General features: G+C 41.4%; 1 protein-coding gene and 1 long non-coding RNA gene across 5 annotated transcripts; one reads left to right on the forward strand and one right to left on the reverse strand.

Moving 5' to 3' along the window:
• Positions 1–26587: 26587 nt before the first annotated feature.
• On the reverse strand, positions 26588–108722 carry LOC143974216 (cysteine-rich protein 1-like). Of its 4 annotated transcripts, none has more exons than XM_077475375.1 (5): positions 108599–108708; positions 67784–67951; positions 44752–44846; positions 35333–35387; positions 26588–28494 (listed from the first exon to the last, which is right to left on the reverse strand). In XM_077475375.1, exons 2-5 carry the CDS (start codon positions 67875–67877, stop codon positions 28409–28411), a joined length of 330 nt encoding a protein of 109 aa, XP_077331501.1. In that variant the 5' UTR covers positions 67878–67951; positions 108599–108708; the 3' UTR covers positions 26588–28408. The 4 variants fall into 4 exon arrangements, with proteins under 4 accessions (XP_077331501.1, XP_077331500.1, XP_077331502.1 ...); XM_077475374.1 differs by having other exon boundaries at positions 26588–28497; XM_077475376.1 differs by lacking the exon at positions 67784–67951 and adding an exon at positions 100066–100154 and having other exon boundaries at positions 26588–28497; positions 108599–108692.
• Positions 108723–142529: 33807 nt separating this feature from the next.
• On the forward strand, positions 142530–143675 carry LOC143976026 (uncharacterized). The gene is made up of 3 exons (XR_013272458.1): positions 142530–142630; positions 143248–143426; positions 143522–143675. It is a non-coding gene; the product is annotated as an uncharacterized LOC143976026 (long non-coding RNA).
• Positions 143676–144179: the final 504 nt, after the last annotated feature.

The following is a 144179-nucleotide window of genomic DNA, read 5'->3' on the forward strand; positions in this document are numbered from 1 at the left end:
AGTAGATCTTCATAAATGGGGCAGTTTGGTCATTTAGATGTCCGCAACTTGAAGGATTTGAGACAGCAGTAGTAAATCATGTTCAATGCAGCAGACCACTTTGCTGCAAACTGTTGCAGACAAAAAAAAATCCTTGTAAATCTTTGCTAAGTAAATTAGCCCAATCTGAGTCAAATCTAGATATTGGAAGATTCCTTTGTCTCTGGTATTATTGTTACTGTTACTTTCACTGCTTTCTGCATGATTTCACTTAACTAATCATGAGCAACTTGTTATTTATGCAATATTTAAAGGTGTAGTTTAGTTCTAGATTGATAGAATTAAATGTAAAGCTTCTCTATGTACTTTAACAAATGCACATACAAAAAAAAAAAAACTCAATCAGATAATGTTGGAGTAAAAGCTACAATTTTGGCTGTTAGCAGAGCATGATTCTTTCTCTAAAAACTTGCCTGTCAGCATCCATCCTCCGCTCTCCCTCCCATTAAGCATTTTGCTACCATGGAAACTTTTAAACATCAAAGCATTGCAGCAATTAACTTCACTTTCTGGCACAGTGCAAGACATTTTCTTACCCACTACAGACACTAATCAGTGTTTTTTAAATGTACTGTACATCCACCAATAACTTCATTTTTTCCTGCAATTTCAAATTGTACATGATTTCAGTGTACTCTATAAAATATCTTAATTTACAGATGTTCTATATTTATCTAGTGCTTTAGCTGTCAGGATATAATGAACACTAATATTTTGTACCTATAAAATTGAGTAAATTGATTACTTAGTGATTTATTAAATGTTGTGGAAGTAGATCTACACATATAAGGTTATTTACTCAACACACCAAAGTGACAGTGATTTATCATCCAAAGACTTAGATTTTGCATTGCTACTTTAAAATATAAACCCAAAACCCAATATCTAAACCCAAAACAAAAATGTAATATATTATCAGCTTATCAATTCTTAGATGTAGTTAATGATCTGTAAAAATGGGGTATCTGGCGCTACCTAATATTGAAAAAATAATAATAGTAAATTGATAAACCACAGTATTTCCAACAGTCCAGGTGTCACATCAATTTAGTAAATTTAACCTTTCTATACCAATATAAGTATTTAGGTTACCGTATCCCTACAATATAAAGATATTAGATTGTGTCAAAAAAGGCTATAGATGCCCACAGAGAGTGTTTAGTGCAAAAATAAGTGCAAAATAATAATATAATACTCTATGCGATTTATACTAAAATCGCATAAGTATTGTTAAGTGTTAAGTTTCCCAAACACTGATGAACTACATACATTAAATTCATCAAATTATAAGGTGCAGATATGTGACAAATAATTCAAACATAATATAACTGTGAAGTCTGTAAACATATACTCCAAATTTCATGTATATAATAGTGCAAAAAAAGGCAAGATGAAAAAAAAAAAATACGAAAAAAATAAAAACACACACTATATGAATATATGTACGTGGGTATATACCAAGATTACTATATACCATAGACAAAAAAATTTATCAAGAGATGTATATATCAGAACTTGAGTGTATATATAAATCAAAAACGGCAAAATAGATTAACGAAAAAATGAAAAAAGAAAAAAGAGAAAAAAAGAAAAAAAAAGAAAAAAGTCTTTAGTGTCCACAATTGAAAACAATCCTCTGTTGTGCAACTCTAGCAGAAATGTATATTCATAAGGTGACTTTAGTGCTTGTGGTATATCCTTCAAGTGACTTGCGTGCTCCCCCACAAGGTTCCCCACTCACCAGAAGAATACACCCCTGCAGGGGTACTGTGCCTTTAAATCAGCCTTATGCAGTTCCAGCTCTCAGGCCCATATGCGTTGTAGTTCTTCGTATCCAACAAAGTCAGTTTATTCCTCATAGGAAAAAAATAGCCTCCATAGTGTAGTATATACATAATTAAATGGGAGCACTAATTAATTACTTTAGCAGAGAAAGCATTTATTTCCACAAAAATATGTATAACAAAATCCATACATATATTTCCGCCCTTACATTGAGCACTTCCTGTACTGTTAACCAAGCCTCCTTCTCAATCCAACGTTTCTATGACAACCCTGCTTCCCTGTTCATAGCTTGCTTGTTTATTTCATAGTATTTACTTGTGCCAATGTGTAATCTTTCCCTTTGTCAGACTTATCAGCTTCAGCTGATCAGACTGCAGTAATGGGCACGTTTAGACTGTATGTCATGTCACATGATCACATGGTGTGTAGGAGGAAGCTCTGAGTGATTAGCAGAATTCAGTGTTGTTCCGTAGGAAGTCCCGATAACAGATAGATAAGACATAGAGAGTGTGCCTTAAATCAGGGGAGATCTGGGCATGCTCAGTCACTTCATTCTACAGAACAACAAGGATTACAGCAATACTAAGCAAGTAAGGAGATATCTACAAGCAGTGTTCATTAGGTTTTTTTATGCTGATTTACATGGGACAAAGGTGGTTGAAAATGAAAAGATTTACTAACTTCTACAGCAGCACCAATATGATGAGAGTTAGAGGAGGCACTAGGACAAAAAAAAAATGATTGACCATTAACCTTGACTCCTTGACCAGAATTTTCTAGATCTGAGAACAAAGACCTTTGCTTCGGATGTCTCACCTGAAAAAAAGATGAGAATAGTCATGCATTTGTATCAAAACCCTATTTAAATGCCATTATGACCAAACTGGCTCTTTGTTATGAAAAAGATCAAATAACTTTTAAATATGTAGCATTCTGAACTTTAAAAATGTGAAGAATTTGAATGCATTTCAAAAGCAGTTGTGATTACATTGGAAAGTCTAATGATTATGGGAAAAAAGCTGAGGCATGACTTGGAAGCTAGAGTAGAAACTCTTTATTTGCTGTATTAGAAATACAACTGAGCTTTGTGTTAGCAGTGTTACACTTTTCATTACATGCTGTCTTACCGGTACTACATTTTCCCTTTGGAACAAATAAAAAGGTACAATTAAACATAATTTATTTTGATTTGTTTTTATTAGGTTTTACAGATAATAGCAGTTAACAAATGATATATTCATATGCCATAGGAGTGTCAGTAAACATTATAATAATAAAGATACAAAAATATCGTAGCAATGGCATGTCATTTATGAGCCCATATTTACATCAACAGGTATTTTAGAACCTAAATTAAATAATCAAGTTATCCCCAAGGTATCTTTTCTGTAGCATGCATTGTCAGTGTCATTCATTGTCAGTGCAGATATGCTAATTGTTGGTGTCTTCCAATGGGGTTACCAAAAAAGGTCTCAACAGCATTTAAATAGGTTATTCCTTTTGGTCAACATAAGGGTTTACCCTAGAGAGAAAAAAGAGAAAAATGGAAAGAAGATATTAAAAAAAAACACATGAGTATGAACATTGGTAGTAGTCAAGAATAGTGAAAAATAGGTGGAAAATAAAGGGGTCACTCCTCCAGGGCCTCAAACCTGTTATGACAAATATTAGTTCCCCGGGTCCCCATACAACCACAGGGAGGCTATGCAAACTTTATATCATCCTTTCCAAGATTCAAACCAAGGACTCCAGTGCTGCATTGTAGAGATGCTAACCACGGAGCCACTGTACTGCTTATATACCAAAATGTTAAAACCTGATAATCAGAACAAGATCAAACATTTAATGTAGAATTTTTTTTACTTGTTTTATGTTCCAGTGATGTCTCAGGTCCACACCTTAAATCTTTTGTAGTTTACCCTAACACGTCTTATATTGTTTTCTTGGGACCGATAGATCTATTTGATAGCATATTTTGATACATACTGTATATCTTACTGGAAAGTAACAGCCCAAGGAATTTTTAAGAGGCATGGTGAGAATTTAAAAGACACAATTTTTTTACCACAGGTTTTTGAAAAGTGCATAAAAAATTTTTTTTTTATTTTATTACACAAAGTAGTCGATTTAATAAGATATTTCTCACATACAACATGGGCATACATGCAGATTTACACCCCAAGACACATTCTTCTACTCCTGAGTAAAGCAATAACATATGTGTTAGACTTTTTCAATTTTAGACATGTACTGTAATGAGTAGCTATATATGAGTGGTCAGGGAATATAGCTTAGTGTAGCGTCACCTATAGCAGTCCCAGTTCCTATAAGCAAGCCTAGCCTATGGGTACGTGACTTGCCCCAGGAATGCCATATTCACTGGTGGGGAAGTGCTTCAACTATTCTGGGAAAGCTGTCCACAAGGTTTAGGAGTGTGTCGACGGGAATGTGTGACCATTCTACCAGAAGTGCAGTTGTGAGGTCAAGCACTGATGTGAACGAGAAGGCCTGGCTCAAGTCTCCACTCTAATTCATCCCAAAGGTGTTCTATCAGGTGTTGAGGTCAGCTATAACAGCTTCAACTCTTCTGGAAAGGCTGTCCACAAGGGTTTAGGTGCAACCCAGTCACGTTCCTCCACCCCAAACTCGCTCATTCATGTCTTTATGGACCTTACTTTGTGCACTGGTCCTAATCATTTGATGAAGGGGGGATTATAGTGGGGGGTTGTTTTTCAGGGGTTGGGCTTGGCCCCTTAGTTCCAGTGAAAATAATTCTTAAGGCATGAGCATACCAAGACATTTTGAACAATTTCATGCTCCAAACTTTGTGGGAACAGTTTAGGGATGGCCCCTTCCTGTTCCAACATGACTGAGCACCAGTGCACAAACAAGATCCATGAAGACATGGATGAACCCTACGAACTAAGATTGGGAAGCCATTAAAGTTCATGTACGTGTAAAGGCAGGCAATAGTAATATAGTGTGTGTGTGTATATATATATATATATATATATATATATACTGTATAAATATGTATATTAGTTTTCTTTTGGGTTGTTTTTACAATTTGTGACTGTATAATAGGGCTGTTACTGATTAAAATTTTCCTGTTCGATTAATCGATTTTTTTTTTAATCGATTAATCGACTAATTTCGATTAATTATAATGCATATACAGTTTTTACAATTTTTTTTATTAAACTTTAAGAAAAACGTAGAAAGTTAGTTTAACTTTAACTGTAATGTCCACATCTCCCCCATACTGTACGGTCCACATTTCCCCCACATCTCCCCCCATGCTGTATTGTCCACATCTCCCCCCCATAAAGTACTGCCCACATCTCCCCCCATAAAGTACTGCCCACATCTCCTCACATCTCCCCCATACCTTAATATTCATTATTGTCTGCTCTGTCTGGAATAGACAGCAGGCAGACCCGTCCGTCCTCAGAGTAGACACAAGCAGGCGGGCGATGATGACGCCAGCGCGCGCGTCTAGGCCACCGACGGGTGGACCAAGATGGCCGCGGCTCCGGAGCTAGGCCGAAGCCGCGGCCTTTCCTATGGGCGAGACTGCGGAGCTCACTCCGCGGATCGTCCTCGATCAAAATTATTTTGATCGATCAAAGAAATTAACGATTAATCGAACAATTAATCGTTAATTTCCGCAGCCCTACTGTATAAGCAATCATTTCTGACAGTTCTTGGCTGCATTTCAGCCATTGAGGACTACTGTGATAGCTGTGATTGGCTACAGCTATCACATGGTATAGGGAGATGGTGTTTGGCCCTGTACCATATGATTGTGACCAATCACAGAGATCAAAGTAGTTCTCAGGGTTTGAATGCCATGTTTACTGTACATCTGGACATGTGATTGCTGTGATTGGTCACAGTGATCACATGGTACCAGGGCAGAGAACTACTGTTCATTACTCAGATTGGTCACAAGATCATGCTGATCAACGCTTGTCCTGCCTAGCCATGTATATGCAGTAGTTGGATGTGTAGCGGTTAAGAAACCAAAATACACTCATAAGCATCACCTCGTAATACAGTTGCCTTCAGTTTATGTGATGACATCACTAGGTTCGGCCCTGGTGCATTTTGTCAAATCCCTTATACCTTCCTCAATGGAAACCAAACAGGTTGGGGTGGAGTCTAGTGATGTTGTCACGTAGATGATTGAAATGCTACACAAATGCTCTAAAGTGAACACAAATAATCCCAGAATCATTTTCGAGGGATGTCTACCCTAATTGCATTTTTTTTTACAAATTCAGAAACATATATTTTTATTTACTTAAGTCTTATTGAAAAGAAAATTGAAAAAATTGCATTTTTCTGTAATTTTCCCAATGTAATGTTTCCATAATTTCCACCCCTTCAAAAATGTACTCAAAAATATAATCAATAAATTTGATTGAATAAAATGATATCAAATTCGTGCAATTTTAACGTATGTAGAAGAATTGTAATGTTCAAAGTGAACGTATGCTTTTTCCTTCAGACGAGCTTTGTTCTCCTTTTGATGCTATATTGCAATGCATTCAGTGGAAAAAAAAATGGTGGGTTCAATTCACAAAATGTTATCTACCACTTTAAGATCAGTGTTATAGTAACTTATAGCATTTTTTTTTAATTTGCAATTCACTAAAACAAATGCTACTAAAATACTGCATGTGCTATTTCTTAACCTGATGGGACCAGACGGTGTCCTTAACAACCAGAGAATAGCTGGTTGTTAAGGAGCCAGGACCCACCGCGTCCTTAACATTCATGACTCATCTGTTGTCAGTGGGATTCCCAGCTGACCGCAGAATGTAAACAAAAGAACAGCCTGAATTTAAAAATTTAAAACAAAAAACAGAGTGGCGTCCCCTCCCAATCCATACCTGGTCCTTTGAGACTGGTACTGATTTTGGGGGGGGGGGAGCTCATGCCAAAAAAAAAAATTGTGTGAGGTCCCCCCTAAAATCCATAATAGACCCTTATCTGAGCATGCAGTCCAGCAGGCCAGAAAAGGCTATGGATGAGTGAGTGCTCCCCCCCGGAACCACTGAACCATACCAGGCCACAACAACATGGGGGGTACTCTCCTCCTCAAAGTACCTTATGGAGCACTCTGTGAAAGCATAATAAGCCTTGGAGCTAGTTTTTTCAGCTCCTGGGCTTAGTGTGGGATGCCGGCTGTCACAGATGCTGGCATTTGCAACACTTACCCACACTGCGACATGTAGAAGGTGCCGATCTCTGCCATGATTTTAAAATGGCACTGGGATAAAAAGCTGCTATCCTCTGGAGACTCAAGTGGTTAATAGAGGTTATTCACCTGGGAAAGTGAATTTGCAAGAGAAATAACAAGAAAAATATAACGGGATGTTTACTTAACCGATTCAGCCCCGTAAGATTTTACCTCCTTCCTGACCAGAGCACTTTTTGTGATTCGGGACTGCGTCCCTTTAACAGACAGTTGTGCGACGTTGCACCCAAAAAAAATTTACATCCTTTTTTTCCCACAAATAGAGCTTTCTTTTGGTGGTACTTGATCACCTCTGCGGTTTTTATTTTTTGCGCTATAAACAAAAAAAGAGCGACAATTTTGAAAAAAACACAATATTTTTTACGTTTTGCTATAATAAATATCCCCTAAAAATATATAAAAAAATATGTTTTTCCTCAGTTTACGCTGGCATGTGTTCTTCTACATATTTTTGGTAAATAGATTTTTGGTAGATAAATATATGAATAAGTGATGAGAAAGAAAAAAATCTATGCTTATAGTAGTGCCCATAAAAATAAACAATTGAAGATAAAATATATGCAAATTACTAGTAAACATTCCACCTATTAGGAATAATAAAGTACAAATGAAGGCTTCTAAACAAGTGCAAATCCAGTAAGTATGTAACACACAAAAAAACTTCCTTTACCTTCTCTGGCTGAGACAAATCCTCCTTCATACGTACAGCTGTGGCCAAAAATTTTGAAAATTACACAAATATAATTTTCACAAAGTCTGCTGCCTCAGTTGTTATGATGGCAATTTGCATATTCTCTAGAATGCTATGAAGAGTGATCCGATGAATTGCAATTAATTGCAAAGTCCCTCTTTGTCATGAAAATGAACTCAATCCCATAAAAAAACATTTCCACTACATTTGTGAAGAAGGCTTCAGGGTGCCCAAGAAAGTCCAGCAAGCCACAGAGCCATCTTCTACAGTTGATAGAGCTGCGGGATTGGGGCACCATCAGTGTAGAGCTTGCTCAGGAATGGCAGCAGGTGGGTGTAAGTGCATCTGCACGCACAGTGAGGCGAAGACTTTTGGAGGGTGGCCTGTTGTCAAGAAGGGCAGCAAAGAAGCCACTTCCCTCCAGGACAAACATCAGGGACAGACTGATATTCTGCAAAAGGTACAGGGATTGGACTGCTGCTGAGGACTAAGGTAAAGTCATTTTCTCTGACGATTCCCTTTTCTGATTGTTTGGGGCATCTGGTAAAAACCTTGTCTGGAGAAAAAAGGTGATCAGTCTTTTTCCTGCCAACAATAAAGCATCCTTTTATTCATGGGTGGGGTTCCTTCTCAGCCAAGGGAGTGGGCTCAGTCACAATTTTACCTAAGAGCATAGCCATGAATGGTACAAAAACATCCCCTGAGAGCAACTTCTCCTAACTATCCAAGAACAATTTGGTGATGAACAATGCCTTTTCCACCATGATGGAGTGCCTTGCCATAAGGCAAAAGTGATAACTAAGTGGCTTGGGGAACAAAACATCAACATTTTAGGTCCATGGCCAGGAAACTCCCCAAACCTTAATCTTATTGAGAACTTATAGTCAATCCCCAAGAGGTGGGTGAACCCCCACAAATTCTGAGAAACTCCAAGCATTGATTATGCAAGAATAGGCTGCCATCAGTAAGGATGTGGCCCAGAAGTTGATTGACAGCATGCCGGGGCGATCAGTAGAGGTCTTTAAAAGGAAGGGTCAACACTGCAATTATTGACTCTTTGCGTAAACTTAATGTCATTGTCAATTTGACACTTATGAAATGCTTGTAATTATACTTCAGTATACCATAGTAACATCTAGCAAAAGATATAAAAACACTGAAGCAGCAGACTTTGTGAAAATTAATATTTGTGTCGTTCAAAACTTTTGGCAACTGCTGTATTTCATCTCCCTCCCAGACACTGCAGCTCAAAGTGGGAGGGTTTTAGCAACAGAGGCAGTGCTGTCCATCCGAAAAGCAGTGGCTAGGCATGGCCAGGTACTGCAGCACATATTTTTACTTTATGTGAAATCTATGGTCACAGCATACATTTTCATTTCAAAACACCAACACTGTAATTGCATTACAAACAATAGTTATTTTTGACAATCCAATAAAAGCTTACTTGAAACATCTCCTTTCATATGGTCAGCCTGTCTGCTGGTCATCTCTTTCCACAACTTCCTGGATTTTCTGCATGCTTTACAACTTCTCCTCTGCTGTTTACTTTCCGTTTCTAAGGTCTACATTTCCCATGGTACCTTGCTGCCTGCAAGCTGTGATTCCTCTACTGACTCCGCCTTCTGAAACGCCTCCTCTCAGCACCTCTGTAGTTTAGAAGGCGGGCTCTGTGAAATGTGTGGCACAACAGTGCCTACGCAAAGGACATAGTGAATACGTGTCACAGAATTCCAGGTTGTAGATGTGTGGGAGTCTTCACAAAGTAAATTTACAAAGTTTCAAGTGTAAGTCCAGGCAAAGCCTAACTAATGCTAAACCTGCTTCCTGACACGTTCTAAACCTAATCTGTCTAACCCTGTAAAGCAAAAATTGCTGTACTTACCTATTCTGCAGCTGATCTAGTCCAGTGTCCAGCGGCAGAAGCTGTGTGCAGGCGTGGACTGACAGCAGCTGAGAAATGGCTAAGAAGTGTTGTCACCCATAGACTCACTATGGGGCTTCCGTTGTCGGCTGCCTCTCCTGCTCCCAACTTCACACTGAAGCCACCGCTGACAGCTGATGCAGGGACCAGACTGGATCAGCTACAGGATAGGTAAGTACAGCAATTTTTGCTTTACAGGGTTAGACAGATTAGGTTTAGAATGTGGCAGAGAGCAGGTTTAACATTAGTTAGATTTTGCCTGGATTTCCAAGATTGTTCAGATTGATTCCAATTAATGTACTAGTAATAATTGAAATACAATGTGGAAATTATTATGATTTTACATTTTGACCATAGATGCACTTTAAATGCACGCACAAGTGTTACACAGAAGATTAACCTAGTATTTTCTGTCTTTCTATCATAGAGGCCAAACATATGACAGGGGGTTATTTATGAAAGGCAAATCCATTGTGCACTACAAGTGCAAGCTACAAGTGGAAAGTGCACTTAAAATTGCACTGAAAGTGCCCTTGGAAGTGCAGTCACTGTAAATCTGAGGGGGCAATCTGAAATGTGGGGAAACTCTGCTAATTTTATCATCCAATCATGTGCAAGCTAAAATACTGTTTTTTATTTTCCTTGCATGTCTCCCCCGGATTTACAGCAACTGCACTTCCAAGTGCACTTTGCACTTGTAGTTTGCACTTGTAGTGCAAAGTGGATTTGCCTTTCGTTAATAACCTCCAAAACATCAATTTATTTACAATAGTACAAGAGTAATAGAATTACTTTTGATCATTGTTTTTAATATTTAAAAGTTGAACTCCAGGTACTGATTAACCTCCCTGGCGGTACGATTATTTCGGATTTTAGGTGCTAAAAGCAGTACCATTATTTTGCATGAAAATTTGGCGTTTTATATTGTAGTCCTGCAATTCTTAGGAATAACTCATAAAATTAATTAATTAATTAAATCATAAATTATAATATAATAAATAATTATAAATAATTGTACCAAATAATAATATAACAATAATAAAAATTATTCAATAATGTAATCAAATCAAAAACACTGAAATTTGCTCAGTTGCAGAATTGTCACTGTCATTACTTTTCAGTATTTGATGACGGATCTCCCCACAAATCGCTATCGCTCAATTCTGCGAGTGATTCTAATTTATTATCGCTGTTTTCTAGCTGGTCTAAAATCATTTTTGATGTACAGTGACAGTTTTGGTTGCTATGGGCAATCTCCAGTTTCCAGGCATAAAGAACAGTTTTTATTATATAAAACTGCATGCAGGACACTGGGCAGACCACTAGGGACAAAGGGGATGTGCAATATTTACATACAGCAATGTAATCTGTAAGATTACATTATACTGTATGTTTACTGTTTGTTTCGCTTTTTGAATTTGGCGCCGATCTCTGTGCCCGTGCGTCGCAACGCTCGCAGGGCACGGAGATCGGCGATGTAATGCATCGAGCGAGACACGGCTCGCTCGTACAGCGGGGAGACAACGCTGGATCCGAGGGAGAAGGTAAGTAAACCTCCTCCTGGATCCAGCGATGCAGTCCCGAGTCTGACTCGGGGATACCGCTCTTGGTATAAAAAATCCACCCCGAGTCAGACTCGGGAATACCGTCAGGGGGGTTAAAAACACATTAGCACAGCTTTGTAATCATTAATACATAATTTCATATATTTTTTTTAGATGCTCCAGAATTTGACCTGGCATCAGCCTCTTGCAGTCTATTGCACAGCAGAGCTAAAAGAGGGGGAGGGAGAAGCAGCATGAGGAGCCAGTTAGATGGCTTTTAGTAAAAGGAGCATGCTGATGGGAAAAGATAGAAAAACTACAAGCTCACTGATCTGCTTCTTTTCTTTTCCTTTTTTACTGTAAAATCACAAGGCGGGGATAGATAGGAGGCCTGTAAGTAAAAGTGGAAGTTTCTCAGTTGAACAACACCAGGTCCCCCTCCTGCATGATTGTGCTGGGGCAAAGTATTGTGGAAGAAATATAAATCATTTGACAGGTAAAACTCTCATATATGTACTTTGTCTGTGTTTGTCTGGAGTTTAGTTTTAGGCTTACTTAAAAACACCTTGAAAAATTGTTGAAATACTAAATCCATATTAGAACCAGTGACAGCCAAATACCAATTTGATTACAGTGTATTAAACAGTTAAATTTCCTGAATAAGAACATGTGCTTCCCCAATATAACAGCTCATGTTTTCCTATTTATTGGTTTATTTAGTATTGACAAATTCCTCATCCATTTACAAAGTTGAACAGTCACATCAGCCCTTACTCCAGAGGGAGCTTACATTCTATTGTCCATATGACATTTGTACACAGGTCCTGCCACCTATGACCTATGTTTTCACTCAATCGTCATACAAATTCCACCAGGATTAACATATTTTCTAATCACATCTTATGAGAATCATGGATAAAAAAAAAAAAAAAAAAAAATATATATATATATATATATATATATATATATATATATATATATATATATATATATATATATATATTTATATATATATAATCCTACACTCCTTAACTCATATCTTCAACCTCTCACTCTCTACTGGTATCTTCCCCAACCCTCTAAAACAGGCCTCAGACCCCACCAATCTTAACAACTTAAGACCCATCTCTTTACTCCCTTTTGCCTCCAAACTCCTTGAACGTTTAGTCTACAACCGACTGAGCAACCACCTCATTGAAAATAACCTTCTTGACCCCCTTCAGTCTGTATTTCGTCCACAGCACTCCACAGAAACTGCCCTCCTAGAACTCACAAACAACTTACTAACAGCCAAAACCAACGGTCATTATTCCATACTCTTACTTTTGGACCTTTCTGTTGCCTTTGATACAGTTGACCACCCCCTCCTCCTCAAAAAACTAAATTTGCTTGGTCTCCATGGCTGCACTCTCCGTTGGTTTGAATCTTCCCTATCTCATCGCACCTTCAGTGTCACTTACAACTCCACTTCTTCTCCAACTCCCCTTTCCGTTGGGGTCCCCCAAGGTTCTGTCCTTGGACCTCTACTATTCTCAATCTACACGTCCTCCCTGGGTCAGCTGATAGCCTCCCATGTCTTTCACTACCATTTATATGCTGATGACACCCAAATTTATCTCTCTGCCCCTCAGCTCACCCCATCAATCTCCTCACGCATCACTGATCAACTAACAGACTTATCAGCCTGGATGTCACACCACTTCCTCAAACTTAGTCTATATAAAACCGAGCTCTTAATATCCTCCACTGGATGCAAAATGCTCCAGATAAAACATCTAGAGTGACAGTATCAATGAACGCTGAGAAGGCATTTGACAGGGTGAGCTGGGCTTTTATAACCAAGGTTTTAAGATTAATGAAGGTGGGTGATCGTATGATGGGTAGGATATTGGCGCTATATGCAGCCCCGAGAGCAAGAGTGAAAGTAAATGGCACGCTGTCAAAGTATTTTCGTTTCAATATATTTTATTTGCATCAATAAAATGTAACAGAGACATTGTAGAAAATACTATAACACAGCAAAAGGTAATACAGATGTGTAACCATTCATCGTCCTGAATCGCCTAGAGGGTGAACAGGCAATCAATATAATTGGAGAAGAACCATGAGCCCATATAAAGTAAGGGTTATAGGGAGTACAAACTTAAACATCTGGAAAAGTCAATAGCCTCTAACAGACCAGAATTAACTAATACATTTGTGCAGAATCCTAGTAAGAAGAAATGTCCAGGAAGAAGGTAGAGTCCTCCACCACCCCATAAGGGCTCTTGCTGTGGCCGAGAACCCCCCACCCCCCGCCGTAACTCAGATCAGAGAAGACCAGGAACATGCACATCAGAGGTATTGATCTATTCAATGAAACCAAAATAGGAAACCCAAACAAATTGCATCTGGGGGTCCAACATAACTAGTTAGGTGTAAAGGAGCCCAGGTTCCCGGAAACCGAGAACAACAAACTGAGGTCAACATGGTAGCGCAAGGGCAGGTATTGAGTTCAATTGACTTGACCTCGCTCTACAATGAAGCGTCTATTGCAGATTGTACCCCTCTAGGCGTCATAGAAGAAAGCTAAAAGTGGGGGAAAAGAAAGGGAACGGAGAAGAGGGAATAAGAAAGAAAAGAAAAGGAAAATAAAGATAAAAAGATGAAGGACAACTACCAGCAGGAGTCGACCGTGGGGGGATAAAATCATATCCAGGGTCCAAATCCTAGCGCAATTATGGGGAAAGGGCTACTCCCACGAAGCTCGCCCAGGGCTCCCAAATGGCCCTGAATTTGTCCGAGCGGTCCAGGAGTACGCTTGCCGACTTTTCTTGGAGCATGATCCAGGACACTTTTCTCTTGGCCAATACAGTGGAAATAGTGGGTTGTTTCCAGGCCTTGGCAAGAGTAAGCTTAGCTCCTAGTAAAATAAAAGTGATGAGGCGTTGCGTATTCCTGGAGGCTCCCTCTACAGGGAAATTGAGGAGCGCCACCAGAGGAGACATCTGGACCGGTATGGTAGAGATTTTGGAGATCCAGGTAAAAATCCTGTACCAGAACTGCCGTATTCTAGGGCAAGTCCACCAGGTATGTATCATGTCACCCCGTAGGCCGCAACCCCGGAAACACAGAGGGGGAGTGGATGGAAACATTTTAGCTAATTTCGAAGGAACCAAGTACCATCTTGTTATCACCTTGACACCGGCTTCTATCATACTCGAGTTAAGAATGCCTTTGAAGGATTTGAGAAAAAGCCCTTGCCATAAGTCAATGCTCCAGGATTGGTTAAGATCCTCTTCCCATGCTAGCATGTAAGTTGTTTTGGAGCGTGTGGAAGAGAGTGCCTTATAAACAACTGAAATCCCCCCCCTCTGCTCGCTGGACTGACCGCACCATGTTTCATATGGAGTCACTTGGGGACCACTAGGAAGATGTCTACATTTTTTGTGCAGGAAATTCGTAATCTGAGTGAAACGAAAGAGTTCAGTAGAGGGCATGTCAAGTTTGCTGATACAATAGGCTTTAGAAACAGGGCCCAAAGGTCTAAGGAAGTGACCTATTCTATACATCCCCTTGTCCAGCCACCATTGAAAGGCTTTAATGTCCCGTCCCGGAGGAAATTCTGGGTTATGAAAGAGGTGGGACAAAGGTTTTAACGGGGAAATAAGGCAACAATTATTTTTTAGACCATCCCAAACTGAAAAGGAGTGGGAAAGAGTTGGGGACAGTATCGGGGGCCTCATTTTTTTGGGGCACCACATAAGAAAGTCCAGCGTGTGCCTGGGAACCGCCTGTCTCTCGATCTGTATCCAGTCAGGATTCTCCCATCTAGAATAGATAGCTGATAACTGTGCCAGCTGGGCTGCTTGGTAGTATAGACGTAAATTTGGGAGACCCAAGCCTCCTTCCGATTTGGATCTGAACAAAATGGATTTAGAGAATCTATGTCCTCCCTTTCCCCAAACAAATTTAACAACTTTAGCTTGAAAACGTTCTAAGCGTACCCTGTCTACTGGGATGGGAAGAGCTCTGAAATGATACAGAATACGAGGGAGCAGCGTCATCTTAATGGTGTTGATTCTACCTAGCCAGCCCAGGGACAGCCCAGACCACCTGTTTAGATCCTCCTCCAGTTTGTGGAATAATGGTGGGTAATTAGCTTGATGGAGGAGATCAATCCTGGAGGTTAATTTGATCCCCAGGTATGATATCGTAGTATCACTCCAGGTGAATTTAAAGCTGTCCCTGAGCCTTTCCATAAGTGGGCCAGGGATATTAACATTGAGAGCCTGAGATTTATGATAATTGACCCTGAGACCTGATACTAAACCAAATTCCGTAAGGAGACTGCAAATGTTGGGCAACGAGGTCAGGGGAGACGAGACGAACATCAGAATGTCGTCTGCAAATAAGGCACATTTGTGCTGTTGAGAACCACAGTGAATACCTTGAATATTTGGATTATGCCTAATGGCTATAGCCAAAGATTCGATTGCTATTGCAAAAACCAAAGGGGATAGTGGACAACCTTGTCTGGTACCTCTTGATATGGGGAAAGATTCTGAGTAAAATCCCTGCATACGAACCTGGGCTGTAGGAGACGAGTATAGGGCACGCAAAACATTGAGGAAGGAATCGCCAAAACCCCAACGTTGTAATGTTGTAAAAATATATGACCAGTGCACGGAGTCGAACGCTTTTTGGAGATCTAAAGATAAGAGGCAACCCTGCCTGGCAGAATTCCCGTCCCAATTGGAATTAAGAAGCGACACGATGTCTATGGCCCTACGCGTTTGATCAGGGCCCTGTCGTCCCGGAATGAATCCTACTTGATCTTTGTGTATGTATAAACTAATGAAGGAAGCCAGACGGTCCGCAAGGATTTTGGTCAGAATCTTCAAATCATTGTTGATGAGGGAAATCGGTCTATAATTACTGACTGAACTAGCATCTTTATTGGGTTTAGGGAGGACCGTGATATAAGCCTCATTGAGAGAGGAATCAAGACTTCCCCCCCTACGGAGGTTGTTGAAGAAACGGGCCATGTATGGTGCAAGAGTGGGGGCGAACGCTTTATAGTATGGTATCGAAAAGCCATCCGGTCCAGGGGCCGAATGCATTTTCAAATGTTTAATCACTGCACACACCTCCTCTGCTGAGATGGGCGAATCCAACCTTGCTTTGTGTCTATCCTCTAATGAGGGGATCGGGAGGGTGTCAAGGAATTTGTTGATGTCCGCAGGGGATGGGCTGTGGGTACCACTGTATAATGATGTGTAGAAGTCACGGAATTCGTGCATGATGCGCTGGGGGTTTTGGGACATGGAGCCGCCTTGGATTCTAATTTTAGGGAAGGCCGGGGCTCAGAATTTAGGTGTTAGTCTCTTGGCCAGCATAGAACCAATATTATCGCCCTGATAGTAAAATCTGGCTCTGTTCCAGCGCAACCATTTTTCGGCTTTGGTGGTCAGGGCCAGGTTCAAAGCCAATTTAGCAGCATCCAGTTTGGAGACTGGAACAGAACTTGGGTTCTTTTTATGTTGTTTGGCTAGCTTTGTGTATTCCCTGTCTAAGTTATCAATATTAGTTTTGTTGGTTTTGTTAATTTGGGAAGAAATATGAATAAGATGACCCCTAATTACTGCCTTATGGGCTGCCCACAGACAGGTATCATCTATGTCGGGAGTGTCATTAGTAGCAAAGTATTGTAGGATACTTTGTTCAATTTCCTGAGCTCTAGCGGGATCACTCAAAATAGACTCGTTGAGTCTCCAACGTCTACTTGGTCTGTGGCATGCAGGACGAGAGAGAGTCAAGACAACCATTGAGTGATCCGACCAGACCACTTCCTTAATACTAGGCCTTTGAGCAAGAGAAATGGAAGCAGATTCAACAAGAATGTGGTCTATCCGGGAGAAGGAACCGTGAGGGTTAGAATAGTGTGTAAAGTCTCTTAAAGTCGGGTTAACCTCTCTCCAGACATCAACCAGACCTTGCTGGAAAAGCAGCTTGGCTATACGTAAGCTTTGATTAGTGGGTCTAGTCAAGCGTTTGCCCAAGGGGCGTGATGTGTCCAAACCCTGGTCAAACGCGATGTTGGAGTCCCCTCCAAAAAGAACCGTACCCTCAAGTAACGGTGTTAAGGTGGAGAGCATACGGTGGAAAAAGGCTAACTCGCCCTTGTTGGGGGCATAGTAAGATACAAAGGAGTATAGTTTACCATCAAGCTCACCCACTAATAACAAAAACCTACCCTCCGCATCCTGGAATTCAGATTTCAGTGTGAATTTGCATCTATTAGAGATAAAGATGCCCACTCCCCTAGTTTTATCCTCTGCATTGGCCAGAAAAAATAGGGGAAATTTGGAGTGTATAAAGGAGGGGTTAAATCTTTTAGGGAAGTGTGTTTCCTGAAGCAGAGCTACATCCACCCCATGTTTGTGTAGATACTGAAATACTTTGCGCCGTTTAAGGGGAGAGTTTAGACCTTGGGAATTGTGGGAAATTATTTTGAGTGGAGTTAGTGGAGGTAAGGTCGCATCAGCCATTGAGCAGAGAGGGAGGACCGCCAGCAAAAACAAAAGCACTTACTCTGCAAAATCCTCTATTTCCAAACCAACTTACATTCCATAGAGGAGGACCCTGATGAGGATAAGCGCTGCTCCGAAAGGTCCCCCCGGCTACTCCTGCAATGATAATGATAAGAGAATAATTAGTACAGATAGAAGGAAGAAAGGGAATAGGAATGAAGAGAAAGACGGGTGACAAGAGAGTCATCCGTAGAGTGGAGGGGACAGAGTCCTCCACCTGTGAGGACAAATCAATCAAACAACCCAACCCTACTAAAAGTAGGGATAAGGTTTGTCCAGTTACCAGGACCAAAAAGTCCCAGTGAGCCAGACAAATGGGGGGTACATGAGCACCGCCCCAGCAGGAAGGCCTCAACAATTATGGAAAACCATAATACATAGTAAAATAATCTTGAACTTAAACACGGCACCCATAGAGCGATGGCCCTCGTGTCTCCTCCATTGGCAATAAATTGGGATAAACTAAAAATGACATAAGGAAGGAGGACCGTGAGCCCATTATGTAGCAATAATTGTAATACATATGAACAGAACTATATATAACACCTGAAACTTAGGGGAAGCGAAAGTCTCGGATATTTGGCAGGGGAAATGGTGAAAAACAGCAATAAGGGGAGGCAGGGAGAGGGGCCTCCGGGACCACCCCCAGAGCCATCACAGGAGAAAAAAAAGAACCAATCTTCTTCACCCTCCCCACCCCCTGAAAAAAATTATTAGGATTAGATGGGGCATTGTAAGCAACAATGGAAAGTCCCATGAGGGTAGCACGGCCTAGATACCCTCCAATGCCCGCCGCACCACCTCTGTAGATGGGTGCTAAAATAGAGGACAGAGGAAAGGTCTAGAGTCCAAGGCACAAGTAAGGTGGTAATTGCTCCCAGGGAGCATCTGAGAAGTTGCAAAATACTCGAAGGTCCTGTGGTTGATACACTCAGGGGGGACCAGTTTCCTTAGATTTCTTGGATCGTACAGTCTCCCACACTGGAGGTAGGGGGCTGGTGGGCAGTTGTCGTTTAGCTGACTGGAACGTGTTTCCTTGAGGAGTAGGATGTGGAATTTGGCTGATAAGGCCTAGCTGCAGCAGGAGTTTTTCCCCTTCATGTAGGGAACCAAAAGTGTAGGCTTTGCCACGCAAAAATGAATTTGAGTTGGAAAGGAAAAAGCCACCAGTATTTAATTTCTTTGTCCAGCAAAACTTGAAGCAGGGGTTTCAGGGCTCTTCTTTTTTGGATAGTGGACGGGGATAAGTCTGCAAAGATCTGTAAATGATGCCCTTGGAAAATGATCTTTGGTAGGGATCTTGATTTGCGCATTATTTCCTCTTTGACTGAAAAAAAGTGGGGCTTAACCACAATGTCTCGGGGGAGCCCATCCGCTCTGGGGGGCCTGAGAGCCCTGTGAGCTCTGTCTAGTTCCAGTCGGTGGTGCGGGATATCCGGAATAAGTGTTTTGATGAGAGATGAGACCGTTTCAGGAACCTCCTTGTAGGATTCAGGGAGCCCCCTGATCCTAAAATTATACCTTCGATTTCTATTTTCGAGATCGTCAATTTTAGCTTGTGCAGTCTCCAATTGCTCCTGTAGATTCTGTATGCAAGCCGTATTTTGATTGGTCCTAGAAATTGTGGTTTCCAAATTAGATTCCACTATTTCTATGCGGGAGCCAATATTGTGAAGGTCTGCCTTAATATCGCTTGTAATTTTATTCGCTGTTATGTTCAGGAGATCTGCAAATTTTGCAAAGAGATCAGCCACATTCAGATTTTGCGGTAGGCCTGAAGCCTCAGGCTGTAGTGTGTGAGGAGACTGAGGTGGGCCAGCCTCCATTGGTGAGAGTCCCAGGTCTGCTAGGGTATGCTCCAGGAGGGATGCTGTAGAAGCAGGAGAAGTGGCTCCCAGGGGGGGGAAGTCAGGCAAGGGGTCTGGTGCCAAAATGGATGGGGATGCAGCATTGTTTGAGTTAGGCAGGCGAGCGGGGCCCGGGCAGCGCGAGGCCGCCGCCATCTTGGCTGAATCTGACAGGGACACTGCGGCGTCAAAAGCGGTCGTTAAATTTCTTCTCACCGCTCCCGCGTACATCGGAGGTGTCCCCGAGGCTTCCGCTCGTTTAGAGGCTTCGTTTCAGGCGAAGATTGCGTCCGAGGGTGCCGGTATAGAGGCCGGAGCTGCTGCGGCGGGACGGAGCTCTCAGACTAAGCGTCCATCTTCGGAGCCTCCGCGCATGCGCCGTCAAAGTATTTTCAAATATATAATGGTACGAGACAAGGGTGTCCCTTGTCTCCATTATTGTTTGATATGATACTAGAGACTTTTTATGTAAAGTAAGAAGAAACACAGATATACAGGGGACGTGTATTGGGATACAGGAACATAAGGTCTCGGCAAATGCGGATGACCTATTGTTCTATCTGTCCTCACCACAGTTCTCATTACCAGCATTGATGGCAGAAGTAACTAAATTTGGAGTCTTATCTAATTCTAATTTTGACAAGTCTGTAATCTTTCCATGTCATGTTTCCACTGAAATGGTTAGGAGTCTGCAGAACTCCTATCGCTTTGTATGGAATAAAAAATCTCTTGTCTATCTAGGAACGCACATTACACCAGACTCCCAACTTTTATATGATCTGAATTATAATACTTTAATGGAGGGGGTAATAGAGGAATTGAATAGGTGGAAAGGGCAATTACTAACTTGATTTGGAAGGGTAAATGCAATAAAGATGAATATACTACCTAAAATAATTTATATCTTATATACAGTACCAATTTCACAGAGTTTCTTCAAAAATTTACGGAGGGCCTTTGTCTCTTTTGTATGGAATAATAAACACCCTAGATTTGCTTATCATATTCTATGCAAAGGGGAGGTAGAAGGTGGTATGGGACTACCTGATGTCAGGCTCTATTATAGGGCAATGGCTTTAGTACATTTTCTGAACTGGAGTCACGACCAGGCTAATAAAATATGGGTAACGTTAGAACAAACAATCGCAGGAAGGAGATTGAGAGGATTACCCTGGATTCCAAAGTGAAATAGGAGTCTCTCAAAATGGACGTCACCCCTAACTCAGAATACTTTAAAGATATGGGGCAAACTTAATCAATTAGGAGAGTACACTCCCCAGATCCCCCCCCCCCTGCCCGTTGGAGGGGTTCCTGTGGTTTCGAAAGGGGGAAGAGGAGGGATCAATGGGGGTGTGGGGGAAAGACGGAGATACGTCATGTGGTAAATTTGCTCCACATGGAACACTAATGCCCCTGGTAGAGCTGGTGCAGAAGCTAGGACCAGTACCAATGGTCGAGTGGAGGTACCACCAATTGGTATGTTTTTTTAATAAGATGAAAACTATGATAAGACCCTTAAATACGCTTACTATATTTGAATCAAGGTGTGTGAAGATAATAGGGGCCGCTCATTTATTGTCCCAAATGTATACATTAGTTCTTGGGACTAGGAAAAATACAATACCTTACTATATTAGAGAATGTCAAGGTGAATTAAACCATAGCTTCACCTCGACACAAATTAAAAATCTTATTGACTCCACATACCATACATCCTTAAGCTCTCAAATCCAAGAAATGTCTTATAAATTCCTGACAAGGTGGTACCAAACTCTAGCGAGATTGGCACAGATCTACCCGATGGTAGATGCCAATTGCTGGAGAGGGTGTGGGCAGAGGGGCACCTTCCTTCATATATGGTGGCTATGCCCCCTGATCAGAGGTTTTTGGCAAGAAATTGCTCTTTGGGTAGAAAGCTTGTCCCCCGGAGCAATAGAACTAACGCCATTCAATTTTTTATTCCACAGGACAATGACATCGGTTAGATCATATAAGGATAGTATAAGGCTGCATTTGTTGAATGCGGCAAAACTACTAATACCTAGATTATGGAGACTAAACGACCAACCCCGATAGAGTGGAAGAAAGAAGTTGATAGAATAATGGAGGCCAAAAGATGGATACATACGGTTAAAAATAGAAAGGAGGAGTTTAGGGAAATATGGATAAAGTGGGAGCTTTGCTCAGCAGAGACTGAATAACGTATAATTTGTGGAGTGGTAGAGATTGTGGGTTAATGTCCATGGAGGGAGAGATATGAAAGGAGGAAGGGGGGGCATTCCCCCCCTTTTTTTTATTTCTTTTCTTTCTCTCTTTTCCTCTTACTGACATCTCTTGACCCCCCCCCCCCCTCACTGGTACAGGTACGGGATAGGGTAAATGAAGCACTAGAGACTGTGATTTTTTTTTGGAGGATGTAGGAGGGAGTATGTGGCTATTAAGGTTAATATGGGCTGTAGGTGTGGTTACACTTTTTTTAAGGTTATCATGGCTTTTTAGAAGCCTCATACATTAAGTTAAGTCTACGGTGGGTGGGTGTTTTTTTTTATTTATTTTTTTAGAAAGCAAGGGGGAGGAGAGGAAGAGCCCCCCCCTTTTTTGGGGGGGGGGCGGGGGGTGGATATGGTATATTTGAAAAGGATTTTATATCTGAATGTTTTGGAAATGTGATATACTGTGGAATATTAATGGAATTCAATTTTGATAATAAAAAAAATATATATATATTATATATATATTAATATATAATGGCTAATGCTAGCTTTAGCAACATGTCATATGTAACTCCTGTATTTTAGATTGAATATGTAACATGTTGCTAAGCAACCCCCCACCCCCAGGGTTGCCTCCCCCATGACAGCATGTGAGGGTTCTTCTCCCCTGCAGCAGCTGTCAAGTCTAAAATTGCTCTGCCCCACAAAGCTGCATCATTCATGCATTGAGATCTGTGAATAAATAAACTACAAGTCCCAAACCTCCAGCATGGTAGGCTGACTTATAGTTTTCAGTGGAACACAAATGCGGCAATCAGTACACTCATAGTCCAATAATGCTTCCTCCAGCTCTGCACCTGAAAATCTGTATAGAGTTAAGGAGCTGGAGTAAGAATTAGCTGGAGGCTGACATTGCACTCTCGAACCACTGATTGTGGGTGCAATGCTTTGCAGACTCATCTAAAAAAAATAAACTTAACAGTTAAGCATACCAGTTCTGCAGCATTTTACATAAGTTTATTTATCGTTCTTTAAAAAAAAAATAAAGATATTAGAAAAGTACAAAAAAAGCCTTTGTGATATTATAGCATATGCCTTGCATGCAATCTTTAGAATCTAATTTGTTGCATATACTTATTTAATAGCATAGCACAAATATTGCTTTTAGTAATCTACATAGTTGTCCATAGTAACTCACAAGTTTGCAAAAGTCAGTTCATGGGTTCCATCAGTGCTCCACAAACAGTGGTCTGAACTTTAGGTAGATATGAAAATCAAAATGAATGCAACTCTGTAATCATTAACTGATTCAGCCCCGGAAGATTTTACCTCCTTCCTGACCAGAGCACTTTTTGCGTTTCGCACTGCGGCGCTTTAACTGACAATTGCACTGTCGTGCGACGTTGCACCCAAACAAAAATCAACTTCCCTTTTTTCCCACAAATAGAGCTTTCTTTTGGTGGTATTTGATCACCTATGCAGTTTTTATTTTTTGCGCTATAAACAAAAAAAGAGTGACAATTTAGAAAAAAATGCATTATTTTTTACTTTTTGCTATAATAAATATCCCCCAAAAATATATAAAAAAAACAATTTTTTTCCTCAGTTTAGGCCGATATTTATTCTTCTACATATTTTTGGTTAAAAAAAATTGCAGTAAGCGTGTATTGATTGGTTTACACAAAAGTTAAAGCGTCTACAAAATAGGGGATCGTTTTATGGCATTTTTATTATTATTTTTTTTACTAGTAATGGCGGTGATCTGCAATTTTTATCAGGACTGCAACATTATGGCGGACACATCGGACAATTTTGACACATTTTTGGGACCATTGGCATTAATATAGCAATCAATGCAATAAAAATGCATTGATTACTGTAAAAATTTCACTGACAGTGAAAGGGTTAACCGCTAGGGGGCAATCAAGGGGTTAATGTGTTCCCTAGTGTGTGTTCTAACTGAAGGGGGGAGGGGACTGTCCCCTCAGAGAACTGGAAACTGTCTGTTTACACACACAGATCCCGGTTCTCCATGTGTCATCGGCAATCGCGGGAGCCCGGCAGTGATCGTGCCCACTGGGCACTCGCTTATCAGCTCGGAGGGCAAGCCGGGGGTATGGGCATGCGCCCTTAGTGGTCACAGGGCAAAGCGATGTTACATAACGTAGTTTCGCCCAGCCGTGCCATTCTGCCGCAGTACAACTGTGACGGCTGGTTGGCAAGTGATTAATGCATCATTCAGTCTTAGTTCACACATATGCAATGCCAGACATCTCATGTGATTTGCACATCATATACAATATCTGTACGATGCAAATTCAGCCATACAGTTTGAATGGGTGAAATCGCATCACATTCGCACCAAAATGGTGCAGGACCCTTTTTTAGGTCTGCACTGGAATCAGATTGCATGGGTATTCACACCCATATGATCTGATTCCACAGTTCGCACTGCATTCTGCTGCATTCTGCCAACTGATTTGGGGGTGTCATTAACTTTCTATTGACACCTGCTGCGGTTGGCAGAGAGCAGTATGAACTGCCTGCGAGTTAGATGTGATGTGGGAACCCGCACAAGATCGTGAACCCTCATCGCATATGTGTGAACTCAGCCTCAATGTTTTTTTTTCCCCAATGGGTCGATGGCTCAGTGGGCCAGTTTCAGTGTTGCCAACCGCCCATTCATTTACAGGCAGCCCGTAAATTTTAGCCCTTTTTCCGGCTGCCCATAAATGTCCATTTTCTGTGCCCGTAAAAATATGGCTATGGGCCGACTAAGAAACTGTGTATGCGCCGTTCCGAAGCCTCCCGGACCATTTTCAGGGCAGGCTGGTGCATGCGCAGTGAATAGGTAACATAATGGTGCCATCTGGCGCCATTTTTGGAATGGACAACACTACTCAGTCTCGGAGTCGGGATTTGGAAGTATATCACCGGGGTGGGCAGCGTGCTGGGCATAAGACCGGAGTACTCTAGGTAGGAGTCACAGCCTGGAACATTTATAAACAGGTTACCAAGAAAGTGCTGTCAGGATCCAGATGAACTGCCTCCTCCGTCTATACCAATGCTCAGGTATGTGTCATACATTTCTAACCGGAAGTCTTCAATTTGCTAGTCTGCCCTGGATTATAAGATTTCATCCTGTGGATGGGGACTTCGAATGGGATCCAAGAGCCTGATTCTGAAGTCACCAGATTGACAGATATGCACTATAGTGTGTTGTGTTATAATGGCAAACTTGATACGTGGGAGAGAGGAATCCCTTCCACCACCATCATGGAGAAAATCAGAGTTGAAGACCCTATGTAGAAAAATAACAAGACTTAAGGTTCAGCAGCCTCCTCTGCCTACTTGATGGTTAGGGCTGTGTTCAAAACACCTGTGAATGTAAGATGTATACTGATGTATATAGATGTGCACCATATAGAGCATGTTTATTGCAAGGAGGAGGTACTGTCACCTTCTTTGTGCTGGTGTCATTTGTTAAAGTACATGTGCCCCAGACAGATTACACCCTGTTCCAAATTATTATGCAAATTCTATTTTAGTGTCACAAAGATTAAATATTTTGTTTTTCAGTTTAACTCATGGATGACATTGTGCTTCAGGGCTCCTTTGATCACTGGAAACAATTTGGGACACCTGTGATAATTTGATAGCCAGGTGAGCCCAATTAAAGGAAATACTACTAAAGGAGGGTGTTCCACATTATTAAGCAGAGCACCATTTTCAAGCACTATGGGGAAGAAAAAGGATCTCTCTGCTGCCGAAAAGAGTGAAATAGTTCAGTGCCTTGGACGTGATATGAAAACATTAGATATTTAATGAAAACATAAGAGTGATCATCGCAGTATTAAGAGATTTGTGGCTGATTCAGAGCACAGATGGGTTTTGTGCAGATAAAGGCACATTGAGGAAGATTTCTGCCAGATCCATGCATCGGATCAAGAGAGCAGCTGCTAAAACACCATTACATAGCAACAAACAGATATTTGAAGCTGCTGGTTTCTCTAGAGTCCCACGGACATCAAGGTGTAGAGTCCTCCAGAGTCTTGCAACTGTGCATAAACCTTCCATTCGGGCACCACTAATCAATGCTCACAAGCCGAAATGGCTGTATTGGGCAGAAAAATACATGAAGACTAATCTTCAAACAGTCCTGTTCACTGATGAGTGCCATCCAACCCTGGATGGTCCAGATGGATGGAGTAGCAAATAATACCTCTGCATCAATGGCTGCTATGGGGATAAAAGGAGAGAAAGTCATGGTGTGGCCTCCATCCTCCCCTGACCTCAATCCTATTGAAAACCTTTGGAACATCCTCAAGCAAAAGATCTATGAGGGTGGGAGGCAGTTTATATCCAAACAGCAGCTCTGGGAGGCTATTCTGACATTGTGCAAACAAATTCAAACAGAAACTGTCCAAAAACTCACAAGTTCAATGGATGCAAGACTTGTGAAGCTGCTATCAAATAAGAGGTCCTATGTTAAAATTTAATGTGACCTGTTAAAATGTTTAAAAAGTTAAAATGTTGTTCAAAGTTTGATTGAAATAGCGTTTGATTTCTGTAAATATGTTGCAAACACAAATTACAATTTTCAGTTCTTTACAACCTATAAAGTGCTTTGAAACTTAGTGTGTGTAATAATTTGGAACAGTGCATTGTAAAAAGAAATTATTTTGAAAAAAAAAACTCTTATCATTAGGAGGTTTGTTCAATAAAATTTTAATTGTACTCTTAATAGTTGATAACATGAGATTCATGCTGACTGTTGTTTACATCAATTATTTAGGTAAATTAGAAAAGTATCATTATCATAATATTTTGGAACAAGGTGTACTGTCCACATCCTCTGACCACCTTCTGTACCATGTCTGCATCCTCTAACCACCTCCTTTACAATGTCCGTATCCTCTGACCACCTCCTGTACCATGTCCGCATCCTCTGACCACCTCCTGTACCATGTCCGCATCCTCTAACCACCTACTGTACCATGTCCGCATCCTCTGACCACCTCAGTCAGACGTGTGTGGACTATGGAGAGGAGAATGGCTGTGTGCAGCTCACACAGTCATTAATTTGAGCACCACTCCACGGCCTATAAGAGAAATAAAGTAGAATGGCTAATGGCCAGTGAAGGGGGTGGGTGGGAAGGGGCTTGGGTGGCCATCTGTGTTGGCCTGCCAGCCGGCTTGGGGGGGGGGGGGGCGCAGGTTTGTCTGGCTGTCCAGTATTGGAGAGACCTTTCATCCGGACTGCCCATCACCTCACGTCATAGTGCACAACCAGGCTCAGCCTCAGCGCCACTGCATTGCTCAAAGGCAGCCAATGGCTGTGCAGCAATGCTGGTTTCTGAAATTCCAGCCAATGAGGCTGTAGCAGTGTTCCTGCATGACGTTAGCCCTCCCACTTCACGCAGTGATTTGAAAAAGAGGAGAAAGATACAAAGGAGAATACGTGAAATAATAAAAGAGGTGAGTGAGGAGTTAGAATATTTTTTCAGTTATAACTGTTTTATCTATTTATGACGCTTGTCATTGAATGGAGTGTAACGTACACGTCATTCAAAGGGCGTCTGTAATGTTGGAATGCATCTTTTTCTCTAAATAAAGAGTTAAAAAAAAGCCGTTTATACTTACAGTGGAATGTTTTTACTTTTTTTTTTTGAGCAATTGCGTATAGTTTATATACTGTTTTTGTGCGTGTTCGCAAAATTAAAATGGGCTAGTCTGGATAAAGTCCAGGGACAAATTTTTGTCCCAGTCTAGCCCTGGAGCAGAGTGACATGGAGATGAGCTCATAAGTGTGCTGCTTCTCTTGTTACTGTCCAATCACAGGATGGGGTGGGAAGGAAGCCTGTAAGTGAAAGTGCAGCAGAGATCAGGCCACCTCTGCTATTTGACAGGACTGTGCTGTGAAAAAGAACGATCTGAATCTCAGGAGGACTGGATGGGCAGAAATAAAAATCCTTTGGCGGGTAAGCTCTCACACATGTATTTCAACTGTGCACTAAGCTGTTAGCCTGGAGTTCAGCTTTAAACAAATATATTTGCCATTTCTCATATTTAGTGCAACTGCCTAGCCTACCATTTGTATTATTTAATAGCGGCTGACAAAGGATAGTACTCCATTGCACTGCTATTAAGAAGTTTTGATGCTTTAAGTGCAATGAGTAGTTCCAAAACTGCAAGACACATTATTACTGATTATATAATTGAATATGTTTTTTTTTTTTTTTACATTCACATTACCACTTTTCCTCATGTGTAAGTTAATAAAATATTAACTATTGTCTCCTTGTATCTATATTTTGAAACAAACAACTTAGTAACATTTTAAACAAATGTCTCAGAAATGGAGCAATAATAAAGACAGAATGATATGACATTTACAACCAAATACAAAAAAGGCCTATGTTTACAAATGTCATCCTCTGGTATTCCTTGTACATTTTACAAAACAAGATTTATTGATCCCAGAAAAAAAGAAAAAAGAGAAACAAGCTCAGGATTAATATCACAGTTATTCCTTATTTGCTCTGGTTTTCTTTAGTTGTTGTTGAGGAGGAAGTAGATGCTTCTCTGCCATAAGAATTACGAGATGCTGGACCACGTGCTGCTATAGAAAATAAATCAGAAAATATGGATTTATGCAACAGGCATAAAGGACACATTTTGCATTTTACATTTATATCTATATAGCATTCAGTTAAATAAAAGTTTTATCTAAATACTTCTTATTGTGGACCTTTCATGAAATATATTTTGGTATATTCAGTGTGTGCGCCCTTAGAATTGTGTAACTTACAGGAACTCATTATCTCTTAGAGACAACAGCACATTTGACAATGCTTTTATCTTTTTGTCCCTAGAAGGCTGGCATCATCTTTGCTAAGGCATCATCTGGAGACAGCATCTAATTCCTGGAAAAGACTCCCCTAACTTTCACAATTAAGGAAGAGCTGAGCTGTGTTTAGATCCTAGTCCAAACCTACTTAAGCTAGTCCAAACCTACCTCAGGAGACATTCATCTCCTGAGAGTTTTTCCATCAAATATCTTGCGTTTTCCACCTCAGCTCCCGGGGCTAGTGAATTGTTCGGGCTGGCCTGCAGCTCTTATTGCTCTATTTCAGACTCATAACTATATTGTAAGTATTTGTGGATATTTTTCATACTTTTGTTTTATCTCCCCCTCCCCTGCCTTCTTATATTGAGACCGATTATTAATGTGTACAACTTATTAATTATAGGTATATAACAAACAATCTGCTCCTGATGAGTGGAGGTCATCCACGAAACGCGTCAAGCTATGTTGATGCCATTATCATGTTTATAGTCAGAATCATTCCATCAATTTTATTCTGTTTTACTGCAATATATTGTAACAATCATGCACTTTTATATATGTATTATGTGATACATGGGTTATGTGTCTGACGTTATTATTATAGATTATTATGCTATATTATTATCATGTTTTGGTTGTACACATCTTATATGTAATACATTTTTATTCTATTATACTCTTTATGTGCATTGTATTGAAATGTAGTAATTACAGTTACATAACAAACTGGTCAGATACAATTTGCATCATGGTCACCCCCCCCCCCCCCCCCCCAGCTGTATGCTTCATACAAAGTCCCAAACCTCTTTCTTCAATGAATTGTCAAACACGGATTGAGGCATTGTACCTACGGGTCCTATGCCTCATATAAAGTCCCAAATCTCTCCTTCCCCCCAAGTGCAATTAAAGGATGGAAGAATGCACAATGGATTAATATGTAATTTTCATGCTGTTACACAATTATCTACAGCATTAGTACAGGTGTGATGCACCTTAACTTATTATTCAACCTGGGTCTCACTTGGGGTAGGTTTAGGGGAGCAATCATTGCTTACTCTACATCAGTATGTTGAGCCCTTTACATGTTCACTATCCCATGTTGTTTGCCTGTGGGTGATGTGGGCAGGTTTGGTCTGGTTGTTTTCCCTAGTCCCGAAAGCTGTGATGAGCACTGGATGTCCTCCCCTTCCCTCTTCACATTCTGGCGATGTGGGGAATCGGGCTGGCGTCTTGCTGTGCATTGGCTCCACGCCTCCCATGCTGCACGGGTCCTATGCCTCATATAATGTCCCAAATCTCCCCTTTCCCCCAACCTACCTGAACTGTCCCACCAGAAAACTGCCATTGTTCACTGCGTAAGCGTTATAGGCATTCCCTACTCTTCAGCTACATGCATACAAGGGCACTCTGCCTGTCTCTGTATGCAAACTTACAATTGGTCTTAATTACCTCCAGTTTTGCTATCTGCTAGTAATAGCAATACTTTGTAAAGAAATATCTAACTCTGCCACATGTGTTTGGTAAAGCTACCAAAATGGGTGGCAGGGATTTTTGAATCTGGTGCAAGTTCTTTTAAAGGGCCATGCCACCAGAGAAGTGTCTTAGGGGCTTTATTGAATCCCCCAATATATTAGTGTACTGTAAATGAGATTGGCTGGGTTCACTTTATCTGCGGAATGACTCACAGCAAGGGTCCGGTGCGTCCCTGTTCACCATTTCAGGTCTGAATTAGGGATGATTTTTTGCCTGAATTCGGACCTGAAATGGAACCAAAGATGCATTTGACCCTTTTCCCTATGCACACTACTGCTCCCCCAGAGATGTGTGAACCAGCTCCATTGAGAGCCGGTCACACTCTCCTGTCATACGAATTGGATGCAGGGAACCCGGCCTAAATCTCTCAGTAGAAAGAGATTAGTACTGCCCATCTATTCATAGCTGAAGGATTTTTCCATATAGCAAAATGTTGCTTCCTTAATACAGCCAATCAGGTAGGAAAAAATCTATTACCTTATATTCTAACAGATTGTTGGAATGGACAGTAGATTGCTGCATATTTAGTAAGCCACTTCCTTATTGCTGGTTCACCATGGACTCACACTCTGCTTTCCTGTGCGATTCCTGAGCATTTCAGTACTGTGTGTTTTTCCATCCATTTATTTGATTGGACTAAAATCGCACAGGATCGTGACAAAATTTCCTGCACTGCAACTTGATCGAATGGTACTGTGGTACCATGTGATCTGGTGCAGGCAGACATACCTCATTTGCAGTCTCCATTTGGGGTGCCATTAAAAATACATTGATACCAGCAGCAGATCACACACCAGTGCATTTTGAAAGAAGTGTGGGAAACATCACAGGATGCAGGTTTCCAGCACCGCATTCTTGTGTGAATGTGCCCTTATTGCAGGTCTCCTTTTAAGTGTCTAAAGAAGGATTTGTATGTAACTAATTGCATTTAATCACATTTTAGCCAGTTCAGCTCTCACATCTGTGGACTCCTAATGGACTCAGAGCAATTTTTCCATTTTAGCTATGACCTATCGGTTTAGCGATAACAATACTTAAAGCGGAACTAAAGTTAAAAAAAAAAAAAACTTTACAGGCAGGCTCTTTATTGCAGCAAAGACATGCAATGTCTCTTCTGCAATGAAATAAACATACCTGCGTGCTTGCAATATCCTGCAAAATGTACAGTGAACTGCTCCTGCACTGCTTAGTTTACATTTCTGGCATAGTGCCAGTATGCAGGGATGAATGACTCCTGCACATTTGCTATTTAAATCAAGATGGCTGAAGTTGGGCTCCCAAAAGAAGCCAGGGCGAAGATTTTGTCTCCAGCGAGGTCCCTCAGGAACTGAAATAAGAATTATTTACCTTGAGATAACAAAGTTATATATATATATATATATTGGATTGAACAAGGCTTTCTCTTGGCAATATTGATTTGAAAATAATAATTTTATTCTATATGCAATCTGTAGATAAAAACGAATTAAAAAAAAATTTGTTTGAACAGTATTAGCTTAACAAAAACAACTGTGTCCATAGCTCCCAACTGTCCCTGATTTAGAGGGACAGTCCCTGATTTGGAACAAAGTCCCTCTCTTCCTCTTTCATCCTCATTTGTCCCTCATTTTGGTCTGATCTATATAGTTGTATATAAAATGCACTTTTTATCTATCAAAAAGTGTTTCCCAGTGCTAAACCATTCATCAAATTTCTAAATTTCTGCATTGGAAAATGTAAAAAGCCAATATAAAGGAATAGTAGTAGTAAAAAAAAAAGCATGTGTAGGTTTTTAAAATAATTCTCCTTTAAGGGGGCGTGGCATGGGGGGTGTCCTATGCCTACATACTTTTGCTGATCGGTGTCACTCGTTCCCATCTCAAAAAGTTGGGGGTTATGCCTGTGTCTCTCAGTAAAAGTGCATAACCCCCCCCCCCCCTTTTACCTATCATGTATAATGACTGCAGACACTGGGGGAGATTTACTAAAACTGGAGCACTCAGAATCTGGTGCAGCTGTGCATGGTAGCCAATCAGCTTCTAACTTCAGCTTGATCAGTTCAGCTTTGACAATACCTGGAAGTTGATTGGTCTCTATGCACAGTTGCACCAGATTTTACACTTTCCAGTTTTAGTAAATCAACCTCATTGTTCTATGAGTGTCAAGGAGACAATCTTTCTGCTCCTTTGTAAACTGACAAAATTGCAAGCAAATGTGGCTAAAGAGTCAGATATACTTCACATGCCCAAATCCATTTAGCTTTGTTTTTCTTGTGTCCATAACTGATTTATAGTCTATCACAGGTAAGTAAATGAAAAGGAGAATAAAACTAGTACATGCAACACGGTGAGCTCATCTTTTAGACAACTTGCACTAAAGGTTCAATATATAGTTTTAAAGTTTATAAAAAATATTTTGGATTAGGGGAAGAAGGATTTTTCTTTTGCCATCTTTATCCCATTTAACATAATTTCTTTCAGTTCCAGGCCTGTAGACACAAGGAAGCAAGAGGAAATCTTCAAAGTGGACAGTCTATCCATTGGAAAGTGGATAATTTCTCCACTGGAAAGTGGACAGTGTCTCCATTGGAAGATTTCCTCTTTAGTTGCATTCTGAGACAACGGAAAATGTTAAATTTCCCATCATTTTCTGTCTTGGTGAAAGATAGAGACAGTAAATCCCGCTAATGGGGACACAGGCAGCAAAAAAACCTTACAGGGTTTTTACAGTTCTCCCCTACTCTATCTCAAACTCCAAAAAGTTTTAGCATTAGATACACATTAACCTCCCTGGCAGTATGATTATGTCAGATTTTTGTGTCTGAAAGCGATACATTGTTTCGCAATGGAACTATGGTGGTTTATATCGTAGGCCTGTAATTCTTAAGAATAACTAACTTAAATCTGTCCAAACAAGAGTCTAGTAGACATCCCGGGTATGATAGCGTTTGAAACACGAAATCATAAATTATAATATAATAAATAACTATAAGTAATTATAACAAATAATAATATAATAATATAAACATTTATTCAATAATGGAATCAAATCAAAAACACTGAAATTTGCCCAGTTGCAGAATTGTCACTGTCATTACTTTCAGTGTTTGATGACGAATTTCCCCACAAATCACTATCGATCAATTGTACAAGTGTTCTAATTTACTATCGCTGTTTTATAGCTGGTCTAAAACCGCTTTTGATGTAAAGGGACGCTCTTTGGTTGCCATGGACAATCTCAAGTTTCCTGGCAGAAAGAACAGTTTATATAATATAAGAAAAATAGAATTGCGCTAAACCTATTAAATCATAAATGATGATTAATCAATATGAAATACACCAGTGCTCAAAACCAATATATAAATCTTAACAATCGATGATATAAATTGTGGAAAAAAAAAATATCACAGTTACAAATAGTTGTGTCAATAAAAGCCTGAAGTCTGATGTGTCGGCCGGCGCACGATCAGACACACCCGTTCTTCTGAGAATACAAACAGTAGCACAAGAGGATGACGTCAGCGCATCACTCCGTCCTACGTGTTTCGTAATAGAATACATCATCCAGGAGCACCCCTGGGAGGTTAGGCGGTGAGACTTGTCATGCTATTTGACAATTCAAAATTACGTGACGAAGAACCATTCAAATCGGTGCAACTCTGACTTGCACTGATTTGAAAAAGATTCCTGCATTATTTTTGGCGATTTCATGTGTGACTTGCATTGGCATCTGCACCTGAAATTGCACAGATGTCAGCAAGCCGCACATGGAATTGAACTGATGGGTGACTTTGAAATGGATAAACAACGGTAAAGGCATGGTGCTACAAAACATCATACATGAAATAATTCAACATAAATAATGGTGCAAGTAAACCATGTGAAAATGGCATACTAATATAGTCCAAAGTGACAATCTTAACACCATAAAAACATGTATATTATTCTAGTTTGATGTATCTTCAAATAAATGCTTCACCATGAGTGCTCATGAGGTTGACCACTTTTTAAGGTAGGTCATAATGTGCTTTATTTGAATGAACCAGGTAAATCCTGGGTAAACATCTCTCTACTGTGGAACCCCCTCCGACAAAGACTGAGGATGTGGGAACAGACTCCACCAGGGACAAAGAAGAGCTCTTTGGTGTAGTAATGGTGGAGTCTGTTCCCACATCCTCAGCCTTTGTCAGAGGGGGTCTCACAGTGGATGCTGTTTACCCAGGATCTATCTGGTTCATTCAAATAAAGCACATTTTGACCTACCTTAAAAAGTGGTCAAACACCTTTGGAGAGTTGCCATCTACCTCATGAGCATTTGTGGTGAAGCATGTATTTGAAGATAGATCAAACTAGAATAATATACATGTTTTATGGTGTTGGGATTGTCACTTTGGACTGTATTAGTAAGCTATTTGCACATGGTTCACTTGCACCATTATTTATGTTGAATTATTTGATGTATGATGTTTTGTAGTGCCAACACCTTTACCTTTGTTTATCCACTAATCAAGCTCATACCTTTTTAAAGGGGCAGCTACATGATCTAATATCACTTCAGATGCCATTACGAGCCACAAGTTTTTTGTAGACTTTGAAATCGCGCTGAAGTAGCGTGATTTCAAAGCCACATTCAGTGTGAATCAAGGCTAAGTGATACTGATAAATTAATATACATTGACCTATTTAATAATAAGATCAATGCTAAAGTGCACATTAGAGCAACCTGCTGTAAACATTACAATCTCTATTCATAAAAAAACGGAGTGATTACTGAAAGTAGAATCCGATTGCTGTTTTTGGGTTATTACATTTTATCTTGTTATATAAAGTACATAGTAATGCTCATTTCAATATTCCCAATTTTCATGAAAAAAGGAATATAGTAAGTTCTAATTGTTATGCCATTAAAAACTGCAGTGCAGCTCTTGAAGGAATCATCCACTAGAAAACGACATAGCTGATTGCTGTCATTCTCAGTGGGTGACCGGAGAGCTGCTTTCAGAAGTCACTTACAGATTTTTATGTACAGAGTCACACATCACTATCTCTGCTGCAAGTTGTACTGTAGTATGAAATGAACAAAAAAGGAATCTTACCTCGTGGTCCAAAATGCAAAAGATAGCAGTTGTTGCAATATGGCCTGTCATTATACTGAAATAAAGGCAAACATTAGAATATATAGACAGAGCACATTTTACATTTTATCTCAAACTGCTGTCAACTCCTAACCCATAGCCTGGCCCAGATTCAGATTAATTTGATCAAAAGAACCATATATTATTAGAAATGGTCAGTCTTTGACACTGTATGTACTGTATATTCATCTACCATTTTCAGAAGTTATTCTTTCTGAGCTTATCAATACAGCAAAAAGACATACTGTAGTACTATGTAAAATATATTTATTCTATACTGAGAGAAATAAGGACCAGGTTTTGTTGTCCCCCCTTCTAAAAATACTAGTTCCCCCTGATTTTATTGATGCAGCAAGTCAGACTGTAGTGCAGAAGTCCTCAGCTATAATAGGAGGTCTTAAAGAGCTGGTAAGTGGGCATTCATATGAGGTGGAAGCTTTCTCTAAAATTCACATACCATTCTGGAGAATGTTTAAATGCACTATGGGATTCATTGGATTTCCTATCACTTTATGGATTCCTTTGTTGCAATGTGTTTGCATTAGTTTGTTTTTCCTTCATTATTTATGTTGCACAACTTTATTTTGGACTATTTGACTTGTGCTCACAGGAAAGTTGCTTCTTTTTGATTTTTGATATTCACTTATATGTTTATTTGGCACAGCGCAGTATTACCCTTTATTTTTAATTCCATCTAGGGAACTCATCACGCTTTAGTATTTTTCTGGTTCATGAAACTACGGGGTTTATGAAACAAATTGAATGGTTAATGGATCTATAGTTAGCATGTGTTAAATCCCTTAGTTTCTTAAAAATACATTGTAATATTTTTTTTACACCTTTGTCCAATAACTGTGGCTTCACTTCAAGGTTAAATGAGTATTACAACGCCTTTCCCTCTGTATCCATGTCCTTGGGAGAGGGGAGTCATATGAGCGACTTTAAATGTGCCACAAGGAAGACATAGACTGAAACTTTCAATAAAACATCATAAAATGTTTCATTTTGGAATACATTTTTACCCATAGAGGTTGATTTACTAAAACAGGAAAGTGCAAACTCTGGTACAGATGTACATGGTAGCCAATCAGCTTCTAACTTCAGCTTGTTCAATTAAGCTTTGACAATAAAACCTGGAAGCTGATTGGATTCTATGCAGAGCTGTACTAGATTTTGCACACTCCAGTTTTAGTAAGCCAACCCACATAGAGGTTGATTTACTGAAACTGTAAAGTGCAAACTCTGGTTCAGATGTACATGGTAGCCAATCAATTAGCTTCCAGGTTTTATTGTCAAAGCTTAATTGAACAAGCTGAAGTTAGAAGCCGATTGGCTACCATGTACTTCTGTACCAGAGTTTGCACTTTCCTGTTTTAGTAAATCAACCTTTATGAGTAAAAATGTGTTTTACTTCAAATGACAGTTTGGGAGTAGGCAGTTACATTTTAAAAAATACAGTGTAAAATTGACAAGGGACATAGTTGTATCTTTGATCTTAAAAACTATGGGATAATGGTGTTGTGGTAACTTGCCCAAAAAAAAAAAAAAGCATAATAATATTATTCTTGATATCACTAGAAAAAAAAGCATATGAAAATTTGTTTGCAATAACTGCATCAGTATCACCAGCAAATCAGCTTTATTATTATCCCATTAACCTCCCTGGCGATATTCCCGAGTCTGGCTTGGGGTGGAATTTCAGAACCAAAAGCAGTAACCCCAAGCCAGACTTGTGATCGCATCCCAGGATCCAGGAAGAGCTTACTTACCTTGTGCCCTGGATCCTGCGATGTCTCCCAGCAGTGTCAGCGGCTCGTCCTCTGCTTGATTCATCACAGAGCCGGACTCCAAGGATTCGAGAATCGAGGATTCTGGGATTGGAGAAGACGCCTTCTATGGGGAAACACGTTGGGTGGAGTCAGGTCTGTGATGTTATCATGCCAAAGCTGTTCAGATGACATCGCAGCAGAGGTTTCAACATTAAGCTGCATTTTACATGCTTTTATCTCTTTATTTTGTGCAAGTGCATTACCTATCTAATAAATAAGTGTTAACAGATGGGTTGTGTTATGAGAACTTCTTCTTTATTATCATGAATGTCAGAGTCTATCTGGAAGGTGTATAGAGGCTTAATAGTCACTGGAAGCTGCGCTATTGGGTCATCCACAGGCACCATTAATTGGAACAGCATTCTGTTGGCTTTGAGCATTGGCTTTCTGGATAAACGCACGCGCTTATGATCTCTATAACTTGAGATCATTTGGGTCCCATAAGAGGCTGCATTGCCTCATGGACACTTTTGCAGCACCTTTGTCATTGATTATTTACAGCAAAGCACATTAGCACTTTTCCCAGCACCTTTTATATATGGACTTTACTTTTTGCACATATAATCTAAATGAATGAATTTCACGTTATGATGATTTATGTATTTTTGCACCTAGGATTCACATTAATGAATAGTGTATCTTTATAGAAGTGCATTAAGTTGTAGATGTAAATTTTTATTCAGTCATGCATTGCACAGTGGAATTTCTAATATTTAAGGCGACAGCACAGTTTTTACAAATTTAGTTATGGCCACTTTTAACCTGGTATTCATGTGCAATTGAGTGCAGCAGTCCCAACTTTTTCTATGTTACCAAGCGCGATTTTTACTATGCAGAGATGCACCAGATTTTACACACTTCCGTTTTAGTAAACAACCCCATAATAATGTCTTTATTTTCAATAGCTACTTCTCCCAGCTGTTCAGTTGCTATTATCTTGGGTGTAATATATTACTATTATGTTGTTGTTAACAATCTGTTAATATCTGTATGTATATGTATCAGTATTATCTTCTTAGAAAAATACTGGTCGCATTTATAAGGCGTGGAGCCCGAAGAAGCAAGTTTGTTCTTTTTAAAACTTCTTTTTATTGAAGAATTTAATTGTATAGATACAAAACATAGCCTTTGGGCATCTCCGGGCTAACAAATAGATATAATATAAACCACCAAATAACACATCCTATCAAATAAAAAGAATAAAACATTCCATACACTTCACTCAGTTGTTCTCCTATAAATTCATTTCAAGGATTAATGAATTATAAGGAGATTCCTGTTCCCTATCAACCATCAGGAGAATATTAACTCACAGTTGGATTCATATCTGGACAAATGTAACACGAGTCACTGCAGAGGATATCCATATATATCTTAGGGTAAACCTTATCTGGGACGAATGGATTCAGTCTATGGACTCCTGATCATCAGCAGTACAGTCTGAGTCTGTCCACAAATGCCAGACCTACTCAAATTTTTTAGGGCAACTCTGAGAAAAATATGTAGCTATGTATAGGGGTACAACCCTAGTGATTAGACGCTTCCAGAAGGGCAAATTAGGGGCCATAGCTGATTTCCACTTGAGCATTATCGCCTTCCTGGCATAAAATAATAAGAGATCCAATAGAGTACACATCGCCCAATTTACAGCCAAAGAGTCAACTAACCCCACGAGACTGAAGAAGCAAGTCTACTGGAAAATATGTTGATCCGCTACATCATTTTAGAAGCTCCATTCATGTACCAATTTATCATGATCACACATGTAATAAAGATGTTGAATACGGTTAATTGAAAGTGTCAGTGCATTTCTTCCTTATGGCACATTTAAAGTCCCGCTTATAATTCTCCTCTCCCCCAGGACATGGAGACTAAGGGATCTGTGTTGTAGTGTTTAGAATGATGGAATGGTGCCTAAAGAGGTGATATAGGAGAATCCCACCAATTTTTTGACTTCTAGTATTACTTGACTCAAAGGTTAGCCAGAGGCAGTCATGGTGCAACTATCACCCAATCTAGGTGTACACACATTACTACTCTACTACTGGATTGAAAGCGAGAGCAATTCAACAGTGCTAATTTGATCTCACGTCAAAAAAACAAGCAAACAAACAAAAACACTATGTGCAGGGAGTTGGGGGTTAGTTATTTTTAACTGTGGTTGAAATTGGGCTTTAGTGACTGTTTAAATTAAGCTTGCTGTTGAAATTCATATGTTTGGTTTTCAACAAGGATCACAGATAGCAGCTAATAAACACAGTTCTGAATATCCAAATGTACTTTATCAGATCAACAATGACTGTAATTTGTTACTACCATAGTTACATAGGAGGTGTCTGAGCATGTGTACACAAGTCTGTCAGACAAAAATCCAAACTGAAAACATGCATGCTTGGAAGAAAGGGCAAACCAGAAGCAGTCGGTCTTGTAAACTAGCGTTTACGTGGAAATTTGGCGTTTTATATTGTAGGCCTGTAATTCTTAGGAATAACTCACTTAAATCTGTCCAAACCAGAGTCTAGTAGACATCCCGGGTATGATAAAGTTTGAAAAATTAAATCATAAATTATAGTATAATAAATAACTATAAATAATTATACCAAATAATAATATAATAATAATAAAAATTATTCAATAATGTAATCAAATCAAAAACACTGAAATTTGCTCAGTTGCAGAATTGTCACTGTCATTTCTTTCAGTGTTTGGTGACGGATCTCCCTACAAATCACTATCTCTCAATTCTGCAAGTGATTTTAATTTATTATCCCTGTTTTCTAGCTGGTCTAAAACCACTTTTGATGTAAAGGGACAGTTTTGGTTGCTATGGACAATCTTCAGTTTCCAGGCAGAAAGAACAGTATTTATAATATAAAACTACATGCAGGGCACTAAACAAACCACTAGGGACAAAGGGATGTGAAATAATTACATACAGCAATGTAATCTGTAAGATTACAGTGTACTTTATGTATTGTGGGTGTTTCACTTTCTGAATTTGGAGGCGTTCTCCATCCCCGTGCGTCACAACGCTTGCAGGGAACGGAGACCGGCTCGGGGTTACCGCTTTTGGTTTCTGAAATTCCACCCCGAGCCAGACTTGGGAATACCGCCAGGGAGGATAATGGGATAATAATGAAGCTAATTTGCTGGTGATACTGATGCAGTTATTGCAAACAAATTTTCAAAGGCTTTTTTTTCTGATATCAATAATATTATTATGCTTTTTTTTTATTTGGGCAAGTTACCACAACACCATTATCCCGTCGTTTTTAAGATCAAAGATACAACTATGTCCCTTTTAAAATGTAACTGCATGCTCCCAAACTGTCATTTGAAGTAAAACACACAAACACATAAGTATTATTCTACATAATTGTTTTATTGTGCATTTAAAAAAAGAAAACAAATAAAATTAGACATGCTATCTGCCAATAGAACTTAACCAAAAAGTGCATTCTATGCATCCACAAATATAGAAAATATACCAAATCAAATCATTATTCAACCAAAAAAAATAATGTAAAAGCAATTAACTCCAAGGGCAATAATAAATTACACACTATCTCCTCCGATTCCACAACATGTCTGGTTGATGAACGGGCGTTCAGAAACTAACTGAAAAGCACGAAATGAAAAGTGCAAAATGAAAAATGTGAAAAAAAAAGACCATGAATCAACACTCATCAAACTTCTACTAACACGAAATTAGCAGAAGGAGCCCAAAGGGTGGCGCTAAAGAGCTGAAAAAACATGCATTGCGTCTAGTATGTTACTACATTTGTAATTGTTGGGCAACAATTGTGTGGCTGTGTGTATGCAAGACAAGTATGGGCCAATGCCCTTCGGATAAAATTCCACGGTTTTGTTGGCGAACAATCCGATCGTGTGTACGAGGCTTAAGTCAGTATTACCTTCTATATCCCTGTATTTTGTGGTGGTTCAGGTGCTTATCTATTCGTTTTTTGAAACTATCGATGCCCCCTGCAGAGACCACCACCTGTGCAAGGAAATTCTACATCCTGGCTGCACTTACTATAAAGAACCCTCTATGTAGTTTATGGTTAAACCTCTTTTCTTATAATTTTAAGGAGTGGCCACGTGTCTTGTTAAACTCCATTCCACAAAAAAGTTTTATCCCTATTGTGGGGTCTTTCTAAATTTAAATCATATCCCCTCTCAAGCGTCTTTTCTCCAGAGAAAATAAGTTCACTGCTCGCAACCTTTCTTCATAACTAATATCCTCCAGACCCTTTATTAGCTTTGTTGCCCTTCTTTGTACTTTCTCCATTTCCAGTACATCCTTCCTGAGGACTGGTGCCTAGAACTGGACAGCATACTCTAGGTGCGGCCGGACCAGAGTCTTGTAGAGTGGGAGAATTTTTGCTTTATCCCTGGAGTTAATCGCTTTTTTAATGCATGCCAATATTCTGTTTGCTTTGTTGGGAGAAGCTTGCCATTGCATACCATTGCTGAGCCTATCATCTAATAGGACCAACAGGTCCTTTTCCATCCTAGATTCCCCCAGAGGTTCTCCCCCCTAGTGTATAGATTGCATTCATTTTTTTGCCACCCAAATGTATTATTTTACATTTTTCTACATTGAACCTCATTTGCCATGTAGTTGCCCATACATTTTTTCAGATCTTCTTGCAAGGTTTCCACATCCTGTGGAGAAGTTATTGCCCTGCTTAGCTTAGTATTGTCTGCAAATGCAGAGATTGAACTGTTTACCCCGTCCTCCAGGTTGTTTATGAATAAATTAAATATGATTGGTCCCAGCACAGAACCCTGGGGGACCCCACTACCCACCCCTGACAATTACGAGTATTCTCAATTTATCACCACCCTCTGAACTCGCCATTGTAGCCAGGTTTCAATCCATGTACTCACCCTATGGTCCATGCAAACAGACCTTATTTTGTACAGTAAACATTTATGGGGAACTGTGTCAAATGCTTTTGCAAAATCCAGATACACCATGTCTATGGGCCTTCCTTTATCTAGATGGCAACTCACTTCCTCATAGAAGGTTAATAGATTGGTTTGGCAAGAAGGATTCTTCATGAATCCATGCTGATTACTGCTAATGATACCGTTTGCATTACTAAAATCTTGTATATTGTCCCTTATCATCCTCTCCAAGAGCTTGCATACTATTGATGTTAGGCTAATTGGTCTGTACTTCCCAGGTGTGTAATTTAGGGCCTTTTTAAATATTGGTGCTACATTGGCTTTTCTCCAAACTGCTGGTACCATTCCAGTCAATAGACTGCCAATAAAAATTAGGAACAATGGTCTGGCAAATACTTGACTGAGTTCCCTCAGGTGCAAGCCACCCGGTCCTGGTAATTTATTAATGTTAAGTTTCCCAAGTCTAATTATAATTCTGTCCTCTGTTAGCCATAAGGGTGCTTCCTGTGACGTTTCATGAGGATAAGCACTGCAGTTTTGGTTACTATAGCCCCCAGATTCCCTCGTGAAGACTGAGGAGAAGAATAAATTCAATACCTTCTCCATCTTCCCACATTTTGTAACCAGATGTCCTTCCTCATTCTTTATGGGGCTAATATGGTCGGTCCTCCCTTTTTTATTGTTTGCATACTTTTTTGCTCTCCTTAACTTTGTGCCTTACCTGTTCTATCTTAGCCACCATAATTGCACCCTTACATTTCTTTTTTACTGTTTTTTGCTCTCCTCCGCTATGTGTCATTCATGTTCTATCATAGCCACCCTAATTTCACCCTTACATTTCTTGTTGCATTCTTTATAAAGTCTGAATGCTGATGATGGTCCCTCAACCTTGTATTTTTTGAAGGCCTTCTCCTTTGCTTTTATATGCATTTTTACATTGGAGTTCAGCCATCCAGAACTTTTGTTTGCTCTTTTAAATGTATTACCCAATGGGATGCACTGGCTAATGCCCTTATTTAATATGATCTTAAAGCGAACCCATCTCTCCTCTGTGTTGTTTGTTCCTAAGATTTTATCCCAATTGATGCCTTCTATCAAGGTTTGTAGTTTAGGGAAGTTGTCTCTTTTGAAATTTGGTGTCTTTGTATTCCCCTTTTGTTTCCTATTAGTGTGATTTACACTGAAGCCAATTGACCTGTGATCGCTGTTTCCTAAATTGCCCTTATTTCCACATCCGTGATCAGGTCTGTATTGTTGGTAATCAGTAGACCTAGTAACGATTTTGTCATGGTTATGCAATAGAGTTGGTCTGCTTACCTGTTTCCATGTGTTCATCTCTAGAGACCAGCCGACCCTCACTTCACTGCTTTTGTAATCCATCCTCTGGCATGACTCCACCCTAGCTCATATCAGAGAACCCTATATTAACCTGTGCACTGCAGGCCAGCCCTGCTGATCAACCATTGTGTATTCCTTTGTGTGTTAGCTTCCTGTTACCTGCCGTGTGCTCGTCTGTTGTTCCGTTACCGACTTTGGCGTGTCTTTGACTATCCCTGTTTGCCTGTGATCCTGACCTTTTGGCGTGTCCCTGACTATTCCTGTCTGCTTGTGGCCCCGACCTTGGCTTTTTCCCTTACCATCCCTATCCTCCTGTTGACTACTGTGGGTGTGAGCTGGGGAACCCTGGGGGTCGCAACGTGGAGTCAGTCGCAGCCAAGTCCATCCTCACCACTCGAGGCTCTGGTGAACACCTGTTGGCTCTTAGACACCGCGCCCCAGGGAATCTTATGCTCTAACCCCGGTGGGACCTGTCTCCCATCCGCAGCAGTCAGCCATAGGGTCCACAACCTTGCGGTGCACTCCTGATCCCTACGGTGTGCATCTGTCACCTCACCTCAAGCAGATTACAAAAGCAGCCAGGTGAGGGTCAGCTGGTCTCTAGAGATGAACACATGGAAACAGGTAAGCAGACCATCTCTATTGCATAACCATGACAGCTTTATTTCTAGTTGGTGCATCTACAGTCTGACCCTGCATGACATTTAGAAACTGGCGACCCTTACATAAATGCGTGGTTCCCTCCACCCAGTTTATGTCTGGATAATTAATATCCCCCATTATGATGACACTTCCCATCCTTGCTGCTAGTCCAGATTGTGATAGGAGGTCCACCTCCACCTCCTCCCTCAGGTTAGGGGGCCTATATCATACTCTTAGTATTATTTCCCCCTTAACTTCATACCTTTGGAGCTCTACCCATAAGGATTCCACCTCCTCCCTAGCTCCCTTAGTGATGTCATCTCTCACATTCACTTGTACATTATTCTTGATATATAGACATACTCCTCCCCAATTTTACTCTCTCTATCCCTGCAATAAAGGGAATACCCTTAAATGGTTGCCAGCCAATCATGAGAGCTGTTGAACCAGGTCTAAACCACCAACCACCTATATATTTGCTATATGCCACATTTTCTTTTCCAGCAAACACAGATAATAACTCAGGGAAATTATACAGATAATAAAATCAGGGAAACTTTGACATTTTATTGACATTTGTAATTAACAAAAACTTTCATGAAATATAAATGTGGTTATCTCCTGAATAGAATTATCATCATACCTTTGGTGACTTACCTCAGCATGCTGCCCTGCAGTGAGTTGTCTTTTACACTGAAAGCATTTAAGGCAAAGGGGATGGTAATCTTTTCCTAAAGAGCGCTTTCTTTCGGCTAATAGGGAAGAAAGTAGAAAAAGTATGAAGTGTATGAAACCATAATAAAGACTAAGCTGTGCTATATGGTTAAAGAGAAACATTGACTTTTCCCATTCATGGCAAAAATGATAGTATGTGCACAGAGCCCACTCCCTCATATATACTTACCCAGCCACAATCTCTCACCACCACCCACCACAGTTCTTGTGTGAACTCGTATCACATTGTCAGGGCCGGCTCCTGCTACTTATCCACTTGCCTACCGCCGTATCGTTAAATGACGGCGGCAGGAACCCTTCGGGCGGACGTCATATGAGTCTTTGTCTAACTGGCATTGTGAAGAGCGCACTGTGCTCGCCGCATCACTGGGGACCCGGGGGCATGCCTGGCATCCGCGATGTCCACCGGGCGCCCGCGATTGCTCATCACAGAGCGGGGCCATGGATCTGTGTGTGTAAACACACAGATCCACGTCCTGTCAGGGAAGAGGAGAACTGATCGTATGTTCCTTGTATATAGGAACATCGATCGGTTTCCTCCCTTCATCAGTCTTCTCCACCCACAGTTAGAATCACTCCCTAGGACACACAGTTAACCCCTTCAGTGTCCCCGAGTGTTAACCCCTAAATGTCAATGGTCCCAAAATAGTGTCAAAAGTGTCTGATCTGTCTACCGCAATGTCACAGTCATGATAAAAATCGCAGCTCTCTACCATTAGCAGTAAAAAAAAAGTTAATAATAAAAATGACATAAATCTATCCCCTATTTTGTAGACACTATAACTTTTGCTCAAACCAAATCAATATACGCTTATTGCGATTTTTTACCAAAAATATGTAGAAGAATACATATCGGCTAAACTTAGAAAAAAATTGGGATATTTATTATAGAAAAAAGTAATAAATATTGTGTTTTTTTCAAAATTGTCTGCCTTTTTTTTTTTTATAACACAAAAAATAAAAAACACAGAGGTGATCAAATACCACCAAAAGAAAGCTGAAAATTTGGCCTGGGCAGGAAGGGGGAGAAAATGCCCTGTATTGAAGTGGTTTACTAGCAGCTCTTTTTTTCACTGCTCAGAAGCTGCTCAGCTGTTGGTTAATTACCAGCCACTCATTGTTACCACAGTGACTAATCTGGTTACCATTAAACTGTCTCAATAACCCAGCTTACTGCCAGAACCTTTTTGCTATGATCTCTAAGCACATTCCTTCCTGTGTTCCTGTGTATTACTCAGCCTGGATGACTTGCCTTTGATTCCTGTTCCTGGTTTTTGCTCCTCACTATGCTGACTTCTGGTTTGCTGACCTGGTTCGTCTGATTACCTGCTTTGGCATCCAAACCCTGGCAGAAGCCAGCCCTGACACACATTTTAGATTGGGGTGATGCCATGGTTCAATCTCTCACACATGACACTGTTTGATTGGCCCCCAGGGCCACTAGATCAATTATTAACAGGACTTTCCATGTAAATGGCAAAAGGAAGGGACAATGGGTCATAAAGCAAACTTAGACATGAAGAAAATTTTTGGCCTGTTCCCCATATATCCATATATCCTTTACGTTAAACACCAATCTTTATTGGTAGGTCCAGGACAAGTAGTGGGCAGGAGGGGCAGCTGTCATGGGCACAGAAGTATACTCTATATGGATGGGGCACTGTGTGGTAAGTTCATTCTGATAAAAAGCTGATAGGAGTAGTGACAGCTGCATCACTACTCCTGTCAGCCCAGCACTGGGAGCAGTGAGGAGAGAAGGAGAGAGCCGTGAAGAGGTGTGGGTTGTGTTCTCTCTCCCCTCCCCCCTCCTGCCAGTGCAATGCTCCAGTTTTAACAAGTCAGCAGAGATATGTACATGATACAGGAGAGCTGTTCTGACAGGAGGGAGGAGAGAGAGAGAGAGAGAGAGAGAGAGAGAGAGAGAGAGAGAGAGAGAGAGAACACAACAAGCACATCCAAGAAGAGGCGAGGAAAGGGGGATAGAGCCGGAAGGAGGCAGGGGAAGATTTCTCTCTCCCTCCAGGTCCTCCATCCGGTCAGTGCATAGTTCCTGTATTCCTGTACACACAGCTGCAGGCTTCTAAATATGGGAATGCTTTCAGATCAGGACAGTGCTAGGTATGCTAACCCATCCACCCATATCTTTCTTCTAACATCTTACACTCCCTGCCCACTTCCTCCCCATATTGGCAGCAGAAACTGCAGGTAGGGGCGGGTAAGCAAACCCTTTAAAGTCGTGATCTGTCAGTGCACCTGTATCAACAAGCAGCCAGTGCCATCCTCTGGGGATTACTGGTATGAATGGCTTTGATTATCTTTAGACCCATTGGTTATGTTTGAATGGATTTAAAGGTAAGCAAAGCCATTTATATCAAAGTAGAAAGCTGAAGTGAGGACAATGGTAACTGACCGCTGTACTCACATCAGAGATCAGAACTATGAATGGATTTTCTTACAAACACAAATCCATTCATGAACGTTAAAAAAAAGGAATTATATAAACATAGGCATAAAATAGCTTTTGTGACTTTTAGGGTACATTCACACCAGCAGCTGCATTAGGATGCAGTGGCTGGTGTGCAGTGGGATGATGTGATTATCAGCACAGACCCCACCTCTGACAGGGAGAACCACCGATCATCTCTCCCTGTCAGCGTGAACAGAGGGAAGCCTGGTTTACACGATGTGATTGGTCACAGCTGATCACGTGGTAAGAAGCCTCAGAGGCTCCATACCATTATCAGAGTTACGGTGTGTCAGACTGACATACCTCCGATCGTCGCGCTGCGCTAGCTGTGTTAACCTGATCACGCCATATGACGTCTAGTCAGGATATCACAACCACTTTGCCGCCGTCATTCTGCTATACATATATATATATATATATATATATATACTCTGCATTCAGTGTATCGTATTTATACAGTACTGGTGTACAGTATATAATACACTTCAGGCGGTGTATCAATATATATATATAAATAGATACAGTCTAGTATATATATATATATATATATATATATATACAGTATCTCCCAAAAGTGATTACATCCCTCACATTTTTGTAAATATTTTATTATATTTTCATATTTTCATGTGACAACACTGAAGAAATGACAATTTTCTACAATGAAAAGTAGTGAGTGTACAGCTTATATAACAGTGTAAATTTGCTGTCCCCTTAAAATAACTCAATACACAGCCGTTAATATCTAAACCACTGACAACAAAAGTGAGTACACCCCTAAGTGAAAATGTCCAAATTGGGCCCAAAGTGTTAATATTTTTTGTGGCCACCATTATTTTTCAGCACTTGGGCATGGAGTCCACTCCATGTACACTCTGTGTACTCACTTTTGTGAGATACGACATACTCTACATTCAGTGTAGCATATATATATATATATATATATATATATATATATAGAGAGAGAGTGCATTCAGGTGGTGTACACAGTATTTAATATAGTGTGTACAGTTTCTACTACACTTGTACACAGTATACACTACAGTGCAGCCGTTGTACAGTTTCTAATACACTTCTGGTGGTGTACACAGTATACAATACAGTGCAGCCATTGTACAGTTTCTAATACAGTGCAGGTGGTGTACACAGTATCTAATACAGTGTGTAAAGTTTCTATTACTTTTATGGTGGTGTACACAGTATCTAATACAGTGCGTACAGTTTCTACTACTTTTCAGGTGTTGTACACAGTATCTAATACAGTGTGTACAAATTCTAATGCATTTCAGGTAGTGTACACAGTATCTAATACAGTGTGTACAGTTTCTACTACACGTGTACACAGTATACACTACAGTGCAGCTGTTGTACAGTTTCTAATACAGTGCAGGCGGTGTACACAGTATCTAATACAGTGTGTACAGTTTCTAATACACTTCAGGCGGAGTATTAATAAATATAAATATATATATATATATATATATATATATATATATATATATATATATGCATACAATCTAGTGTGTGTGTGTGTGTGTATATATATATATATATATATATATATATATATATATATATATATATATATATATATATATATATATATATATATATATATATATATACACTGCATATAGTGTAGCCCATATATACACTTCAGGCGGTGGTGTATAGTTTCTAATACACTTCAGGCAGTGTATACAGTATATAATACAATGTAGTGTGGTGTTGCAAAACAAAAGATACATCATGTCTGGAAGGCCACCAAGGAGAGGCAGACGCTCATGGGCCACTAAAAGAAGGCAAGCAGCCTCTGTGTCTATAGTCTACAGTTGTGGTCGTGGACATGGTGCATCCTCTGCTGGCCATGTTGTTGAGCCAGAACATGCAGAAGAGTTGGTGGAGTGGATAACAAAGCCGTCCTCATCCCCACCCAGGCTCAGAGTAGTTTGCCTTCCAATGCAGCTGCTAAAGTGGCCTATTCCACTGGCTCCTTGTCCACAGTCACTCCTTCCGTAGCCCCACCATGAGGAGTCCCCAGAGTTATTCGGCCACAGTGTCCGGTACATGCTGCTGGAGGATGCACAGTGATTTGAAGGCTCCGATGTTGGTTCCCAGGTTGAGGAAGGGAGTAACGTGAGCCTAGGGAGAGGGGATGCCACAAAAGAACAAGAAACTGGCAGTCATGTTCCCCCAGCTGCAGCATACTGCCAAGTTTGCTCCAGTGACGAGGAGGGAGGGGCTGATGAGGTCACTGACTGTACTTGGGTGCCTGAATCAGATCAAGTGTGGCCAGAACAGTAGCCGCTTGGGCACCACATGCTTGACCAGACATATGATGACTTGCCATGAAGTCCTTTGGCAACAGCATTTGAAAGACCCACATCAAAGAAAAAGGCGAACTTCTCCTTGTTCCTCATTTGGGATCTCTAACCCTACTATACCTCAAGTCCTCTCAAAAAAGTGCACTGAGAGGAATGAAGGTATAGCAATAGGTGTCCCAAGTACTTGCAGCCAATCTGCTAGGAGTACACCACCAATTGATTATAGCAGGCTCATTTACCTACCCCAGTTTCTGAACCGTAAAAGAAAATACGGTCCCAGCAATCCACATGCTCAGTGTCTGAATACTAGCTTGGCCAAATTGCTTTTTTTTTGCCTTTTCAGCTGGTAGACTCTGCCCCCTTTCATGAATTTGTAGAATGTGCTGTACCTCAGTGGCATGTTCCAAAATGCTATATATTTTCACAGAAGGCCATTCCGGCTCTCTACCTGCATGCGGAAGGCAATGTTTTGGCCTTGTTGGACAGGGCGGTCAGCAGTAAGGTTCATATTACTGCTGACTCATGGTCTAGCAGGCATGGGCAGGGACATTACCTTTCCTTCACGGTGCACTGGATAACTCTGTTGGCAGCTGAGAAGGATGCAAGACAGGGTTCAGTGTTGTTGGAGCTTGTTCTGCTTACAGGCCTCCAAAATGCTTGTGGTGATTCTGTCACAGCTCTCTCCTCCACCCCCTTCTCTTCTTCTTTCTCTATGGCCTCTTCTGCAGATTTGTCCTCTGAACCAGCGGTGCTCCGTAAGCATTCAAGGGGCTACGCAAGCAGTCAGGCTAAAAGATCCCATGTGGTGCTTGAGTTGGTCTGCCTAGAGGACAGTAACCCCACTGGGGCAGAGATTCTGTCAGCTCTGCAGGGGCAGGCTCAGAGGTGGTTAACGCCATGCCAGCTTCAGCGAGCAATGGTTGTATGCGACAGTGGTACAAACCTTCTCGCCCTCTGACAGGGACACTTGACCCATGTTCCATGTTTGCCACATGTCCTGAATTTGGTGGTGCAGCGGTTCTTGAGCAGGTAACCAGTCTGAGAAGATCTCCCGAGGCAAGCCAGAAAAGTCTGTGGTCACTTCCGCCAGTCATAAAAATGCCAGTGCTCGGCTGGCTGACATTTAAAGGGAATGCAACCTGCTCACCAACTGCCTCATTGGTGACATGCCCACCAGGTGGAACTTAACGTTGGCAATGCTGCAGTGGCTGTACACACAGCAGAGGGACATGAATGAGTATCTGTGCGAGTATGGGACCAGGACAGGGTTAGGGGAGCTTGGTTTCTTTTCTCCACTCCAGTGGCTACTGATCAAGGATGCATGCACTGTCCTGCCACTATTTAAGGAGGCCACAAGGATGGTGAGCAGTGACAATGCATGCATCAACGACACTGTCCCTCTAGTCTTCCTGCTGGAGCATGCGCTTCGTGGATTTATGGACAGGGCACTTGAGGCAGAACAGTGGGTGGAAGAGGAGGACTTCCTTTCCTCTCAAGGCCCCCTTTATCCAGACAGTGTTCCTGCTGTGCCACCCATCACACAGGAAGAGGATGAGGAGGAGGAAGAGGAGGAGGAGGATGATTGTGTCAGCATGGAGGTGGAGGCATCAGCAGCAGCAGCAGCAGCAGCAGTCTTGTAGGGATGATTTACAGTCCCAAGAAACACGTGGACTTGTACGTGGCTGGGAGGAGGTAGCTGCGGATCATGTTGTCCTTAGTGACCCAGAGGACTCTGGACCGAATGCCTCAGCTAACCTACGCTGCATGGCCTCCCTGATCCTGCAAAGCCTGCGGGCACTTGAGGCAGAACAGTGGGTGGAAGAGGAGGACTTCCTTTCCTCTCAAGGCCCCCTTTATCCAGATAGCATTCCTGAGGGCCTGCCAAACACACAGGAAGAAGAGGAGGAAGATTGTGTCAGCATTGATGTAGAGGAAAACACTCAGCAGCAGTCTTCAAGGGATGGTTTTCAGTCCCCAGAAACACAAGGAGTTGTACGTGGCTGGGAGGAGTTAGTTACGGACAGGGCTTTTTTTCTCAGAGAATAGGTGCAGGAACTCCCCCTTTCTGAGCCACCCCTTTTCTCCGCCCCTACCTACCTCCGAGCACCTCTCCTTGGTTCCATCCCCCACCTCCCAATACTGCCCTTTTAGACAATACAGAACCAAGTATCAATTTGTGGTGCTAAGCAATCCGTAAGGAATTTGGTAATTATAACAAGAAAAGCAATAAAATAGAACCCCATGCAGCCAGTAACAATAGAGCCACTGCCAGCAACAATGGAACACCCCACCACAAAAAATCCTCCCCAGCAACAATAGACTCCCAACAGCAACAGCAGATCTCCCCACAGCCAGCATCAATAGATTCTCTGGCAGCCAGCAACAATAGACCCCTCCCTTAACAGTAGATCTCTCCCAGCAACAACTGACTCCCCAGTAATATAAGACCCACCCCCAGCAACAGTATCTCTTCCACAAGCAACAATAGACTTCCTCAGAAACAATAGACTTCCTCAGAAACAATAGACCCCCATGCAAAAATAGATACCCACCAGCTAGAATAGATCCCCTAGTAGTGAGTATCAATAGACCCTGCAGCTCACCCCAGCACCATTTGCTGTTAGTGGTGAAGGTGCCGGAACTGCATTCCCCCGCGTTCCCGCAGAAAAAAAGCCCTGGTTATGGATAATGTGATCCTTAGTGACCCAGAGGACTCAGAATCGAATGCCTTACGCTGCATGGCCTTCCTGATTCTGAAAAGCCTGCGAAAGGACCCTAGGCTTTGTGGTATCAAGGAAAGGGACCATTACTGGCTGGCAGCCTTCCTTGATCCACAAGGGTAAAGTTGCAGAACTCATCCTGCCTTCGCAGAGGGAGCAGAGGATGAAACATCTTCAGGATGCCTTGAAGAAAGGTTTGTGTAATGCTTTTTCAGACCCTGGGAGGTTACCATTTCCTGGTGCTGGACAATGTGTTGCTGAGGCTTCGTTATGTCAGAGGAAGAGCAGTGGAGAAGGTGGCCGGCTGACCGATGCCTTTAAACTATTTTTCAGTCCTCAGTGGCATCAGTTCAAGCAACTGTCACCAGTGTCTGCATTACACGTGCAGAAATATCTAGGGGCAAGAGCAGACTTGGAGACCTTTCCAAAAGAGCATCCACTGGGTTACTGGGTCTTGAGGATAGACCACTGGCCATAACTTGTTTAATATACAGGTCGAGCTACTGACCTGCCATGCGTTCAGCATGCTTTCTGAATGCACATTCAGTGCTGCTGGAGAGTTTGTAACGGATCAAAGAGTGTGCCTGTCCCCAGACTCCGTTGGTAGGCTCACATTCATAAAAATGAATCAGTCTTGGATCAGCAGCTATCAAGCACCTGATGCTGATGTAACTGATTGAATTTGCAATGGATCTGGGTTCCCTTGAAGACTGCCTATGCTGACTATCCTATTCCTCCTCAGCAGGGCCTGTTCCTGCACCCAACAAGTGTATATATGAGGGGTTACAGTGTTGTGGCACCACCACCACCCAAGGCCCGATTATTCTGCTCCTGTTTAACAGAAGCATGTAATCACAATTTTTTATATAATAATTCCTGCACCCAACAAGAGTATCTGTGAGGGGTTGCAGTGTTGTGGCACCACCACCACCACCCAAGGCCCAATTTTTCTGCCCCTGTTTAACAGGAGCATGTAATTACTATTTTTGAAATAATAGTTAAGCAGGGCCTTTTCCTGTGCCCAACAAGAGTAACCGTGAGGGCTTACAGTGTTCTGGTGCCACCAAAACCAAAGGCCCAATTTTTCTGCCCCTGTTTAACCGGGGCATGTAGTTACTATTTTTGAAATAATAGTTAAACAGGGCCCGTTCCTGTGCCCAACAAGAGTAACTGTGAGTGGTTACAGTGTGCTGGCACCTCCAAAACAGAAGGCCTAATTTTTCTGCCCCTGTTTAACAGGGCTATGCAATTAACATTTTTGATATATTTCACAGCAGGGCCCGTTCCTGCACCCAAAAAGAGTAACTGTGAGGAGTTACAGTGTTCTGGTACCACCAACACCGAAGGCCTAGTTTTTCTGCAGAGTATGTAGGGCAGGCCGTATAATATATATATTGCTGTTCAGAGTATATAGTGCCTGGGGGCCTGGGGGACCCCCACGCCATTTTTGTTTAAATTTTGGTGTGAGGGTTCCCCTTAATAGCCATACCAGACCTGAAGGGCCTGGTATGGCTTTTGAGGAGGACACCTACGCCATTTTTTCAATGATTTTTATCTATATTGCTGGGATCCGACAATACATTACAGCCATAAGCAGTTTTAGATTACATTTTTTGCTTTAGAGATGTCATTTTGCTGTGCTACTGTTATAAACATGGGGAAGATGTGCTACTTTACAGACATACTAAGGGTACCCCCAGGCACAATATATAAAGGAATATTTCATTTTTATTGTTTCACTTTAAGCATTATTATCCACTTGACCACTGGACACTTAAACCCCCTTTCTAACCAGACCAATTTTCAGCTTTCTGTGCTCTCACATTTTGAATGACAGTTACTCAGTCATGCAACACTGTACCTATATAACAATTTTGCCCTTTTTTTCACACAAATAGAGATTTCTTTTGGTGGTATTTAATCATGGGTTTTTTATTTTTTGCGCTATAAAAGAAAAAAGACCGAAAATTCTGTAAAAAAAAATGCATTTTTCTTAATTTCTGTTATAAAATTTAGCAAATTAGTAATTTTTCTTCATATATTTTCGCCAAGATTTATACCACTACATATCTTTGGTAAAAATTAACCCACATCGGTGTATATTATTTGGTCTTTGTTAAAGTTATAGAGTCCACAAGTTATGGTGCCAATCTCTGAAAATTGATCACACCTGAAGTACTGACTGCCTCATTTCTTGAGACCTTAACAAGCCAGGAAAGTACAAATACCCCCCAAATGACCCTTTTTTGGAAAGTAGACATTCCAAGGTATTTAGTAAGAGGCATGGTGAGTTTTTTCAAGTTGTAATTTTTTCCCACAATTCTTTGCAAAATCAAGATTTACTTTTTTTTCCCACAAAATTGTTATATTAGCAGGTTATTTCTCACACACAGCATATGCATAGCACAAATTACACACAAAACATATTCTGCTACTCCTCCTAAGTATGGCAATACCACATGTGTGAGACGTTTACACAACATGGCCACATACTAAGGCCCAACATGCAGGGAGCGCGATCGGGCATTCTTGGAGCATAAATTACACATATCATTTCTTGATTTTCTTGATATTTCGTGACGTCCAAGATACTTAGCTTATTGTTAGACAGAAGCCAGTAATAATGTGTAGGCTGTATCGGGAAGTGACGTCCAAGATACTTAGCTTATTGTTAGACAGAAGCCAGGAATAATGTGTAGGCTAAACGGGGAAGTGGTATCCAAGATACAAAGCTTATTGTTAGACAGAAGCTAGTAATAATGTGTAGGCTGTATCAGGAAGTGACGTCCAAGATACTTAGCTTATTGTCAGACAGAAGCTAGTAATAATGTATAGGCTGTATCGGGAAGTGACGTCCACGATACTTAGCTTATTGTTAGACAGAAGCCAGTAATAATGTGTAGGCTACATGGGGAAGTGGTACCCAAGATACAAAGCTTATTGTTAGACAGAAGCTAGTAATAATGTGTAGGCTGTATCGGGAAGTGACGTCCAAGATACTTAGCTTATTGTTAGACAGAAGCTAGTAATAATGTGTAGGCTGTATCGGGAAGTGACGTCCAAGATACTTAGCTTATTGTTAGACAGAAGCCAGTAGCAATGTGAATGCTACATGGGGAAGTAGTACCCAAGATAGTTAGCTTATTGTTAGAAATGCACCAGTAATAGTATGTTGGCTACATGGGGATGTGATACCCAAGATACTTAGCTTATTGTTAGACAGATGCCAGTAATAATTTGTGGACTATATGAAGATTCTCATTTAAATGTTTAATGCATTTTGCATAAATATCACTTCCTAAAAGAAAAATGACCGTACACCCCCACAACATCCCCCTACAGCATTCCTGTCTGTCTAAGCTCCAGTAAGCTGGCAGATCTTAAATACAGGAAAGATGCCCCCCCCCCCCCCCCCACACTTTAGGGCACTGGCAATGTTGGGACAGGGGGAGAACATGGGTCTGTAAGTATTCATGTTTGCGGATATTGTGGATATTTTATGTGTAGAAATTGTCACTGAATGGCAATACGGTGCCTGACTTTTGAATTGGATCTTACTCGGGTTGGCTGTATAGTCTCAAACTACTCATATGATGGTGGCAGAAATAAAAAAACTATACTTCCAAGTACAGGGAGTGTAATGTATTTAAACAGATTTACTAGAATGTTCGCACAATTATCCAATCATATGAAAAGAAAAACTCTATTTACTTACTGTATCTGCACAGAAATGGGTAGTTGAAGTGAATCTACATGGATTTAATGTTTGAACTCAATCCTTTACTAAATTGGCCTCATTGCATATACATGTTTCATATTGTTAAATTAAACCTTTATTAACCTCTTCTTGCTGATGGTATATATGGTATATATGCAATGGTATATACAGTATTTACATATATGCTGCCTCTGCATTCTTTAAAAAAGAGAGGCTGCATATATGAAGCCCTGTGTAAACACTTTTATGCGCTGAGATCGCTGCCAGCACAGGCACCGGTCGGGCACTTATGTGACTGCTGACAGCCAATCATAACATGACCCAAATACCTCCCGGCATTTAGAAGCTCTTAAAGGGCTGGGAGGCAGCAGCAGGAAGAGGTTAATAGCAATACAAAGTCTGCTGTCGCTAATCACCCTCTTTTGAAAATTCTAAAGGCTTGTGTAGCCCCCTCTACCTTAGATAGGTAGGTACTAGTGTAGAGTTTTGTGTAAGCTGCCAGCGCAAGTAAATTTAAGCAGGCCTATGCTGTAAACTGGGCCTGTTTGTTTTATCTGGGGGCAGGGGAGTGGTTTAGTATAGCAGTAGGTTACTGACATGTACTTCAGCCCTTGGGCGCCTCCTCTGTTTCCAGGGAGAATGTTCTGGAAAAGGGGCAGGCAAGAGAGTTGGAGTGACATGGGGTGCATGTGAGGAGCTATGACCAATCCCCAACTAGGATTGGCAGGGGGCAGGCCTCCTACATATACCCATGGTCAGCCTGCCTGTGGAGGAGTTGTGGACTGGGTGAACTGGATCATGGAGTATTAGACTGTCATGTCTGAGGGAATCCCCTTTATGGGGTTGGGTGTGCCTCAGGCGGGGAGCTGGGGAGCTGTGAGGGAGCCTCTCCTTACACAGTCAAGGAGAGGTGTCCTGGAACAGGAGCTGGAGGAGACAGTTGGTCCACACATCTAGATTAAAGTCATTCAGGAAGGATCCAGTGCAGGTGTGGGTAAGTGGAAAGCACAGTGGAATGATCTAGAAGAGACATGCCAGGGGAGCTGGATGTAGAGCCAGAGGGAGAGACTATGGGAGTTTGTGTCAAGTCGCTGCAGCCAGGAGGGCGGGCAGGATTTGTAAGTCAAACTACCTGGGATCAGTAGTCCATTTACATTTATTCTTCTCAAGTAAATCAGTTGCTACCACACCTTCTGCCTGTTCTTCCCTTAGGATACTTAGTCACTGCATATAAACATTTGGTGGTAGGGTCCTTTTAGTTCATTGAATTGTTTTGTGTTCACAAGTTGGCTGAAATTCATAGAAGATTTGTATTAATATGGCACAAAGGTAGAGCATCTAGTGCAGAGATTATATTGCCATAGTTTCTGTTAAATTTCTGCCAAACTTTTTGTTCGCACCTCTACTGAATTTTCCTTAATAAAAAATAAAAATCCAGAGAGCGGTGTTTACTTGCAAAGACACAGTGTGCAGGCCTTGTAGTTTGAACCACTCAAGAGATTTAGGAAAGCATTACATAATTTCACTCTCCAACTCCTACAAAAAAAACTGTAATATAAGATATTTCTACATGAATTGTTGTACATTGTGTGCTAGCATAATTAATAGTTTCCATGTGCTGTGGATTATAGTCTTGTAAATTAACATGTGGACTCAGCAGGCAGAAGTCTCAGGCAGAGATTATTAATGTATGTGCCTATAATTAGCTAATCGGTTAGGTTAGAAGGTTTTCTTTATTTTTCCTTTCAATAAAATTGTATTCAAATTTCCTGTTTACAATATAAGAAGAGAGCACAATGGCCAGAATCAAAACAAAACCTATTTACAATACAGTAGCACAGGTGCAGAACATTAAAATGTAAGATAAACCAATGAGATACAAAAAGTTCAGTAATTGCAATTATTCTTATTAAAACATAATCATGGATATCCTGATGGGTCGAATGTGCTTGGATTCAATTCGTAGGCACAATCTGTGTGAACATGTCCAAAAATCTGCACATTGAAAACCTCATTAAAGTCAATAGATGTAAAATCTTGAAAATCAATTCTCTCCTTTTTTAAGACTAATAGACAAAGGATTGTCAAGCAAAGGAAGGACGCTAGGCACTGCCATGGCAAAAGTGACTGTATGCCATATGCCATCACAAAAAAAAAAAACTTTTATTTAAATGCTGTCCTTTAAGGCTTAAAGTGAAACAATAAACATTTACAATTTCTTCAAATAGCATGCTTGGGGGGTGCTTTAAACCCCTTCACCCTTCCCGTGACGGTGTGCAGATCCCTGTAAATGAATGAACTACAAATCTTATTTGCTACCCTGGCAGAAGGTCTTGTAGTTCTCAATGGAATATGAGTGCAGTAATCCACACACTCATCAGCACACTCATAGTTTGTTGACACTTCATCCAGCTCTGCAACTGAAAGCCCATACAGAGGTATGGCAAAGAGCTGTAGCAAGAGTTTGCAGGAGCCTGACATTGCACCCACAATCCACTGATCACAGGCGCAATGCTATGCAGGCTCCTGTTAACCACTTCCCGACCAGCGCACGACAATGTACATTGGCAGAATAGCAAGGGAAGGCAAACTGGCGTACAGGTACGTTCATTTGTAATTGGCGCCCTGCTATTGCGTGCGCGCCGCTGGCGGTGCGCGTGTGCCGGTCGGGACCCCCGTGAGTCCGGTCGCAGGTCCCGCGGACTCGATCGCCGCGGGGAGGCTGAACGGGGAGATGCCGATGTAAACAGCATCTCCCCATTCTGCCTAGCAACAAGTGACACTGATCTCTGCTCCCTGTGATTGGAGCAGAGATCAGTGTTCACTAACACACAGCCCAGCCCCCCACAGTTAGTAACATGCCCCTAGGACACACTTAACCCCTACACTGCTACCCCTGGTTAACCCCTTCACTGCCAGTGTCATTTACACAGGAATCAGTGCATTTGTATAGCGCTGATTGCTGTATAAATGACAATGGTCCCAAAAATGTGTCAAAAATGTCCGATGTGTACGCACTAATGTCGCAGTCACAATAAAAATCGCTGATCGCCGCCATTACTAGTAAAAAAAAATTATTAGTAAAAATGCCATAAAACTATCCCCTATTTGTAAACGCTATAAATTTTGCGCAAATCAATCAATAATCGCTTATTGCTTTTTTTTAACCAAAAATATGTAGAAGAATATGTATCGGCCTAAACTGAGGAAAAAAATACGTTTTTTTATATATTTTTGGGGGATATTTATTATAGTAAAAAATAATGCGTTTTTTTCAAAATTTTCACTCTATTTTTGTTTATAGCGCAAAAAATAAAAACCGCAGGGGGGACCAAATACCACCAAAAGAAAGCTCTATTTGTGGGTAAAAAGGACGTCAATTTTGTTTAGGAGCCACGTCGCACAACCGCGCAATTGTCAGTTAAAGCGACGCAGTGCCGCATCGCAAAAAGTGGTCTGGTCTTAAGCCAGCAAAATGATCCGGTCTGAAAGTGGTCATTAAATACCACCTGTATTATGTGCTAAGGCAAAAGTGACATTTACAAAGAAAATAATACCATTTAAATTGTCACTAAATGACATTTGCCAGCCTCTTCATTCTGTTTATAAACAACGTAGCCAGTATACCCCTTAATATCCATACAACACTACCAGGGACATACCAGGACTACCCCTAAAAACCATTCAAGACCCTTTTCCTTGATAATGGTTTGGTGTAGTTTTGAAAGGGAACCTGTGTGGCATCCTCTCCAAAATCTTTCCTGGAAATGGGAAATGGAGGGGGGGGGGGGGGGGGGTTGGTGTCAGCAAGTGTGCACTCCTTGCTCCTAGAGACAGTTTTCTTTGTTTTTATTCTTTACTAAATGCAAATGTATGCACAATAGGTAGATTCATTCTCATTATTTGTTCTGGCGACTAGTGTCAACTGGACAGAAACTGATTGGAAATCCAAAATGTTGGAGCTGTCACCAGAACAAGAAGTGAAAATGAATATTAAAATGGAGACACCTACTCTAAAGATGACTATCTAAGAAAATAATTCCCTCACTTTGTGGAACTTTCCTCTCAATTTCTTCAGCGCAAAATAAATAAAAAAGACTAAATATAAATATATATTTATTACTCTGATTGCATTAAAGTAGACAATTTGGAAGCTTTTATTGGGCTTAGGATTAGGAAGGATTAGTTCACTCAAAAAAATTAAAAGATGAACTAACGCCCTACACCTTCCTCATCCCCAGGTCCCCACTGTACTTATCTCTGTGGGTGACCAGCTACCAGTGCCCATGAAGATGGTGTAGCAGTCCAGGGAGTTAAAATCCCCCCCTTCTATTGCTTCTTTCTGCAGGATTTCCTGGATGGATCAGAGTGATTCTTTGTGCTGGCACTGGTCAATCAGAATTGTTCTGATCCAGGGAGGGGGTTGGGTGATAGTTTACTTTTTCCTGTGGTTCTTATCCATTTTTAATTTCCTTATAATAACTTATAACTCTAGTAAATTAAAACTAATACAAATCTTCAAGTATTGTGTAAAAAAAAACATACCCAATAGGGGAGGTAGGGAAAGCATGCCATGTCAACCGTGCAGCCAAGTAGCTAGTTTGATAAAGGTTAACCCCTTTATGATGCGCCGCCACATATGTGTGGAAGCAAAAGGGTGGGCTTTAACACCCATGTGGTACACATATGTCCTGTTGGGCAGCTGCTGTTAATGTGCTGAGAGTGCACTCATTGTACTCTCGTCAGAAAGACAGAGCTGTATAGGCAGGCTGGTTTCTGATCATGTGACCACTGTGATTGTAGTCACATGATTGTTGATCCTTCCTGCCCCTCAGGTATTCCAAACTCTTTAAAGGGATGCCGGAATGGTAAGAAAGGTGTTAAAGGGTAACTCCACCTGTAATTTTTATGTAATATCAATACCTTTAGGGAGAGTTCAGAAACCAGGGTCCTCCTGTTGGTTTAATTTTTATATTTTTGTTTGGTATTTATTTATTTTGGGGTGGTGGGTACTCAAATAAGTGTATGTTGCATTTTCTTCTAAGGTCTGTGTTAATGAGTCATTCATTGGAATAAACACGCCCATAACAGAAAAAAAAAATCATTCTGATTAGTAAATAGTTATAAACATGTACAAATCTACTAATGCTGCTATCAGATTAACATCATTTACTAAATTCATGTTGCATGGAATGTGGTATACTGTTGAAATATGAATGAGTAGTTCCAGTGAATATGTTGACACAACAAGTGTGCGTGCAAATTTTCTGGACACCAACTGTCAGTTTAACGATTTCCATCAAAACCAGAGAGAAAGGTTGGTTTAATTTAACAATCCAAAAGGTTACAAAAGCTAGATTATGAGTCCCCACTTGGGAACCTGATTAACAGGCTTTGCACTTCTGCCCAAGGTACATATAGAAACTATAATAAAAATAAAAAAATATTATTCACATTTCCCCAAAGCCACAATGATGAGCAGAAAATGGAAGTAAAATATTCACTCTTATAGCAGCAATTACGCAGTCTGCTCTACAGTCTCTTAACTGAATATGCTAGTTAAATTGGCACTCGCTGATGTGCTTCTTACCCACAGGAGTCCTTCTATCAATTAAGTCAAATGCTTTAAAGTATTCAAGATAGAACTTTGGGAAACATGTGTCTGAAGTAGAACATGATCACACAGCATTTAAAGTCATGACCCCAGCAAATAATTGAAATGCTAAAAAAGAGAGAGAAATCGTTCAACTTAGACATAGAACTCCATGTCTTTCTTATGCTTACATTTGACACAAAGAATTTTCAGATTGTACAAAGTATATTAATATGTACATGGGGATCTTTAGTGGTGCATAACTAGAGCAGAAAATGTTTTTTTTTTTTTTTAATAGAAATCCATTGAATTAATATTAAAACTGTCTTTATATAGAAAATGAGTTGAAAGTCAAATCCTTTATGTTGTAAGCATTTAGCAAGAACAATATATATACGTCCCAAAATCCAGCCCAAGGCAGCCCATAGATGCGTTCACTTTTTCATTTAAAAGAGAAGTACGGGATTCTCTTTTTTTTGTTAATTATACTTACCTAGGTGAATGCAGCATCGGTCTAATGATGCATCTGTCCCCCGGCAGCATTAACACTGAGATCTGAGCGATCCAACACTGCCGATTACTCGGTTCTCACAGCTCTGTGAGCAGAGGCACTGGCTGTCTGCTCTGCCCCCCTGCACTCACTGGAGCACTGGGCTGTAGAGGGGGTGGGAATGGCTATCTCAGACTCTCAGCAGCTCGCTGAAAGGCTGAGCTGAGCGATGGATCAAGCATGTGGGTGGATGCTGACCATATGGACTGGCTCTGTGATGTCAGCTGACAGCAGACTTCAGCCTAAAAATGGGTTTACAGGCATGCAGAATGAGCTGCACTCCTGTGATCTACAGGAGAAGTGCAGCCAAACAAGCTTTGGCTGTAAATACAAAGACAGGGGAAAAGGGGTTAGACAAGAACCCCGGGACTTTAAAGGTGCTGGTATATGGTAGGTAGATAATGACACAATGTATATCATAAAAAACACAGATTTTTATTACAATAGCAAAAATACAAAATTGATCACATATAAAAGATAAAATGAATTATCCACATCAATGTTTTCAGATAAAGCACAACAGAATTGTGTATCATTTATCCCTTTAGAGCATACCACTCGACATGTTTCGCTCCAAACAAGCTTCCTCAGGAGATACAGGAACACCTAGTGGATAAACTAAAAACAAGTACAAATCAGCATCTCCAAATTAGACATGGCACCCTCAGAATCTTTTCGCTACCATCAACTTTCACACTATCTGCAGGGGATTTGGATGTGCCGTGACAAAGCTCTATCGGTAACTCCATATGAGCTTTGGTGCTCCTCAGCCATGGGAGTCAGGGGGGGGAATTTCCCTTATTTACTCTGTGCTAGCTGACCCCCAGGGAAAAGCGAACTACATGGTGAGGTGGGAGCGAGACCTTCAGTTCGAATGGGATGTGGACACCTGGCACCTCAATTTCTCCCGCTCCTACAGGGGCATTCTCAATTAAGCCCTTGTGGAAGCGGACCTTAAGGTCATATCTCGATGGTAACTGGTCCCCACCCGGCTCACCAAGTTTTTCCCCCAGTCCTCCCCGCTCTGCTTCAGGGGGTGCGGTCTTCAGGGCTCTCTCCTGCACACGTTTTGGGAATGCCCCAAAATCAGGGGCTACTGGAACAAGATTTTCAATCTCATTCGCAAGTGCACGGGCCACGCAATTAAACAGGAGCCCACCACAGCCCTTCTCAACGCGGGCATACCCAGGGTTTCTAAACAGACGTACTCTCTAATCTACTTTATCCTTCTGGGAGCCAAGATCACGCTGGCACACTCCTGGAAATCCCCTTCAGTTTCCTTCTCCCAGGCCAAACAAAGAATTTCCTGGATAATGGCACAAGAAAAGGCGGCCAGCAGGATCCTGGACTCGGCTGAGAAATTTAGACTTATATGGGAACCGTGGGCTGCTTACCTTGGAATATCCCTTTTACTCTGATATTCCTCTAGATCCCTACCCCCCCCCCGATTCCCCCTAATTTACAGGTTCGTACGCGAAGGTTCCTGCCCTCCTCTTCCTCCTTAACCCCCTCTTCCTCCCCTCTCTTCTTCCTTCTACCCCAATCTCCCTCTCTGACTTCCTCTTTTACTACTTACCTTGTTGCGAGGACGTCTTGACCCACCACATGTACTGGAGTATACTGGTTGAAAGTGGGTCTTTACAACCGTTTAGGTTTTCGAACTTTGTTTCCCTACCTTGCTTGTATGTACATGATGTAAGTTTTTGTATTTTATTACAGCCCCGGATTTGGGCTCCCATCCAGAGTTCGGGTTGGAGGGTCTGTTCTCCCTTGGCCTATTTCATGGCAACTTCCTTATGCTAATTGCATTTCCTCTTAAAGGTACTAGTAGTTCTCAGGTTTGGGTTTCAGGACTGAGGGCCCTTGTAGGCCTGTTTCGCTGGTTCTTCAGGGTCTCCTTGGCCAGCCCCCTCACAGCAAGATCCCTTAGGGGTGGGGGGTCCTGGCTGGGGTCTGATCCTGGGGGACCTGGAAACAGGGTCCCGCCCACCTATGTGTACAAGCTCTCCATCCAAGTCCTGTTAGCGGAGCTGGCTGAGCTCTCCAAGTAGACAGATACTCACAAGGAAGTCTACTCTATTACCCGGAACCCTTTATGTACTGTCTTCCTTTTTTTTTGGTTTTACTTCTTAGAGGGTATGTAGTTTCCTCATCCACCCGTATTTTGTCATACCTGCCTCGACATTCAGAGCCTGTTAACTTATGCTTTGTACCAATTTTATCCTCTGCATTCTGTGGTCATTGGCAGATGGTTGTTATTCTTGAAAGTTTTAATAAACGATTTTTGAAACTTCAAAAAAAAACAAAAAACAAAAAAAAAAACAAGTACAAATCAATCAAATATATATCATATATACATAGCTAACAATAGTTAAGTCAAATGGCAATTTTTAATGATGCCCAAAATATTGCAGCTAAACAGCAATTGTAGACACTCTACTAATTATCATATATTGTAGTAAATTTAGACATTTTTAAAGTGTAGGTCCACATATGATCTTACCTATAAACACCAAATGCGCTACTTGCGCCGCATAAATTAGCCCCAACCGATGAGTAATATAGAACCGGGGCCTTGGATTAAATGCAGATGTGTCCGATTGACATCAGACGCCGCTGGGTTGGGCGAGTTATTTAATGCGGTCGATTAACCGCCAACTTTCTGCAGTTCGCTAGTGTGCAAATGGGATGTCATTTCTGTCTCACCCCACCGTGTGTTAGCTCTTGTTTACATCATCCGTAGCAGGTATGTTTAGGGGCCATGTTTCATTGTTCCGGTATATATTGTATATGCTGATGGTCACTGATTAACTATCCCTTACTACCTGTTTTTATATATATTTTTTTTATATATATATTGCTGGGGGATGTCCCTATAAAGTGCGGTCTCGCCATTGGGCTTAAGTTTACCATATATGACCGGGTCTACATTCACTGATGTTGATATTTTTTAGTACAGAAATTGCTGATTCAATGTAAAGAACCCAGGTAATCTATATTATCTATTTATAACTCAGTATATCTAATGAGTGCCAATGGCCAAATTTCTAATAGTAAATTTATATATAGGTTATTCTCAATAGCTCTCCTGTGGCCCCCTCAATCGGACACATCGGCATTTAATCCACCGCATTAAATAACTCGCCCAACCCGGCGGCGTCTGATGTCAATCGGACACATCTGCATTTAATCCAAGGCCCCGGTTCTATATTACTCATCGGTTGGGGCTAATTTATGCAGCACAAGTAGCGCATTTGGTGTTAATAGGTAAGATCATATGTGGACCTACACTTTAAAAATGTCTACAATTGCTGTTTAGCTACAATATTTTGGCCATCATTAAAAATTGCCATTTGAGTTCACTATTGTTAGCTATGTATATATGATATACATTTGATTTGTACTTGTTTTTAGTTTATCCACTAGGTGTAACTGTAACTCCTGAGGAAGCTTGTTTGGAGCGAAACATGTCGAGTGGTATACTCTAAAGTGATAAATGATACACAATTCTGTTGTGCTTTATCTGAAAACATTGATGTGGATAATTAATTTTATCTTTTATATGTGGTCAATTTTGTATTTTTGCTATTGTAATAAAAATCTGTGTTTTTTTATGATATACATTGTGTCATTATCTACCTACCATATCCCAGCACCTTTAAAGTCCCGGGGTTCCTGTCTAACCCCTTTTCCCCTGTCTTTGTATTTATTTACGTACTAAGAGATGTGGTGCTAAGCTCATCTGTGTCTACCCCGTATGTTATATAAGCTTTGGCTGTACTTCTTTTTAACCAGTGGGTTGAGCGAAATACCTGCCTAAATTCCCCACAATACAAAATCAATCTATCAATCGACTTCTGTACGATCACCCATTTGATTTTCCCCACTCAATCAGCACTGCAAGCCATAGCCTGCAAAGTTGACAAGTGTATTCTGATGGCAGGGACATCTCCCCTCTGACAAAATACAATATCCCAGTAGGGAGACTTCCCTGCCATCAGAATTCACTGATTAACTTTGCATGTTTTAGCCTGCAGTGCTGACTGAGTGGGGAAAATCCAATGGGGTGGTTGCACGGAAGTCATTCGGTATATCTACTTCTGTACAACTGCAGTACTCATACATGGATCAAAATTTGGCTAGTCCCTTCTGAATTGGCCAACCTTTTATCCATGTGTTGCCGACTTTTGTAATCGAGCAGTGGTATACAAACTTCACTACTTGAAATTAATGTGTATATGTGTATTTGTGTAATGTGTAGAATGTTTACTCCGAGTGAAGGTATATTGCAGTCTACAATGAAAATGAATATGCATTGAGTGGAAATTAAGATGCATAATGGGCGTACTGCTCAGTATTTAGGTTTTCATTCTAATTTGTCTGTAGTAAACCAACGGGACCACAAAAATCATTGAAAAATGCATGGAGGTTTTAATCCTTTCCTACTCTATCCAAAACTGAACATGAAAATGTTTTCTTTGAAAACAATTTTTGTAGGATACATTTATTTTAAATGTTTATGCAATACATTTTTTACAATTAGAATAAATGACACTAATTTAACAATGAAACATGCAGAGAGTAAGAACTGATATCATCTGACTACTGTAAATTATAATCTGGTGGATAGGGGTTATTACGCTATGCACATCATCTTTGTGTTTTCCACTTAAATAAGTTGAAGAGAATGTCTTTATGTATAATGTATGTCAATAGCAGTGCTCTCACAGCAATATACTTTGAGAAGCAACAGTATACTAAGAGAAAAAGAACTACTGATTTTTCATGACAGCAAGAGAATAAGGCAAGCCATAACATAGCATCTACTGAAAACTGTCATATGAGCTAAAGGAGAGACTGTCTCCAATTACACTTGATAAATGTCACATAAAATCAACAAGGCATGTAATGCAGTGTACGAAAAAATACCATTATGCTGCAATGCAGTTTTGTAAATCTAAACACAAGGACAATCCCAAAGGACAAATATGTTCAGGCAGTATTATGAGTACATCTGTAGTCTGTCATGCAACCTTGTTATGTGAAGCACTGAATATTCAGGTACTCTCTATGCTACACTGCTTTTATTCCAATTACATTAGATTTATGTGTTTTTGTATTATCATGAATATCACATTACTTCATTTACACATAAATGATCAGTATTGTTGCCCCCTCTACCTGGATGAACAGTTTTGTTGTTTTGCATTTCCTTTTATCAACACCTTGTTTTTTCTGCTTCTTTTAAAGTGCTATGCCATGTGCTTCAGAAAGAATATATATATGTGTATTACGTGCTTTCTCCTCAGTTGTTATTTCATGAATGTTTTGTTAGGGTTGCATATTACTTTTGGATTGTGTAGTCGTGCATGTTTACTTTTACGCTGGTACTGCCACTCATTCAACTATATTATTTTTCCTATTGAGCTCCTTATTGCTGAATGCAAAAAAGGAGCATGGGCATATCACATTTAGTGCCTATATGATTGCACCTATACATGATCATACAATCTGTCAAGCAAAATGAAAATAAACTAAACAAAATAACTAAACTAAATAAAATTTAGATATTTTACACTTACCCTCTGAATTTTTACAAATCCTGCCCATCATCAGAATAATTAAGTAATCAAGTTGATGAACATATACTTCCCTTAGCAGTTTCTCAAGATTCATTTTTTCTATATCCCGTGTAATGTCTTTGGCAGGGTGTGGGTCTCCTCCTTCCCTTTCTCAGCATCCCAGTTTACCTACAGGCATCCCAGAAAAAAAAGGGAAGAACAGGGAAAAATAAAAGTCCCAGGTCTATTGGCAGATGCAGTCATGGCATGCCTCCAGACAGCAGAACAGCTTAAGGGATAAAGCAAGGACTTTAGAAATAAAGTAATCCCGGGTTCACGGTCTCCCAATACCCATCATGCCACCTGACCAGATGGCGGTTCTAATCACAACATTTCCACAAAAGTAAAAAATCATTCAGTGCTGCAAGGCTGTATGATCAATCTGCCAGTGCTGTTAATGAGTCAGGCCTGAACCCTGCGATCGCTAACAGTTTTTTTTTGTAGCATTTTGATACAGTCGCTGACAGACTAGGTGCTTTTTTACCTGTGCGTCTCACTAGTGTACCCCTAAATTTAGGGGTGTCTACTTTTCAAAATGGGGTCATTTGGGGGAGTTTGTGTTATTTTGGCATTTTATGGCCTTCAAAACTGCGATAGGTAGTGAGGAGTGAAATCAAAAATTTACACCCTTTGAAATCCGGAAGGCAGTGCTTGGTTTTCGGGGCCCCGTACGCGGCTAGGCTCCCAAAAAATCCCACACATGTGGTATCCCCGTACTCAGGAGAAGCAGCAGAATTTATTTTGGGGTGTCATTTCACATATGCCCATGGCATGTGTGAGCAATATATCATTCAGTGACAACTTTGTGAAAAAAAATAAAAAATAAAATAAAAGTTTGTAATTTTCCCGCAACTTGTGGCAAAATATAAAATATTCCATGAACTCAACATGCCTCTCAGTAAATAGCTTGGGGTGTCTACTTTCTAAAATGGGGTCATTTGGGGGGGTTTTGTGCCATCTTGGCATTTTATGGCCTTCAAAACTGTAATAGGTAGTGAGGAGTGAAATCAAAAATTTACACCCTTAGAAATCCTGAAGGCGGTGCTTGGTTTTCGGGGCCCCGTACGCGGCTAGGCTCCCAAAAAGTCCCACATATGTGGTATCCCCGTACTCAGGAGAAGCAGCAGAATTTATTTTGGGGTGTCATTTCACATATGCCCATGGCATGTGTGAGCAATATATCATTTAGTGACAACTTTGTGAAAAAAAAAAAAAGTTTGTAATATTCCCGCAACTTGTGGCAAAATATAAAATATTCCATGGACTCAACATGCCTCTCAGCAAATAGCTTGGGGTGTCTACTTTCTAAAATGGGGTCATTTGGGGGGGTTTTGTGCAATCTTGGCATTTTATGGCCTTCAAAACTGTAATAGGTGGTGAGGAGTGAAATCAAAAATGTACGCCCTTAGAAAGCCTGAAGGCGGTTCTTGGCTTTCGGGGCCCCGTACACGGCTAGGCTCCCAAAAAATCCCACACATGTGGTATCCCCGTACTCAGGAGAAGCAGCAAAATGTATTTTGGGGTGTCATTTCACATATGCCCATAGCATGTGGGAGCAATATATCATTTAGTGACAACTTTGTGAAAAAAAATAAAAAAAAAATAAAAGTTTGTAATTTTCCCGCAACTTGTGGCAAAATATAAAATATTCCATGGACTCAACATGCCTCTCAGCAAATAGCTTGGGGTGTCTACTTTCTAAAATGGGGTCATTTGTGGGGGTTTTGTGCCATCTTGGCATTTTATGGCCTTCAAAACTGTAATAGGTAGTGAGGAGTGAAATCAAAAATTTACGCCCTTAGAAAGCCTGAAGGCGGTGCTTGGTTTTCGGGGCCCCGTACGCGGCTAGGCTCCCAAAAAGTCCCACATATGTGGTATCCCCGTACTCAGGAGAAGCAGCAGAATTTATTTTGGGGTGTCATTTTACATATGCCCATAGCATGTGTGAGCAATATACCATTTAGTGACAACTTTGTGAAAAAATAAATAAATAAATAAAAGTTTGTAATTTTCCCGCAACTTGTGGCAAAATATAAAATATTCCATGGACTCAACATGAATCTCCGCAAATAGCTTGGGGTGTCTACTTTCTAAAATGGGGTCATTTGTGGGTGTTTTGTGCCATCTTAGCAATTTATGGCCTTCAAAACTGTAATAGGTAGTGAGGAGTGAAATTACAAATGTATGCCCTTAGAAATCCTGAAGGCGGTGCTTGGTTTTCGGGGCCCCGTACGCGGCTAGGCTTCCAAAAAGTCAACCACATGTGGTATCCCCGTACTTAGGAGAAGCAGCAGAATGTATTTTGGGGTACAATTCCACATATAACCATGGCATGTGTGAGCAATATATCATTTAGTGACAACTTTGTGTAAAAAAAAAAAATATATATATTTTTTTGTCATTATTCAATCGCTTGAGGCAAAAAATAAAACATTCAATGGGCTCAACATGCCTCTTATCAATTTCCTTAGCGTGTCTACTTTCCAAAATGGGGTCATTTGGGGGGTTTTGTACTGCCCTGCCATTTTAGCACCTCAAGAAATGAGATAGTCAGTCATAAACTAAAAGCTGCGTAAATTCCAGAAAACGTACCTTAGTTTGTAGATGTGGCAACTTTTGTGCAAACCAATAAATATACAGTTATTGACTTTTTTTTACCAAAGACATGTGGCTGAATACATTTTGGCCTAAATGTATGACTAAAATTGAGTTTATTGGATTTTTCTAATAACAAAAAGTAGAAAATATCATTATCAAAAAATAAAAATTGCAGAGTCAGTCAAATACCTTTAAAAGAAAGCTCTATTTGTGGGAAAAAAGGACGCAAATTTTGTTTGGGTACAACATTGCATGACCGCGCAATTACCAGTTAAAGCAGCGCAGTGCCAAATTGTAAAAAGACCTCTGGTCATTGACCAGCAAAATGGTCCGGTCTGAAAGTGGTTAAACTGCACCAAGGCCATTATATAATGGATCCTGTTAAATCTACTTTGCCATCAATATTCCATTAAATACAAACCTGAAAAGCTAATTTAATCCCATATATTTATTGCCTGCTCCATTGATGTGCTTTATATACAGATGTTATCTTTCACACACTATTGTCTGCACCCAGCTACTTCTAAATGCTATACTTGTCACAGCATCTGTGCTTTTATTTCATTGTCTACTTAAAGGACCACTATATTTTAAATGGACATTGTTTATTGTGTACTTAAAATTGCACATGCATGTACAGAAATTGAAGCATTTGATATTTTTTCAACAGTGCTGTGCAGCCCATTGTTCTTTCATAGCTTAGCGACATCAAAATGATAGCTGTTCTATAGCTTTATTAAGCCACAAATCATCTGCTTGAATGAGTACATTCATCCCCAATGTAGCACATTCATTTGGAATATCTCGTGGTTCAATAATCTCCTCAAATGTTTACATGTATCCATCTTGTAATTGCTGCTTACTTTTTCTTCCATAGTTGCCCTATTATGATAACTCCAAGCCTCTTATCCTTACAATGCTAGCTGAATCTTTGTTCAGACACTAGTGTTATGCTTTCCAACTCATTCTTTACACTAGTCTTATGTCTGCAGCTTTGCTCCAGTCATACCTAACAAAGAAACTTGTTAGGATAAGTATAAGGTAAATGCATTTGCTCATTAATGTTTGAGTGTGCATGTGCCAAAGCTGCCATCTTTATCATTTGAAACTTGGTGAGTCACCAACCTGGAAGCGTATATTGGTTGCAGAACAAAGGAAAAGAGAACAGCCCCAGAGCCTGCACCTTCAAAAAAATGTCCCCAATGGCAGCCCACCGACATTTCTTTTCTGTTAGATTGCCTCTAAATCTCAACCTTCTTACTGCTGCAGGAAAAAGCTGGCTTTATGTGAACAAAAATATATTGGAAAAACCTTATCAGTCTGGACTAGAAATTGACGTATGAGAAATACAAGCATATGTACAACCATCATATCATCATATCTTCCATCCTGTCTGTTTGATATCCAAGAGAAAAATTGTCATATTTAAAAGACAAAATGTCTTCCATACACTGACTGGTTATTGATTCATTACATACAGAGGGGTTTATTTACTAAAGGCAAATCCACTTTGCACTACAAGTGCCCTTGGAAGTGCAGTCGTAGATCTGAGGGAAATATCTGAAATGACGGGAAGCTCTGCTGATTTTATCATCCAATCATGTGCAAGCTAAATTGCTGTTTTTTTATTTTCCTTGCATGTCCCCCTCAGATCTACAGTGACTGCACTTCAAAGTGCACTTGTAGTGCAAATTGGATTTGCCTTTAGTAAATAACCCCCAGTATCTCATAAAAGTGAGTACACCCCTCACATTTTTGTAACTATTTTTTATATTTTTTCATGTGACAACACTGAAGAAATTACACTTTGTTACAATGTATTAAATTTGCCGTCCCCTCAAAATAACTCAACACACAGCCATTAATGTCGAAACCACTGGCAACAAAAGTGAATACAACCCTAAGGGAAAATGTCCAAATTGGGCAAAAATTTTCAATATTTTGTGTGGCCACCAATATTTTCCAGCACTGCCTCAAGCTTCTTGGGCATGGAGTTTACCAGAGCTTCACAGGTTGCCACTGGAGTCCTCTTCCACTCCTCCATGGCGACATCACAGAGCTGGTGGATGTTAGAGACCTTGCTCTCCTCTACCATCTGTTTGAGGATGCCCCACAGATGCTTAATAGGGTTTAGGTCTGGAGACATGCTTGGCCAGTCCATCACCTTTACCCTCAGCTTCTTTAGCAAGGCAGTGGTCATCTTGGAGGTGTGTTTGGGGTCATTATCATGTTGGAATACTGCCCTGTGGCCCAGTCTCCAAAGGGAGGGGATCATGCTCTGCTTCAGTATGTCACAGTACATTCATGGTTCCCTAAATGAACTGTAGCTCCCCAGTGCTAGCAGCACTCATGCAGTCCCAGACCATGACACTGTAGGCAAGACACACTTGTCTTTGTACTCCTCATCTGGCTGCCACCACACACACTTGACACCATCTAAACCAAATAGGCTTATCTTGGTCTCATCAGACCACAGGACATGGTTCCATTAATCCATGTCCTTAGTCTGCTTGTCTTCAGCAAACTGTTTGCCGGCTTTCTTGTGCATCATCTTTAGAAGCGGCATCTTTTCAACTTAGAGTTTGAGTAGAATCATGGGGGGGGGGGGGGGGGGGAGAGAGAGGGAGAGAGAGAGAGAAAGAGAGAGAGAGAGAGATTCAGTCTATGATGACTTTTATTGCCAGATAAAAAAAACAACAGTCTACTCCCTTTCTAGCCTGAGAATTAATTTCCTTATCTAACCAGTCTTAGCTGGAACTGTGGTGACTAAGAAGATATGAATGCTGATTGGACTAACTATACACTCACATCTAGGTCAAGCCTAGAATACGCTTAAAACTTGCCTATATTTTATGCTTATTCATAACTATAAAATTTTATAGCCTGTAGATGTAACCTCAGAAATGCTCGATTCATATTAGCTGAGAACTGTGTATTGTATTTCTCCACTGCAGTGTAATAAAATTGCACCTATGTGGATCTACTATCTCATCTGAATGGTTTTGTTTGGAGACTCCCTAACCTGATTTAACAGAATGGTGTCGTGACTCGGATCCAGTCCAGTGGACAATCAGGAAACATGAAATACATGGTGGGCAGACCAGTGGCCATGGTAAGAAACCTTTGTTTTTACTTATTCTGCTTGCCATGGCAAGTAGTCTTGGTATCTGAAGTCTATTGGCTTAGATAGGTCTTATGCTGTTGATGAGATGGTGAGATTAAGATAAAATTGAGTGTAAACTAGAGTAATGTTGATGTTGCACAGTTTGACCCAAATAACTCCTTTACTTTACCCATTGCAGAAATAATAGAGCTGATAATAATTATCTTTGTTGATGTTTTGTTTCTATGCTTGGTGTGTCAATAGATTTATGAGACTTGTGAGAAAGTCAGACCAGAGGACTGTAATGTGAGCCTGTGTGGCGAGTAGTGCCTATGTGGCAAGTGTAAAAGCCTGTGTGGCCGAGTTTAATAAAGTGCCATTTGACAGCTACTGTGTGAGGCCCAGGGGAAGAAACTATTTGGGTGACGACCAAAAGGGGAAGAAACAATTTGGGTGACGACCCAAAATTGTAATTTGAGACTCGAGAGTAAAGACTCTAGGGTTGGAGCACTGCTCTCCTATGGATCTCTCTATGCTGGGAGAGGTGAAAAAATGACACAAGTAGTCCTTTGACAGAATCGACAGACAGATATGGACAGTGGTTAAGAAATGACACCAAGACCATTATAGGCTGGACTAAAAATAGATTAGATCAATACCAGCAGAAGAAGTCATGATGTATTAACTTGGGTCTCTGTGTATGTTAGCTTTCATTGTAGATTTACAGAGTTGGATAAGCGGATTAAATGTGTACAATATTAGATTTTTGAAAGTATACGTGATGGAAACTTTAACTAGTTATGAGCCTGTCAAAGTTTTTCTAATGCATATCACTGATGGGTCTAGCAAAAGAGAATTAGACTAGGCAATGCAATTATCTAAATGTTTTAGAAATATTTGAGAAGCAGGAAGATAATACTAAGTATGGCTAAGTTGTAAAATAAGTTTTGCTGAGAGTCATCCTGTGTGAGAAATCATTTGGCAAATGAGAAGCCTGCTCGTTTTGGCAGATTCCTCACCTCCTCTCATGTTTGTGTGTCTCTGCGTAGGAGAGAGGTGAAGAGACATTACCCCCCCCCCCCCCACCCCCATTCCTGTTTAACATTGTGTGTTTCTGTGTAAGAAGGAGCGAGGTGCCCCTCCCTTGAAATTCCTGTGTGAAAATTCGGATCTACTATCTCATTTGAATGGTCTTGTTTGGAGACTTCCTAACCTGATTTAACAAGTTTATGTTATTTTTCTTTACACAAATACCCAGTTGGCCCTTCTTTAATATTTATGATGCTGTACCATACCATTATGAAATACCCTGTTATTTTTCTATATATGTTTTCTCATTATATTTGCTAGGATACTGTCATGCTTACCCCTAATGCAGGTGGTCAAACACTATAGCTGGCTTCAGTGCTATTCACCTATAGCAGCCCCCTTTCCCATAAGACAAGCAGGATTACCGTTACTCGTGGCCCCCAGGACTAATACACAATGCTATAATGCCTGGTTACCATGCCAGGAAACAGGTACCTTCAGTTGACAGAAAGAGTGGTTCAATGACAGTCCAGGTACAAGGCAGGCAAGGTTCAGAACAGTCAGGTTCAAATCCATAGTCCAAAGGAAGGCAGAGTTTAGAGAGTAATCTATATCTGATCTGAAGTTGTAAACAGGGAAATCCAATCAACTGGGGCAGACAAACAAGGAGCTTGGAACAAGTGTTAAAATGCAATATCACAAGCATGAGACTGCAGGCTTGGCTGGCTTATATCAGGTTTTGTCTCCACCCAGAGACAGACTACATCAATCACCTTGCAGGTGAACTGACCAACAAGGAGAATGTATCACAGCCAATGAGAGCCTGGAATGAGACCAGCATCTATCAAGGATCAGGAGCACTACACTTTCCTTACAGATACCTTATCCACAGCATCAATTGGTGTTGTATAACTAGCATCCTCTAAAACTACATTGAGAAGTTCTTGCCCCCAAACTTATCCACAGGGATCAGGTGGGGTTTGTGCCTGGCAGACATGCAGGTGACAACACCCGCCGCACGATCAACCTGGTCGATCTTTTGGATAGGACCAACACACCAGCACTCCTACTTAGCTTAGACGCCCAAAAGGCCTTTGATAGGCTCAGCTGGCCTTATATGTTCGCCACGCTCAAGGTTTATGGGTTTCGGGGCCCTTTTTTGAGGGCATTGGAGGCTTTGTACTCAACGGTCACTGCCCAGGTTCAGATGTCGTCCTTTCTGTCGCCTCGCTTCCCCCTGTTGAATGGTACTCGGCAGGGGTGTCCTCTATCTCCGCTAATATTTATTTAATGTCTGGAACCCCTGGCCGAGGCTGTACGCTCACATCCAGATATTCGCGGGGTGGTGATGCGACAGGGAGAGTACAAATTATCACTTTTTGCTGACGACGTACTGCTAACTATTACCAACCCCCAGATATCCCTCCCCTCTTTGCACAAGCTACTAACATCCTTTGGGGGTATTTCTGGGTACAAGGTTAACACCTCTAAGACTGAGGCCCTCCCGATACACATCCCTGCCACACAACTTTCTAGACTAAAAGAATCTTACCCCTACAGATGGTGCAGTGATTCACTCAAGTACCTGGGGGTTTTTCTGACCCCTTCTTATTCCCACCTGTTCCGTGCGAACTTTCCTGCCCTGTTTCAGGATATAAATAATTCACTACTGACCTGGTCTAAATACCCTCTATCCCTGCTAGGCAGGGTCAACTTCCTTAAAATGTCAGTCTTGCCCAGACTGCTCTATCACTTTGAGACACTGCCAGTTGCCGTTCCGTCCCCTCAGCTTAAACTTCTCAGACGACGTTTCCTTAAATTTATTTGGGCTGATAGGTCTCATCGCTTTGCCAGCTCTGTGGTGTTTGCGCCCGCGGGTCGGGGGGGGGTTGGGTGCTCCAGATATTGTGAAATATTATCAAGCTACCCATTTACGAATTATTGCTACCTGGTCCTCTCTTAATGCCACGAGTCGGTGGGCTACTATTGAAAAGGGGGTCCTGTATCCGGTTCACCCATGCTCCTTGATCTGGGGCGCACCATCCCCACTACCCTCCACCCTCAGACGTCAATGTACTGCCCCAATGTCATTTACCTTGGACTTGTGGCAAAAGTGTAACAAAAAGTACTCCCTCTCTTCGGCTTGCCCCCCCCTCACGAATGTCTTATTTAATCCTAATATCCCTGATGGACTGTCCATGGGTAGGATTTCCCCGTGGCTAGATCCCCCTCTTTTCCAACTTAGAAACCTGGTACACCCTGTTTCCCGTAGACTTCACGCCTTTGAGACCTTGCGAGAAAAATATGACATTCCCAAACATTCGTTTTACTTCTACCTACAGGTGAGACACTTCTTTAACTCTAAATCTCCGACCTTAACCCTTGACACCCCCACAGCTTTTGAGCATCTCTGCGCTCAAGGTCCACATCAACCTAATTTAATTTCCTCTATTCACCGCATCCTCCATGAGTCGACCCCTCTAACTGAAGTTACGCATCTGTATATGAGTAGATGGTCTCAGCTGTTGGACAAGCCTATCTCCCTGCAGACGTGGGATAGGATTTGGTCCTCTACTTTCAAATCCTCTAGGTGTGTTTACGCAAAGGGAAACAGCAATAAAAATCCTTATGTTTTGGTATAAGACCCCCGATGTCATCCACAAATACGATCTCTCAGTCTCGCCATCTTGTTGGCGATGTGGCCTTGACATTGGGTCATTGTTCCATATCTTCTGGACATGCCCTTTGATACGGCCTTTCTGGATAGCGGTGGGGTCTTTGGTGGTGGAGGTGACGGGGGTATCCCTCCTGATTGATCCCCTATATTGCTTGCTGGGTCTCCCTATACCAGGTATACCTAAAAACACCAATCGACTGGTTTCCTACATTTTGCTTGCTGCTAAGAGGCTTGTCCCATTGTGTTGGTTGTCCAATGCAACTCCCCCCTGGCCTAGGTTACTCCAACTGGTGTCTGAAATTCGGAGAATGGAGTATTTGACAGCCTCGGTGCATGATTTGGTTCCCCAGTTCGAAAAAGTGTGGGAACCCTGGGATCGATCAGCATATGGGGCCCCCCCTGCCGGTACGTCCATCTGACTGCAGCTACCGATCGGGGCCCTTTGTTGATGGCTTCCGTCCCCCCCCCCCCCTTCCCTACCCTGTCTTGGCCCCCTCCCCTCCCGGGGACATACTATGTTGACCATGTGAATATCCGTTTTTTACCTCTTTTTGGCCTCCGGCCTCTTGATGCTCAGAATAGTTTGTTCGCTTTACATCGACTGTTTGTTATTTATAGTACGAGATATGGATACGCAGTTCACCCTTGTGCCTGCGTTTGTGGACATTTTTCTCTGTCTGTTGTAACGTATGCCTTACATCTTGATCTATATCTTTCTATATTTTCTGATTTTTCTAATGCTTTAGTGTATTGTTTTTGTTTTTGCTTTAAAAATTAATAAAAATTACAATTTAAAAAAAAAACTACATTGAGAAGATACTCAAATTATGTTTTTGTTTTAATGCTGTCAGTCCAGTACACTATGGTTTTCAAACAAGGCAAGCCAACAGCACCCATAACCAGAGGTTCAAAAATTTTCTTCTGCTTAGGGCTGCACATTGGAAATCTGTACACCTGAATATAAGCCCGATGAAGGGATTTTAGGCCAATGCTTTCACACTATTGTACTAGTACAAAAAATAATCAATGCAATAGCATTAATTACATATACCTCTGCTGTTCTGCTTGCATTCTGAGGAAGTATATGGAAACTGAGAAACCATTCAGAACCATTATAAAGCTGTTTGATTGTGGAGGGCTCAATGCTAACAAAAGTCCTTCTCGATTTCAATTTTCAAGCAACAAACCTGGCTATAGAAAATCTGGCTAACCCCCTACTTACTTTAGTATCCTAATTATGCCATATAGGCATAACAACAACAACCATAATCCACAACCCCACTGACCAATTTATTGCTATCAATAGTTTTTGTTTTTTCTTTATATCAATTTTTATTTTCCTTGAAAATAACCTGATTATACATCATGGCAAATCTCTGACTATTTTATTTTAGCTAAATGTGTCATTTGTACTTGGTGCTCTGGTGTGTAAGTAAATAGACTCATGAAAAGTTAACTGTTTACACAAGAGATTGCACCCTGCATAGCATTGCCTTGAATCAATCCTTATTTCTTTCAGCACTGTGTCAAGGCAGATAAAGTAAAACAGCACAGCATGGCACATGAAACCAATTTAAAGAACTTTTCTTTCCACGACACGATTTAATATGATTTGTATTGTTGATATGGCTTTTTCATTCTAACACAAACAACATTTCTATAATCTTGCTCTGGAAATGTAGAATATGTATAAAACAAGACAGGAATGCTTCTGCTAAATGTCTTATTTAGCCTCCCTGTTGACATGGCATTGCCTGCAATTGAACTTTGTGGGTTTAGATAGTCAGATATCATTATCTAGAACAGGGATATGCAATTAGCAGACCTCCAGCTGTTACTAAACTACAAAACCCATCATGCTTCTGCCACTGGGTGTCATGCCTGTGGCTGTCAGAGTCTTGCTATGCCTCATGGGACCTGTAGTTCTGCAACAGCTGGAGGTCCGCTAATTGCATATCCCTGATCTAGAAGAACCCCTTGGCTGAATGGAAATAGATTTCTTTGAGCTTTCTACATAAGTCTGAGCTCATCTGTGGAGACATTCAGTGTTCTCATATTTTCTCTTGATTTTTTATCTGGCGTTTGAATCAGATCTTGAATGCCTACCTTTTATTTACACACTGCCTTCTGGGTAACATACAGGTAGCCAAATGGATGCCCATTTTGAGAATGTCTGCAATCAAAAACAATCAGATTGCACCAGATCAGCACCTAATTATAGGCACAGAGATACTGTATGTCTGACATGGTGGATCCTATTCATAGACATCAAGTGTAAGAGGTAGGAGAAATCAGGAAAATGATTGGACAGAGGGTAACTTGAAGTTTACTAAACAGGTGCAATGTATTATTAAAATTAAAAAAGGGTGTGTATACAGTACAGAACAATATTAAACTGATAATCCAGTTGCCTGCTTTGGGCGTCTTATAAACGTCTATAAAACCCCCTCCTCTGTACACAGGACATGTCTTGTAAGCCCTGTACTTTCTTATCTTTTCTTATCTCCTTCTACTGAGCATCTGTACACAGCCCCAGAAATCCTTTGACTGAGAGCTAGTCTGAAACCTTTCTTCAATTCAATGTAACATAAGTAACATAGTAGCTATCATATCTCCTGCATTCCCTGTCAGACAGATTTGTGAGTGAGAGAGCTACAGCTGACAGAGGAAAGTTTTTATTGTATGCACAGGGAGTTAACTCTTAATTAACCAGGACATGCTCTTTTTTGGTTCCAGTAGTCCATGTCCTTAGCCTGCTTGTCTTCAGCAAACTGTTTACGGGCTTTTTTGTGCATCATCTTTAGAAGAGGCTTCCTTTTGGCCATGCAGATCATATTGATGCAGTGTACAGCATATGGTCTTAGCACTGACAGGCTGACCCGCCACCCCTTCAACCTCTGCAGCAATGCTGGCAGCACTCATACATCTATTTCCCAAAGACAACCTCTGGATATGACACTGAACACATGCACTCAACTTCTTTGGTTGACCATGGACCAGTGAAACCTGTCCTGTTAAACTGCTGTATGGTCTTGGCCACAGTGTTGCAGCTCAGTTTCAGGGTCTTGGCAATCTTCTTATAGCCTAGGCCAGTGATGGCGAACCTTGGCACTCCAGATGTTTTGGAACTAGAATTCCCAGGATACTCATCTACACTGCAGAGTGCATGAGCATCATGGGAAATGTAGTTCCAAAACATCTGGGGTGCCAAGGTTCGCCATCACTGGCCTAGGCCATCTTCATGTAGAGCAAGAATATTTTTTTTCAGATCCTCAGAGAGTTCTTTGCCGTGTGGTGCCATGTTGAAACTCCAGTGACCAGTATGAGAAAGTAAGGGAGATAACACCAAATGTAACACACTTGCTCCCAATTCACGCCTGAGACCTTGTAACATAAGGAGTCACATTATACGGGGGAGGAAAATGGCCAATTGGGCCCAATTTGGACATTTTCACTTAGAGGTGTACTCACCTTTGTTGCCAGCTGTTTAGACATTAACGGCTGTGTGTTGAGTTATTTTGAGGGGACTGCAAATTTACAGTTACACAAGCTGTACACTTACTACTTTACATTGTAGCAGTGTCATTTCTTCACTGTTGTCACATGAAAATATAGAATAAAATATTTACAAAAATGTGAGGGGTGTACTCACTTTTGTGAGATATTCGAAATCAGTAATAACTATAAATTACTGATGCATTATGAGAAAAATGAAATGTATGAAGAAAAAACACCTTTAATTCTTTTGTAAGTAACTTTAACATGCTTTGTACCAAAAATGATATTTTAATGTTGCAGTAAATAGAACAAGCAACAGAAAGAATAAAATGTATGTTTTCCTCACATTATTGGTACTTGTGTTCAAAATATTACTGATCAAACTTTTTTTTTTTACGATTTTTACTCTTTTTCTCCTTAAAATGCCAATACATTTTAAATATTCTCAAAGGACTTTAGGGTCACGAGAAAGCTCTGTTTGCCCCCCAAAAAACAATATATGTATCAATTCTTTATCATAAGTAATTACAAAGTTATAGGCTCATGAATAGGCACATAGCAGAAATGTGAAATAGGGTCTGGTCCATAGGGGGTAAACAGGTGTGAGAGCTGAAGTCCTCTGCGTGCACTAGGAGCTCCTCACAAATGGCCAATGTGGGAGGCTGCCAAATCACTCTGGTTATGGAACCCTCTTATGCAACAAGGATGGTGCTTGGTGATTGGCTTGGTGGTGTGAGTCACATGTTCCTTCATGCCAGTGTATTTATTTTGCTACTGGCAGCTATAGAATGGTAGATGAGCTAACAAAATGTGGGAAACAATAGGACAGGTTAGTCCAGAGGTGATTTACTACCCCTTAACATGTTGGCTCTGCAGTGTCTGCAGCATGCCTTCCCTACCCTCTTCATTGGATGAACATAAATTGTCTTCAAAGGTAGCTTTTGATGGTTCAGGAGCCAAAGAAGAACGTGTTGTGTATCACCAGCTTGTCCTGTGAGTATTTGTAATATATGCAATGTTTAATTGTCATACATAGGCAGATTTATTAGTGTCAGCTGAATACTTCTGTGGAGAAGATTTAAATTATTTGTGCAGTGTTTTTCAAGCCTTAAAAAGAGAAATGCTATTCTTTTATATTTTTAAATCAGTGATCTTCTTAAAGTGGAAGTAAACCCACTTTTTTAACTTTTACCTACAGGAAAGCCTATAATAAGGCTTACCTGTAGGTAAAAAAAATATCTCCTAAACCTGTACGGTTTAGGAGATATTCCCCTCGGTATGCGCCGCTGACTGCAGCGGCGCATGCGCACAAGGGGGTTCTCTCCGCGAAAATCCGGCAGCGCTCGTCCGGCCGGATTTAAATCTCCCGCGCGCATGCGCGGGAGTGACGATATCGCGGCTCCGGCCACTCACAGCGCCGGAGCCGCGATACCCGGAAGAGACGCCGAGGGAGCATGTCGGCTTCCTCGGCGTGGATCGGGCGAGATGTCGGGGCCTCGTTCTAAGGTAAGTATTTCATAATGAGCTAGTATGCGGTGCATACTAGCTCATTATGCCTTTTGCTTTGCAGGTTTAAAAAAAAAAAAAAAAAAATGCGGGTTTACTACCGCTTTAAATGTTAATTTTATTTTTGTCGTTGTCACAAGTGTCATGAACAGTATTCTGCCCCTACTATAGTCAAACTGACTAACCAATATTTGGTTATAGCAGCTGGGGCAAACGGTGATGAAAGCCACAGGGAAGACATAGACAATTTAGTGTGTAAGAACTTTTAGAAGGGCCAAGGCACAGGATTTTAGCAGCTCCCTTGTCCCCACCAGGGCTCCTACTGGTGGAGGTGGGATTGGCAGCTCCCAAGTTGTAGCCCTCTGATTCACCTAAGCAAGAAGGCTACTGGAAAGTATGATGAGGCAAGGATGAGTTTTTTTTAGCACAGGGATTTTGGGAATAAAGGACTTAAGTCAAGTGCAGGTTGCAGTGCATGGAATCACTGGAGCAGAACACAGGCAAGAGTGCACAGAGTCACTAGGAGAGGGTACAGGCTGGAGTGCACAGAGTCACACTTTAAGCAGGTTAGCATGCACGGGAACACACAAAATCACAGAGAGCAGAAAGTTCACAAAAGTTCATAGGAAGCATGTTGCAAGCTGGAGTACACCGGGCTAAACTACAGCAGGTTATAGGTAGAGATGCATAAGATCACTGAAGGATAGAGCAAGCAGCAGCACGCAGGGTCACACTGGCACTAGACATACACTGGGAACACTAAAGATCAGAAAGATAACCTTGGGAGACATTGGGAAACACTAGAGAAGTCAATTAGGAATACAGGGGGTCCGGGTGTTTGTGTGTTGATTTGTTGCTCGAATGCCAGGCAGCACACGTATTAGCCCTTTAGGACAGCGCCCCTTTGTGATTGGCTATGTAGTTATTGGAAGCAAGAAACCAGTGGCTGCATACAAAGAGAAAAACTCGGAGCTGGAACAAGGGACAGGTAAGCGTGACGCTCATCTTTTTTCCTTTGTTAAAATTAGGAAATGGGTCACCAAGGATGATGGACAGTAAGACATCTTTTATTAATATTATTATTACACAGGATTTATATAGCGCCAGCAGTTTGTGCAGCAGTTTACAACATGAGGGCAGACAGTACAGTTACAATACAATTCAATACAGGAGGAATTAAAGGGCCCTGCTCCTTAGAGCTTACAATCTAGGAGGCAGGGTCAAGTGATACAAAAGGTAATAGCTGTGGGGGATGATCTGACGGAGAAAGTAAAAGTGCAGTTGTTAGGTGGGGGCCAGATAGGCTTCTCTGGAGCAAAGGGTTTTTAAGGATGGTCTAAAAGCAAGCAGAGTAGGAGATAGTCAGACAGATTGGGGTAGGGAGTTCCAGAGGATGGGAGAGGCTCGGGAAAAGTTCTGAAATTGAGCAAGGGAGGAGGTGACGAGGGAACTAGAGAGCAGGAGGTCTTGGGAGGAACAAAGGTAACGAGTAGGTTAATTTGAGACTAGGTTAGTGATGTAGCTGAGGGGCGAGTTGTGGATGGCTTTGTAAGTTGTTATTAGAATTTTATATTTAATTTGTAGAGGGAGTGGAAGCCAGTGGAGGGATTGACAGAGAGCAGACACTGAGCGGTTGAAAAGGTGCATGGGCCTGTGTAAAGGTAATCCCATGAGGAGGGAGTTGCAGTAGTCGAGGCGAGAGATGACCAGGAACTAGGAGTTTTGTGGTGTCATTGGTTAGGAAGGGAAGTGTTTTGCAGAGGTTGAAACGCCATTTTTGAAAGTGAGATTTGGAAAGTGTTTGGATGTGGGGCCGAAAGGATAGTTCCGAGTCTAGGGTTACACCTAGAACCTTGGCATGCGGGATGGCCTAATAGTAGTGCTATTGATTTTGACAGAGAGATCAGGGGCAGAGGCATGTGGGGGAGGAAAAAAACATGAGTTCAGTTTTGGATAGATTAAGTTTGAGGAAGTGGTGTGACATCCACTAACTGTTAGTAAGTTAGTGATATGTGAGGAGACTGAAGGAGTGAGCTGAGGGGTAGAGAGATCGATGTGGGTGTCATCAGCATAGAGATGGTATTGGAAGCCATAAGAGGCTATTACCTGACCCAGGTAGGAGGTGTAGATGGAGAATAAGAGTTATAAGAATAAGAGAAAGGGAGAGGAGAGGAGGCAGTAGAGTTGTGAGTGACACTAATGCCCCATACACATGTTCTGACAATAAAACCATGGATTTTTATTTGAAGGATGTTGGCTCCAACTTTTCTTGCATACACATGGTCACACAAATGTTGGCCAACAATTACGATGGTAGTGATGTACAAGACGTATGTGATATCTCCATTACGAACGCTAGTTTTAAAAGACCGAACACTTCTGACTCGTCCTTGATTCTGAGCATGCGTGGACTTTTGTGCGACGGACTTGTGTACACACAATTTTTGTTGGTGGAAAATTTGAGAACATCCTAGCCAACATTTGTTGGCGGAAGGTCAGACAACAAATATCCGATGCAGCATACACATGGTTGGACTTACTGCCAACAAGCTCACATTCAAAATTTTTCCGTCGGAAAATCTTATCGTGTGTATGCGACATAAAGGTACGGTTGGATAAGTAGGATGAGAACCAGCGAAGAGTATAGTCATGGAGACCAAAGGCGTGGAGTTTTTTGAGGAGGAGAGGGTGGTCCACTGTGCCAAAGGCAGCAGAGAGGTCTAAGAGTAGGAGTACAGAATAGAGTACATTGGATTTAGCTGTTAGCAGATTGTTTGTGAGTTTTAGGAGAGCAGTTTCCATGGAGTGTTGAGGGCGGAATGCAGACTGAAGAGAATCAAGAAGGTTATTCTTGGCGAGGTGGTCACTCAGTCGGTTGTAGACCAGACGTTCAAGGAGTTTGGATAAAAATGGGAGCAAGGAGATGGGGCGTAGGTTGTTAAGATTGGTGGGGTTTAGTGAGGGCTTTTTAAGAATGGGGGTGACTAATGGATGTTTTAAAGAGTTTGGGAAGCTGCCTGAAAAGAGGGAGAGACTAAAGATGTGAGTTAGAGAGTGCAGAATAGAGCCAAAGGGTGAGCGTAGCAATTGTGAGGGAACAGGGTCCAGGGGTCAGGTGGTAAGGTAGATGTTAGAGAAAAGTTCTCACTGTCCCATCTCCCTATCTTTGAACTTGGTAGGACCCATCATAATAATTTTTATGATTTGGCTGATATGAAGTAATGCCGTGTGCATGGTTAACACCATTTTATTCTCACAGAAATATATGGTATTAATAAGTTGGAAGAATTTGTTATCTCTGAATCAGGAAGGCATCGCTAAAATTAGTAATGAATGTGGCCATGCTTTAGATGCCATATCTTCAACTAATGGATACTGGGGACATTCCAGATGTGCATTTCATACTTTTAGTGATATTAAAATAGTAAAATTAGAGTAGAGTAAAATAATTATTTCATATATCACATTCATATAATATATTTTGAGAATACAACTGGAATGACAAAAAGGCATCCTACTGAATATATAGGACAATTCTCTGTAATGAGCAACATCAGAGCATTCTTAAGTAGGTCATGTTGCAGGAGAAAAGGTGGCAAGTGCCAACTGCTAAGCTGTTAACTCTACTTTAAGTGTAAACTATTTCCTGTAATAAAGATGGCTATATATAGTCTTTAAGCACAATATCACAAACTAGCTTTGTTAGACATTTGCTGACACATGTCTTTTTCTCAGTACTATTGTATGTTTATCAATTATCTGTTTGTCTGTTCTGTATCTATCAATCTAATCATACATATTTCAAGCCTACATTCCAGCAAACCATTTTAATAATATTTTTTTTTTCCAATACGTAGCCTTCTCTTCTTCCCCATTGATGGCAGTGCAAAAAGCTATTTTGTAACTTTCCTTTGTGAAAGATAGAGAGATGCGTGACAAGATATGATTGTAGTTTAAACCTAGATGTTAGTAAAGGATTATTTCATCACTTAGCATTCCAATTTCCACAAAAGGACACGCAATTTTTATGCTGAAATATTTACAGTTGCATAGATCAGTTTCAAAGTATACTACCTTTTTTTTCAAAACAAACTTGGATTTCAAATTCTTGTTTTTTGATTTTCAAAACAATCCGAATGTTCGTTCAGCTTGTGAGTATTTATCAGGGGGTTTAGGAGGATAAGAATACAGCATATTTTTCAAATGTTTTGCTTCCCGAAAAACTTTGGGTAAAGATAGAGTGTGAATATGGAAAATGAATCTTCAGTGTCATGTTTCACTTCCTGGTCCTGTATGCTATCGGCTTAATGTAATTTGGTGCTCTGTAGTTGCCAAGAAAATTCTCAACAATATCTTTGAATGCTTTTCAGGTGATTTTCTCTGGTCTTCCTAGCAGATATTCAAACTGATTTTATTGTTGACCAATTTGTGGACCAACAAAAATGCATTCCTTAATCTTGGCATCAGGTGTTCTTGGCAATATCTGCCTCAAATAACAAAAACGTTCACCTTTCTAGTTTATCACAAAATTTCCATCAGTCTAAGGTTTATGTGAAGCGAAAGCCAAAATATGTTTATCGGGTGAACAAGTGGCTCATGTGCCAAGTTTTTCTGTCCTGGAACACCATTTATTTTTAATGTAATACGGTTCTCTTGCACAGCTGTTCCATTTGCATATGTAACAGCAGTACTTGATATATCTGAGCTGCATTCCAAGCAGCAGATCCACTACTTTTAGATCTTCACAGATATTGCAGGGGTACTTGATGTACTAGATGTGGTTTAATGAAGGTTCCATGTTTTTGTATGTTTCTTTCATGTGTACAGCATAGCCAGCAGGCATTGAAGTGTATACATTGCTCTCATGTAACAAGACAACCTTGAGGCTTAACACTGAGGAATCACTAAAGAGATTATTGTAGTGGGTCATGTTCACAACCCAAAGTTGTGAACAAACGGTTAATGCCAGTACAGAAAGCAAATTTGTCAACCTGTGCAAAGAAATTTGCTCATCTTGGTGGCTTCAAAAGACAGAAATTGTAGTGCCTGGTGATAGTCTTAAAACCCAGTAGTTTTGCTTTTGGTTTTCACAAACCAGGTAATTTACCGACTGTGTTATAAGATGCGATCTCTTGATTATTGTCACTATCCATTCCTGGCTGGAGCATTACAGCATCTTCATCTGTTTCATCTAAAGTCCATTTTTCTGGTGACTTCGGGACTGGCAGCTTATCGTCAGATGGCACTGGTCTCATAGCTGAATGCAGATTGGGGTATTCAATTGATTACTAATTTTATCAGCGAAACCAGCAAGATTAGTCAGACAGAAATGACAGTCTATCACGTGATCATTTTGTTTTATCATTGGGGTGGAAAATAGCATTGATCTCAGAGTTCCTCTGAGCCAAGCTCTAAGATCAACAGCACATCTTGCACATTAAATGTGAGGAGCCTTATGCCCTGTACACACGGTCACACATTACGATGACAAAATCTATCAGATTTTTTCAGACGGATTTTGGCCCAAACTTATCTTGAATACACATGGTCGCACAAAGTTTTCTGAAAATCCAGACGTTCAGAATGTAGTGATATACAACACGTATGGCAGGAATATAAAGAGGGCAGTAGCCAATAGCTTTTGTCTCATAATTTATTCTGAGCATGTGTGGCACTTTGTCCGTCGGAATTGTCTACACATGATCGGAATTTAAACAATCGGATTTTGTTGTCGGAAAATTTTAGATCCTGCTCTCAAACTTTGTGTCAGGCCGCGTACACACGCGCGGACTGTTCGCCCAACTTTGTCCGTCAAACAGTTTCGGCAAACAGTCCGCTCAAAATTAGCATGGACGGACATGGCCACACACGACGAACGAACAGTTTGCTGAAACCGTGCGCGATGACGTGAACGGCACGTACGACGGGACGAAAAATACAACGTCCTATACACTGCATTATAGCTTTCGGCGTGAAAATCCTTTCTGAGCATGCGCGCAACTTTGTTTGACGAACAAGCCTACACACGGGCGGACTGTTCGCTCAAACAAGGTTTCAGCGGACAGTTTTTCGGAATTTCCGAAAAACCTTGTCCGTCCAACTGTCCGCTGAAACTGTCCGCTGAAAGCCCACACACGAGCGGACTGTCCGCCCAAACACTGTTCAGCGGACAAAGTTGGGCGAACAGTCCGCCCGTGTGTACGCGGCCTCAGAAATTCAGACGGAAAAAGTCCGGAGGAGCCCACACACAATCGGATTTTCCGGCAACAAGATCCGATCACACATTTTCCGTTGGAAAGTCCGACTGTGTGTACAGGGCATAAGTCTTGTCTTGATCACTAGACATGTTTAATTAATTTTGGTCCAAATGTAAATTGGGTCAAAATTTTGGTTATGGGATGTACCTGAATCTCCAAAGAAAATAGTAATGAGTTTAGTTGAAATTTATTTTGTTTATTTGTTTTCTAACTAATTCCAAATTTTCTGAATGATTTGAAATCATGCTGGTTTGGTGATGTCACAAGGGAGTGGGGCCACCAGCTGACATTATCAAGTGACTTCGCCTCTTACCTATTAAGAAATGTCAGACGGAGGAGCAGGCAGTCATCAGGGAGTCTTCAACAAGGTCTGAGTTTTTTTCCTCTTCTTTTTTCAGTGTGGCAGTGCGGCAGGTGGCGTGATTAATGTTAGATCGGGGGACGTTGTTTTTGATTTTTTAATAAAAGAATTGTCAAAAACTTGTGTCTTTATTCACTTTTTACACTATCTTGGTGAATGGGTAGGGATACTATGTACCTCATACTCATTCACATTGGTGGCTGGGATCAGGGGGCTTCCAGATTCCAATAAGAACCCCACCCACAGACCCCCACAACCACAGCCCAGGGTTGTATGGAAGAGCCTCTCCCACTAGAAAGCAACCCCCCATGTTGGGGGCATGTGACCTGATATGGTTCAGATGGAGAGGCGCTCACCTACCCCCCTTTCCTGGCCTGCCAGGCTGCATGCTCAAATAAAGGGATGGATTTTGAGGGGACCCCACCCATTTAAAAAAATGGTGCAAGGTTCCCCTTAGAATCCATACGAGACCCAATCCATATGAGACCTGTATGGATAGGGGGAGACCCTATGCTGTTTTTTATGACTTTTCTATCACCAGCATTTTTTTGTTCAGTGGCGAAGTCCGCTTACAGCTGATAAGTCATCGGTTGTTAAGGATGTGGTGGCTGACTTCCTGGTCCCACTCCTTAACAACCAACTATTCTTCACACAGATTTTGAATCACTCAATCATTTTTTGACCGATCCAAATTTGAAACACAACTAAACTAATTAAAAAACGAATCAAAGAAATTGATATTATCAAATTTTTCACTCCATAAGACGCACTTTTTTTCCTCACAAAATGGGGGGAAATGTTTGTGTGTCTTATGAAGCGAATATGGACCAACCAGGGATGCTGATAGGGAGATCCTTGCGGTGGTAGAATGATGCCCTGTGCAGCTCTCTGCACCAGCTGGAAGCCTGTTTCTTCCCAACCTTCAGCTGCTAGAGAGAGAGAAGCACAAGGTATTGTTCTGTAATCAACCCCCACAGGTTCCTCCTCGAGCCTTTGTCCCTCAGGCAGAAGCCTCACACAGCCTGGGAATAAAGACACCCCCTCACCTAGCCACTCAGTCTGCAGGACCTGCGCCTAGTAGCGGAAGACATAAAAGCCAACCTGGCAGCTGCCATTACAGACCTCAGGAGAGACATTCTTTCTGTAGCCATCACAATCAGGCATTAGGCTTGAAGACCAGTTGCAGGACTACCACTGAATAGCTGGATAGGTACACAGGCAGTTACCCTGGCAGATGACACAGGCTCACCTGAGGTGCAGTACTAACCGGTGTTCACCAGAGTTCCTGATGGTGGAGATGGATTTAGCTGCATGCTAGTTCCAGGTCTCAGTCCTCAGGTTTGCCCCACAAGGGTGTGAGCAAGCTGGGGTCCAGAAGCAGATGAGCAGATAAGGATCAAACAAGAGAGCGGTCAGTAATCAAGCCACAAGTAGTTTCTGGTTGGGATCGGGCAGTCAAGTAGTCAAGGCACAAGCCAAGGGTCGATCACGTATGGTAGCAAAATTCAGACGGCAGCAGGGAAGACAAGAGCAAGGCACTGGCCCGAGAAGGCACAATAACCTGGCAAAGAGGAAGTGCTGAGACGAGGCTTATATAGGAAGTTCATGGGAGGAGCAAGGAGTTCAAGTTTCAACAGCAATCAAACCACAAGGCAGGGTTATCTAATGGATCAGATAGGATTGTCCAATAGATCAGGCAGGGAGCTATCCAGCATCCCAGAGAGCTCAGCCAGATGAGTCAGTGGGATGGGTCAACACCAGACACCGAAGAGGTCCCAGGATCAAGCCCAGGTCCTGACAGTATCCATGTGGATGGATGTCCTTGAAGCAACAACATCCTGCCATGACACCTCAATCCAACAGCTCCAATTGTCCTCCCTCACATGATAACCAACTCAGGGAGCTACACAGACATATGGAAGACCTGGACAACCGTAGTCGCTGTCACAACTTGCCTAGCCCAGGCAACTATAGTCATATTTAATGATCTCCTTGGCAGACCCCCCAATTTCCCCATTGAATATGAATGCCTGCATAGAGCACTGAAACCCAGGGACAAAGATACTGACCTGCTTAGAGATGTGGTGTGCTACCTGGTAAATTTCAAAATCAAAGAAGAGCTTCTTAGAAGGGCAAGACACAGACATCAAAATATTCCAGGATCTCTTGTCCATCACCCTCCAGTAGAGACACGACCTCTGACCCCGGCTTGACCTACTTCTCACCAAGGGGATCCAATATAGGTGGAAATTCCCCTTCTGCCTTCCAAGGTTGCAGGGTTAACCTGAGACTTCCAGAAGACTTAAATGCTTTCTGTGAAACATTAAACTTGCCTCAAATTGATATACCAGACTGGTATAACACCTTCCGCGTTCCCCATCCACAACAAACCACTTCTATGGATGCCATTCCAGTTCGAGATGACTTCCACCAAGGCCACCCAGAACAACAAATACCAGAAGTGCCAGATATAACAGCCCAATGGCCTCTCAAGTACATAGAAGGCCTCATCAGGAAGGTTCTGACTAGCCTACCTATCTTCATACCAGATTAAGCTCATAACCGCCTCACCTGAACTGGTCCATTACCCCAGTCCTAAACGCAACCACTTCACAACTGCTCATTACAACAAGACACCCATCACAAAAGACTGATTAATATCCTGGCAAAATCTCTGCAACAACAACCATTACCTCCCAAGCGGGACAGCAACGTGTTGAACAGAAACACCATGGACTTATGCAGCTTTGAAAACTCTGACTTATTCTCTCCACAACCCATGGTCGTGGCACCTATTGGATATCAGATGTCTTGGAACCTCGCCTGAAACAAAATACTTTGTGGTAAGCTAATCCCTACTCGAAACTTTAGAATCCCCCTGTGAGAACAACTGATAAGTCGCTCCATTTGAAAACCTCTGCTCCCAATCCGATCCCCAACAGCGCGTAATTTCACAACAATCTTTTTTACAGACGTCACAGCTAACTCTGGAAAAGCATGCTCAAGTTGAGAAAGAGATCTGCAACAAGAGCTAACTAATGAGCAATGGGAAAGGATATTCAGAATCGCTCACAAAGGCTTGCTCAAAGTCTCAACTCAGGAAAATAACTAGAAGACCCTGACACGTTGGTATCATACATCAGAAATACTCAATAAATATGATCCAAACATACCAAATAAATGCTGGAGATGCTCCAGGGAACCTGGCACCCTAATGCATATTCTATGGTAGTTTCCACTTTTGAAACAATTCTGGACACAATTCCATGATTTAACAACACAAATTTCCACATATTCCATGGAGCATACCCCAGCCCAGTTAATACTTCACCACTCCACTGTACCGGCGCATGAATACCGTAAATCCCTGGTAATACACTTAATCAATGCTGCCAAGATGTGCATCCCAATACACTGGAGATCTTCACATATCCCCACCATCCTTGAATGGTGTAATACTATCAATAAAATTTCAGAGATGGAAGAATTAATCCATATTGCTAAAGATTCCCCATATAAATTCTCACACACCTGGGCCTGCTGGACACACTTTTGAATAAAACTGATGAATACAAGACGCTGTTTAAAAAACCCCACACACTATCTCATCGATCTAGCAAGTTAAATGAAAGAAGCTTGACCGTACTCTGGCCATACTATTTACCTTTGACACAAGACCGCCCTGCACTATCATGAGCATATCACTAGTATGCTCACCAACTTTCCAACTTATAATTCCGCACAATCAAGAAGCTAGACTAGGGCTTCTGGTGGATACTGAGGAAAACATTACTCCTGATAAACCCTCTTCACATGCCCCTCCACCCTTTGCTTCCCCCACCTCACTTATCGACCCCCCCCACCTACCTGCTTCCTCCATATATTCTCCAACATTCTGGATTAGTTACTGGGCATATACACTATCATCCAATAATCCTCCGAAACACCCCTTCAGTAAGACCCTAACCAGCCACCACAACCCATCCCTCACGCAACCATATTGGAAACGGACCAACCCCACAGATCATAAGTCTTGTTACCGCATAAAACTAAATTATACTCCTAACTGTTCATAATATTAACCCTCATAAACCCCCTTACAGATAAGCTTTCATTTGGTTTAACTGGTTATACAAACTCTCTTTTATATACCCTATGTTATATTTATTTTATGCCTATACATAAATTGTATTACATACATTTATAATATATGCCGTCTTGTTCTCATTGAACTTCCTATCTGTTGGAAGACAATATTGTAATCTGGATTATCTTCTTCAATAAAAACCTTTTTTAAAAAAAAAAAAAAATAGGGGGTTTGAGGTGCAGAGGTGAGCAGAGGAGGTGTTTGAGGTGCAGAGTTGAATGGGAAGGAAGGGTTGGAGTGCAGAGGTTAGCAGACTAGGGGTTTGGTGGATAGCAGATGATGAGTTAGAGGAGCAGAGTTGTACTGAGAGGGAGATAAGAATGCAGAGATTAGCAGAGAGATGGGGGTGGGTGTTACTGTAAATACACCTGTTACATTGATGGTCAGTGTAAGTGTCTCAGTTACACTGGTGGTTGATGTAAATACTCCTGTTGTGTTGAGGTCAGTGTAAATGTCCCAGTTACATTGGGGATCAGTGTAGGCTGCCCCCTTACATTAGTTGTCAGTGTAGAAATATTATTCTGTTATTTTTTATAAAATATTTTAGTACATCATTTGGTTCAGAATATTTTTTTTTGTTGGTTTCCTCCTCTAAAACCTAGGTGCATCTTATGGTCAGGTGCAACTTATGGAGCGGAAAATATGGTAGTAACATAACGAATCTATCCAAAACTAAACAAAACAACATCTTCTGTTCTGCACATGTCTATTGATCACCAAACTTACAACCAAAATACAATCAAAGTACAGTGCATCTTTGCTTACATATGTACTTGCCATAAATGTAGAAGAATATATCACAGCTGTTCCAACATTGGCAAGACTTTTCTGTTGTCACAAATCCTATATCTAGTCTTTAAATATATATTTTTTTGTTATGTAAATTATATGTGCATAGACCATGCTATGCCTTGAAACTAATGCATCAAAATACATAGAAACTGATATCAATTAAATAAACAGCATTTGTGCATCTTTACAGGCAGCAGCCATCCAGTCTAAGCATGCCTAGGCATGCCCACACTGTACCAGCTCCACATGCATGAGCTACACAAAGCAACTGATTTACTAAGACTGGAGAGTCCAAAATCAGCTTCCAGTTTTTTTGTCAAAGCTTAAATGAATAAACTGTAATTAGAAGCCGATTGGCTACCATGCACAGGTGTACCAGAATTTGCAAGCACAAAGGAAACTTAAAATATACAGTATATAAGAATAAATTGAAAAAAAAAATGAAGATTTTTATAAAATAGTACTTAGTAGAGTACTTAGGAAGTAGAGTAAGACTGGCGGAAGATGCCACGCCACCATCTTTATTTATCTTGCTGTGCTGTTTTTTCTTAGTTTTAATGTGAGAGTCTCTTGTTTATATTAATAAATTGATCCTTTAACGTTTTATACTACACCATTGGAGCCTCCTCTCTCTCTCCCTTCCCCTCTCCCCTCTTGTTTTGAGCCATACACTACGGAATACATCCTTGGATTAACAGTATAAGCATCCATGCTAATAATGGCCCTCTAGTGGCCGAATGAGGTATTTGCATCTTTTATCTGGATTTCCCTGATGGCTGTTTATGAGGAATGAAATTGGAGACCCCCTGTGTTTTTTGATGAGCCTGTTTTCTCTGTCTTAAGGTGAGAGTTCTGGGAGCCCTGACTGTCCACTTCATTGTTTTTTCATCATCATTTTTCAACATTTCTTGGTGCTTATTATTATATGGACTATTTATTTATTTTTTATTTGATCTTTTCACATGTTGTTTTTGCACTTAGCTAATTTTGATTTATTTATATATTTATATATATAGTATTGGCATCATTTGCGCAGGACTCTTTTCTTCGTTATCACTTTTTTGCTAGTTTTGTGTTCACTATTCCGTCTTGCTGCATTTTTTGCACTATATATTTGCACGTGCACTTTGTGATTTTATATATTTTTATACATACATTTTATATACTTTCATCATCAGCTGTTTAGATTTATATTCACTTCAGTTGCACTTTTTCCATAGTAGCGCGAAGGCTCACTTTTTCATTTTTCTACAAGGTGGTTGCTTAACTCTGGGAGGGCGTACAGTGAAGTCCTCCCAGAATCCCGCTCTTGCGCGCCCCCCTGGGGCACGCACACAAGAACACCCATGACCGCCGGGTCCTCTGCATCATGGATCACAGTAAACGGCAGCTCATCACAGCCGTTTACCACGTGATTGCTCCATCAAATGATCATGTCATGTCGCCGGTTCCTCCCTCCCCTCTCTGTACAGATTGGTACAGTGGAAAGGAAGAGATCGGTGGCAGCAGCGATGTGGGCTAGATCTGTAGTGCCCACAGCACTGCTCACTGACAATTAACCCTGCCATACCCTGCCAATACTCTGCAATGCCCTGCCAATACTCTGCAAATAACCCAGCAATGCCCTGCCAATACTCTGCTATACCCAGCAATACTCTGAAATACCCAGCAATACCCTGCCAGTACTCTGCAATACACAGCAATACCCTGCCAATGCTCTGCAATACCCTGCCAATACCCTGCCAATGCTCTGCAATACCTTGCCAATACTCTGCAATACCCAGCAATACTCTGCAATACCCAGCAATACCCTGCCAATACTCTGCAATACCCAGCAATACTCTGCAATACCCAGCAATACCCTGCCAATACTCTGCAATACCCAGAAACACCCTGCCAATACTCTGCAATACCCAGCAATACCCTGCCAATACTCTGCCATAAACTGACATACCCAGCCATACCCAGCAATACCCAGCCATACTCTGCAATACCCAGCCATACCCTGCAATACCCAGCAATACTCGGTGATACCCTGCAATACCCAGCCACACTCGGTGATACCCTGCAATACCCAACCATACTTGGTGATACCCTACAATATCCAGTCATACTCGGTGATACCCTGCAATACCCAGCCATACTCGGTGATACCCTGCAATACCCAGCCATACTCTGCAATACCCAGCCATACTCGGCCATGCTCAGCCACACTTGGCAATACCATGCAATACCCAGCCATACTCGGTGATACCCTGCAATACCCAGCCATACTTGGTGATACCCTGCAATACCCAGCCATACTCGGTGATACCCTGCAATACTTGGTGATACCCAGCCATGCTTGGCCATGCTCAGCCATACCCAGCCATGCTCGGCCATACTCAGCCATGCTCGGCCATACTCAGCCATGCTCGGCCATACTCAGCCATGCTCGGCCATACTCGGCCATGCTCAGTCATACTCGGCCATACTCGGCCATGCTCGGCCATACTCGGCCGTACTTGGCCTCTGTATGTGGCCAGGCTGTGGAAGTCTCACACATGTGGTATCACTGTACTCAGAAGGAGTAGGAGAATCTATTTTGGGGTGTCATTTTTGCTATGTACATGCTATCTGTTATAAATATTTTGTAAATGGACAACTTTTAGCTGTGTTAAAAAAAGCATTTTAACCACTTCCCGCCCGCTTGCCATCATATGACATCCTTGATTTTGTGTTGGGATATCTGAATGATGCCTGCAGCTACAGGCATCATTCAGATATCAGCTTTTTCAGCCGGCGATTCCCTACACCATAAGAACAATCATAGCGGCTGTTCTGCTGCTTGATTGTTCTTACAGGAGGCAAGAGGGGACATCTCTCCCCTCCCGCTGTCCTCCGGTGCTTCTACTGACTCACCACTACGATTGAAGCCAGAAACATTTTTTTTTCAGGCTTCCCAGTCTAGAGGGGAGATTTGGGGTCTTATTGACCCTATATCTCACTGTAAAGAGGACCTGTCATGCCCTATTCCTATTACAAGGGATGTTTACATTCCTTGTAATAGGAAGAAAAGTGATCAAAAATTGTATTTGAACAATTGTATTTGAACAATAAAAAAAAAAATGTTTTAAAGCACCCCTGTCCCCGTGTGCTCACATGCAGAAGTGAACGCATACATAAGTCCGGCCCACATATGAAAACGGTGTTCAAAGCACACATGTGAGGTATCGCTGCAAACGTTAGAGTGAGAGCAATAATTTTGGCCCTAGACCTCCTCTGTAACTCACAAAATGTATCCAGTAATTTTTTTTAAAGCGTCGCCTATGGGGATTTTAAGTAGTAGTAGTTTAGCGCCATTCCACGAGTGTGTGCAATTTTGAAGGGTGACACGTTAGGTATCTATTTACTCAGCGTAACTTCATTTTTCACATTATGCAAAAACATTGGGCTAGCTTTACTGTTTTGTTTTTTTAAAGCACAAAACAGTTTTTTTTTTCAAAAAAAAGCAATCAAAAAATTGCTGCGCAAATACCGTGCGAAATAAAAAGGTTGCAACAACCGCCATTGTATTCTCTGGGTCTTTGCTAAAAAAAAATATAATGTTTTGGGGTTCTATATAATTTTCTAGCAAATAAATGATAATTTTTACATGTAGGGGAGAAATGTCAGAATTGGCCTGGGTGCTCCAGAATGCCCGATGGTGCTCCAGGGATGTTGGGCCTCTGTATGTGGCCACACTGTGTAAAAGTCTCACACATGTGATATCGCCATACTCAGGAGTGATAGCAGAATGTGTTTTGGGGTGTCATTTTTGGTATGCATATGCTATGTGTGAGAAATAACCTGATAATGACAATTTTGAGAAAAAAAAAGGAAAGAAAATCTTGATTTTTGAAAGAATTGTGGGAAAAATGACAACTTCAAAAAATTCACCATGCCTCTTACTAAATACCATGGAACGTCTTCTTTCCAGAAAGGGGTCATTTGGGGGGGTATTTGTACTTTTCTGGCATGTTAGGGTCTCAAGAAATTAGATAGGCCATCAGTACTTCAGGTGTGATCAATTTTCAGATATTGGCACCATAGCTTGTAGACTCTATAACTTTCACACAGACCAAATAATATACACCGATGTGTACTTATTTTTAGACATGTGTATTAGTTTTCGTCCGAATGCATTTTCGTCCGAATTTCAGGTATTTTAGTTATCGTTTTAACAAACGATAATGAAAGTTCAAAATCCGAAAAACGAAAGATCCGACATAAATAAATGCTTTATTTTCGTTTTGTTGTGACAACAGTTCCATACAGATAGGGGATTCGACATGATGCTAACAATAACAATCTGTGTCTATAGAACCTGTGGTCGAATGTGCCTAACCTTAACTCTATTAGTCATTAGTCCAGGATTATTCTACATAGAGAGAAAAGATTCGACATAGAGAGAAAAGATTCGACAGAGAGAGTGTCATGGTTATGCAGTGATCTTCCTGTGTTTGCTTACCTCCCCTCATGTGTTCAGACTAAGAGGCCAGCCACTTCCACCTGGTGGTTTTTATAACCTCTCCTCTAAGCATGGCTCCACCCCAGGCCCTATCAGGGAGCCCTATATTAACCTGTGCACTGCAGGCCATCAGTGCTGATCAACCATTGTGTATTCCTTTGTGTGTTTGGCTTCCTGTTATCTGCCGTGTGCTCTTCTGTTGTTCCGTTACCGACTTTGGCGTGTCTTTGATTATCCCTGTTTGCCTGTGATCCTGACCTTTTGGCGTGTCCCTGACTATTTCTGTCTGCTTGTGGCCCCCGACCTTGTCTTTGTCCCTCACTATCCCTATCCTCCTGTTGCCTACTGTGGGTGTGAGCTGGGGGACCCTGGGGGTCGTGACCTGGAGCCAGTTGCAGCCAAGTCCAATGAGCTTCCTGCTTCTTGTTCAGCACCTTCGGTGACATGGCCTCACCCTACTGCTACTATGTCCGTTCAAACCCATTTAAGAGGCTCAATCCATCCTTTGGATAGAATACCTCATTCGGCCAGGAGGGGTTTTCCATCTTTTTCTCAGGGTTCTCTGCATTCTGTTTGTGTTGCAGCTATCCAGCTTGACTCTTGTGACATGTCACTTTCTAACCAACCTGACCTCAGGGATCCACTGACCTCTGCCCAGTCTGGTGGTCCTGTTATGGATGCCCAGCTCATCTTTAAGGGTGTGGGGGACCCTGCTCAGACTCCTGATCTTCTCATGCCCTTACCCATTCCTAAAAAGCCTTTAGTCCCCAAGTCCTCTCGTCCTCTCCCTACCTCTGTTTCGGTCTCTGAGGATAATCTAAAATACGAGGTTAGTCAAGTTTTGGATTCCCGGGTCCGTAAAGGCATTCTTCAGTACCTTGTACTTTGGAAAGGGTTGGGCCCTGAGGGAGAGGTCTTGGATCACTGCATCTGAGGTCTTTGCTCCCTGTCTGTTAAGGAGGTTCCATCTGGAGTTTCCCTTTAAGCCTGGACCCAGGCGGGGGAGGGGGAGGCCTCGTAAGAGGGAGGGTACTGTCATGGTTATGCAGTGATCTTCCTGTGTTTGTTTACCTCCCCTCATGTGTTCAGGTTTTTATAACCTCTCCTCTAAGCATGGCTCCACCCCAGGCCCTATCAGGGAGCCCTATATTAACCTGTGCACTGCAGACCATCAGTGCTGATCAACCATTGTGTATTCCTTTGTGTGTTTGGCTTCCTGTTACCTGCCGTGTGCTCTTCTGTTGTTCTCTGTCTGCTTGTGGCCCCAACCTTGGCTTTGTCCCTCACCATCCCTATCCTCCTGTTGCCTACTGTGGGTGTGAGCTGGGGGACCCTGGGGGTCACGACCTGGAGCCAGTTGCAGCTAAGTCCATCCTCACCACTCGAGGCTCTGGTGAACACCTGCTGGCTCTTAGACTCCGCGCCCCAGGGAATCTTACGCTCTAACCCCAGTGGGACCTGTAACCCCAGTGGGACCTGTTTCCCGTCGCAGCAGTCAGCCGTAGGGTCCACAACCTTGCAGTGCACTCCTGATCCCTACGGTGTGCATCTGTCACCTCGCCTCAAGGTGACCTGACAGAGAGAAAAGATTCAACATAGAGAGGAAAGATTTGACATAGAGAGAAAAGATCGCTGCTGAAATTGGGTGGGGGAAGTAAAATAAAAATAATAATGATGATGAATGTTATTGGCTGGTTGTAACCAAAGAGGCTGATTGGCTGATTGTAACCAAAGAGGAGGAGCAGTAAAATAGCTAAAAATAAGTACACACGTACAGCCAACTTACTTTCACTTACGATTGCTAGCAGAGAGAGACACACACACTGAATCATTTCAGAAGACGGTCAGTCTTAGCTGGTCCGTTTGTCAGATAGCCTAAATGATTTAGCAATTAAGCATAAGCACAGCAGCAGAACAATAGTGAAGCAAGCTACAGTTCAACTTAACTTCTTTATAATAATTTGCTGCTATTGTGTTAGTGTTGTGAACCTGATAGTGATACTAGTGTTGCTAGTGTTGTGATAGCCTCAGAGGCTGCCCAGTGTTGTGGGGGGGGGGGGGATTTATTATAATTATGATAATAATTATAATTATGAGTCTATATTATAGATTGAAATTCTATGTACCCTATATTGTTACCTGTCTGATCAGTGATCACTATCACCAGTCCATTTTCTGTTTGAACTATATACAACATGAACGACAAAAATTTGACAAAGCAGCGAAAAACATACAAACGTCGAATCTTTGGCTTATGGTGTCTGACGAAATTCCAAAACAAAATATTTCAGTGTTCACATATCTACTTATTTTTACCAAAGATATGTAGTAGTATAAATTTTGGCCAAAGTTTATGAAGAAAAAATTAAAAATTTGCTACATTTTATAACAGAAACTAAGAAAAACATTTTTTTACAGAATTTTCGGTCTTTTTTCTTTTATAGCACAAAACATAAAAAACCCAGCAGTGATTAAATACCACCAAAAGAAAGCTCTGTTTGTGTGAAAAAAAGGACAAAAATTTCATATAGGTACAGTGTTGCATGACTGAGTAATTGTTATTCAAAATGTGAGAGCACAGAAAGCGGAAAATTGGTCTGATTATTAAGGGGGTTTAAGTGCCCAGTGGTCAAGTGGTTAAACAGAGGCCAAGATGGCAACTTCCTTGGCTGAAAATGATAGGAGGGTTTATTCCCACTTTGGCCCCTTTCACACTGGGGCACTTTTCAGGCACTACAGGGCTAAAAATAGCGCCTGCAAAGTGCCCTGAAACAGCCGCTGCCTTCTTTCCAGTGTGAAAGCCCTCGAACTTTCACACTGGAGCGGTGCGCTTGCAGGACGGTCAAAATAGTCCTGCAAACCACATCTTTGGAGCGATGTAGGAGCGATGTATTTATCACTCCTAAAGCGCCCCTTCCCATAGAAAACAATAGGGCAGCGATGCAAACCCGCCTGCAAAGCGCCACCGCTTTACCACAAGCGCTCACAACACCCCAGTGTGAAAGTAACCTTTAAGACACCCAAAAATGTTCAGGAAGCAATATGCATGTATTGTCCAGTGATATCAATGTATAATATAGTGCAGCCAAAATATTCACATGATAATACTTGACAGCTGAATAATATTGCAGAAACTTTATATTTGGGCAAATGTCAAACAGCACATTGCTAATGAAGAACACTAATCTAAAATGTTTTCTGTAGGATTTAGATTATATGAAAGAGCGTATGCGGAATCAATGAATTCACTTAGACCTCTTCCACACTGAGGCGTTTTTCAGGTGCTTTAGCGCTAAATATATATAGCACCTGTAAAGCACCTGAAAAATGCCTCATCTGCGCTGGCAGGATGTCAAAAAAAGTCCTGCAAGCAGCTTCTTTGAGGTGCTTTAGGAGTGGTGAATACACCACTCCTAAAGCACCCCTGCCCATTTAAATCAATGGGCAGCAGTGCCAAAGTGCCTGCAAAGTGCTTTCAACCCTTTGTTCGGCCGCTAGCGGGGAGTTAAAAGTGCCCCGCTAGAGGACGAAAAGCGTCTCTAAAGCTAGCGGCACTTTACCGCCGAACGCTCCCGCGCTTTCAGTGTGAAAGGGCTCTTAAGGCAAGTTTTTTTCTGGATGATGCATACATATATGTGTAGGGTCGCCATTGGGGGGTACAACCGTTACAACTGTATGGGCCCCGGGGCCCGAGGTGCCCACCCGGGCCAGAAGAAGGCAGGACGGATAAAGGGGATCTATGCTGTGCAGTACAGAGACTATCTCCCAGTTTCTGCAGTTCTTGTGTCATTGATTTTTTACATTGAGCTCTTTACTGCCACCTCTGGCTACTATGTGCATGTGCACCCCTCATGTGACAGTGTACTATGCTTCTTAGCAACATGCCAGCTTTGTAAAAATGAGCTGGGACCAGGTAGGAAGTTACAAATAGGGGCTGTGAGGGAAAGAGAGGGGGCTGTTTGTGTAAGGGAGGGACCAGAGGCTTGTGTGTGTACAGATTTGTGTATGTGGGGCTGCCATATATACAGGTGTGTGTGTGGGGGGTGGCTGACAAATATACAGGTGTTCGTGGGGGCACTGACATATATACAGGTGTATGGGGGGGTGCTGACATATTTACAGGTGTGTGGGGGGGCGCTGACATATATTCAGGTGCGTGGGGGGGTGGCTGACATATTTACAGGTGTGTGAAGGGCGCTGAAGTATATACAGGTGTGTGGAGGGGTGGCTGACATATATGCAGGTGTGTGTGGGGGCTCTGACGTATATACAGGTGTGTGGAGGGGTGGCAGACATATATGCAGGTGTGTAGGGGAGCGCTGACATATATGCAGGTGTTGGGGGGAGGGCTGATATATATACAGGTGTGCGTGAGGGGCTGAAATATATACAGGAGTGTGAGGGGGGCTGACATATATACAGGTGCATGGGGGCTGACATATATGCATGCGTGTGTGAGGGGGGCTTCCATATATACAGGTGTGTGTGTGTGTATGGGGGGCTGACATATATACAGGAGTGTGAGGGGGGCTGACATATATACAGGTGCATGGGGGCTGACATATATACATGCGTGTGGGGGGCTGCCATATATACAGATGTGTTGTGGGGGGGCTGACAAATATACAGATTTGGGAGGGGCTGACAAATATACAGGTGTGAGGGGGCTGATGTATATACAAGGGAGGGCGAATGCATACATGTGACGTGGCCGGTGTGCGGATTAGGTAGGATGGCCCATAGGCAAGGGGAATGTTGGTGGTCAGGCTCGGGGTGGGGGGGCAAGTACTAAAGCGGTGTAAGGGGCCCAAAAATTTCTGCTGGCTGCCCTGTATATGTGGGGTGATCTACAGACCTGCTTTATGGGGCCTTTCACATACAGAAACCATTATTTGTATGAAGTAGAAATTATACTAAAGGTTGGTACTCCTGTACAGGAACAATTCACTATTAAATAGGCAGATATTAAGGTTATAGTATTGATTGTTAATAACTTTAGTATTTACTAGGTATGAGATTCAGGCTCGCTGTTGCCATGGGTTCAAAGCAAATTATGCACATTTCATGGATGGTGGCCCCGGAAAGCTAATGCAGGAAATAGCTGGGTCAAACAATAATGCTGTATACTATATTGTAACCATATTTCGCTGATTGGCTTTTGTCATGGCAGGGCATGGCTGATAAAGCCTTCCTCTTTGTCTTCTTTCTCTTCGCTTGCACAAAGCAGCCAGTTGCTTGCCACTGCTGCTAACAATTCTCTTCTTCCTCCTCTTCTGCTAATCCCACCACAACCTTGAAAGCTGACAGCGAGCAGATGGCAGAATTATTTGACCACACAGTCAATGACTTGCTGCAGGAAGATGACCTTGGTTATGTGCAAGCTTTCCTAATGCCAGATATTGAGGGCGAGGTAGATGCCTCTAGGACCATAGAGGGAGGGGTCATCACACAGGAAGAATTAGGAGGCCGTAATGTTTCAGCAACTGTAGTTTACTGCAAAGTGGGCTTCAACATTGAAGAGGGGGTGAATGGAGAGGTAGCAGACCATCCATGCTTGTCACTGATTGAAGAGGAGGAAAGTTCTGATGGAAAGGCAGAGCAGCAGTAAGGGAGGATTTTGTCCAGGGACAGTGGCAGTTTTCAGAGGACTGAACGGGGCAGCGATCCTAATCTATTTGGCAGCACTTTCACACAGGTACAGGCCACTTCTATCCTCAGGGCCTTTTTAACATACCTGGTATTGACAGCACTGTTGTGGTCTGAAGTCTCTGCCTGCAGTGTATCAACTGTGGTAAATATACCAGCCATTTGTGTACTGAATGCCAGAGAAAGCACAGTATCCTGCACTACAGAGCTTAGTGGTAGTACCACCCTAATGAGACTGGTCAGCAGAAAAAGGCACGCACACCCCTTCACCTCATTCCTTAAATTCCACATCTTCTGCTTCCTCCACAGGATTCTCCTGCAGCACATGTTGCAATATCTGATTCCTCAAACGTGGAAGATGCCTAACAAGGGGTTTTAGAGGCTTGCGATATGTCACATCAGGTATAGAAAAGGGTCACAGGACTATTCTGAGTAGGGCCAAGCAAAGCCTTCAACTTCTGCAGGATTATCCTACACCCACTACTCCATCTCCAGCAGCATCCTTCCAGAGCTAATGGAGTGAAGGAAAAATACTATATGTCACATGTCCAGCATCTTTATGCCAGCTTGGAATGCACTGAATCTCAATATTGGCCATGCTGCAAAGGCTGCACCAGCATGCCGCCAATACATAGCTGTGTAATTCAAGTAATTCTTTTCACTACATTAGTGGATCATCATTTGGGATACATTTTGGTACTTTTGAAGAGGCGGGGATTACAATCCTTCTCATGTGCCTCTGCTAGCACTACTCTGTGGTTTGATAGACTGAACACTGGAGGTACAGCAACAGGAGGGAGAGGAGAGTTTCCGCTGTCTATGGGCCAGCAGATTCCTTTGACTGCCTCTATCCCATTAAACAGAAGCAGCAAAAGGCAGGGCAGGCATATGAGAAGAAGAAGAAAGTTTTGGGCGCAGGTGGTAAAGTAGGAATGGCTTCAAGATGTTTCACCTCCTTCAAACTTTTGGAGTTGTGTCTGGGTGGGGTGAAATTGTTAAGAACAGTGTTATCTTTAGTGACACTGAAAACTTGGGGTCCTCTCCTGCAGACAATTTGTGGCAAATGGGGACCTTTAGGCTTAAATGCCTGCTCAAGGGCCCAGGATATGGTCATCAAAGTGGTGGACTGCTAAAGGGTGACCATGCTATCAGATCATGATACAAAGTAATCAGCTGATCTACTGTCACCATCCCAGAAGGAGTCCAACATTTTCTCTGTGGGGTTCATAGTTTCAGGTTTGTTGTAACAACATCTTTGAAAGGACCTTTGAATTTGAGCTCATGCTGGGGCTCCAGGATGAGGACCTGCTTGGATTTTGCCATGTCTCCTCCGGTGCAGGCAGTGCATGCAGTGTTGGGGGTGCTCGGGGGCCTGGGCACTCAGCTGGTGATGCAGCAAAGAGGCGGAGCTTTGTTACATTTCTTAATGATGGTGGGATCTTGTCTAATGACTAATGCTTCTCTGAAAGGAGTAAAAGTTGTCTCATCAAATTCCTCAGCTTTGCTTTTTATATTCTTTCAAACCACAGCAAACAGGCCCAGCTGCAGAAAACACTCACAAGCAGTCCATGAACTATATGATTAATGACTCCATCAGGTCTACGGCTGATGCACACACTTTTAGTATTGATGACCCCATGGACTATTGGGTGCACAGGCTGGACCACTTGCCAGAGCTAGCACAGTATGTGCTTGAGCTTCTGGCTTATCCTGCAGCCTGTCTGAGAAGGCCTTCAGTGCAGCAGGAGGTTTTATTATGGAGAGGAAAATCTGCCTGTCCCCTGACAGTGTGGACCAGCTCACTTTTATTAAAATGCCTTGGATTGGCAATAACTACAAAACCCCTACTGGGAATGCTACAGAATAAATTTATAAGAGCCATCCAACCCCATTTTTTTTACCTGCCACCATTACCAGCTTGGCACCTCTCCTTGCCTATTTCAGTGCTCCAGCACTGTAAGGGTTGAACACAAAGTTTCCAAAGCTGGATCTAAGCTGGTATATTTCTAATGTTTTCTGCAGGGTAAATCCTATGTTATGCCTCAAATTTTGCATCCTATACCAGTGCTACAACATTGTAAAGTTGCTACACAAGGTTTTTGCAGCTAATATTTATAATATTTCAGCAGGGTAGATCTTGTGTTGCGCCTTGACGTTTGCTCCAGCACTGTGAACGTGCCACATAATGCTTCTTCTAATGTTTGCTAGGGGGACATCTTGGAACTTGGTGGCCTATTCCAGTGCTTCAAAACTATACCAGTAAATGCAAGTTTTACAAAGCTGCCACATTTCTAATGTTTGCTGCAGGGAAAATCCTGCATTGTACCTTTCTTTTGTGGCCTATTCTGGTGTTCTGGCACAAAAAAAATATATGTGACCTCTCAGAAAATACACTGTAATATCTATTTCAAGATAAAACATGCCTTGTATCACCTTCTTACATTGCAACCTTACCAAACTGCTTACATACAATATGCTACAACTACTGAACAATATTGGTGGCTATTGTCTCTCAAATAATATACTCTCATTTCTATTTCCAGATAAAACCTGCTCTTCCAACTGTCTATCCCTTTGACATTGTTGCTGGATTGGGAGAGTGCAGTCTGAGATGGATGTAGCGCCAGCAGGAGAGACTATGATGTCATGGGCGGTAGAGTTGGGCAACTGCATCCAGGAGGTCAGCTAGCACTAAAGACTTTCCTATTTTTGTTGCTACACTAAAGGGGCTCACGGTCCCTGCCTGCAAATGGCAGTTGCTAGGGCCTGACAGAGTTAGAGTTGGGCCTACCATGTGCTAACTGTACCAGGAACCAAGTATTGTACAGGAGAGGGAGAGACAGTCTGCAAATAAGTATTGTGCTGGAGGAGACTGGAGCTCTAGAAGTGTAAATAGAGGTTTCAACTAATCATCCAATCGATTCTACTATTGACTTTGGGCATCCCATAATTTCCCTTACCCTATCCAAGTTCAAAATCCCTCAATAAAATACAAAACAAACATATGGACTGTTCATTGTCTCAAGAGTGACTGGGAAGTGAATGCCAGGCTGGGCAGGGTGACAGGTGGACCACAACTTTCAGTAACCCCTATGGGGGTACCGCTACACTTTTAAAGTGTTTGTATGAATTCCTTGTGACAGTGCCTAGGTCCCAAGGCTCTTTATTGAGAACAGCTTTAACTGAAAATGACCAGGCCCCTTTAGATTTCAATGGAGTTTGGGTTCCATGGATTTCAAGTAAGATTTAACAAACATCCTCCCTATGATCAAAACCAGGACAGATTAATTCATCGTCACTTGTTCATAGCAATTACATTGACACTTTAGAGTTATTGAGAAATCTGTGTAGATGGCAATGATGATATGCTTTAAAGAGGAAGTAAACCCTGATGAGTTTACTTCCTCTTCCATTCCCTGCAAAGGCAAAGCATAATGGACTACTATGCATCACATAGTACTCCATTATGTGTCACTTACCTGACACAGGAGCCAGAAATGTCACCGCTGACCCCTGAAGTCTGGCGTATCCATCTTCTCGGTGGGGTCTCGCAGCTCCGCCGCTGTCATTCGGCGAAGCCGCGGTGATGTCACTCCCGCGCATGCGCACGGGAGCCGACACGCGCGGCAGCTCCGTAGTTGAAGATGCTGCGCTCAGTGCGCCTGTGCCCCGCTGTCTACGGCGCATGCGCCATAGACAGCGGTGTCTGTCTTTGGGCAAATATCTCCTAAACCGTATAGGTTTAGGAGATATTTCTTGGACCTACAGGTAAGCCTTAATCTAGTCTTACCTGTAGGTCAAAGTGTGTTGTAAGGGTTTACAATCACTTTAACCCATAGCAAGCAATCTGATTTCAAATTATTCTTGTATAGGATAATTAAAAAGCTGATTTCTGATTGATTGTTGTTGGCTGCCTTCATCTGCATATTACCATAGTCCCCTGCACCCTTCCCCATTGATAAAGTTTAACATTTGGATTATGTTGTGTGACCAGATAACATACAGACTAGGAAAATAACATGTTTGTGCTGTTCCAGAAGGCTTTTCTCATTTGTCGGTAGTGTTTGGTATTGCAGTCTTTTAAATATATCATTATGAAAGCTTCCACTTAACCTGTTAACAAGTTAGGGTGCTGTTCAAGAGGGCTTTTCTCATTTGTTGGTAATGTTTGGTATTGCAGCCTTTTAACTTTATCATTATGAAAGCTTCCATTTAACTTGTTAACCGTACCACTAGCTAATTTATTTTTAAAACGAGAGCAAATTTAGTATAGTGGAGCTATAATTTCTCATCGACAACAAAAGCTTGTCTACTATTTAAAGCTACATATATTTAATCAAGGGTAATGTGCATTCCTTCTTGTCATTTACTTATCATTTTTATAGAGCAATAGGTACACCATTCTTTATTAAATTAATACATATATGTAAATAATAGAATGCTTAGTATTGCACAGTTTACCTTACCTAAAGTAACAATGTACACAGTACTCAGAATAAAAAAAACTACAGTATAAAGACTTTTTCATTAAATTAAACATCAAGCACAGTATGCATAGTAGGCATGAAATTCATTTGGTTTTCACAAGCCACCCAGTGATAAAAGATTATAGTCTAAAGAAAGTGTTGTAGCTGCCAAAACTACACAGAGGAGAAACAGACAAAATGACTTACCAAAATAAACAGGTTTGCCGCATACAGGACAATAAGAAATCATCTTATTCCAAGATCAGTATTTAATACACAGAGGAAGCTTCACTTCAACTGACAGTAGCTGCTATTTCATGTGCTCTGCTATTGCAGCAGGATGTTGTGGTATGTAAATTAGATGCTTTGATATAGTTTCAAGACAATTTTTTCTTGAAGAAGATAACTAAAGAAACATCTTTTAAAAATGTATTTCTCTCCTGTGCAAAATATTCTTATTTTATAAGTCATTGTAACTGAAATAACTTACCAATTTAGGTATTTTAGTAGGTAAAAGTTTTATGTGTAGGTATCATTTTATTATGATACTAAAGGTATGTTTATGCAATAACTCTAATGTATTCATTTTAAAATGAGGAACCTTTGAAATCAGTAAATATAATCTGATGACTCTTTACCTTCCTTTGCAATTGAAGATCAGCTTATGTTCAGACTGTCAGATTTCAAGCTCTGAAGGTTATTTATTAACGCAAACAGAAGCTTGCAGAGGATAGTACCCAATCAGAAATAACTTTTCACATAATTTACTTGTGAAAGCTGAAATTTGTTCCGTTGTCAGTATGTATGTGTGTCCAATTCCTCTAAAACATTGCACTGACCATTAATGCATCATATTTAAGAGACAAGCAAGAAATTTCCCATTACATAATTGGGTGTGTAGCCTTTTTTTCCAGTTCCATTATCATACATTCATATTAAGTTACTATATATTTCAGTTCTATTACAAAGAAGGTTTACTGATAAAATTTTTCCAATATTGTGAATCATGATTGCAGACCAACAAGTACATATCCATACTGAGAAGGCAGTATTTCACTGAAACCAGTAAAGCCCCATACACACTATCAGATTTTCAGCTGACTTTTTCCTTCAGATTTACCAAAACCATGTAGTAGAAGGGCCTGCCTGATTGCATACAAATTGAAATTCCTAAGGACCTCATATTATATGGTTTTGGTAAATCTGAAGGAAAAACTCAGCAGAAAAACTGATAGTATGTATGGGGCTTTAAAGGAATGTGAGAACTTTAAAAGGTTAGTCCACCTTTACTAAAAAACTAGAAAAAACATGGAGCACAAATCACTAATATGGTACCACATCCATAAACATAACAAAAATAAACAAAAATAGAAAAAAAGGGATTTTACGGTGCCAATCTCAACCCCAAAAAAGTGAATACTTGACTAGATAAAATTAAATCACTACAAAATTCCGTAAAAATGTTTATAACTATCAAAGTATTTTTTTAATACAGTTTCAGATAGCATACATACAGTTGTGCTCATAAATTTACATACCCTGGCAGAATTTATGATTTCTTGGCCATTTTTCAGAGAATATGAATGATAGCACAAAACCATTTCTTTCGTCCTGTTGCCATTATGATTTAAAAAGAGTAAACACGGTTGATTGATAATAAATGGCTTCAGCCAAACACTAACCATGAGTGAAAGAAAAGTTTTTGTGTTATCATTCATATTCTCTGAGAAATGTCCAAGAAATAATATGTGTTGCCAGGGTATGGAAACTTATGAGCACAACTGTAAGAGGCATCCTAAAAAGGCTCTCATTCTGCTAAGCCATAGCCAATAAATGTCCATATATATATATATATATATATATATATATATATATATATATATATATATATATATACACACTCACCAGCCACTTTATTAGGTGCACCTGTTCAATTGTACTGAGTGTATATATAAAATAAATAAAGAATAATATTCAATATACCACAAATATAATAGGCCAGCCTGCTGTTTACTGGCTTCCTCAGGAAACACTATTGTATTTGGGAATAGATAACAGTTATTTGCAAGATATATACAGATTCAGAAGTACATATGACATAAAACTTACACACCAACATAATAGTAGCCGAGTACTCACATGAATATTACTATGATCCTTTGACGCTATATCCAAATGGAGGAAATGACCCAGGTCGCCTCAAGGCTATGGATTTACACTGGTTTGATAAAGAAAGTTATTAAACAAAAAAATTCAAAGGAATATTCTCAGGCAGTGGACCCTCTTCTCACAAAACTCAAAAGCCGGGCAGCATGGGGTGCACTCTACCTATGCAAATAAGGGTTGTCTGTAATGAAAAAGAACTGTGCAGCTTTGATCAAAGTATAGCCTTGCTATAAGGGTATCCCAATTACCGTATTTATTGGCGTATAACACGCACCGGCTTATAACACGCACCCCAAGTTTATGAGGGGATTTAAAAGAAAATTTTTTTTAGGAGGGAAGTTTAAGGAAAAAAACTTACATTTAAATGCCCATCAATGCAGCCTTGTCACTATCATTTGCAGCCTTCCATTGCAGCCTTGTCAGTCATTTGCAGCCTTTTATTGCAGCCTTGCCAGTCATTTGCAGCATTCTATTGCCCCCTTGCCAGTCATTTACAGCCTTGTCAGTCATTTGCAGCCTTCTATTGCAGCCTTGCCAGTAATTTGCAGCCTTCTATTGCAGCCTTGCCAGTCATTTGAAAATGATTTGATTTAAAATGGCGCTGCCGAGATACAGAGCGGATGTCCTGTGTATTTCAGGGGCACTCAGTAGTTCTCGGCCATTCTCGGCGGCCTTCGGGTATTTTTGGCCGTTCTCTGCTATTTTCGGCCACCGAGAACGCCCGAGAATGGCCGAAAATAGCTGAAAACGGCCGAAGATAGCCGAGAACGGGCAAAGATAGCCGAAAATACCCGGAAGCCGCAGAGAGCAGCAGAAGGGTGTAGAAACAGCGGGGGATCGGCGTATAACACGCACCCCCAATTTCCCCCTGATTTTAGGGGGGGAAAGGTGCGTGTTATACGCCGATAAATGCGGTATATAACTGATAAAGCCTGCCTGGAAAAATCCTAGGACATTGCTAAGGATGTTGCCAAGAGAGGCCCAGTTCTTACTGTTAACCTTCACCATCACAGGAGCAAGTTTTCAAGTGCTTTACACACTTTAACCACTTAACAGGGTTTTACCCCCTTCATGACCAGGCCATTTTTTGCTATTCAACACTGGGCTACTTTAACTGCCAATTGTGTGGTCATGCAAATGTAGGCAAATTAAATTTATACATTTTTTTTTTACACATCAATAGAGCTTTCTTTTGGTGATATTTAACCACCACTGGGTGTTATATTTTTGCCATATAAATGAAAAAAGACAGAAAATTTTGAAAAAAATGTATTCTGCCACAAAAAAATCCCAATAAGTGTGTACTAATTGGTTTGTGTGAAAGTCATAGCGTCTACAAACTATAGTATATATATATATATATATATATATATATATATATATATATATGAAAATTAATCAAACCTGATAGTTTGATATGATATGATAGACATCTTATTTCTTGAGGTCCTTAAAAGACCAGGACAATACACATATTCCCTTAATTACCCTTTTTTGGAAAGAAAGCAGAATTTTTAGTAGGAGGCATGGCAAGTTATTTGAAGTTGTAATTTTTTTGTCACAAGTTTTTGGAAAATAGAAATCAAATAAATTTGATAAATGTGTCGATGATCAGAGATACTGACTGGTGTAAGTATGTTAAAAAACATTTTTTTACTTTTTTTTTAACATTGCTGTAACAGCAATGTTTTGAACTGTCATAGATGGGTTACATTTATACCAGCTGTGATTTACTATTGTGTGCTGTAATTGGCCCACAGCTATCACATTGTACAGGGTGCTGTGGTTATCCCATGTGATATCTATGGGCCAATCACAGCATCATTATAGAAATCATAGCTGTTATGAATGTAACCCATTCATAACAGCTTTGTTGACATTGTGATCATGTGATCACATACTAAAGCAGCCAGGTACCGGGAGCTGCAATCCACTATGTTCATGTACGGAATCCTGCCTGCCCGTGCCGCCCTGCCACAGTAAATGTATGGTGGTTAGTGGTTAAAGTATAATATTGATATTTGCATGATTGTCTAAATGGGAGCAGCAGCTGTGTCCTGTATGGTGCCTGAATTAAAGCAGCGGGGGGGGGGGGGGTGTTTTTGAAGCACCTGATTATAGCCATAGGCTCTAATAGGCTTCAAAAAAGGTGCACGGTGAGCACAAGCCATTGCGCTCGCAGTGCATCCAGGTGTGTTAGCAAAGCAAATGAATATTTGCTTTGCTAACACAGAACAGCCTCTCAGCCATTCAGGTGGCCCGGATGTAATACCAAGCAACTGATTGGCTGAAGGTAGAGGCGATCCCATTGGCTGCCGTGCAGAACAGGAAGAAGACACGCACGGAGGAGTCCTAAACCCATCACCGCGTTACACGTCCCACAGCTCTCCACCTGACCTGCTGCCTGACTCACCATCATGATGGGGTAAGTGCCGGGCAGGTGGGGGGGTGGCTGCATATTATGGGCACAAAGGCTGCAATTGATGCAGCACAGTTGGCTGCATTTGCAGGGCACAGTGGCTGCAATTGATGGGGCACAGAGGCTGCATATTATGGGCACAGAGGCTGCAATTGATGGTGTACAGAGGCTGCAAATGAGGGGCACAGTTGGCTGCATTTGATGAGCACAGAGGCTGCATATGATGGGCATAGCTGGCTGCATTTGATGAGCACAGAGGCTGCATATGATGGACACAGTTGGCTGCACATGATGGGCACAGAGGCTGCATATGATGACCAGTTGGCTGCATATGATGGGCCCAATTGATGCTTTTGTTTCAGTATTTTTCAGAATTTTTCAGTTCGTTTGTGCCCTAGCTGCCACTGAACAGTGTATATGGATTTCATTTGAGATGTTACATTCCTTTAAAAATCTAATGTTAAAAACAAATGATATTTTGAAGTATTTTTAAATTATATTTTTTAAGTCATTTAATGTACTACATGTTTTCTTACAAATGTTCATATAAATGTTCTTACAAATGTTCATATGAATATTCTTACAAATATACATACGAACATTCATTTGACTAGAACTGTATGAGCTGCTTAATTCTACTGCAAGCCAACTTCTCTGTGAAATGTGTTTCAAAACATTGAGAATGACAATTTTAGTGCCTTTATAAACAGGACAATTTAAAGAAAATAATATATATTTTTATCTACAGTAACGCAATTTTTAAACCAACACTGATCAAGGTGATAAAAAAGTTTTTAATTTACTTAAATTTTTTGTCAATGGAATGCATAGAAATAATGCTTTCTTTTTCCTGAAAAAACCCATATATGAATTACTTTGTTATCTTTCTGAAAGCAGTATTAAACCCAAAACTAAAATGTAATAGATTGCAGCTCTAGTAATAGATTGCAAAATATTATAGATTGCAGTCAATAGATGTGAAGGGTGCAGCAGTTTTCTTTTCCTTGGCTTGTTTTTCTCAGTTTTTACCTAGTGATCTGGCTAGTAGCACGCTTCCTTTATTAGTGAAGCACAACTCTAGAGGGATAAGCACAGGAGGCACATCAGGCAGCAGCATTGTCAGTCTGGGGGGGGGGGGGGGGGGGGAATTAAGTGTATTTGAAAATTTAGATAACTAACAAAATAAAGTCTCCAGCTCACACTTAATAGGAAATTACAGCAAACACTTTTTTTAAAAGTTTTGCATGAATAGCTAAAGGCTGATCATTTAATCACCCATGCCAGTTGTGGTTTGTCTCATCCGTGTAACCTGATACATTCTGCTGGAGAGCTTGTGTGTTTGGAAAACAACAGACTTGCTGGCTTGATCACCAGATAAAAATAAAAGAAAGAAAGCCATCACAACTAAGAATTGGTATATTGCAATATAATAAATGATGGATTTAATGATGCTTTAAATAATGCCAAAGTTAATAATAAACAGCAGACATTTAAAAAATTGCTTAGGTCCATACATCATGTTCAGGAATGGGACTTGAATAAGTTAGAGATCCTTATAGAAGTATAGAAACAAACCTGCTGATCTGTCAGAAAAGGACTCAGCTTCTAAATCGGTTTGTGAGCTGACAAAACATAGTGAGGTTAATATACTAAGGACAAATAGGATGTTCACTTTGCAAATTTTCCCAGAGCTGAGTAAATGTGGTATAATGTCACTGTGCAAAGAATACCCAACCACTTGCAATGAAAAAAAAACCTGTAGTTTCGCTTGCACATGTATTGATGATGAGCTTTGTTTCATCCACTAAGCTCTGGGGGAATTTCCAGTGCAAAGTGCAACTTCCCTTACAAAGTGAACAGTCTACCCGCCTTTAGTAAATCAACCATAGATAAAATAGTCAGTGTGTGAATGTATATATTGTATATATACAGTACTGTATATTGTGACACGCTGGAGGTTCTTAGTAGCGATGGACGAACTACCGACGGGACGTTTCGCGAACGCGAAACGTGAACGCGGCCCAAAGTTCGCAAACCGCAAAGTTGACTTCAATGGCAGGCGAACTTTACAAACCTACAGGTCATATTTCCAGCCACAAAATAATTACTAGCTGTGCACACATAGTCCCACCACATGGCCACTGACATAACACAAAGAGGGTGCAGGAGATGATCACCAGCACCGTGATATAGAGCAGTGACATCAGCACTGTGATAGAGTGATCTGACACCAGCACCGTGATAGAGAGCACTGACATCAGCACCTTGATAGAGAGCACTGACATCAGCACCGTGACATAAAGCACTGACACCAGCACCGTGATATAGAGCACTGACACCTGCACCGTGATAGAGTGCACTGACACCAGCACCGTGATAGAGAGAACTGACATCAGCACCGTGATAGAGTGCACTGACACCAGCACCATGATAGAGAGCACTGACATCAGCACCTTGACATAAAACACTGACACCTGCACCGTGATAGAGTGATCTGACACCAGCACCGTGATAGAGAGCACTGACATCAGCACCGTGATAGAGAGCACTGACATCATCACCGTGACATAAAGCACTGACACCAGCACCGTGACATAACGCACTGACACCAGCACTGTGATAGAGTGCACTGACACCTGCACCGTGATAGAGTGCACTGACACCAGCACCGTGATAGAGAGAACTGCCATCCTCACCGTGATATAAAGCACTGACACCAGCACCGTGATATAGAGCACTGACACCAGCACCGTGATAGAGTGCACTGACACCAGCACCGTGATAGAGAGCACTGACATCAGCACCGTGATAGAGAGCACTGACATCAGCACCATGACATAAAGCACTGACACCAGCACCGTGATAGAGAGCACTGACACCAGCACGAGATAGAGAGCACTAACAGCAGTACTGATACCAGCAACTTGCTGCTGGGCCCCAAAAATATGACACCGCTCAACCTCTTCAAACAGGAGGGTACGGGCATATAGTACGGTGTGCTTTGTTTGTACAAGGAAGTGAGCCAAATGTAGAAAGAAGGTCTGTGTGCTCAATTAAAAAAATTGTTTATAGAGATACATGGTCTACTGGTCACATGTGTTGAAGTCCTCCGAGATCCATGCCTCATTCATTTTTAGAAATGTGAGGTAGTTAACACTGTCTTGAGCTAGGCGAGTGCGCTTATCGGTCACGATCCCCCCTGCTGCGCTGAACGTCCTTTCGGACAGGACACTGGACGAGGGGCAAGCCAACAGTTCGATTGCAAATTGGGCAAGCTCTGGCCAGAGGTCAAGCCTGCCCACCTAGTAGTCCAGGGGTTCATCACTCAACAGAGCGTCCACATCGGCTGTTAACCCGATGTAGTCGGACACCTGTCGGTCTAGGCGTTCCCTGATGCTGGATCCGGATGACACCTGTCGATGGGTCGGCTGAAAGAATGACCTCATATCAGAAGTCACCAACACATCTTCAAACTGGGCTCTTCTTGCAGGCGCTGTTGGATTGGTACCCGCAACTCCTTCTCTTGGAGTGGGAATTGCTCCTCTGCCAGCGCACGCAAAAGCAGAATGCAGCATTTCTCGAAGCAAGGCCTGGAAGTGTTCCATTCTGACAGCCCTCTGTGACGGCGGTAACATTTACGCCATTTTGTGTTTGTACCGGGGGTCTAAGTACGTTGCCACCCAGTACTGGTCCTTGACCCCTATGCTTTTTATACGGGGTCCCTGTTAAAACACTGGAGCATGAAGGCCCCCATTTGCACTAAACTGGAAGCGGTGTGGTGGCCTGGCTCCTGCTCATCATCCAGGATAATGTCGTCCTCTTTATTCTCCTCTCCCCATCCACGCACAACAACAGGGATCCCAGAAAGGTTTAAAGCATGCTCTTCTTGCTCCTCCTCATCCGCCCGGCACCATCCTCCTCTGACTCCTCTTCAGACTCCTGTTGTTCACTTGTCTCAGATAGAGTAGCCACCCCTGGGAATTCATCCAGCATTGCGACTTCCTCATCTTCCTCTACAGCTTGATCAATGACACGACGCAATGCACGCTTCATAAAGAAGGCATAAGGTACCATGTCACTGATGGAGCCATGGCTGCGACTGACCAGTTTGGTGATCTCCTCAAATGGCCGTAGAAGTCTGCATGCATCGCGCATTAGCAGCCACTGGCGCGGTGAAAAAAACCCAGCACCCCAGAACCTGTTCTGCTGCAGAGTTCATACAGGTAGACGTTAACTGCACGTTTCTGCTGGAGCAGCCTATCAAGCATATAGAAGGTTGAGTTCCATGGCGTCAGGCAATCGCAAATAAGACGTCTGACTGGCAGATTGTGTCGCCGCTGAATGTCAGCAAGGCGAGCCATGGCCGTGTAAGATCTTCTGAAATGGGCTTAGATTTTCCTTGCCTGCTGCAAGATGTCCTGGACCCCAGGGTATTTGACAACGAATCACTGCACAACCAAGTTTAAGACGTGTGCCATGCATGGCACGTGCGTAATTTTGCCCTGTTTCAATGCGCTAAGCAGATTGGCACCATTGTCACACACCACTTTACCAACTGTCAAATTGAGCGGTGTTAGCCACTGATCTGCCTGTGAACGCAAAGCTGAAAGGAGTGCCGGGCCAGTGTGGCTCTTGGCTTCCAGGCACAACAGATGCAGCACGGCATGGCAACGTCTCACCTGGCATGTCGAATAGGTTCTGGGGAGCTTGGGCGGTGCAGCGGAAGAGACGCTAGCAGCGGAAAAGGAGGAGTCAGCCGAGGAGGAGAGGGAGGAGGATGGAGTAGGAGGAGAAGGAGAAGAAGAGCCAGGCCTGCATGCAATCCGTGGCGGTAAAACTAAATCTACACGGGTGCCACGGGTTACATGCTTGATGGCCGTCAGAAGGTTCACCCAGTGGGCAGTAAAAGTGATATACCTTCCCTGCCCGTGTTTGCTAGACCACGTGTCTGTGGTCAGATGTATCTTGGCACCAACACTGTGTGCCAGAGATACATTCACTTGCCGCTGAACATGGCCATATAGCTCTGGGATGCCCTTCTGTGAGAAATACTTCCTTCCTGGGACCTTCCATTGTGGTGTTCCAATGGCCACAAATTTTTGAAAGGCCTCCGAGTCCACCAGTTTATATGGCAGTAGTTGGCAGGCTATCAGTTCTGACAAGCCAGCCGTCAACCGTTGGGCAAGAGGGTTATCCGGCGTCATCATTTTTTTACGCTCGAACATTAGGCCCACGGAAGCCTGCCTTTTTGCAGAAAAACGTGAGCTTGGCGTGATGGAAGGTGGAGTGAAGGACAATTGTGAGGAGAGAGGAGAAGAAGTAGAAGACGAGGCTGGACGGTGAGAGCCTGGAGTGTGGCTTTGTGTGTTCCGTTGCTCCCACTGGGCTCGGTGATGGCAGCTCATGTGCCTTCTTAAGGCGGTCGTCCCTAGGTGAGTGTTGGGCTTACCGCGACTTATGCGTTGACTGCAAAGATTGCAGATGGCAACACTATTGTCAGCAGCGGACACGTTAAAAAAAGCCCACACTGAGGAGCCATGTGCCGGGGTCCTGGGAGCGCCAGATGTGACCGTATATGGTCGATGCCTCACTCCTGATACATTAGCAGTCTGCTTTGTCCCTCCTGTGCAATGTAAGTTATTCCTGCTTCTCCTCCCTATCTGCTGGTCCATATCTCCCTCTTAACTCCCCTCCTCTTCCTCTCTTGTGGGCACCCACGTGACATCACTAGACACGTCATCATCGACGTCACCTTCCACACCGGTATAATTAGAGATCTTGGAGTAGACAGCAACACCGGGGACCAACCTCCTCCTTGGGCTGATCTGGGTACTGTCGTCAGACTGCTGAGTGGCGGTTGTTGCTACCTCCTCTTCCTGATCGAATGCCAAGAGTGGCTGCGCATCAGAAATGTCTTGATATGGATCGGAAAATAATTCATGTGACTCAAGTGGAAGGTATGTGGTGGTGGTGGTGTTGGTGGTAGTGTCTTTGGGGGTGCACATAGCAGAGAGTGAAGAAGAGGGTGCAGATCGAGAGGATGAGGAGGGTGCAGAAGAGTAAGGCTGAGTGAGCCACTCAACCGAGCCTGGTTCTTCCTTTGACGTAATCGCACGCACCTTCTGCAATTTTCCACTTTGACTCAAGCCTGTTGCTCCTGCCCTACCCCTACCACCCCTGCGGAAGGGCCTGCCTCTTCCTCTGCCTGTCATTTTTTAAATGACCCTGTGACAAAAGTCTCTAGAGAAGTGCAGTATGGATGTAGAAGAAGGTATATAACACCCCGCTTCAATCTGTTGTTTTTGGGGGCCACTGGTCTATCACACCAGTTACAATACTTTTTTATTTGATTGCGTTTGTCACTCTTTGTAGTATCGCTGCAGAACCGCTCAGCAGTCACAATGCTGCACAGTGGAAACACACTATACTATGCTTTCTATATGTGCAAGTATTTTATACGTGTATTACACAACTATATACTGCACACCAAATAGTACACCTATACCAGTCCTTAAGGACCTTTGTGGAACTAGTAGCTAGTGATTAGCAGACTACCTCAGTCCCTACACTGATAAAGGACTGCTGCAGAATAGGGAAGCAGTCAGTAGTAGTGCACCACAACCCTATATATTGTGGACCTATACCAGTCCTTAAGGACCTTTGTGGAACTAGTAGCTAGGGATTAGCAGACTGTACCTCACTCAACCCTATATACTGTACTACTCTATACCATACCAGTCTTTAAAAGGACCTTTGTGGAACTAGTAGCTAGGGATTGGCAGATTGTACCTCACTCAACCCTATATACTGTACTACTCTATACCATACCAGTCCTTAAAAGGACCTTTGTGGAACTAGTAGCTAGTGATTAGCAGACTGTACCTCAGTCCCTATACTGATAAAGGACTGCTGCAGAATAGGGCAGCAGTCAGCAGTAGTGCACCACAACCCTATATATTGTGGACCTATAGCAGTTCTTAAGGACCTTTGTGGAACGAGTAGCTAGGGATTAGTAGACTGTACCTCACGCAACCCTATATACTGTACTACGCTATACCATACCAGTCCTTAAAAGGACCTTTGTGGAACTAGTAGCTAGTGATTAGAAGACTGTACCTCACTCAACCCTATATACTGTACTACTCTATACCATACCAGTCCTTAAAAGGACCTTTGTGGAACTAGTAGCTAGTGATTAGCAGACTGTACCTCAGTCCCTATACTGATAAAGGACTGCTGCAGATAGGGCAGCAGTCAGCAGTAGTGCACCACAACCCTATATATTATGGACCTATAGCAGTCCTTAAGGACCTTTGTGGAACTAGTAGCTAGGGATTAGCAGACTGTACCTCACTCAACCCTATATACTGTACTACGCTATACCATACCAGTCCTTAAAAGGACCTTTGTGGAACTAGTAGCTAGTGATTAGAAGACTGTACCTCACTCAACCCTATATACTGTACTACTCTATACCATACCAGTCCTTAAAAGGACCTTTGTGGAACTAGTAGCTAGTGATTAGCAGACTGTACCTCAGTCCCTATACTGATAAAGGACTGCTGCAGAATAGGGCAGCAGTCAGCAGTAGTGCACCACAACCCTATATATTGTGGACCTATAGCAGTCCTTAAGGACCTTTGTGGAACTAGTAGCTAGGGATTAGCAGACTGTACCTCACTCAACCCTATATACTGTACTACTCTATACCATACCAGTCCTTAAAAGGACCTTTGTGGAACTAGTAGCTAGTGATTAGCAGACTGTACCTCAGTCCCTATACTGATAAAGGACTGCTGCAGAATAGGGCAGCAGTCAGCAGTAGTGCACCACAACCCTATATATTATGGACCTATAGCAGTCCTTAAGGACCTTTGTGGAACTAGTAGCTAGGGATTAGCAGACTGTACCTCACTCAACCCTATATACTGTACTACTCTATACCATACCAGTCCTTAAAAGGACCTTTGTGGAACTAGTAGCTAGTGATTAGCAGACTGTACCTCAGTCCCTATACTGATAAAGGACTGCTGCAGAATAGGGCAGCAGTCAGCAGTAGTGCACCACAACCCTATATATTGTGGACCTATAGCAGTCCTTAAGGACCTTTGTGGAACTAGTAGCTAGGGATTAGCAGACTGTACCTCACTCAACCCTATATACTGTACTACTCTATACCATACCAGTCCTTAAAAGGACCTTTGTGGAACTAGTAGCTAGTGATTAGCAGACTGTACCTCACTCAACCCTATATACTGTACTACTCTATACCATACCAGTCCTTAAAAGGACCTTTGTGGAACTAGTAGCTAGTGATTAGCAGACTGTACCTCACTCAACCCTATATACTGTACTACGCTATACCATACCAGCCCTTAAAAGGACCTTTGTAGAACTAGTAGCTAGTGATTAGCAGACTGTACCTCAGTCCCTATACTGATAAAGGACTGCTGCAGAATAGGGCAGCAGTCAAGTATAATATTCTTTCTATATTTGGAAGAAAGAATATTATACGTGTACAACCCTATATACTGTCCTACTCCTATACCATACCAGTCCTGAAAAGGACATTGTGGACCTAATAGTAACAGCTAATGGTTAAACTGACTGTCCCTTCCTGCTACACACAGCGTCCTGTCCCTCTCTACACTGACAAAAGACAGGCTGCTGCAACAATCACTTGCAGAGCAGTGCACTCAACCCTATATCCTGTACTACACCTACACCTTGCCAGTCCTTAAAAGGACTTTTGTGGACCTAATAGCTAGCAATTTGTGTCACTGCAGTCTCTCCCTGCTCCACACAGCAACCTCTCCCTATAGTGACAGAAGAAAGAATGTAAAATGGCCGCCGGATCGGGTATATTTATAAGTTAGGGGGAATGTCCAATTGTCCATGTGCTGAAATGTCTCAATTGGCTGGCCTGTACCCCATGATGGATGTGTCATCATGGGTCAAAGTTCTTTCACACTGTAAACACATAAGTCCGCCGGGCGAACAGCTGCAATAGTCCGCCGATCGGGCGAATCGCGAACAGGCAAAATTCGCCGCGAACCGACCGCTGGGCGAACAGTTCGGCCATCCCTAGTTCTTAGATAAATGATAGTGCCAAAACAGTTTACTCCACACCAAATATAGTTTTCAGGGCTTTCCTGCCCACTTTTATTACAAAAAAGTCCCAGAAAACACAAAATATGAGTTTTCCCTCACAGCATTTATCTTTCATCAAAACAAATGAGCATTCAGCCTCCTGTGACAGCATTACTGGTCTGATCAGTACCGTAGTGGTCCTCCTGACCCTCAAACACGTCCACCTCCATAGCTGATCTGTCCCTCCTGGACTCTCTCTTAGGCTCGGGACTTGGTCTGTCCCAACCTGGACAGCATGATGCATAGCAGCACCTTTCACGGCTCCCTTTACATACTGACCTGCTTGGGTAGGGCTTTGGCTCTCCTATGAAGCTAGCACACAATCATACCTCCCAACTTTTTGAGATGGGAGCGAGGGACACCTAGCAGAAAAACATAGCACACCCCCTGCCACATCTCCTTAAAGGAGAATTATACAAAAAAAGATTAGTTAAACCCACAAGTGTTCTTTTTTACCACTAATATTCCTTTATACTGGCTTTTGAAATTTACAAATGCAGCAATTTAGAAATTAGATGAAAGGTCTAGAACTGGGAAACATTTTTTGAAAAATATAAAGGGCATTTTATATACAACTATACAGTTCAGACCAAAATGAGGGACAAATGAGGAGGAAAGTGGAACAGAGGGAATCAGGGATAGTCCCTCTAAATCAGGGACAGTTGGGAGCTATGTTGGGAGCTATGCACACCTGTGCCATTAGTCTGCTTGCTTCCTACAAAATCTGTTGTAAACCACCAATTTAAACTGTGGCACAGGCTTGACCTGCCACAATATATACAGTATCTCACAAAAGTGAGTACACCCCTCACATTTTTGTGATATTTTATTATATCTTTTCATGTGACAACACAGAAGGAATTACACTTTGCTACAATGTAAAATAGTGAGTGTACAGCTTGTATAACAGTGTCAATTTGCTGCCCCCTCTAAATAACTCAACACACAGCCATTAATTTCTAAACCGCTTGCAACAAAAGTGAGTACACCCCTAAGTGAAAATTCCCAAATTGTCAATATTTTGTGTGGCCACCATTATTTTCCAGCACTGCCTTAACTCTCTTGGGCATGAAGCTCACCAGAGCTTCACAGATTGCCACTGGAGTCCTCTTCCCCTCCTCCATGATGACATCACAGAGCTGGGGGATGTTAGAGACCTTGTACTCCTCCACCTTCCATTTGAGGATGCCCCACAGATGCTTAATAGGGATTAGGTCTGGGGACATGCTTGACCAGTCCATCACCTTTACCCTTAGGTTCTTTAGATAGATAGATAGATAGATAGATAGATAGATAGATAGATAGATAGATAGATAGATAGACTTTATTGTCATTTTATACATACAACACATTTTTTCTGGGTACAGCAGCAAAAAAACACTTCTCAACAAAACTACACATACATACTCCTAGCACATGCCCACATATCTATTTCAATATATCAAAATATAAAATGTTATAAAAAAATAAAAAAAATAAAAGAATATTAGAATTCCACATAAAATTCCTAAAACACTATACCTGATGGGATTATGGACAATACAGCCCTAGGGAAAAAACTATGTTTAAGCGATTAGTAAGTTTTAAGTGTCCTATATCTTTTCCCAGATGGCAATGCGACAAACACACTGTAACCTGGATGGGTTGGATCAATACTAATAGCTTTTGCCCGCTTTTTTAATCGGCTGGCATATGCTGTGTCCAAATTCGGTAGCTCTGTTCCTATGATCCGCTGTGCTGTTTTCACCACACAAGACAGGTACTTATCCTCCGCCCTGCAGCTGGCATACCACACTACAGCACAGTGGAGAAGAATACTCTCAATGGTACAATGATAGAAATTGACCAGAAGCCTTAAGGGTAATCCAGCCTGCTTCAGTCTCTGAAGGAAAAACAGTCTCTACTTTTCACAAAAAAAAAAGTATTTTGAGACCATGACAATCCCTTGTAATATGCACTCCCAAAAATGTAATAGTGCCCACCCTTTCCACCTCCTCACCACCTATATAAACCGGGCAATGATTGATCTTTCTTGATCTCCTATAATCCACTTTTATTTCTTTAGTTTTTGCCGTATTGAGTATTAAATAATTTTCTCTACACCACTCAACCAAATGTTGAATTTCCTGCCTATAAGCTGTCTCAACACTAAAGTGGTGTCATCAGCAAACTTCACTATAGCGTTAGACGCATGTATGGGAGTACAGTCGTGCATAAACAATGTAAACAGGGCCGAACTTATGGTACCACTGTATTCAAAATAATAGTGTTAGACACCTGATCGCCTATTCTCACTATTTGTGGCCTGTTTGTTAGAAAATCCATAAACCATCAGCGCAATAATGGACATAGGCCCAAAGCTTTTAACTTTTTCACTAATTTGTCAAGGACTACTGTGTTAAATGCAGAGCTAAAATCCATGAATAACATCCTAACATATGTGTTTGAGTGCTCAAGATGCGTCAAGGCAGCATGCAATGCAATAGCAATTGCATCATCTGTGCATCTATTTGCACGATAGACAAACTGATACTTATCCAGATCAACAGGAATTCTTGCCTTAAGATGTGATAATACAAGCCTCTCAAAACATTTCATGAGGATAGGAGTTAGGGCAACTGGGCAATAATCATTTAAGCATGATACCGCTGATTTTTTAGGTATTGAGACAATAGTAGTAGATTTAAAACAAGAAAGTACTGCAGCCTGCTTCTTTGACAAATTAAAAATATCAGTAAAAACACTTGCTAACCTCATGTATGTTTAATGCCAGTAAATGGTTGGCCTCCACTAGTTCTTATTTTGATTTTCAAAATAAGATTTAATGCGCTGTTTATATCTAGCCTCCTTAATGCCTTTCTTTATTTTTTTCCGAGCTTTCCTATAAGCCATAGGGGTGCCCGATCTAAAGGCCACATCCCTTGTTCTAAGATGAGCCCTTACTTTACCATCCAACCAAGGATTTTGGTTTGGGAATACCTTAATAGTATTTCTAACTAGGAACATCTCCATACAAAAGTGAATATAAGCTTGAACAGATAAAGCATATTCCTCTAAGTATGCATCATGTGCAAATACATTCCAATCAGTTGATTCAAAGCACTCTTGCAGGAGTATGTACACAGCCACAATTATAACATAGTAAATTCTCTTGGTATAAAAAAAGTCTACATTTTAGCATAAGATTTTCCAAATCAGGTGAACAGTGTGTCCCGACAATATTGATAGTTGTACTCCATTTATTGTTAACATATACACACAGACCACCTCCTTTAGTCTTTCCAGAGTCCGCAGTCCTATCTGCCGATAGACAGAGCAGTCCACCAGCTCAATGGCCTCATCAGGTTTAGAACCAAACTTTAGCAAAGCAGTCGTCATCTTGGAGGTGTTTTTGGGGTCGTTATTATGTTGGAATACTGCCCTGTGACCCAGTCTCTGAAGAGAGGGGATCATGCTCTGCTTTAGTATGTCACAGTACATGTTGGCATGCATGGTTCCCTCAATGAACTGTATCTCCCCAGTGGTGGCAGCACTAATGCAGCCCCAGACCATGACTCTCCCACCACCATGCTTGACTGTGGGCAAGATACACTTGGTTCCTCACCTGGTTACTGCCACACACGCTTGACACCATCTGAACCAAATACGTTTATCTTGTTCTCATCAGACCACAGGACATGGTTCCAGTAATCCATGTACTTAGTCTGTTTGTCTTTAGCAAACTGCTTGTGGGCTTACTTGTGCATCATCTTTAGAAGAGGCTTCCTTCTGGGACGACAGCCATGCAGACCAATTTGATGTAGTGTGTGGCGTATGGTCTGAGCACTGACAGGCTGACCCCCCACCCCTTCAACCTCTGCAGCAATGCTGGCAGCACTCATACATCTATTTCCCAAAGAGAACCTCTGGATATGACCCTGAGCACATGCACTCAACTTCTTTTGTCGACCATGGCGAGGCCTGTTCTGAGTGGAACCTGTTAAACCACTGTATGGTCTTGGCCACCATGCTGCAGCTCAGTTTCGGGGTCTTGGCAATCTTCTTATAGCCTAGGCCATCTTTATGTAGAGCAACATTTTTTTTTCAGATCCTCAGAGAGTTCTTTGCCATGAGGTGCCATGTTGAACTTCCAGTGACCAGTATGAGAGTGAGAGGGATAACACCACATTTAACACACCTGCTCCCCATTCACCTGTGACTTTGTAACACTAATGAGTCACATGACACCGGGGAGGGAAAATGGCTAATTGGGCTCAATTTGGACATTTTCACTAAGGGGCGCACTCACTTTTGTTGCCAGCAGTTTAGACATTAATGGCTGCGTGTTGAGTCATTTTAAGGGGACAGCATTTTTGCACTGTTATACAAGATGTACACTACTTTACATTGTGGCAAAGTGTAATTTCTTCAGTGTTGTCACATGAAAAGCTATAATAAAATATTTACAAAAATGTGAGGGGTGTACTCACTTATATATATATATATATATATATATATATATATATATATATATATATATATATATATTGGCCTCAGGGAGCAAGGGTGCTCTGCTTTGTTATAAAAATGCAAAAAATGCAATGGTGTTTCTGTATAGTAGTGAGTGACAATAGGTAGCAAGTGATTTCTTGACTAATATATTTTCTGAAAGAATCATTAGTATATAAAAAAAAACAGCATGCTAAAAAGCAACATTCTTTGGATAAAAATCAACTGCTTCTGATAGGGGCTTATGTTGATCTAATATTTTCAAGCACTGTACTCTTTTCCAGATACATTTTGAGGAAACCTTTTTTTTTTCAAAAAAAGGTAAAATTGTTAAAAAAAATCCCTTACCACATGCAAGTAGGAAGCAATTTTAGGAATATTTTGGCTTTTGAAGAGTGAAAATTATAAGTTCAATGCTTGCTAAACACAATATAGCATATTTTACAGTTGGTACTAAGGTATAAATCTGGCATCCTTTAGGAATGAAAAAAGCTGAGGTATGATGTGCATTAAGAAGAGGGGTTGATGGAGATCTTGGCCTGGGTAGGTCACCACAGTAAAGACATTACTACCAAAGATCCTAAAGGATCACATCAAAGACTTCAAAGTTTGGTTTCAGCCTATTTCTAACAGCTTAGAAACTTGGACTTTGAAAATTAATTTACTCACAATGTTTAAAGATACTGAGATGATTGTGGGCTTGTTTCTAAAGTCTTGTTTCCCTCTATATAGAGGTATGTAGTGTAGAGTCTGCTGAATAGGAGTAGTAAATGCCATGTTTTCAGTTCATGCCTGTCATGAGGAAGGCTGTCATTTTCTTGTTAACACGTAAACCTTCGGGTTAATCAAGACTTCCTTGAATTAATTGGTGGAGGTTTTCATTTTGCAGTAATTGGTTTTTTTTCAGGACAAATGATCCTTTATTTTGGATTATAATATATTTTTATTATAAGCTTACCTATAGGTAAAAATCAAACCAGTGAGTTTACTTTAATAGGAACAGAACAAATAACAACAGGTGTATACTATTTTTATTTATTTTTTGCTTTTAGGGCAACATCTCTCTCACAAGAAGATAGACTGTCTCTGATAGTCCAGGTGGCCAGCTGGAGGGTACCCATGACCTGTTCCATAGACAAATTGCATTAAAAATCTTTAGTCTTTACACCCAATTGAATGGCTTTAGGCACAGGACCACTCCACTAGAAGCTCAGAACCTTGTTTACATTTACAGATTTCACAGATTTCAGGTAGATAATGTGCTATGATCTAAAAAAAGACTCCCGTTCAGCAGAGTAGTAATGATTAACTTTTGAACTTTTGAGTACTACTGCTAGATCCATTACAGCTCCAGGATTTTGGAACTAGTACCTCCAAATGTATGTGTACAGTATATGTAAAATCATGTTATGTGAACTGTTATTTTAGGCCTGGTGTCACATTTTCTAAGCCATTATCCCATCCCTTAATCGCCTCTCTTCCCCACCTTATACATAATATACATATACATTTACTACTACTTTAAATTTAGTAGACTTCTGGCCTGGTTTCTCATGGGATCTTCCTCTTCATCCACAGTGGGTGATCCTTACCTCTGGACAGTATTGATGTGAAAGCAGCATGTTGTCTAGAAATCCTGTTATCTCAGGTCAGCATGATGACAAGCCCCCAGGGATTGGGTTTATGTTGGCCTGGGCTCACAGGAAGTGGGTTGGATGATGTTGGGCATCATGTAGCCTGGAGGAGGACTAGGGCTGGATTAGGGAATAGTGAGTCTGTAGGGGACAACAATGTGAGGCTAAATAGGCTCAGTATCTCTGTCCCTGAACTGAAATGCAGGGTAGGAGTCAGCATTTAGTATCTAAGAATCCCGACACTGGTAATTTCAGAAGATTTCCTGATACTCTTTGAATATTGGTGTAGTCCTACAGTTCCAGGAACATTTTTGCTTATGGTGTGTAATGATGATTCTGTATCCTCAGTATATATATCTTCTTTCATATGAGTCTCATGCTATCTCATGATGTTGTGTTAAGTTTCACCTTTTATTATTACCAGTGTAAACTAGACCTTAAAACCTCAAATGAAATGAAATATTCATGAATGCTAGCTCATTGTACGCGTATTCTTTTGAAACATGGCAATTCAGCCTTTAATAAGAAAGCTTATTTTGCAGCAAATACACATAATGGATCACACAAAAGAGCAATAGAAGTGCTTAAAATTATTAGGCCACCTATTTTCTTCTTTGAGTCGTGATGTGGTCTAAACATTTGAGAAAAAAAGAAAGTAGCAAATGTCACCATGGTGCTAAATTCTGCTTCAAAGAAGTTCAAATGTTCTGCTTTTAGAAGTTTCCCTAATTTACTTTCTTATATACTTTACTTTGTGTTGCTCAGGAGTTTGTAAAAAAAATGCCAACTATTAACACAGCTGTTAGCCACTTTGGCAGGCTGTCAAAGTTAGGCTGTCTTTAAAACATATAGATCAAACCACGTACAAAACATATGCAACTGAGACACTTAAAATGCATTTCAGTAATGCTTGCTCTGCCATATAATTGCTTCCCTACACAATGAACAAACTAAAATCAGGAGCTGTGCTGTGAGAAAAAAAAGTTTCAGAGTTTATTACAGCTAAATAGAAACACACACAGGGATAAATGAAAGGAAATATGTATTATTCGGTGGCTCTATTCAATAGAAATTAAAGGCCGCTTAAAAAGCATTTATCTCAGCGCCAATTCTGATGAATGTCTCTTTGACATAAAATGTTGTCCGGAATTAGAAAAAAAAATGCTTTCAAATCCAGCTGTTTGTAGGATAGACACACACTGGAAATGAAGTAAAGTTCTCTAAGGTATTTGAAGAACAGGAAAGTAGATACCGTGAAACTACTCGATAGATTAATCCTATCATCTATTTTGTAAACAAGGACATTTTTCTTTGTTCTGAAGACATTAGCTGCCAGAAATCATTATACATGAAATGCTGTAAATTACAGAGGTCTCAAACTGGTGGCCCTCCTGCTGTTATGGAACTATAAGTCCCATCATGCCTCTGACTGTGGGAGTCATGCTTATAACTGTCAGCCTTGCAATGCCTCATGGGACTTGTAGTCTCGCAACAACTGGAGGGCTGCCAGTTTTAGACCCCTAGCTGTAAAACATCCATTTGGTTTAAAATGACCACACATGTGCAGATCTGTAGAGGAAAGTAGTTTTAGACCTCTGCTGTTGATAGTTGGGGCTATTTTCTTTATGACTGAATGAATCAGTTGAAGATTGGGCTGCTTGCCATCATGTACTGGCAACTTTAGTTTTTATTCTTCACAGTATAAAGGGCCATTTGGTTCTTGCTGTGTGAAAAATTAATGAGCATCACAGCATCTGATTGCCAAATCTATAGAACCCTTTCTTTAGGAATGTTCCCAGATGACTCCCCCTTTCCATCCGAGATAGATGTAACCATTTAAAGTGGGAGTAAACTGCCATGCATGAATTGTGCCTGTAGGTAAGCCTATAATAAAGTTTACCTATAGGTACTGTAAATATCCATTGATGTCACCAGCTGCATGTACAGTAAATATCTCCTAAATGATGCACATTTAGGAGATATTTACTGTACATGCAGCTGGTGACATCAGTGGCGCTCCAAATGAACGGCCAACCAGGCCATTGCTTCAGTCATGTGCCATAAACATATTATGCATATTAGCACATTAAAACTTTGCCTTGCAGATAAAAAGAAAAACAAAAAAAAACACAGTCAGCGGTTACTGCTTTAGCTTAAATAGAAACAAAAAATGAATGCAGCTGATATTCACCACTAACAGACATGTTTTTTTTTCATTCTACCAGATTCCTTCAACCACGCTATACAACACGGATGAATGAATCTCCCACCGCAGCTATTTTATTTTGACAGCTGATGACCATTGTTACTGGGACTTAATCTGAAGGAAAATCCAACATTTTAAAAAGGATCCTTGTCCCAGTGACAACTGTCTAAGCCCTTGTATACACGGTCAGAGATTCCGACGGAATGTGTCCGATCGGACCGGTTTGTCGGATATTCCGACTGTGTGTGGTCTACATCGGACTGTTTCCGTCGGAGTATCCGATGGACCAAGTTTTCCAAAATGCTCCGATCAGACATACTCCAATTCTATGTAGAGTATTCTGATCGGACAAAGTGCCACGCATGCTCAGATCAAATTCCTACACCAAAGCTATTGGCTACTAGCGTGAACGTAGTCCCGTCATAACGAAATAATGGAATCACGTTGAATTTTCCGACAACTTTGTCCGACCATGTGTATGCAACAGTTTCGGACAAAATCCGTCGGACAAAATCCGACGGATTTGGTTGTCGGAATCTCCGACCATGTGTACAAGGGCTAAGAGAGGTTTTCTCTCACATTGGAAACATTTCCTGTCATTTACTGTTGTCCCTACGCCTGAAAAAGGTTGTAACCATTCTCTTCTCTATCTAAAATAATAAAAAATCTTGCTAAACATGAACAATGTTTGGTTAAAGTCTAAAGGCATGTGATACATTATCAATTGTGTCCAGACCCTTTGGAATTTTTGCAAAGAGTCATGTAATATTGCTGAAAGTTTTTAATTTATCAAGTATCAAGATATCTTCTTTATACATTATTGTTCTTTTGGGATAGCCAATTTCCATGGTTTTGCTAAAGTTTTCTTGGCAGCTGTAAAGATGAAAATTACAAGTTTAATTCAAAAGTAGGAAATCCTTCTGGTTTACAATTTTTCCACATGCAGTTCCCCAAAATCATATATATATCAACTGGTAAAAACCAGTCCAACAGCATGTCATTTTAGGGCAGACCCACCAAACATGGATGAGTGTGCCAGTGTCACTGCATCATCAGAAACAGTGGGAAGAAGCCTTAAAAACAAATCTGGATAGCCTCTAGGCTACCATGCACCTGTGCATTAACATCTTATAGTTGGCAGTAGACCATGGTGTTCCAGATTTGAATCCACTCTTGTGGGTTCTGGTGTTTGATGATTTCTATTTCCCTGTATTTTACATAAGATAAGGGGATTTGGCTTTGACCTTCCAGTAAGGACAGGTAAGGACTCTTTGCCATAATATGGAGGGGGTGGAGGAGGTTTTTTTAGTCTACAAAGATACCTGGGAACAATACTGTAACTGGCCCATAAAACTTCTAACGTGATTAACAGATATATTTATTGCACTTTGTATTTTTATTTATATGCATTTATTCTTTTATTTATATTTATTTGTATATTTAACAGGCCAAACAGGAACAATTAAATGAAGTTCATAGTTATGCCCCGTACACACGAGAGGGATTAAGTCTGACAGACTTCCGACGGAGTTCTAGCGGAGTTCCGCCCGGAGTTCTGGCGGACTTTTCGACCGAACGGACTTGACCACACACCATCACACCAAACTCCGACGGAGTCGAACGTGATGACGTACGACTGGATTCGACGTAGGAAGTTCATAGACAGTAGCCAATAGCTGCCCTAGCGTCGGTTTTAGTCCGTCGGAGTAGCACACACACGAGCGAATTTTTCGAAGGGGACCGGGTCCGGCGGAGTTCCGTCGGGAAAATTTGAAGCATGCTTCATTTCTAAAGTCCGTCAGACTTTTGCGAAGCTAAAGTCCGTTGCAGCCCACACACGAGCGGATAGTCCGCCGGACTCAGTCCGTCGGAGTTTGGATGTCGAAAAGTCCGCTCGTGTGTACGGGGCATTAGGGTTTAAATATACTTTAAAGTGGCCATAGAGAAGTATTCTTAAGGCCATACATTGATTATTTTTTTTCCGATCAGGCAGAGGGCTGCTCGAAAAAACTGCACAGATTTCCCCATCCATACAAGCAAGGTGCTATTGTATTATAACAGTGGGGAATCCTCCGCTGTCAGAATACACTGACAAAAATTTTCCAAAGAGCCCGTTCAACCATTAGATTGACTTCTCATGAACGGGAATGGTCAAAGATATATCAAAATGTTGCTGATCTCTGTTGAACTGGCTGGATTTTAATCCATCTACGACTAGGTTTTAAAATGCTACCCCTTTTTCTTATCTATGCTGTATAGATTATACAAAATAGATCTGTGTAAATACCTTTTTTCAATACACTCCAGTCAGTCACGTGATCCAGCAGCTCCTGCTCCCCTGTGTAAGGAAGAGCTTGACAATGGCTCTGAAATCCCAGAGCAGTGATGTTACCTTCTAGCTCCCATTGCCCCGCAATTGTAAGAGCTTCCTACTTTCCTCTGCAGAAGCCACTCTATGATACAGGGGAGCTAGAGCTGTTGGATTTTATACAGGGTATGCAGGATAGGTCAAATAAGGGGTATGCAGTATGTTTTAAGAATATAGTTATTTTTCACTTTAAGCACTGTGAAATGAATAAAGATGACCAAAGACCAGAATTTGCAGCCATTCAACACATCTTACAGATGATTTACATCACATTTTATTAAATATGTTTTCAAGGAAATAAGGATGCATACTGTTTTTTCTTAGAAGCCATTCTACATTTATTAAAATATTCATCCATCCAGGTCTCTTTAAAAAAAAAAAAATACTCACCCATCCATCCTTTTATACAGTGTCCACCTGTCATTAGGTCTTAAAGACAATGCAAAAAGGCATACAGCAATGGAGAATGTAATTTGTTGCACTCTCACCCCTGTGGCCACAGTTGAAGTACAACATCAGTGACGCAGTAGACTTTAGTACTATGGGTACTATGGGCTTAGGCTAGGGCTACATGGAGCTACAGCATTGTCCTATATTCAAGGCCTTAATGCTGCCCATGCCTGTATTGGTAAGCACAGACCCAATTCCCTATTTCCAATGTCAATAAAACCCTGTACAAGATAAGCAGAATGAAAAAAAAAAAAAGCAAATAAGCACTGCATTTTACTGATAGTCATAAAAATATTTGCTCATGTAAATGGTTTGTCTTTTCTCAGATCTCTTGTTTTCTCATAAAGTGTTGTATTCCCTTTTAAAATGAAGTGTTGCCATATTTAATCACTACCATTTGCAAGATTAATGAGATAAGAGGCATAAGCTTAACACACGGCAGTTATGCCTGATCTTTTTCAGATTGTCATCTCCCATTTTCACCACATCCTTTTATTTGGAGAGTATAAAACAAGTTACATTGTTCCCAGGCAGAACATTTTTAAATTAGGTCTTTGAGGAAAGTAGATCATTCAGATACCTCGTTGATGTGAATAATAGCTTCTAGTGAATTGCATATTCAGTCTTTTAACATAAATTTCAGCAGCCTTTACACTGGATGTTTCTCTTGGAAACATAATAAACCCATTTACTATTATTTTGACCTCAATGGTCAGCAGTGTACTGAATTTCATGTAACTCAGTCACGCTACAGAAGTGATTGTCTGCTTTCTAGCAGGAACATGCAGGATAAACCACAAGTGGAAAGACATTCCATTATAATAAAACTTAAGTAACAGGGAAATCTTTGGTTTCATAGTACTGTTCATAAAGGTTAGAAAGCAGTAAGAGATACATATCACATGAAAGCCAGATATATCATTTATCATATTTTTGAATAGGCATGATTGATCCTTGGATAGTACAAAAGCAGCTTGTTGTCCAGTACCTAGAAACATATACTGCAGATGTTTTGTTGGCATGAGATGAAATTACTGTTTTCTGCACAGTAACATTAAGTATTACGTCTTTGCACATATGTTGTATAGAGAATGACAGTAATAGAATTAACACAATTTATTCCCATAGAACCCAGACTCACACTGATGCCTATAGAAATGTGTGGAGAGTGCAGGGGGGTGCAGGGGAGGAACTTGACTACTGCACAATAAAGTGGCAGTAAATGAGAGAACATAACAATAGTTCCATTAGCTGGCTCTATGAACTTCAAAATAAAGTTTTTGACATTTAGATGTGTATTAGTACCACTGGATTGTAGTCAACGAGTAGTTTTCTGTAGAGACTGCATAATTAGAAGTTACCTTTACTGAAAACAATAAGTAGAAGCAAAAAGAGGCTTAAGCCTTGTACACATGATCCAATTGTTGGCCAACAGAGTGTCAGACTTTTGTTGGGCGTCTGCCAGGAACTTGTCTTGCATACAAACGGTACACGATTGTTGGCCAACAAACACGAATGTAGTGAGGTACTAGACGTACTACAAGACTACAAAGAGGAATTTCATTTCTCAAGCGCCACCCTTTAGGCTCCTTTTACTAATTTTATGTTAGCAGAAGTTTGGTGAGTGTTGATTCGTGCTTTTCAGTTTGTTCTTTTTAGTTCGTTTCTGAACAGCCGTTTGTCAACCAGCCATGTTGTGGAATCTGAGGAGAGAACATGCTATTATTGGGCTTGGAGTTATTGCTTTGACCAAAGTACAGTCTAGGAACAGGAGGAGGAGTTCTTGGACCAAAAATTGGTTGCTTAATTGTGACCAATTATGTCATATGCCATTGCATCGGGAGCTCCAGGAGAATAATCCGGATGATATTCGGAATTATCTCCGGATGAGGGACATCTGCTTTCACCAACTTTTGGCATTGGTGACCCCCTATATTAAAAAGCAGAACACAAGCATGATGCTTTCCATCACTCCAGTGCAAAGGCTTGTGGCCACCCTGCGTTACTTGGTGACTGGGAGAAGTCTCCAGGACCTTAAGTTTATGACTGGGCTCTCCCCCCAGGCTTTGGAGCTCATTATTCCAGACACCTGCTCCGCCATTATTCAAGTACTGCAGAAGGACTATATTCGGGTAAGTTTTTCCATTTAAAATTGCAATCTATGTATTACTGCTTGCTAATATATTGTATTAATTTGTTGATTACATAATTATCAATATTGTAATATGCTGTGAATGTCCTCTTTGTCCTCATGCATGCTGTAAGCTTTTCCTGCTCCTTTATTGGCCTACATGCATATTTTCTATACCCAACCTCCAAAGCATGCTATTCTGGGCCCATACACACATAGCCTAGTATCTTTTTTTGTCAGCTACATTTTGGGGCTTCCCCTAAACATCCCCTAAAATGTGTACAAATGTTTTTGTTGCCCTCAAATTCAGGCAGAGTTCAAGAGACCATTTTTGGGGCACAAACTCATTTGGAACCCTCCCACCAAAAAAAACAAAGTCAACAGATACAAATACTCTATCTGCTGACTTTGCCAAACCCATACACACTATCCCTCTTTTATGTTTAAATTTCTGTATACATTCACCAAACCATGTAGTGCAAGGGCCTGTCTGATTACCTACAAATTGTAACGTAGAAAGTATTTGTCTCCTATTATATTGATAGGAATTTTCAGAATGTCAAAATGTGCTGCAATTTGGACAGTGGGGATCCATATTTTTAGATTATGACACTTCTTACCTGTCCACTGAGCTGCCAATAGTGTAAGTAAGGAGGGGCTGGCTAAAGTATCCCAGATAATTTATGCAAACAGCTCTCATGGAAGTGGAGAGGGTTACCTGCCCAAAACATCTACCCATTTCCTCAGCCTAAAATTTTGCTAATGGGCAACCAGAGGGGGAGATGAATCAGATAAGTTGACCTTACCCTTTTGTCTTTAAATACTCATTTAAGTTTTCTCCTTATGTTGGCTAAGCATGTTTGTATCAAATCTGCTTGCATCGTTATGTGCAGAACTAGTAATTTCTTTTTTTTTTAATCCACAGCTTCCTTCCAACCTACAGCAATGGCAGGACGTTGCAGCCCAGTTTAACCATCAGTGGGATTTTCCCAACTGTGGTAGTTCTATCGATGGCAAGCATGTCCGGATTGTCCCACCACCCAACTCTGGCTCATATTATTTTAATTATAAGGGCTTTTGCAGCATAGTCATGCTAGCTGTAGTGTCTGCCAACTATGGGTTTTTGTATCTGGATGTTGGGAAGAATGGCCGCAACTCTGATGGAGGAGTGTTTATGCAGACAGAGTTCTACAAGCAGCTCCAGAATGGCACCTTAAACTTGCCACCTGCTGAGGAGAAGGGCCTCGATTTTGTTTGTGCAAATGAGGCCTTTGCCTTTGGGGGAACATCTGATGAAGCCATTTCCTATGAGGAACCTCACCCCAGAGCAGAGAATATTCAATTACAGGCTCTCTCGTGCCATAAGAGTGGTCAAAATCCCCTTTGGCATCCTATTGAGTTGTTTCAGGCTGTTTTTGACTCCAATCAACCCGAGAGTGGTCCTGTGCTGTTGTATTTTACATAATTTTTAAAGGAAGAATGCAATTAGCTACCTTGTCTCACTACCAAGTGATGTGGACCCTGCAGTGGCAGGCCTAGCTGAAGAGGCTGCAGCTCAACCACCTGTGGGCGTGCTGACGGCTCTTGAAAATGCTCGGGCTTGATTGCCCTCACAAACTGCCAGAGATTTTCAGCAGAAATACCTAGATTATTTTGTGGGTAGAGGAGCAGTGGCTTGGCAGAAAATTGTAGCTGATTATGCCTAATATAATTTTGAGATCATAAACTCATATTTAATTTGAACTACTGTTGTCTGTATTTCTTATCTAATATGTAAACAAATGGGCTTTATTTTGGCCACTTGCTCCAATAATGCAAACGTACCTTATTTACTACATGAGGTTACAATATTTTCTTCAGCTAACTATTATGGTGTGCTGTGGGTCTGCTACACACACAATGTTTTTGTTCTTAATGGATCTAATGCATGAAGTTCAAAAACATTATGCCTTTTCAACTCTTCGCCCTTGTACACTCGATTGGAGATTCCGTCGGAATGTGTCCGATCGGAGCGTTTTGTCAGATATTCCGACTGTGTGTGGTCTGCATCGGACTGTTTCCGTCGGAATATCCGGCGGACCAACTTTTCCAACTTGCCGGAAATATTTTCCGACAAAATGCTCCGATCGGACATACTTCGAACATGTGTAGCCTACTCCGACGGACAAGGTGCCACGCATGCTCACAATCAAATTCGGACACGGAAGCGCTCGCTCAGGTAAAACTACTGCTCGTAATCGATATAGCACATTCGTCACGCTGCAATGTTAAAAATTATTTCATGAAGCGCATTCTCTTGTTCTTTACAATGCTGCAAGAATTAACTTATTTTCATGCTCATAGTCACTCACACTTCTTCCGAACGTATTTCCTGACTCTTTTTTACTAATTTCAGCAATACAATTTTTGAATTTGTCACATCTATACAATTTTTATTTTATAAAATTATTCTTTTCTTGGTGAATTTATTTTTATTTTTTTTCATAAACATCTCCTTTTTTGACAGTTTGCTCATCTTTCCGTTTTTGGGGGTGTGTTTTGTGTGTAAACTTACCACAACAACATTATTATACTTTTTATATTTTCTTTTTCTTTTGTTATTAATTTCACTTTGTATTTTTGAAATGTACCTGCCTGCTCACAAATAAACGGTCCTTTTGGAAGGAAAAGACATACGCAAGTATTTCTTCAAACAAAAAAACCCTTTATTTAGGTCTCAATAAACTAAAAAGAGGAAGGCAGCGCTGGAGAAACTTGTTACTTTGGCACAGCCTTCGGCCCCCAGGGCAGACATGAACTAATTAGAAAAAGAAAAATTGGTGACCTGAGGAGTACATATCTCAGGGAGAGAAGTCTGGTCCAGAAGTCCTAGAGATCAGGAAAAGCAGATACCATCTATGTCCCCAGGATGTGGTTCTTCAAGAGGCTGCATCTTCTTTCAGACCAGACTGAACCCAGGCCATCATTCTCTCATCTTCCTTAGGCACTTCCCTCCAGGCATCCTTCGAGGCTGTGGCTGGGCTCCTGTAGTTGTGGCAGGAGGAGGAGGGCGTTGGTCGACCTCCTGGCTGCCACTTGCCACAGCCTCCCCCCGACTGAGGTCTTCCTGTGTATGAAAATGGGACATAGTTTTAGTTTTATGCTCATCAATCACACCATTTTTAGCTCATGACTTTTGCAAATTGAATGTTACCACATAGAACAGACTATCATTCTGAGCCCAGCATTTTGCATTCTTGTCCCAATCATTTTTGGTCACTACTGTCTATTGATATGTAAACCACTTTGTTAAATCACAACTTACCGATCAATAAGAACATCTAGTTAACATCATTAAATGTACCACAAGAAATATGTTCAACAATGCAATACCTGTCTCAAGCTGAGCCCCACCACATGTTGCTGCCTGGAAGGCCCAGGTTGGACGTTGGAAGCCTCAGCTGGGGGTTAAGGAAGCCTTGAAGGAAGACTGGAGAGTGGTGGCCTGGGTACCCCCTGGTCTACCAGAAAATGCAGCCTCTGGAAGTACACCATCCTGGGGTAATAAATGGCATCTGGATCTCCTGATCTCAAGGACTCCAGGTGCTTCTTTCTCTCCCTGAGATATGTACTCTTCATTACACCACTTTTCCTAGACACATAGGCCATGTCTGCCGTGGGGACCATGATCCGCACCAAAGAAAGACGTTTCTCCAGCGCTGCATTCCTCTTTCTTCTGTCGTAATAAAACTGGTTGTGGATCTGCCACAGGCAGGGCATCTCCCTGTACAGTTCCAGGAATAGACCCATAAAATTGTGTTTTTTGAATGGATCCATCTTGTCTGCAAGACACAACACAAGACAAACCCTAAAATACTAATAATGCCATGATAAACCCTCCTAATCTTGTCCCAACATCGGCCTAGATAGAAGCAGTCTAGTCTAGTGATGTACCAAGTTCAAAATGTTACCTTCGTTTGCACGATCGTCGCGTCAGCTCCTCACTCTGTTCACAGATCGTACGGACGACACACGCGTGTTGTGTTTTATATACAGTGCGCATGTGTGAAACTCCGCCCGCCCCTGACGTTCTTTCTAGACTATTCCCCCCCCCTTCACTTTCGGCGCAGTGGGGAGAGCACATGGCGGAGAGAACGCAGGTGCGTAATCAGAGTTCCACTAATGAGGAGGAGGGTGAGGAAATTCCGGAGCCTGAAGGAAGAGAAGAGAAGGAAGAGAAGATTTAAGGCCTCAAATATGTCTTTTGGAGAGATGTTGGAGATGGTGGACATATTGAAGAGGACCCACTATGATGGGAAGTATGGACCTTACCCAAACCCAAATATCAGAAAGGCCAAGATCATAACTAAAGTTGTGAAGAGTCTTCAGAAGAATTTTGGGGTACGCCGATCCAAGGATCAACTGAGAAAACGCTGGTCAGACCTGAAACTGAGGGAGCACAATCAGAACAGAAGTATCAAGCGTGTTCTTCAAAAAAGTAAGTAGTTGTCGTGTGTTAATATCATTATTCTTGCTTGCATACTGCTCCATGTGCTTTGATTTCATGTTGTGCATATTAAAATGGCCACTTTCAAGTTCATGGTTTAATTCGTTCGTAAGAAACATCGTTCTGCAGGTAAGTATTCCAGCTTAAAAAGTGTCCACAATAATGTTCTCACCTTGGAACTCGGCCAAAAAACACAATTGTACAACACTTCCAAGCAATGTTTCATATTCCTATTTCTGCCCTCTGTGTGCTAATTATTCTTTTTTTACATTCTCATAGGGGAGAGAAGACTCAGCAAGTATGAGGACACCAGGGACCACACCCCTCCCAAAGATGGCCAAATTACAAAACCAGAAGCAGAGGAGCAGGAGGAGGAGGAGGAGGAGGAGGAAGGAGAGATCGTTGAAGTTGGACAAATTGTCACCACAACAGGTGAGTGTCGGAGAACACAGCGTCCGGTAAGCTCATAAATGTATGTCACCATATTTATAATACATGGTGTGTTTTTTTACTTTGTTTTGTAGGTGATGTTGAAGTAGAATCCCATTTTACCAGTGAAAGTGCCCAGATCCTGATTGGGGAGATAATGGGGTGCAATCTGGATTTAGAAAATATACAGCAAAACAATGATGTTAAAAATAAAATAAAGAACATCATTGATGTTTTGGGGAGAGTATGAAACAGCCCAAACTAGGCAGGGTTTTATTTTTTGGCTTTTAAACCACAACTTTTGTATTTTAAAAAAAATCCAAATTTGGAAGATGCACAGAGTGTGTCAACATGCACTACCCCCCATCATGGGGGATCAATGTACGTGTTTTGTGGAAAGTGGCTGAGATGAAGGGGTTGCAGCCCCAAAACATGTACATTGATCCCTCATGATGGGAGATAGCACATGTTGACACACTGTGTGCATCTTCCAAATTTGGATTTTCCAGGGGTGACACCCCATGCGATGAAGGCAATATCAGCCCAGTTTGTACATACTCATGTCTGATATTGTCTTCACTTTTCAAAGTTGAACTTTGTAAGTTCCTGTGTTCTGTATGTTACGCTTTGATACATGCCTGTTTACACAAAAACACCAAGTAAACCAAAATTACCTGAAATAATGTTTTTGATACACCCAATTTGTTGGTTTGTTGTAAAACCCTTTTCTAAACACACATGTGAGTGTGCTTTCATTAAAAATTTTAATTATGAACAATGTGTGGCTTCCTTTTTCATTGCGCAAATGATGTATTTGGACTAAAATTGTTGTTTTCGGTGAGAATGGGTGTTATTTACTAAAGGTAACTCCACTTTGCACTCCAAGTGCAGTTTCAGGTGCACTTTTGCAGTGCACTTGTAGTGCATAGTGGATGTGCCTTTAGTAAATAACACCCACAGTGATGTGTTAATTTTCTCAATCATGCCATTTTCCTGCCATGGGGATGAAAATGAGCACGATTTTGGTAAGTTATGCACTACATACTTTTAACAAACAACAAAGGATTCGCCCTGGGACTTTAAATGAAGTGGGTACTGTTTCCGCCAGTAAACATAACAGTAGTAAATATAGTATATGGTTTATTCAAATACAATTGTTTACACGGATAAATAACAAAATAAAATTAAAATAAAATGAGAATAAGTGCTAATAAGATAAACAATGTGTAAGATATGCAAGTGTGCCTAAATAAAGTAAGTATCAAAAAGGTGAATATAGTAAGTACCTGAGTAAGGTGAATATCCTGAGTATAAAAGTAATGAGACACAGCAAGCAATCTCCACAGCTGTGTGTGTCCTCAGTTAAGAGTGAAATGAAATCCAAGCCATGCCTGAAGAGCGAGCTGGATCTCACGAAACTAGTCGGTAGTATGATACCTGTGTACTATGTACTACTTCTACATTTATGTACCAATACTCCTTGTTTATGTATTTTTTTTTTATTGGCAACCGTTGGTGTTATTTATCCGTGTAAACAATTGTATTTGACTAAACCATATACTATATTTACTACTGTTATGTTTACTGGCGGAAACAGTACCCACTTCATTTAAAGTCCCAGGGCGAATCCTTTGTTGTTTGTTATATGTTACAGGGATGGAAGTGTGTCACTGGGGATACCAGACCTTTTCCTTTATCTCTATATTGAACCCGGGTGGAAGACACCCATTAGCCCAAACCTGGTCTGTTGTCACCCCCGCCAGCATTTACATGTATAAACAATCGTTACACTTTGATACTATACTAGGTTACTCATCCTCCAACATAATTTTTATTCCAGTATTGTTATATACCCTGGCTCTTTGTGCGATTCCTCGGTTGGTGCTAGCGATTTTTGTCTCGCATTGGGAGCTGCGATGTGTATAAAGGGAGGCTTTTTCATGTCTCCTGCTGTCCCCATCTGCTTTTAGGCGAATGGGGACACCTACACATCGGCACCATGTTCAGGCTTCAGAAGCATGGCGTCTGCGATTTTGCAGACGTCGGCACAGCTGGACACACTATATCATCAGATGGCATGGGGTTACGCTTGCATCTGCGTGCCTTCCTATGACAGTGGGTGCCCTCTGCACTCACATGTCAGCCATCCACACATGGTGTTGGGGGCGGAGCCTCCTGGGGCCTTCCGGGGTTAAATTGGAGGTCAGGCATGGCTTGGATTTCATTTCACTCTTCACTGAGGACACACACAGCTGTGGAGATTGCTTGCTGTGTCTCATTACTTTTATACTCAGGATATTCACCTTACTCAGGTACTTACTATATTCACCTTTTTGACACTTACTTTATTTAGGCACACTTGCATATCTTACACATTGTTTATCTTATTAGCACTTATTCTCATTTTATTTTAATTTTATTTTATTTTTTATTTTTTTTTATTTTTTGGATACTGTTGATTTTTCCACACAAGTCCATCTTTCTCCTTTTTTCTTTTCTTATCTTGTCGCCTGCTAGTATCCCCTTGCTATCCTATGTTTTCCACCATCTCCATGTCCCTACCATCCTTGTTCCAGGCCTTACTTCGCTATACATATCTTTATGCCTATACTCATTGATTTTACTTTACTATTTTAGATGCCTGATAAACATATTTGTTTATAGCTTATACGCTTTTTGGACTAATGAGGTTTCTAGGGATACATCACTACCCACACAATTGTATTTAACCTCTTTCCCCTCTTTCTTTGTCCACTTTGTCACCTGGTAGTACCCCTCTGTTGTCCTAGGTTTCTAACCATCTTCATGGCCCTACAACCTTTGGCTCAGGCCTTTCCTTCATGCATACATGCATACCTATCTTTATACCAATATCTATTGATTTTACTCTACTACTTTAGATGCCTGACAAACATACTTATGTTCACAGCCTATACTTTTTATCGACCAACGAGGACCCTAGGGATACATCACTACACTTTTGCCATGCCTGCTCTCCGTTTGGCCCTGGGTGGGGTCCCATTTGATTCTGCCCCCTCAGCTCCCTGGGGAGGCATCTGCTGCCGCCGTCTCGAGGCCGCACACCTGGAGCCATGGCCAAGCTCAGTGGTAAGTATGGGGGGGCCTACAACCCCTCCTACCCTGTGCCTTTATAACCAATACTGTGCTATATTGCCAAACATATATATTTTTGTTCATCCTAGGTACATTGTTACACACATCCACCCCTGAAGAACGAGCTGGATCTCACGAAACTAGTCGGGTAGTATGATGCCCGTGTACTATATACTACTTCTACATTTATGTACCAATACTCCTTGTTTATGTATTTTTTTTATTGGCAACCATTGGTGTTATTTATCCGTGTAAACAATTGTATTTGAATAAACCATATACTATATTTACTACTGTTATGTTTACTGGCGGAAACAGTACCCACTTCATTTAAAGTCCCAGGGCGAATCCTTTGTTGTTTGTTATATGTTACAGAGATGGAAGTGTGTCACTGGGGACACCAGACCTTTTCCTTTATCTGCACTACATACTTTAGTTAACAAAAACAAGGTGTGTGTGTAGCAGACCCACAACATAATAACATTATCTGAAGAAGAGACTGTCCCCTAATCTCGCTCAGAACTTGGGTTTGCACTGTTGGTGAAAAAGGCACAACAAGAAAAAACATAAATTTACCTAGGAGACACCTAAAACCAAGCCAAGCAGTAAATGTAAACAAATATTGGAGTTTCAAAGAAAAATGTATTCATAAAATGCCGCTCAGACATTGTCTGTCATATCAATGGCCCCCCTATCCACAAAGTAGTCCATGTATTGGGTTTGGGGGGGCAAGCCAGGATGAGCAGC

Source organism: Lithobates pipiens, unplaced genomic scaffold (genome assembly GCF_037356315.1).
Source record: "Lithobates pipiens isolate NorthernLeopardFrog02 unplaced genomic scaffold, aLitPip1_a1.2 Scaffold_13, whole genome shotgun sequence".
NCBI lineage: Eukaryota > Metazoa > Chordata > Amphibia > Anura > Ranidae > Lithobates > Lithobates pipiens.

Bases quoted from the DNA above. Each gene is read 5' to 3' on its own strand.
- LOC143974216 (XM_077475374.1), bottom strand. From the start codon at position 67,877: ATGAATCTTGAGAAACTGCTAAGGGAAGTATATGTTCATCAACTTGAT. The intron at 35,388-44,751 runs GTAAGTCACCAA...CCTTTATTTCAG, and splicing joins CTGCAGGGCAGCATGCTGAG to TATAATGACAGGCCATATTG. The intron at 28,498-35,332 runs GTAAGATTCCTT...TATTTTCTATAG, and splicing joins TTTGCATTTTGGACCACGAG to CAGCACGTGGTCCAGCATCT.